Raw genomic sequence first — 144,179 nt, 5'->3', positions numbered from 1 at the left:
GGTGCCAGAAAGTGCCAAGGCTGAGGAAGACAGCGAGGGTGAAGAGGGGGAGGAGGACTCCTCTGACTCTGATTTTCCGGGAGAACTGTCTGGGTTTTGTAGGACTTCGTATCCTGTCTACAGTTCCATAGAGGCTGCAGAGCTGGCAGAAAGGATTGAGCGCAGGGAGCAAATCATCCAGGAAATATGGATGAACAGTGGTTTGGACACTTCACTCCCAAGAAATATGGGCCAGTTCTACTGAGAAAGAGATGCATCTTCGTGCGATCACACTTTCTGAAGAGGGAAGGATCTAAAATGCCCCTCCAGTTCTGTTTCACTTGTACCTTCTATGAAGGAGTATTTGTCAGGTCATCCAATAGTGGTGAAGCCAGAAGCTATTAAAGGGACATTTCAAACTGTTTACAGCACATTTCAAAATAAATTAGGAGGGAAGTCTTTGTTTTCTGTATTTATTTAAATTCGTAACATAAGAGTGCACATTTACTGAGTGCTTATAATGCCACGAGCTTCTCTAGCTGCTTTTCATGTATTAAGTCATTTAATCCCCACAACCGCTTCATGACATAGTGCTATGATCCCCATTTGACAGATGATTAAACAGGAGGTCCCCTACAAACATAAAAAAATTGAACTGATATACAGGACGGCAAGCTTGAATCCATCCACTATGTGTTCACTGGCGGTGGATTTTAATCACTAACACTACTTGTTTAGAACAGGGGTCAGCAAAGTTTTTCTTTAAGGGCAAGATAATATTTTAGGCATTGTGGTTCATGCCATGACTACTCAACTCTGCATTGTAGCTCACAGGTAGCCATCCATAGCTAATCCATCATAAATGAATGTAGCTGTGTTTCAATAAAGCTTTATTTATAGACACTGGAATTTTGAATTTGATTTCATTTTCACATGTCACATATTATTCTTTGTTTTTTATCAATCACTTTAAAATATAAAAACCTTTCTTAGCTCACAAAAACAGGGAGCAGGCATTTGCCTGATTTTGTAAACAAATTATGGTCCACAAGGCCTAAAATATTTACTCTCTTGCCCTTTAGAGAAAAAGTTTTCCAACTCCCAATTTAGAATTTAAAGCTGCAGAGCTTCTAGTGGTAAAAGTGATCAACTAGATAACCCAGCAGTCCTTTGATCCAGTGGAGTTACCTTTCAAACCATTGCAGGGGAGAAGAAAAACAAAGGGTAAGGAAACAGATTCCTAATGGGAGATCTGGTGAGGGGTTCCTTTGGACAGCTCCCCTGGTGGACAGGAGGCTTATAGCTGTGGAGTAGAATAAGATATTTTTTTCTTTTTAGTCCCAGTGGGACTCAGAGTATAAAAATGATGGTGTTATATCCATCTCATATGTCCGCTATGAACGAGCTCTCTGCCTTATCTTCCTTCTCCCGAAGGTCCCACCTCTAAATACCATCCCATTAGGCATTAGGATTTGACATATGAGTTTTGGGAGGAAACATTTAGTCTACAGCAGAGTTGAAATTCCCATAATGTAAAATTAACCATTTTAAAGTGCACCAACCACTGGCATTTGGCACATTCACGATGTTGTGCAACCACCAACTCTAGTTCCAAAACAGTTTCAGCACCAGAAAATAAAACCCGAAGGTGTCACTCCTTGTCCTTCCCTCCCTCTAGCCCCCCAGCCATCTGCCTTTTGTCGGGATTTACCTATTCTGGAAAGTTCATCTAAATGGAATCATAATATGTAGCCTTTTGTGACTGGCTTCTTTCACTTAGCACCATGTCTTCAAGGTTTGCCTATGTGGTAGCGTGTATCGGGGCTCCATGCTTTAATGGCGGAATGATATTCCACTGTATGAAGAGACCACATTCTGTTCATTCATTCATCTGGCGGTGGACATCTGGGTTGTTTCCACTCTTGGCTACTGTGGCTATGCTACTATAAACATCTGTGTGCCGTATTTTAACAGCAGTGAGACTGCACACCAATTGACGACCAGAGACTTGTTGAGAAATCCTATGGTTTCCACTCAAGAGAGGGGAGGGAGGGGGAAGATGAGTCAGAGTGACATCCCCTTTTTTACCCCCTACTTCTGCTGATTTCAAAATGAGCTTCTCTTACACTCACCCCCAAGAAGGTGGGAGGGTAGGGTTTTGGTCAAAAGAGGTATCCTATGCACAGGCTGGGATGATTTGAACAGAGGCTGAAACTCCTTGGGATTTCCAGGTAACTGAGTCCTCTGTAATATAGGGTCCTAGGAGAGGTTGATGGGGCTGGGAATGACATGTCTTAAATCTGTCATTAGAGAGAAATCTCTTCTAGGTCATGGGGGAGAATGAAATGAACACACGGCCTCATTGTCTAACTTTTTCATGAGGATTTTGTTCTGATCAAAGAGCACCCTTGTGCTTTCATTTCCCTGAGCCCAGCAAGGAGCACTTTGGTATTGTCCCAGCTCTTGGAGCAGCCTGTCCCCGTTGTCTCCGTATCCAGCTTTGAAGCAGCATATGTTCTCTCACTCCCTGAACATAAATACTGTCCATCTGATGACCGTCTTCTTGGGGCTGTAGAGAACATGGCCACTGATGGTTTTCACTTTACCAGTTGGAGAAAGAGCTTTGCCCACATGGACCTCAGTCATAAAGCTTGTGTTGAATGTCACAGTGGGTTTTCCCTTATCTGAGTCTTCCCCAACTCCCAGCCCCCACACACGTGCACACTCCTCCCAGGACCCCCGAGGAGGCACTGGAGGACAGCCCTGCCAAGGCAAGGCCCAGTCTTTGGCCTGTGCAAATGTAGTGAGCTATTTATTTGCATTTTCTGAGCCTCACAGAAGAATGCCACGTTCTTCTCAGGGACAGAGCCTGAAGGATCCTGCTGAGAATGTGTTTGGATGGGCACCGAGCCCAGGGGGGAAGAGGACCAAACCAGATTTGGATGAAGGGTTGCTGATGGAGCGTGGTGGCTGGAGGAAGCTCCAGATTGCAAGTCCACCCAGGGAGTGTGGGGCACACATGGCTTTGTGCATCTCTGGGCAACAGACATCCCTCTGTTCTCAAGCTGTGAGGTCCCGGAAGTCCCATGACAAGCCAGCCCTCTGTGGGAGGTTTGCACATGTCACTACCTCAGTTACTTGCTGCGAACACCGACTCTCCAGACATGAGCTGCCAGTTGGAAAATTCGGCCCTTCTGGATTCAGGGAGCTTGTTAGTGGGGCTACTGGTATTTTGTAGATGCTGAGCATTCGGGGCCACTTTGGGGAGAAGCAGCACACACCCTGGCCCCAAGCAAGCACTGGGAAGCCCTGAAATCTGTCCCACTGCTGAGCCCACAAATGTGCAGTGCACGACACCGTGCCCCACCCAGATCCCTACACCAGGTGGCATCCACCCCAGTGGCTTGAGGGTGCCTGCAGATGGCCCACAGCCGCCCTTTCCTGCAGAGAATCAGCCCTCACATTTTTGTCTTAGTCCACTCAGACTGCTATAACAAAATGCCAGAGATGGGCAGCTTAGAAACAACAGAAATGTCTTTCTCACAGTGCTGGAGGCTGGAGGTCCAGGCTCTGGGTGCCAGTATTGTTGGGTGAGGGCACCCTTCCTGGCTCACAGCCAGCACCTTCTCACCCGGTGGAAGGCACAGGGGAGCACTCTGGAGCCTCTTTCATAAGGGCATGAATCCCATTTACAAGAGCTCTATCCTCACGGCCTAATCACCACTCAAAGTCCTCATCTCCTAATTCTACCATATCTGGGGGTTAGGATTTCCGCATATGAATTTGGGGCAGGGGGACACAATCATTCTGAACGGAGTGATTTCTTACAAGAATTTCTCCTGAGAGCACTCCTTCAACAAATCATTCATGCAAGAATCTCCATCTCAGGAAACTGACCCGCCGTCCAGGGGGGGCACTCTGAGGACCTGGGGGCATGTGCGGCTCCTATCGGCCCACACCGCGGGCATGATGTCACCCGCAGCTCAGTGGGAGCCAGACCCAAAGGACCATGAGGGACCCTTCCCCCAATCAGGTGGTGCCAGGAAAAGAGCCAGCCTGGTATCTGGTAAGTCTTGGAAGGAGATGCCCATGGGAGCTCCCTCTCACTCTGCCCCTGGCCTTCTCTGTGGGTCTCCAGAGACCAGCTCCAGGTTACCTGGGGAACCAAGGCCTGAGGCTGAGTCCTCCCTGGCAGGTGGGGGAGCAGAGTGAGTGCTCCTTTCCACTCTCTCCCCGGGGCTGGAGCCAGTCCCCCCTACCCGCAGCCCACACTTCCTAGTGGGGACTCCTGGAAAGCACCACTGCCCTGAAGCTTTCACCCCGCTCCCTGCCCCCACCCGGACCCTGAAACACAGAGGCCAACCATAGTGGGCATGGCTCTGTCCCAGACTCAGTGGTCCCCTCCTGCCCTCTTGCCTCCCAGCTTCTACTCAGACTTGGTCCTAGTTTGATCTCGGGGTGCCCTATCTGTGCCTCAGTTTCTTCATCCAAAAAATGGGCATAATAACAATACCTCCTTCCTAGTGGTGTTGAGGGTGACCGTGCTTCACATCCAGGAAGAACAACAGAAAAGGTAAGTTTTTATCATCAATTATTCTTCCTCCTGAGTGGCAGCATCCAGCATGGCCAAGGCGTGTCACTTAGCACTTAGGGGATCTGACAGAATTCAAGGGCAAAGTAAGAACAAGCTGCTGAGGGAGAGGACCAGGCAGCCCCCTTCAGCCCTGCTACCGAGAAGACTTTGTAGAGGAAGAAAAACAGTCTGCAGGACTCGGAGGAAAGTGTTCAGGCCAGACCTTCCTTGGATTCTTTGGCCAAGTCCATGGTGGAGGCTCCCACGCATGGACTTAAAAGGCCATGCCCAGTTCTGGCAGGGTAGTTATGAACCTGGAACTATGGTCATTTGGTTTTAAGAAGCTCATTGTAAGCCTGACCACCAGTGCAGAGTTGGCCAAACTCCATCCCAAGACTGGACGGTAGTCCGGGAGATTAAATCCTAAATAAATACTCCAACTAAATGCCTTGTCGACTGGAAGCCATACTGGTCTATAGTTGGAAATAAGGCAAGAAAGAGCCATGATAACATCAACCACATAAGGGAGAATTCAGGAAGCCAGCTAATAACCGGAGGTCACCACATCCTTTTTAGGAATTTCAAATCACCAGACACCTCCTCTGGGGGGGTGCCATGCTGGCTCCCCGGGGAATGAATGAGCCAGTATCGAATCGCAGATATGGACCCTCCAAGGCAGTACTGTCCAGTATGGAGCCACTGGCCACATGTGGTTACCTAAATTTAAATTTGAATCAGTTGATGAAATATAAAAGTCAGCTTTTCAGTCACACCAGTCACATTGTCAAGTGCTCAGGAGCCATGTGGCCCATGGCTACTGTCTTGGACAGCATGGATGGTTCTGTCTGGTGATGCTGAGCTAGCAGATCATTCAGACACACAGACACGAGCCCAACTCACTTCAGTGAATGGAGCGGGTATTTCCCTGGGCCTCACCGACCAGGGGTGTCATCAGATCAAAATCCCAAGCGCAGACATATGGGACCCGGGGACCACCTACCCGACCTCTGCTCACCTTCTGGGAGATGCCCTCTATGTCCCTGGGCTCCAGTCCTGAGGCCTCTGTCGCCCTGGTGTGCCTTGATGCATGAGCCCACAGCTGGAGCTCCAGCCCAACCTTTGTGAGTTCCCACCCACTACAGAGCCATGGCTTCAGGAGCCCTGGCCACCTCCCCTGCCCTGGCCACTTATCCTGTGAGAGCTGCTGCCACCAGCACTTCCTTTGGGCACCATGTCTGCTACTAATTCCCCTTCCTTTGTCCCTTGGGAAGAATGCGGCTTACCTAGCAGAGCTGCCACACTCCCCCAATCCAGCGACCTATCCTCATTCCCCAGGAACAGGCCAGAGAAATGTCAGGCCAGGCCTTTCACACCTGGGAGCCCTGTCCCCACTCCCCAGACATCCCTGCTGGGTTACCACAACCATGCCCCCCTCCCCTCCCTCCTCGTCCTCTTCCTTCAGTATCTCACACCTCCACTGAGCCCAGGAGCAGAGAGAGCTCTTTCTTTTATCCTTTGGATGCCCTGGCTTCACAAGACAGGGTGTAAAAATGACAGTAAATGGTCAAAGCAGGTGGCATGGGAGCAAAGAGAGGATGATGGAGGCTCTCAGCCTGGTCCTCAAGGAATGAGTAGAATTTTGAAAGGTGAATCAAGGTGGGGAGGTGCAGAGATGAGCAGCAGTGATAGGCCAGGAGGTGGGAGCCAGAAGGGCATGTTTGGGAATGGGGAACAGCCACAGGGGGGCAGGGCTATGGGAAAACAGGCTAATGGTGCAGGACACCATGGGGTGGGTCTGTGCTCCACACCACAGGACTTGTTTGACACCTGGTGGTAAGGATGGCATCACCTTCTTTGGGCAGCATCCTTTTACCTCCCAGAGCAGGTAAGGGACTCGCCTATTCAGCCTACCCTCTGCCAGAGAGCCTGGCCTCAAACCTTGGCCTTTTGACTTGGAATTGTAATTGCTCCTGATTTTACTGATCACTATATTACTCATAATATCTTGGAAAATACCAAATGACAGCTTAATTCTCTTGGAGAAATGAAAATCAACACACTTAGAAAGCATGGAGCACTGGGTGTTATACGAAAACAATGAACTGTGGATCACTGTGGATCAAAAACTAATGATGTACTGTATGGTAACTAACATAACATAATAAAATAAAATTAAAAAAAAAAAAAAGAAAGCCAGTTTAGTGACTGATTCACGTGGGTGCTTTAAGATGTAATTAATATCATCCTGGGCCTGACAAATTATTCTAGCAGAGCCCCTCTTCGAAAGGTTCCCAATCTTTGCCTGAAGACCGCTCACAGCCTAATTGCATTTCAGAGTGGTCCAACAGAAAATCCAATTGGGAATTTATCTTGAGGTGAACATGCCGCCTTCCTGCTTTTAAGCAGACTCTCTGGGATATCGTGAGCTCAGCCCACGGGACTCTGCAGAACAAAGAGAGGAAAGTTGGTCACTTCCTACTGGGGGTACATATTCATTCCCCGTACTTTCTCTGTTCCAACTCATGAGTCCATGGATTGAGTCCTTTCAAGAAAAGAAAAATAGGCCTTGTCATTTCCTATTGTTTCAAAGACAGAATCCAGCCTGGGAAAGATTAAGGCAAGAGGAAGGGGGACTCGTGTCCAGATGACTAAACACCAATCTGACCTGGAAAATGCTCGATTAGTTTCTGAGGAAGGGAGGGAGCTGCAATTAGAAGAGTGTGTAAAATCCGTGACATTACCTCACTAAAAGAGAAAAAGGAAAGCGCTCCCAACTCGCTCACAATGAACTCACAAGAGAATGTGTTACTAATCTATGAAGAATGTGCAGACCCAGTGAGTTGCCTCCCAGCTCTGAGCTCCCGAACTTCCTTCCTTAGAACTTGACCTCTGACTGGAAAGCCTCTGGACCCTGGGAGAGTGAGGTGTGTGCCGTCAGCAGAAGGGGAGTCACGGGAACGAGCCAGACTTGTCTCCACAGAGGTTCCTGTTACATCAGTCTTGCCTACATCACTCAGTTCACACATGAGCAAAGCTTCTTTTCTTATTGAAGATGTCTTGGGAAGACTTCCAGGTGTTCTGGGGGAAAAAAAGTAATAAAGATGCATTGTATTATGTGTTCAATTGAAGTAGATAGATCTCTGTGTACTGACATGAAAAATTCTTGAAGTCATATTAAGCCTAAAGGGAAAATTACAAACAAAAAATACGTATATCATGATTCCATTCATGTAAAAGAAAAAGACTCAAAATAAGACTGTTTTTCTATGTATGTGTAGAAATCGATAGGTCTGTCCCTAACATTTGCAGGGTCTATGAGAAAAAATCACATACCATACAACCAAGTATTAAAATCAAGCCAAAGAAGAAAAGTTACATAAAATATACAACTTCTTCTACCTTGACAAATATACCTTTATAAGAACCTTGACGACCAGATTCAAACTTAAAATCCTCAGACTCTTCAGTGTTTGGTGCAGACATGTGGCCAGACAGTGTGGGGCAGGGTGGGAGGGAACTCAGCCTCCGGCCCCTGGCCCAGGTTTCTCTTCACACCTCACCGCTGTTCCTCTCTGTGAGGGGCCTCACACACTTACGTGTGCATCCACCCATCCCCCCAAACAACCACCACCCCCTTCACATGGCATGGGACCAGTGACGTGCACACCAGCATCAAGGACAGACTCTGAGAGATAGCCATGCAGGCCCTGGAAGCAATGCTGTGTCCTGGACAAGTGGGTAATCACTTTCCTGTCCAGCATCAAAACAATTTTTAATAATCTTAAATTGTCAGGGCACCTGGGTGGCTCACTTAAGCATCTGCCTTCAGCTCAGGTCATGATCCCAGGGTCTCGGGATCAAGTCCCACATTGGGCTCCTTGCTCAGTGGGGAGCCCGCTTCTTCCTCTGCCTGCTGCCCCCCACTGCTTGGGCTCTCTCCCTCTCTCTGATAAATAAATAAATAAAATCTTTTAAAAAAACAATTTTTAATATTCTTAAATTGTCGGGGCACCTGGGTGGCTCAGTGGGTTAAGCATCTGCCATCAGTTCAAGTCATGATCTTGGGGTCCTGGGATCAAGCCCTGCATCGGGCTCCCTGCTTGGCAGGAAGTCTGCTTCTCCCTCTCCCTCTGCCCTGCTCATGCTCTCTCTCTCTTGTTCTCTTTCAAATAAATAAACATTATTTTCTCTCTACTTCTCTTGGAGCATTAGCCAGGCACCAAGCTGGGCACCTGGAATATAAAGAATAAGACAGATTCCTTGCACTCAGGAAGCCCACAATCAAGCAAGAGATGGAGGCAAGTGCAACATATCGTTTGAAAAACATGTGATAGAAAGATAATAGCAATATAGGATGACCTTTATTGGGTACTTACTCTGCACCAGACACTGAGTTCGGCATTATACAATGTTATTCACCATCAAACCCATCTGGGCTTGGGCTTTTTGTGGAATATTTAAATTACTAACTCAATGTCTTTACCCATCGTAGGTCTATTCAGATTTTCTATTTCTTTTTGAGTCGGTTTTAGTAGTTTGTATCTTTGTTCATTTCATCTAAGTTACCTAATTTGTGATGGTTTCGGTTTGCATGATATATCTTTTTTCATCTCTTACTTTTAACCTATTTGTATCTTTGAATAAAAAGTGTCTCCTGGAGACAGCATATAATTAGATCAGAGATTTTTTTTTCCAGTCTGTCAATCTCTGCCTTTTGGTTAAATTGTTTAATCTATTCCTGTTTGATGTTATTAATATGGTTGGATATTTGCCATTCTGCTTTCCCCTCCATTTTCTCTGTAGCTTATAACTACTTTGTCTCTCTATTCCTCCTTCATACCTCTTCTTGTCTTAAGTGGATATTTTCTACTGTACACTTTTCATTTCCTTAATGAATTTAACTTTTGTTTTTGTTTTTTAAGTTGGTCCCATGGGCACTCACGACCTGAGATCAAGACCTGAGCTGAGATCAAGTGTCGGACACTTAACCGACTGAGCCATCCAGGCGCCCCGTGATTTCCTTAGCTCTCACAATACACATTTTAACTTAGCAGAATCCACTTCAGATTTACACTGAGTTAATTCCAGTAAGTTATGGAAACTTAACTCCATCCCCTACTCTCTTTCTGTTCCTATCATTGTTACCCATATCATGTCTGTATACACCCAACTATATTTTATAAGTGGAGTGTTATAAACCCACCTATACAGAAATATAGTCATTGCTTTATATACTATTATGTCTTTTTAAAAAGCTAAGAGAATAAGGAACACAAATGCATTTACTAATTTTTAAAAAATATTAACCTTCTTAATTACCATTTTTGATTGTCTTTATTTCTTCCTGTGGATTCAAGTTACAATCTGATGTCACTTCCTTATTCCAAATATAGCTTCACTCCCATCTCCCTCTTTTATGTTTCTATTTACTTCTTTGCCCAACATTTGGGCATCAAGGGGCTGAATACTTGGAGGGCCCTAACCCCACTGTGATGAGTTCAACGACTTAGTTCAAATATTCTTCACCGCTCTCTACTGATCAAAGTCAAGACTCAAGTGGAACTCAGCGACTCACAATGTCCAGTCAGCTTAATGGCTGCTACTAGAGGGAAGGAGGAAAGAAAATGAAAATGTCTCCACTCTCTTTTGCAAAGAAATTTAGAAATCACCAGCCCATGAACTTTTTTTTCAGCCCATCACATGCAACATTTACAAGTATGAACTTTCTCTTCTCTCTCTCTCCTCCTCTGCTCACCCCATAGCACTAGATTCCAGAAGCATGTGTCTGTAAACATTCTATGTTTCTCACATAGTGAGTTCTTAGGAGCCTAGCAAGGAGAGAGACAGAAAAGACCAGGAATATTGCTGCTTTTTTGTAGGGGGGCTGCTGTCCATGGATGACCTGGAGTTATTTCTAGACAGTCAAGTGAAAATCATACACGGACCCACCATCTGGCTACAATGGTTAATGAAAATATCAAGTTACTTTGCTTTGGGCTAGAATTATCTCAACTTAATGATCTCATACTGGTAAGAAAGGCAATCAAAGAGTTACAGATGGCTTTAGTTAATAAAAAAATATGCAAATAGATTATTCTTAACATTGACGAACTAACACTTTGAAAACATGGGGTCTGTGGACAAGAGGGGAAATTAATAAAAAGGGTCTTGGTGGTGAAGAAGTTGGGCACCCCTGACTGGTTTGGAAAAATCCTACCCCTGCACCCTACCTCTATATCCCCCCATGACTACCTTTCACCTCTAGGCTCTGGGATCAAAGCTTACCTCCCCGTCAGTTTAAATTGACAAAAGATTTTGTCATGACCAGCTTCGGATCAGGAAGCACCTGCCATTCTCAGATTGTGTGACAACCTCACAGCTCCACCAAAGGTACTGGCGCCCCTGCTCTCCCAGACCCAGGACAGGGGTGGCCTCTTTCTCTTTCCTTCTTCCTTTGTCTGAGGCTGTGTCCACCCATCCTTCTTTCAGTTCCTTCAGTGTTCATTCATTCTACAAATCTCCTGCACTTTGTGCAGGGTGCTGTGGAAAGCCCTGGAAACACAGTGGTGAACAAAGTGTGGGGAGTCAGGGTCAGAGTCCTGGGGTTCTGGTCTGGGAGGCAAATTCCCTCCTGAAGAAGGCAGGCGTCATGTTGCAGAGAGTCTACACTCCCGCTGAAGGTGCCCCTGGGGACAGCCCGCCCTTCTACCAGCCCAGCATGACAGCACTAATTAATCACTCCAGATCCTCATGTAAGACCATACACGCGGCAGGGCGGGAATGGGGCCAGCAGTAGGATAAGATCGGGAGCTTCACCTGCAACCAGGGAAGGTTGCCTGGGGAGTGAGGTTCAGACCTGGTCTACTCAGCCTGGGCTCCTTTCAAGCTGGGGCCTCAGGATGTCATGGGAGTGGTGGTGGTGGGGGAACAGAGCTGTTACCCTCTCTTGCAGCACTTGGCTATTCTGTTTCACACCAGGTTAAATTAGGAAGTGTTGGGAGTCAGTCATCTGCCTCTGGTGCATGCTCAGCTCCCAAGAGCTCAATGGCAGCCTGGCACTTCTGTGTCCAGCCCTGAGTTGAGACCTCAAACCCGTGCCCTCCTTCCAAAGGAGAGCTGGCCCAGGGTCCAGGGAGGCTGGTCCTGGACCCTCTTGGCCCATCTTGGGGCTCAGCCCCTGTAAGTTCCCCTGCAAAGACACATTCAGAAGCAAAAGAGCGGCCTCTGGTCCCTCATGGGCTGGGAAGGCCACAGCAGAGCCAGGGGACGGTACTGCGGAAGGCTGTCGTGTGCTAGCGTGGTCAGCCCCAGGCAGTGTGGAGCAGAAGCCAGCCTGGGGGCGGAGACAGACAGGGTCCTCGTGGCCCCCAAACACTCCTGCTCACAGCTGCTCGGAAGTGGCTCCTTGGTGTGGCCCTCCCCATCCACAGCTCACCCCAGCTTCTCACCCGTCCTGAGTGCAGGCCCAAGGCCACCCACGCTGGGTCAGCTCACGTGCACAACCCCTAGAGGGTGACAGAGAGGAATGGAAAGGAGTTAGAGTGGGAACTTTGGGACAGGCTTGTGGGAGGGTCTGGGGTTTCTGGAGGTAAGAAAGCCCCTTTGCCTTTCCCAGGCCAAGGACCCCTAACACCCAGGGACCAGGCCTGGCCTCGGCTGAGGCTATCTGCAGCCCCTGCCCAGGGCTCCACAACACCAGTTCAAGAGGTCTGGAAGGATAGATTCCAACACCCACCCAAGGGTCACTGAGTCTAAATTGGGGTGCAGGGCCCAGGAATCTGCATTCTTAACACAAGCTTCCCTGAGGGTTCTGATGGGCAGGGGGTTGAGGGCCTAGGGCTGGCCCTACCTGGGCTTCCTGGGCCCCTTCATCCACCTGCTCGTCTCTCAGAACCCAACTCCTGCATCTGATTTGCGTTTGCCCTGTACAGAATTCCCTCCTTTGCCCCAACTCACTGCTCCCTGTTCTCCAAGCTCCTCCACACTGCCTGTGCCCAGGGAGTCATCAAGTCATCTCCCCTGCCCTTCAACTTCCCATTGGGATCAGAAGGAGAAGGGGGAGAGGAAGATTCTCTCCGCATCTTCCCCACCAGGTCACCTTGACTGGCCATGGTCCCCAACCACAGGTCCCTGCCCCTCTCAAGGCAGCCTGCCTCTGAGCCTCACTGTCCTTCTGGGCCCATCAGTCATGTTCATCTGTCAGGCCTGGTACCAGCTCCCATTGGTAAAGCCCAGGCACCGCCCTATGCCCCGAGGTCCCCTCCCTGCTGTTCACTCCTCTGTAAGGAAGCCCTCCTGAAGGGTCCCAAAGTGCATTGCCATCTGCCTCCTGTTGGGGCCCCACTGTCCCAGTGCCTGGGGACTCATCCCAGCCAGTGCCCACTTCCCACAACTGGGGTTGTGCTGGGCTCCTCCTTCAAGGCCAGGATGGGGGTTCCCCTGAGAGGGAGTGAACACTTAAATTCTGCACCCTAGGTGCCTCTCTTGTCTTACCCTAGCCTTAGCCTTGTCTTCTCTCCCTGTCCCACCGGTTCCTGCTGCCCGACAGGCTCCTCTGTGTGGTACCCCGACCTCCCGGTCTCATCTCTTGTCCCATCCCGAGCATCTGTGCCTCCAGCCGGGTGTTCGTGCCACCAGCCTAATGAAATGTGTTCCTTTCCTGGACTTCTTATCCTGGGGTTTGTGAACTCTTAGGAGACCCATGATGCTCTTCCAGCGGTCCACAAACCCCCTGAAAGTCCAAGCAAAAGCTTGTGGATATGAGAGTGTGCCTCTTTCTGGCTTTCTCCAGGACTGAGATAGGGATCAAAGGAGATCATAGAAATGCTGTCTTTTGAGCGCTGACACTGGCCATGCTCCACAAATACGAGATATCATCATCACAGCAGGTTGGGAGAAGTTAACGTGCGTCTCTCCGTGTCAAAAGTGTTTGCGAAACTCCTCTTGGGGCAGGCCACGAGATTGGTCTGGCACGTGTGTGGGCACTGGGCCAGGGCTGTAGTCGTTAGAATAAGGGGGAACTCTAGCTTCTGGGGGGTCGCAGGAACAGACCATCCCTAGAGGTGCGAATCTGCTTAGACAATGGTGTAGTTTCTGGAAGAGAGAGTGTACATGGGTGCAGGTGGGGGAATAGGAGAGACCCCAAGGTTGATGATGTGAATATAAGAGCATATTTGCTCTTCACTTGATTTTAGCCAAAAGGCCGAGAAGCGATGAGAGAGCACATTAGCTCTTGTCCAGAAAGTAACCACAAAAAAAAGTAGAAACATTTGCGGTGAGGGGCTCTGCTGTTCATTGGTCATGATTGGCATCAAGCAGTCTTCGAGACTTTTCTTCTCCACATGAGAGGGGCAGCACTGTCTGTGGTTCCTACCGTAGGGATTTGGTGATGAGTTAAACACCTGGGTGGTTCAGTCGGTTAAGCGTCTGCCTTCGGCTCAGGTCATGATCCCAGGGTCCTGGGATCAAGCCCCATGTTGGGCTCCCTGCTCAGTGGGGAGTCTGCTTCTCCCTCTCCATCTTCCTTTGCCATTCCTTCCCCACCCCCCCACCCCGCACCTTGTGCTCTCTGGCTCTCTCTCTCTCTGTCTGTCAAATAAATAAAAATAAAATCTTTAAAAAAAATAAAAATAAACAGTGTGCCTTCCTCCCACTCATGTCCACCTGGAACCTCAGAATATGATCTTATTTGGAAACAGGGTCTTTGTGGATACAATTAGTTAAGATAAGGTCATACTGGATTTGGGTGGGTTCTAAGGTGGGACACCAATGACTGGGGTCCTTCTAAGAAGAGGAGAAGCCATAGAGAAGTACACAGGGGGAGGAAGGCCATGTGAAGGCAGAGGCAGACATTGGAGTGCTGCACTCCATGCCAAGGATTGCCAGGAGCCAAGAAGCAAGGAAGGATTCTCCCCATCAGCCTTTGGAGGGATTTGGCCCTGTCAGCACTTCCATTTCAGATTTCTGGCTCCTAGAACAGTGAGAGAATGAATTTCTGTTGTTTTAAGCCATCCAGTTTGTGTTACTTTGTTACTTTGTTACAGCGGCCACAGGAGGCTAATACGGATTGATTCCACAGCAGCTCAAGGGGAACGGACGTAGACGAGGCATCGACTAGTCCGCGGCATCCCAGCAGGAAGCAGGCGGCACGTGCAAGTTGGGATAACTCCAGGAAGTTTACTCACAAAGGGTGAGCAGCTGAGTCCCGTTCTGTGCCAGACCCCATGCTGGGCTGGGGGCAGTGGGGAGCTGGTAATATGTACAACCTGTAATCGGAGGGGGGGGGGGAAGTCCTGGTTTGTAGCTTTTGTAGATTTCCGTGATGTAAATACTCCCTCTATGGCCTACGCAAGCTGCCAACATGACATCACTGGCAGAGTATGGAAGAGATGCCCCATAGCACCCCACTATCGTGCTTTCCCCTCCCAGGCATGGCAAGTGCAAATAAGCTCAAGAGTGTGGATAATTATAAAATAGATTAGGAAGTGATACGTTTTGAGAAGTTAGCACCTTCGTGTCTAACCGAATCTATTTAATAGTTACCTAACATACTTTAATCTTTAATAGTGGCTGTGTTTAACAACCAGCGTGCAACATTGCTGAATGTTTAACAGTTAGCTCTCACCAGCTGGTGTCGCTCACAGCTGGCCGGAGGGAGTCCAGCAGTGGAAAAGACAGGCTTAGTGAACATAACCGCCACCTCCTGGGGCCTGTCATGTGGCCATCTGGCTCCTGTGGACTCTTGGGAAGATCCTTCTGGAGCATCTCCAGCTCTGGTAGCTGCAGAGCTGCCCGGAGGAAGTGAGGTCCACAGAGTGGCCTCAGAATTCAGCTCTGAACTAGACCAGGGCAGCAGGGTCGGTGAAGGGTGGTATGCAGTGACACCCAGCCACACCAGCTTGTGTCTGTGAGCTCTTGGGACCCCTGCTGATCCACAGGTCACTGGGGCCGGCACAAGTGGCAGGGGAAGGTGGGGGCTGGACAGTCTCCAAAGTAACTGTCCAGGAGACACCAGCCTGGACTTACTTATACATGGAAAAAGGACTGGGGGAGAGGGGGATGAGGACACGCTACAGGGTGACTGCTGGTGGCAGTTAGCATTTACCTGCCCCAAGCTTTGCACTGTGGAAGATTGGGGGGACTGTGGAGGCTGGTTATGCTGAGCCCCGGCTTTGCCTCCTGACATCTCGTTCTCTTTCTCCCCCATGCAGGCACCACACACTCTTCTTCATGCCTTTGCCATGACAGTTCTGTCCAGTACAAGAGTCACTGATTAGGGGTTCATTGTGTCAGGAAGCAGGTCAGCACTAGGAATATTAACACGACGAAGGCAGAGTCCCTGCCTTCCAGCAGCCTACCATTGTCTAGCGTGAGGCCTGTGGTGGTCCACAGCCGCCCCTGTCTAATTCTGGGGCTCATCTAAGCCTTCCTTGTCACACAGCTCTGCCTTGGTCCCCACTCTCTGATCTATCAGTCCTGAAGGTGACAGGTGATTCTCAGTTAGCTAGAACCAGGCTGGGACATAAGGCATTATTTCTCAAGGCTTCTAAAATCCTTGCGCTTGGCATTGCACACAGTTCTTGATGTAGATGTTGCCTCTTGATACAGGGGCACAATGACATCGAATCGACAGGGACTTTGGGTCTTCTGGACTGGGTTGAGTGGGGTTGTATGAGCACTTCTCTTATCCGAAGTAATCTCAACTAGAGTGACCAACCACCCCGGTTCCTTGTTGGGGACTGAGGGGTCTTCTGCAATGCAGGACTCTCGGTGCTAAAACAGGGGTGCAGGCCTGACAACTGGGATGGGTGGTCACCTGCATTTGCCCCCCTTCTGACCGTGCAAGGTTGAATCCTGAGGCTGGCAAGGATAGAAATCTCACATCGCAATAAACACCCACTGGGTTCTAAATCTCGCTTTCCCTAAATCCGTGTCCCTGAGAAATATTATAGCATTTGCCCCTTTTCTTTTTATAAGATATGTTGAAAAATAGCCATTCATTTCTAAATCCCTCTTTTCAGTCACTTTTAATATTCTTTTTAAAAGAAAGAAAGAAAAAAGGCTTTGGGGGACTAAAACTTCACATACTTGGACGAAACCCAAAGGTGAATATTTATTTCAGCAAAATTCATTCAGGGTCTTGAAAGTCAAGTGTGTGAATATAAAATACACCTTTTGAGTCTCAAATAATGCCCTTTTCTGCTCTTGGATGGCTGAACTACCAAACGTCAGGTTGACATATTCAGTGCTCCCAGGAATGTGACTCTAGGGGAAAAAAAAGAGCGTGGTGGTTATAGAGCTAGCAGGCTCCTTGGGGTCTGGTCAGCCAAACTGGGGCTCCAAGAGGGTCCAGGCCATCGGCCTCACCCTGGTGAGGCTCCCGTCTTATTCCACGGGGCTCTTCCCACTCACAGGGGTCTGCTGAAACTCTCCTGCACAGGCACGGTTGCCCTTTGAGCCCGCCCTGATCCTGACAGGTGGATCTCACAAGTTGCCTTCATGGGGTGGGGGTGGAGGTGGGGAGGATCTATCAGCACCTTCAAATTCCAGCCCTGTCAATGCTCAACCAGAGCACCGTGTCCTCTCTCGCACAGAGGTTACCCTGCCCAGAGCAGCAGGAACCGTGCTGGGGAGTGAGTGTGGGGGGAGAGGAGAGCTGGGGGACCAGCCCTGAGCTTCTGGGGGACCAGCCCTGAGCTTCCCAACGTTTCCAGGTGGGATGGCCGAGCCAAGCGAGGCAGGAGAGCTTGTGCAGTTGACTGACCAAACGCGGGGCTTCTCTCCTACACCATGGACAAGAGCCCCACCAGAGCAGGTTCGAGAGAAAACAGGAGGGACAGCAGATACGGACAACTCTTTTGTGGGGTGGGGGGGCTTGCTATAAGGATGGCACAGAAGAGAGGCAATAGCTAGAGAAGGATGGGAAGTCAAGAAAGGATTTCTTAATATGCCATTTATTTATTTATTATGTAAATGAGGTCATATTTACATATTTTTGGTAAGCTACTTTCTTTGGGCAACTAAATACTGCAACTGTCTTCCCATGTTATTTATCATACTTCTACAACTGATTTTTATTTTTTTATTTTTTTTAAAGATTTTATTTATTTATTTGACAGAGACAGAGATAGCGAGAGCAGGAACACAAGCAGCGGGAGTGGGAGAGGGAGAGCAGGCTTCCCGCTGAGGAGGGAGCCCGATGTGGGACTCGATCCCAGGACCCTGGGATCATGACCTGAGCCGAAGGCAGATGCTTAACGACTGAGCCACCCAGGCGCCCTACAACTGATTTTTAAACTTTTTCCTTTTTTATCGTGGTAAAACATGCATGACATAAAATTTGCCATTTTAACCATTTATTTTTATTTTTAAAGATTTTATTTATTTATTTGCAAGAGAGAGAGAGAGCAAACACAGGTGGGGAAGAGGGGCAAAGGGAGAGGGAGAAGCAGACTCCCTGCTGAGCAAGGAGCCTGATGCAGGGCTCAAGCCCAGGACTCTGGGATCATGACCCAGGCCGAAGGCAGACGCTTAACCAACTGAGCCACCCAGGTGCCCCTCATTTTAACCATTTAAAATGTATAGTTTGGTGGTGTAAAGTATATTCCCATTGTTGTGCAGACATCACCACCATCCATCTCCAGGACTCTTCTCATCTTGCAAAACTGACACTCCATCCCTATTAAACAGTCCCCCTTCCTCCATCCCAGGCAACCATCATTTTACTTTCCTGTCTCTGATTTCAACTGCTCTAAATACCTCATATGAATGGAATCGTACAGTGTTTGTCCTTCTGTGACTGGCTTATTTCACTGAGCATGATGTCCTCAGGGTCCGTCTGTGTTGTAGCAAGTGTCCGAGTTTCCCCGCCCCCTTCTAAGGCTGAGCAACATTCCATTGTCTGCATAGACCACATTTTGTTTACCCAGTCATCTGTCCATGGGCATTTCTGTTGCCTGCCACCTTTTGGCTACATTGTGAATCATGCTCTGAACAGGTACTACGCTGGCTTCTGTATTTATCGGAAGAGGTGACTTCAAAAGGTACAAGAGAGCCTGCAGGGAAAGCAGGACTCCACACCCCCCCTTCCTTCTGCCTCCCTATAGTTTGAACCACCTGTGGCCACTCTTACCAGTTTCTTGAGATCTTTCTGCAAATGCTCTTTGAGTACGTAAGCATACGCATATTTCTTTCTTTCGAAATAAGCAATAGAGTACAGACACACAGTTTCATACCTGAATTTTTCTCTCAGTCAGGACATAGACTGTGGCCTTTCTCCTCTTAATGGTTGCAGGGTATTCCACTGTATGATGGATAGTAGTTTCTTCATCCAGCCTTTTTTGATGGACATTCAAGATGTCGCCAATGTCTCACCATCACAGTGTTGCCTGGTATTGCAGACTGAGTGGTGGCCATCCAAAGATGTCAAAGATATCCTCGTCCCTGGAATGAGAGAATGTTACTTGATACGGGGGAAAGTTCTTGCAGGTGTGATTAGATTAGGCCTCTTGAGATGGGGAGAGGGTCCTGGGTTTTCTGGGTGTGATCACAAATGTATTTAGAAGGGCAGAGGGAGGTCGGATGCACACAGAAGAGAAAGTACACGCATGGAGAAGGGGATGTGGAGATGGCGGCAAGGGCTGGAATGCCAGCAGACCCCAGAGGCTACAAGAGGCACAGAAGGATTCTCTCTAGAGCCTTCAGAGGGAGCACAGCCCTGCCAACCCCTTGATGCAGGCCCAGCAATGCTAATTTTGGACTTCTGGCCTCCAGAACTGTGAGAGAATAAATTCTTCTTGTCGAGGTCAGCAGGTTTGTGGTCATTTGAATCTGCAGCCCCGGGAAGTCAATATATGAGATACATCCTTAAAATGTAAATCTACACGTTTGTGAATATAACCATAGTAAAAATTGCTAGAAGTGAGGTTATGAGGTCAAAGGATATGCAATCTTGTTAAATGTGACAGATTGCTGCAGGAGGTCCTCCATCCTGGGGTGGTCCCACTTTGCACTCATGCCACTACAAACAAGACTGCCCATCCCCCTCTCTGGGGTTGCTGCCCACTCCCCTCCTGGTCTCACACACATCCTGCAGACAAGTGAAATCCGAAGTCTAGCTCAGGCCTACAGAATGTGAACAGAGGTGAGGTGTGCCACATTCAGAGTAATTGAGTAAAGGGCGCGTGCCTCCACTCTCTCTTTCCCTGTCTGCCAGGTGGAAGCCAATTTCAAGGTCCTGGGGAACTCTGAGCCCACATGATGGAAGGAAGCTGAGTCCCTGAATCACCATACGGAGCAATACTGTCCACCAACCAGAAACATCCATTTAAGACTGTTACACGAGGCAGAAATACCTTCCTACTGTAATAAGCCCCTGAAATGTTGGTGTTTGTTACATTGCCCTAATTCATACAACACGATACCATTTTTTGTATAAAACACCAGATCCATTTTTCTGAGACACACTTGGCAAGTGTTGCTCACAGATCTGTGTTAAGTATGACATTAGCTGTTCTTTATTCTTTATCATGCTGAGAAAGTATCCTTCATCCTGAATTACCAAGAGCTGTTTCTGTTTCTTTTATCAAGAATGGGTAACGATTTATCAAATTTCCTTGTACGATTTGTGGAAATAACAAGCTTTTTCCCCTTTGATCTTTTAAGGCACTATGTCCCATTAATATTTCCTAAGGTTGAAATAGCCACCATTCCTAAAAGCCATGGATATCCTTGGATATGGTAGTTTTTACAGGCTGTTGAATGCAGAGGAATAATCAGAACAACATAATAGGTTGGCGAATTCTTTAATATGATTTGTAAATTTGCAAATTTTAAATTTCAGTTGAGGGAGCAAAACACAGAAGAGACCTTCTGGCAGTCAATTTCATTACATGGAGCGAGAGGATTTGTTTGAAGTTAGGGACTATTACCACATGTTTATTTATGAATGGGACGACGCTGTGGGAGAGGAAGCTGGAAGCACCAGGGCTGTGTCCTTGCAGGGGACAGAACTATGTGAACAAAGTCCCAGGTGGTCTTGGCTGGAGCCGGGGTGGCTTGTCCCTGAAACGGGGGACAGATGCCCAGTGGTGGGGGGAGCATGTGAAGCATCTCTGAGATGGGCTGGTCTCCTGTTTGCTTGGTGAGTTAGGAAGCAGGGAGCATGGTGGGGAGGGCTGGAGATCTGGTGAACGTCAGCTTGACATTGGTGTTGAAGGGGAGAGCTCAAGGACCAGGGGTGTCTGGCCCTCTCCCCATGACCTTGATTGTGTGGTTTTGGGGTTCTCTCCACTGTGCTAAGCTGGAATATTGTTTTAACAATGGTTGGGGTTTTGCCAAACACATCTGCCAGAGGGGGACAGTGCAGTGTGGGAGCTGACTGGGCCCGTGGGTGGTTTAGAGGCACCCCGAGGTCTATAAGGGGGGATGCAGGTGAGGGGGCAGCAAAAAACTGTACAAAGACCCCAAGGGGCTGAAGAAGTGTTGGAGGCAAGGTTTTTAGGGAGGAGAGAGGACTATGATCTAGAAGCAACAAGGAGGACCCTTATCTCCGTCCCATCTGGGAAATAGGGGTGTAGGAGAGGAACCAGCCCTTACTTCCCAGGCTGCACAGATTGCAGGGGAGATGGGGTTTCACTGGGACAGAGGGCGGGGGACATTTAAGGGGAGGCTGAGCATACAAAGGATTTTTCAGGTGCACTACAGGTTCCCGAGGGCCAGATGGAAGGCTGTGTGTGGCAGGGATGGAGGCTGGGAAGTGGGTCGGGATGAGAGATGCCCCATGAACCTTGGGCTTCTTGGGACCATCACAAATGGGGATAAAGGACCTGATGGGACTGCCCAGGATGGTCCCCAAGCAGGTGACACACTCAGGGAGCCCTGAGATCCTCTCCCTTCTTGTGAAGCTCCTCATTCGAAAACTTTCTATTGAAATTTGACCTTGTGGCAGGCATGCTGAGACCCAGCCAGACCAAGGTTTTGAGATAGAGGCCACGCTATGCCTAGTCCGTCGTTTCCCTACGTTCAGGAAAACTCAGCTGTCACTTGGCTTCTGGAGGGTTTGACTATCCTCAAATGAGGTCTCCGGAAACTGTGAATAGTAAGTGGAAGTTTTGGAACTCTTTCTCTGTGCCGCACTAAATGCTTTTACAAGGAGTATTTCATTTCATCTACACAACAACCCAGAAAGCAAGTACTATCATCATTCCCATTTTACAGATGAGGAAACTGAGGCAGACAAAGGTAAAGTAACTTGCTCGGATCTCACAGCTGTCAGGTGGTTGTGTGGGATTTGAACACAAGTCCATAGTCTATAGTCTTCACCCAAAGCACCAAAAATGCCTAAACTGACTCAGGTCTGGTGCATAAGGGGTGCTGTTCAAGGACCCCAACTCCAGAGTTTAAAGGACTTTTTCTTTGATTCCAAAATTCCTTCCCAACCTCCCCGCAGAGTAACTGTTCAGTGATCAGCCCCTCATTGTTTGCCCCTCTTTTAGGGCTAAAGGGTTGGCTGATGCTTGCAGGGACAGCTGACTATTTCAAGACTGCCTGCAGAACATACTCAGCAGAAGAAAAAGAGAAGGTTATCAGATGAGATGTTGACTCGGGAACAATAAGTGATTCCCACATTTGTCTATTTGACAGTCCAGCACCACAGCCTCTGGCTCATTTCTTCTTTGAAGAGTGGAACTCAGGAAGACTCTTGGAAGCATTCCCTGGTTTTCCTCTGGCAGGTGGGGGCTCTTCAGGCTGTCGACAACCTAGCACAAGGCACTGGCTCCATCCATCTGGATTGTCCACAGCCTGAGGCAACTTTTTCAACTCTGCTTCTGGCTTCTCTTCTTTACACTGTTAGGCATTGCAGGAATGGGGCATAAGTGCTGTGAGAGGAACGTGAGATGGGCTGTATCACTATATCAGTTAGATTGGGTTCATCTGCAAGTAACCCAGTCCCGAAATAGTGACTTAACCAGTATAGAAGAACACACACGGGAAGTCCTGAGTGCTATGGGGGCCCATGATCTCACAGACCCAGACTCCTTTTCTTTTTTTAGATTTATTTATTTATTTTAGGGAGAAGGGCAGAGGGAGAGAGAGTCTCAAGCAGACTCTTCACTGAGTGCAGAGCCCAAGGTGGGGCTCGATCTCACAACCCTGAGATCATGACCTGAACCAAAACCAAGAGTCAGACGCTTAACCAATTGCACCACCCAGGGGCCCTGACCCAGGCTCCTTCTGTCTTGTTGCTCTGCCACATGTGGCTTTCTTTTCCAAGGTCATCTCATAGTCCAACATGACTGCTGGTGTCCAGCCATTACATCTGCCTTCCAGGTGTCAGAAAGGAGGAAAGAGAAGAGGAAGAAGTTACTTTAAAAGCCATGTCCCAGGGGCACCTGGGTGACTCGGGTTAAGCATCCGACTCTTGATTTTGGCATAGGTCATGATCTCAGAGCTGTAAGATTGAGCCCTACGTCAGGCTCCATGCTGGGCTCTGCTCCTCCACCCCCCCAATAAATAGATAGATAGATAGATACATAGATAGATAGATAGATGATAGATAATAGATAGATAGATAAAAGAGATGCCTGGTGTTACTCCCATTCTTTCACTTTAATTTCTTTGTCTAGGGTTTGATCACGTGGCTACCCCTAGCTGTAATAAATGCTAGGGAATGTGGTGTTTTAGTTAGTTAGCCATGTATCCAGCTTTAAAACTTAATTAGTGCTCTTTTACTAAGGGAAAGGAAAGAATCACTATTTGGAGGCAGGTAGCGGGCTTTGTTATAGTCATTCTGATGAATTTTAAGAAAGAAAGTCAAGGACCCTCAGCAGTGACAGCCACAGGGAAGGACGGGCTGTTCCATGGGGTACAGGAAGGGAATGATGGAGCTCCTTATGTCACTGAGATGGGGCACCGTGGATTGGCTAACTGGCCCAAGTCATAGCGCCCGCCACTCAGTGGGTGGGTTTTGAACACCTCCTGTGACCCAGGCCTGGCCTTTCCCACCAGATGAGGAGTTTGAATTGAGCTCTGAAGTCAAAGGGGAGCCCTAGAGGTGCCACCTGACTCGTGGGGCTCATGGTGGGATGCAGGCAGAACTGAAGCAGAGAAAAATTAAGGCAGCTGTTCAATTTGGAGACCACAAAATACAATAAGATCCAAATCGCCTTCTTGATCACCCAAAACAAATGATATTTAGTACAGTTTTCAGTGATTGATGTGCTTTATTTATTCTAATTCTTTAAACATTGGCATTTTAATGACAGTAGATCCATAGTGAGCATAATATTTGATTAAAGGAGCCCTTTGAGGGGCGCCTGGATATCCCAGTTAGTTGAGCGTCCCACTCTTGATTTTGGCTCAGGTCACAATCTCAGGGTCGTGGGATTAAGCCCCACGTCGGGCTTCGTCCCTCTCCCTCTGCCCTCAGACACCTGTTTGGGGAATGTCTTGGGTTGGGATCCCTAGAAGCAGAACCTGAGAAACCCCTCTGCCCCCCTCCCTCTCCCTCTCTTAAAAAAATAAAAAGGAGGGGTGCCTGGGTGGCTCAGTCGTTAAGTGTCTGCCTTCGGCTCGGGTCATGATCCCAGGGTCCCTGCTCCGCGGGAAGCCTGCTTCTCCCTCTCCCACTCCCTCTGCTTGTGTTCCCTCTCTCGCTGTGTCTTTCTCTGTCAAATAAATAAATAAAATCTTTAAAAAATAAAATAAAATAAAAAATAAAAAGGAGCCCTTTGAGACTTCTACTGCTGGGGAGCCAGTGGGGAAAGAGAGATTTACCTCCCATCTGAAACAATGAAAAAACTAAAAATACATCTGAACAATGTCTTTAAGACATTAGACATGAGGAAAAGAGGGATGGTGCTTGCCCCACTCCCTGCCTTGATGCAGCACAGGGAGGGACAGCTCAGGGGAGCCCAGCGGATAACCCGGTTTGTGACGGGCCCCCCCACCTCTGACCCCAGTTCGATCGCTTCTGGGGGAGCTACTCCTCTGGAGTATGTGGTTTTCCAAATCTGAGGCCCCGGGGGCCCGGGCAGAACAGGCTTCTGCCCCTCTGATGTCACTCAGCCCCCACATATTTTTGAGAGTCTGCGTGATCTGCAGGGACCAACCGTCTGTCACAGTGACAAAAGCCTGAGCTACTGGGTAACTGGGCTGTGTTTGTGTCCAAGGGAGTGCTACATTTCCCACAGCTTTATATCAACTTCTCATTAAAACAGCCCAGAGTGCATCTGCATTCACAGGCTGTGAGCGCTGCTTTGAGATTCTAAACTTAGCAGCGCTGCCTTTTCCCCTCTGTTCCCCAAATATGGGTTCAGACAGAGGCTGTGCTTTGGGAGGCAGAATGTCGAGTCACTGTACCCCAGGCCCCTGGACCAGTGTGACCAGGATGGGGTGGGGTGCGGGCTGGGCCATGGGGCAGGGCTCAGGTGCTGATGTGGGGAACGGCATCTGAGAAGCCCCCTCCCCCCCGGGGGTGTGACAGGTGCACAGATGTGCATCCTGTCCTGAGGGAGAGGTGTACCCTTCAGCACTGGGCAGAGGCAGGTAGCGGGTCTGAGGCCCCTGATCTCGGCAGGACCCCCCAGAGCGCCACTGTTCTCGAACTGCCTGTGCCTACCTATAGTTTTGTCCCATCCTGCTGCCTTAAAAGGTAGGCTTTACGATTCTTCAAGGGCAGTGAGGCCATCGGATCAGGAGACAACACACTGATGAGCTTGTGACTCAGTTTCCTGGAGGAGGGACACCTGGCGCCCCGCAGGGCCACTCTCGGAATCACCGGGCAGGTCAGGAGGCAGAGGGAGTGAGAGGGAAGAGGGGAAGAGCCTTTGTGGTGGTTCAGCAGGAAGGTACGGGGGTGAGGCAGGGCAGGTGGGCTGGGGGCTGGTTTGGGGAATGTGAGCAGGCTCCAGGGTGTAGGGCTGTCCCTGGTCATCTGGTGCCTGGCCCCGGGCGTGGTTAGGACAGGGGACAAGTGGCGTGGAGCATCAGAGCCCAATAAAGGAAGCAGTTGGGGTGTGGGCTCTGGACTGGTCGGTTTGCCTAGAAAAGGGGGGCTCCCAGGGGAGTTGTTTGTGATCTCTGGGAATCAGCTCATCCTAGCAGGGCCCCTCCCTCCGTGGTGGGCAAGGCCCAGACGTCAAAGCGTCGGAAACGCAGGGAGGTGCCAAATCTCGATTTTGCCCAGGTCAGATCTGGATCCAGCGCTCCTTCCTTCCGTCCTGCATTTCGCACTCCTGCTGTTCGTGGACCTCGGGTGTTGGATAAATGGCTGTGTTTCATGCTTTCACCGCCCCTACTTGTCTATCTTGCTTCAAGCAAGTTATCCCAACACCTCCACAGCCCGGAGGTTGGGTACGGCTGGTGTGAGGATGTCTGATGTCTATGCTCCCTCCTCCTTACAACTCCAATTTCGTCCAAGATGGCGATTTTCCTGGCTAACACCCTGACCCCTCCCCACTCCTTCGTAGAGGGGATGCATGCAGCCATCAGTCCTGGCCACTGAGACACAAAGGAAAGTCGCTGAGAGAGGGGGTAGGAGGGGCACGCACAAGGGGTGCCCACCCTGTGGCCTCTTGCCTTCTGCCCCTCCTCCGTCCTTCTGCCTGATACACAGGTGCGGTCCTGAGGGGCACGACAGCCATCTTGCACACAAAGAAGACAGTTGCAGGGCCAGTGATGGTGGCGATGGCTCTGGAAAGCCAAGAGGAGCCTGGGTGCACGGTGGCTAGTGCTGTCCTAGTGGACGAGGTTGGCGACGCTGATACTCCCATTGCACAGAGCAGCCAACTGAGGCTCGTCAGGTTAATAAATTACCCAAGAGCTTGCAATTCTTAAATGACTGAGCCTGCTATGGACTGAACTGTGCCCTCCCCGAATTCATACATTGAAGCCCTCACCCTTCTAGCACCTTCGATCGTGACAGTGTTTGGAAATAAGGTCAAATGAGGTCGCTGTTTTGTGCTGGTCTCCTCAGCCCATCGATAAGCGGTGCTGCGGTTGGACAGGCCTTCGTGGTTCGTATTATGATCGCAAGATGTCCTTCAGCAACAATCATCAGGAAACTTGGAAATAAAGGTTTATTGTTTATAGGACCTGGAAGTTGTACAGCGTCCCTGGGGCCACGCAGCAAGGTCTCAGGGAGAGAGCGAGCGAGCGAGCGAGCAGGCGAGAGCACAGGCCTGGGAGTCTGCTTTTAGTGGGGCTGAGGGGAGAGGTGAGGGTTTTGAGGGTTTATTCTCTATTGGTGAATATAAAATATAAGAGCTGGGATTTAAAGGGTGGGAAGAGAAAAAAACCCAGAGGCCCAAATGGTCGGTTATCTAAATCGGCCAAGATCTCTAAAACAAAGGAGGCTGGCCGGTGGGGAGCTGGCTCTGGATCTAGTCCCGCGGCCCCACTGTGTGTACGGAGAGGCCTCCTGGCGGTAGATGCCTCCATAATCAAAACATAAGTCCGGCATCTGCGTTGCAAGCCAGAGAAACCCAAGCTCTAATCCAATAGGACTGGCGTCCTTGAGAAGAGGAAGAGACACCAGGGATGCGTGAACACAGAGGGGAGGCCATGTGAGGACACAGCGGGAAGGTGGTGGGGGGCGAGCCAACGAGAGAGGCTTCAGGAGAACCGTGAGAACATCAACGTTTAAGCCCCTGCGTCTGCCCGATTTTGTAACGGCCACTGGAGCTGGTGACTAGTGTCTGAATTCACACTCTGATCAGAACCCATGCTTAGATGGCCCCCCCTCACCATCCGGCTTCTTGTGTTTCCTGCCCTCTGTGTCCGAGGCTCCCCTGCACCCCCCCTTCACATCGAGGCCCTGACTCCCAGACTGAGGAGGCCGGTGGTGGGGTGCTTGGTGGTGGGAGGGGAGCTGCCCCCGCTCACCCCCCGCAGTCCTTGGCTGGGGTGGAAACCACCTTGGCCTTCCCTCAAGAGATCTGTGGGATTTTGGCTCCTTTTGAACTACTCATATGAGGTCGACCCTGCTTCCTTGTCTGAACTTAGCTCCTCAACCTCATCCTCCATACCCGACCTTCCAAGGACAGAACCATCCTAACGGTGTTTCTGGAAGCATATCTAAGAGCCAGAGAAACGTGGCAGGATGCAAATCATCTGGATCGGGGGGGTTGTGGTTTACATTGAGCATCAACAGGGAATTGAATTTTGTCAAAGGCCTTCTTGGCATTTGTGGCCATGATGATGTGATTTCTCTCCCAGCTCTGTGAATAGGATATATTTCCTAATATTAAACCACCCTGCATGTCTGGAAATAAATCCCACTTGGTCGTGATATATTATCTTTGACGTGCTTGGGGATTCTCTTTGCTTCTCTTTTTATTAAAAATGTTTGCATCAGTATTTATGAGTGATAGAGGACTGTCTTTGTCACTTGTGCTAGTCATATTATATTAGCTTCACAGAAGTAACTAAGAAGGCTCCTTTTTCTGCACTCTGTGATGGTTCATGCAGCTGGGTGATTCATTGGTCTTTAAAGTTTTCATAGAGTCCCTTGGGGATTTTTGTGTGTGTGGGTTTTGAGTTTTCTCTCTTTCTTCTATGGAAGTTCTCTGCATACACATTGTATCTCTGCTTGGGTTGATTTTGGTACACTTGACTTTCCTAGAAGTATATCCATCCCATCCAAGTTTTTAGATTTATTTGTCTAAACTAGTGCAAAATATTTTTTTTTTTTTTTTTTTTTTGGTGCATTCAGAGCAACCTCAACCAGTCCCCTGACTCTCCATGCCACTCCCAGGGTAATATGAACACAAGCTAAGCGCCGCCCCACAGGGAGGTGCCCCTTCGCACACCCGATGACTCCTGGCCTCAGGCTCTGGCTCAAGCGCTCTCAAGGCTTCAGTCTACAGTTTGAAGGCTGATTGTTGACCCTTGAGACAAGGGAAGGTGCCCGGGACCCAGGGGCGGGAAATGCAAGGAGAAAAGGAGATTTCGTCAGGTCAACGTCCAAAGGAACAAACATCCACAGCCAGGTCTGAACGAGGAGCAAGGTAACCGCTGTAGACATGGGAGTGGGCAGAAGTGACCTATGGTCTCAATTTTTTAAAATTCTTCTGTTTAATTATTTTTCTCTTGTCATTTCTTACTTTGTGTGTGGGTTTATTTTTTTTTTTTAGTTATGTCAGCTAAGTTTTCTTGTTTTGTTGATTTTTCAAACTATCAGTTTTAATGTATTAAACACTCTTCTTCAACTCATTACATTTCTGCTTTGACCTCCATTAATTCCTGCCTTCTGCTTTCTTCGGTTTACTTCGTCGATCCTCTGCTAGTTCTTTATTTAGATGTTTAATTGATTGACTTTCACTTTTATGGTTTCTGATATTTAATGCTAGACATTCTTCTAGATCCTGTTGTAGCACAATCACATGGATTCTGTTCTGTTCTTCTTTCATATCCTTACTTTCCAGAAAATGTACAGCTTTGGAATATCTCCTTTCTCCCAAGGGGGTCACTTAATGTATGTGTTTGATTTCCAGGAGGAAGGGCCTTTCGGTGGGTGGGATGTTAGTGTGAATTTCTGGTTTGTTTGCACTATGATCCGAGAATGCTGTTTGCAGTATTTATATTTTGGGGATTTGGGGATGTTTTCTTTGTGACTCTTCTATGTGCAAATCTGCTAACTTCTTTTTTTAAGATTTTATTTATTGATTTGAGAGAGAGAGAGAGCGTGAGCAGGGGGAGGAGCAGAGGGAGAAGGACAAACAGACTCCCCACTGAGCATGGAGCCTGACGTGGGGCTGGATCCCATGACCCCGAGATCATGACCTGAGCAGAAATCAAGAGTTGGATACTTAACCGACTGAGCCACCCAGGCGCCCCTGTTAAAACTTTTCTGACAAAGAAAAAAAATGATGTCTGGGAATTTCTTTAAAAGACTTCAGTAGGGGTCAGTGGGAGGACAGAGATTACAAAGCACTGATTAGCAAAGCACTGATAATTTTCGGAGTTGAGTGGTGGGTACTTGGGAGTTCACCATGGTTTTTTTGTTGTTGTTGGTTTTTTTTTGCTTTCCCAATAAATTTCAATTTTCCTGATTAAAAAAAATTTAACACCCTCTCCCTGGAGGATGGCATTTGAATTCTTTTTAATTTCCTTCTTTACTCTTCCACTCCCCCCCACTTTCTAATTTGATCCCATATTATTTTTATTGTTGAAAGCCCCCCTCTAAATAGGCATTTTAAAAAGGAATGAAGAGCAAAACTGATCACTGGGTTATCAAAAACCAGCCTGGGCTGCTGGGGTGCTGGCTGGTGGGGCTTCCCGCTCAGCAGGAGGGCAGGGCTGGTGGGTCTAACAGGTGACTGGAAGTGGCCTCGGGGAGGGGCGGTGCAGAGATGTGTGGTCGGTGAGGTGGCCTTAGGAAGACTGGGCCAGAATTCAGCTGGAGGGAGGAGAGGTCTAAAGGAGCAATTATCATGCAGCACATTGGAGGTTGTGGCGTCCAAAGGGGGCTCCAGGACCCCAGACTCTCTCAGGAGGAAGGTGCCCAGCCCACCAATTGGGAGATACATTCCCGGGGTGGGGGTAGCATGGGCGGCTCCACACCCAGCTCCACACGCCCCACCAGAAGCTTCCCAGAGCCACTTCTCTTTTCCTTTTTCTTTTACTTGCCATGTTCGCCCAAAGGTTTGGTAGCTTTTCTATGTGGAAGAATTTCTGCGGCCCTTTTGAGACACACAAAACCGGAGAGAAGCCTCCAAGAACAGGAAGAACGTGCATGCCCCATTTGGAGCTGTGCTGGGTGGCACGGATTCATTATGATGCCGCTTGTCCTTTTAAACAGTTAGATCATCTCTTGGGGGGGCTCTCTGTAGGAACAGAATTTCCCGGACTCTGTCAACGGTTCCTCTCCTAGCATGACCTTCTGATCGTGTGACTGCTTCCTCAGTCAAGAAGCCTTTGAGAGTGACCTTCCCTGAGGAGGTCTGCAGGCCCCAAATCAGGGCGCACACACAGTGGGCCAGAAACCAGCGCTCCTCGAGGTCCGGAGCGTGGCGCCGAACTCCATCCTGCACCGGGAAATCCCACGTTCAGCAGAAGTGTGTGGAAGCAGGAGCATCCCTCAGGTGAACCCAGCCCCCAGCAGGTGCTGACTGTGGGACCTCGTCACTGGCTGTGAGGCATGAACGTGTGAAGAATTAGCATCCCCGTCCCCCGACTCCAGCCCCAGCGCTCCCTTGATCCACGAGGGTAAAGCAAAGCAGCGCTCAGGTGAAGAGAGAAGGCACTGTCCCTCCACGTGTCCTCACTGACATCGGCCTTGTCTTCTTCAGGAACTGTCACAATACTTGCTTCTGGAGGGGGAAGGCTTAAAATCTGACTAAAACCCTGTCCTGCCTCCAGAGCTCCCGTCCATTCACATAAACAGACTGTGATGACTAGCAGCCCGGAGGCGGGTGGGAAAGTGTGGCCAAGGGCAGGGACATCCCGGGGTGGAGACAGAAGCCACTTCTCAGCCTCACTCGGGCCGAGGGGACAACCGGAAAATTGTGTTATGTAGCTGATGCTTCAGCTGAGAAAAATATGATACATTATAAATATTTAAATTTATCATTTAAAAATATATATTTCTATGCTGCCTTTGTAACTCTGGTATGTGAGACACACTTGAATTTTGGCTTCCGAGGGAAAACCTGCAGGTTGGCTGTCAGCCTCATGGACTAATATTACCTTCTCAGGTAGCTGTGGGGGCGCCAAGCGCCTGGGCTCCATATGGGGTTCCCAGGAAGGGGTTTCAGTGACAATACATTTCCTCTGTCTGATAAAATCCAAGGCAGCCCCTCCTTTAAAGAAATGCTCCCTATTTGAAGGTTTTTTAAGTAGGCTCATTGTGGGGCTCGAACTCATGACCCTGAGGTCAAGTATCACATGCTCTACTGACTGAGCCAGCCAGGCGCCCCCCCTTACTTGAAGATTTTACTTTAAAAAAAAAAAAAAAATATATATATATATATATGAAATTTACAATTTTACAGGGGCGCCTGGGTGGCTCAGTCCTTAAGCGTCTGCTTTCGGCTCCCGTCATGACCCCAGGGTCCTGGGTTCGAGCCCCGCATCGGGCTCCCTGCTCGGCGGGAAGCCTGCTTCTCCCTCTCCCACTCCCTCTGCTTGTGTCCCCCCTTTCGCTGTGTCTCTCTGTCAAATAAATAAAATCTTTTAAAAAAATTTAGTTTTACAAATTACATACATGTTATCATTCTAATACAATTTATGATTTTATACATTATATAAAATTAATATAACTTAATATTTAAAATTGTATTTTAATGATGGCAACATGTTCTGAGGCATTGTCAGAAATGTAGTTCACTGTGAAAGAAAGAAAAATGCCCAACACCTCAGTCTCAGGTTTGTGTTTCCACAGGGACGGGGGATACACACACTCTGAAATGCTCTGTTTTTTCCAAACAAGTTTGTTTAAGCCAGGTTTCCTATCCTCCTTCTCAGCTCAGGGTGAATCTTCCAGCATAGACAGCTTCGGTGAAACTTTCAGAGGCCAAATCAGCTTTGCCTATCGCCAATTCGTGACATTTCTTTTCTACCTATGTTTGCCAATCGGGGGGTTCCTATAGCATAAAGCTGTAAAATCCTATATTCAATAACATAAATCATATTTATTTCCCCAGGCAAAATCAAGAGCTCTCCCGCTCAAAAACTCTCATTAGTTCAATGTAAATTGCCTCTAGAAATGCCAAGGGTTTTCCAGCCCGGACACAGTTGCCAGAAAAGGTGGACATCTGTTCGTGTGAGCTGAGTTCATTTTGTGAAGGTCTAGTAGTTAAACTCAAAGCAGCTCTCCGTTTTGCGGCTTTGCTTTGCATATGAATGCCCTAGATTGTTTTATCTTCCTCTCCTTTATTTTACAACGTAAGTGATTAGTCATTCCACAGGATTCCGATCAATCGAAAAGAGCTGAGGGCATTTTGTATTTTGCAAATTTATCCCTAAAACCCACAGTTGCTCTGAGCCTGTGGGATCCATTCCAGCACAATGCAAATGGGATAACAAGAAATGAGAACCCACAAGAATAATGCTGCTATTGTGTCTGCCCACTGTGTTTGGGGGGCGGGGGGGGGGGGGGGGGGGGGGGGGGCAGTAGGCGGGCGGGGAGGGGGGAAAGAGGAGGCCCATGGCATTCATTGCACCATAGTCGCGTCATCCGTGTCGCTCATACGGGGCTTGGCCTTATTTCCGAATGACGTTATAGATGAAGGGACAAAACGAAGGGCCCTGGTGTGTTCCCATGTTCATCAGCCTTGTGCTGGTGGCCGCAGGGGCGCCCAGAGCACGTGGGCCTCTCCATGAGCCAAGGGAAGACAGTAGGATGTGTTAGGGACCGTGGGCTGCTGTGCCAGGAGCACTCAGGGGAGGTGTAAGGGGGAAACAGCGACACAGCTGTGGTTTTGTGGCCGCCGAGCCACACTGCTGCCCAACACAGCCAACCGTGGGATCAGGGATTTGGGTGACGACACTGCATTTCAGGATGATCCTGCCTTGTCGCAGACGCAGGAAGACAGATGTGCCTCTTGTTTTCTTGGTCTGAATGTATAGAATTCCATCTATTCAAAGCAAGGACAGGCCAGGACTTAGCCCGTGGGAATCCATCCATGCTGGTGTGACCCAGAATCCTGTGCGTGGTCTGACGTCCACAGGACACAACCCAGTCTCTTCCTTTCATCATCTGGGGCAGTGGTTTTCAGAGTGGAGTCAAGCTTCTGTTTTGCTGAAAGCATCTCAAGGGTGGGCTCAGTGGCAGGTGAACCAGAGCAGTCTGAGGACCCACAGGCCCACAGCTGTTGGCCTCAGGCATGAAAATAACTGTAGGCTGCCCTGTGCCCGCTCCGGAGGGCACCTCGGCGAGGCTCACAGCCCGCTGCTCACTAGCTTGTGGTCAAGTATCTACGTCAGGTGTAAATGGACGCTTACCTTTAGAGCTAACGCAGACTCTGGGGCAAGCGGGAGGGGTTTTCGATGCTTCATCTTGGGCAAATGAAACCTTTCTGGGCCTTGGTTTCCTTATTTGTGAAACGACAACAATCCTAGTTTCTTCCTAATGTGGCTGTTGTGAGGTATAAATGAGAAAATATACGGAAAGCACTTGGCGTGGCCCTCTGGGAAACAGCAGGGTACCAAGGCCGGCTACCATTACTACGACCACTACTATGAACTTCTCCCGGGAGTCCCACCGTCTCTCTCCTTGCACTCGGGCCAGTAGGGCGTCTGCAACACCGAGGGACGACTCCAGGTCTTGTGGCGGCCAGAGCAGGGTGGGGGTGCTTTCTGAAGCTTTGCAGAATTCCATGGTGCGCGAGGCCACTGTGCTCCAGGCATGTGGCTGTTCAAGCCTGATGGCACATTCTTTGTGGGGCAGCTGCCAAGGAACGAGGTAATCCAGTGACAGAAACACTGCCCAGGGCTTCGGTTTGCTAGTCCAGAGGGTTTCAGGTGGTGTCAAATTTTATTACTAGCATTCCTGGTCTCCATGAAATAACCATGTGAGAGCACAAGTTACGTGAAAGGACAAAAGTATGGGCCCAGACTAGCGCCGTGCAGACAACAGGCAGTTCGTTTCCTTTTGATAGTGATCCAAAGACGGGTTAAAAAAACACGAACGTAACAGCAAGATCACGTTCGTAGGCTGGTCTGTAACCCCCCATCAGCCCAGGTGACGTGCCAACAAACTGATCCCTGAACAAGTCCGGGGGGTGGGTGGCCCCTTAGCACCACCCCCACAAGCGATGTGACCAAGGATGACTCAGGTCACTGCCTCAGTTCACCACCAGCCTCCTCAGTGGGCGATGCTCAGGGGGATACCCACAGCCACACGGTGGGCACGGAGTGGGCACCAGGGACTGCCAGCCCCCTTTCCTTACGGGCGGCTGCGAAGGGGCTGCTCTGTCTGAGCAGAGAGCCTGGGGGTTCTGAAGCAGAGAAGGGCAGAGAGGACTGTTCTTTTTACGTGAGTATCCGAAACAGAAGTGGAGTGTGATGTAGAAATCTAGTGACTTCTATACCCAAAAGTAAGTGACCCTCTGGCTAATAACCTGGGATTAAGTGAAGCCACAGGGTAACTATCGTGGCCACTAAAGCATTTATATCCCGTTGAGTCAATAAGGATTCCTAATGATTTAGAAACAGTAGTTCTTAAAAAGATCTACTGTGACCGTGTGGCTTGATAACATTGTTTGCAAGTGTGGCACGGATGTGACGCACATAAGCTACACGTTGTCAGAGGCAGGAGGCTCCTCAAATAAAATCATAGGATCTTACTGCAAACTTCACATCATCAAGTACAAATGCTCTTGATGGAGACATTTAAAATTATAATCCAAGTCAAAAGGAAAATAGATGCAGATCTGATTTTACAAAATTTGTCAATCAACCAGAAGAGTAAGGCACAATCGTGATGTATGGTGTGGCTGGCAACCCGCTTTTGGGAACATTGCTTTGGGAATAGCAGGAACCCCAGGAGCCAGCTTGGGGGGCAGCTCCTCTAAGTAAGTGGAAACAGTGGGAAGGGGAGGAGGCTGAAGGTTTTGGGAAAAGAACCTGCGTGGAGTGCTCGAGGTCCTGTCTGCTCTCGAGAGGCTAGTCTCTGCCAAGGACACGAGTCCTCCCCTCGAGGTGGGGAGCAGCATCTTGGCGAATCTTGCTGCTGGAGATGGGCGAGGGGAGGGGGCAGTGGCCGGCCCAGCGCCCCGGGAAGCCTGCCCTCAGCAGGTAGAGCACACCCCCCCTTCCGCTTGCCGCCAGAGCTCCAGCCCGTGGTGGCTCCAGGACAGGAAGAGGAGTGGGGCCACTGGAGGGCGAGGGCAGGGCGAGTCCCTCACGTCACTCTAACTCAGGGCCAGCACACTGCATGTCCTCCAACTAGGGGGACGGCATTCTACAGACCAAAAGCCAAGCAGGGCAGGATTTCTAGGCCACTCTGGCTGCCCAGGCAGTCTGGGAGAGGAACTGAGCTCAGGCACCAGGGTCTGTGGGGATGAGGGGATGGGGCTTCAGACCAGAGCTGTCGTAGAAAAGCAGTCAGGATGACCGGTGGTCATTGAGCCTGACGCCATCGTCAGCCGTGGGGGAAGCCTGCCACCCGGACAGCTGCAGGCTGAGCCCACAAGGGGCAACCGCGTCTGTTACCAGGGCCTGCATTCGTTCTCAGGAAAAGCCCAGAAATTACCGAAGAACTGGTTCAGCTTCCAAGTTAGACAGGCTTGCCAGCCGGCTTCCACCACGGCTGTAGCCTGTACTAAAGCAAGGCCAGTGAGGCGTTGGCCAGGAGGCGGACTTTACCTGGGAGGCTGGGCGCCGATGGATGGAGGGGCTGCGGGTCCCCCAGGGGCCACCAGGAGGGCGGTGAGCGGCGGGCAGCCTCGAGCGGCCTCTAGCGACCAAGCTTCGCGGCGCACGCAGGACTCGCAGGGAGAGAGGGCTCTTCCATTTCCTCCCCCACAGCAGCGGTGGTGAGAACAGGAAACAAAGAAATCCAGAAGAAAAAAATGTCATTCCATCTTTAGTACGCAAAGAAAAACCTCAGATACTAAATAGTTGTTCTCAAATAAAAATAATTTAGGCTGATTCTTTTGAGGGTGTATTTATTAAGTTCTAAGACCTTGAATAATTTTTCTTTGAAACATTCAAATGGAAAGAAAAACTAGGAAAACTAGAAATGCAACTTCTTTCACAGAGGGCTGCAGGCACTCTTACTGTTACTACTATTATTCTTTTAAATTTGTATTATTTGCCTAATGAAAGGCTAGTATTTCTGACAGCGTCATCAGCCAGTTAACTTCATCTTGGCCTCCACTTGATGTCTTTTACTCCATGGAAATGTCTCTTCAAAGCGGTGTTATCTGCCCACGGAGAATTCAAACAGGAGTCATCGTCATTTTCTTCCAATTTCTGGAAATAAAAATGTCTCACTCAGGAAGGCATTTCTGGAAAAGTGTTTTGCAACATCAACAGACTGAAGAAAGAACCCCCGAGTCCAAACTCCCACTCCCTGCCTGCCCAGAAGGAAGCTTCCAGACTTGGCTGCAGGTGGGCCACCAGGCAGGGTCCCCACGGCGCAGGAGAGAACGGAGCTCCAGCAATGCCCCCCCCCCCACATCCTGCAAGACTCGCCGCCCCCCAAAGTGCCCTGCACGCTTGGGTGGGGCACGGGGGCCCCCTGGTGCCGGCTCTGTGGAAAACCTTCTGTCGATCCCGATACCTTGAGCTCCTCTTGTCTTCTGTGATAATACAGCATCAGCTGTTTCTGCTCCTCACTGCTGATCACGGGTTCCCGGGCGGGAGCTCCCTGTCCCCTCTGAAAAGATGCGGGCAGAGCAGTCTGTGGGTTACAGCCTTCCTCCAGGGGCAATGCAGGAGGTAACAGTGAGTGCTTCCAACTGCCTTTGCCCACAGCTACCCAGGTGACCCATTCTGACCATCACTCGAAGGCCTGGGCTCCAGCAGCCCCTTGCCCAGGGCCCTTGTGGGGGAGGGAGACCAGGGGGTGGGCAGTGCTGTTGGTCATGGCCATCCCCCCGTCGGCCACTGCAGGTCCAGTGCGGAGAGGAGGGAGATAATCATGGAGGACGCTGTGTCCCCGAAATCACAGAGAAACGACCGTGACAGAGCACCTTGGGGAGACACAGCCCTATGCTACCTCCATCTGTAAAGCCTTCTGGCATATCCTCCTTGTTTACAGAGTATCAATACTTTGAAAACTTGAAATCCGTGCTCTAGGCTGTAGTTTTCATTTCAAGAAACATTTTCAGTTACTTGTAGCCCATTTCTAAAGTTGAAATCAACATGGCTTATCTACCCCCCAACTCCCCACCCCGCCATTAAAACAAACTCCAGATAGTGTCAATCAAGCCATATATTCTAGTTTCTGCTGGTACATAAAGAGGATAGTTTTACTTTAAGCCTGGACTACTGGCACTAAAGTATTTGCAACAAGGACGTTAAGTCAGATTTATTCTAAATTTTTATCGGTTGGAAAATAATTAAAAAATTGTGACATGTTAAAGCAAAAGTACTTACTTGCTGAATCTTGACGATAATTTTGGTTTTTTCATTTTTGCCCACATAGTCTGAAAGCTTCTTTGTTCTTCTCAGCTCCTTGGCTGCCCACCACAGTTGGGCCTCTGATTCTTCAATGACACTCAGTCCTGCCTGGGGCCACGGTAAGAACTGGCTCTAAGGTTTATCGGGACACTGCCCCCAGTGTGTGATCCTACCCCCGGTTCACCGAGCCTGGCTGGTGCCCACCCCCACCCCCCACCAGTATGGGGCAGGTTCTGCCATCTCTACCCCCTCCACCTCCTCTCCCCACATCGGGAAGAACCAACCCCTCCAACGAGTCAAAGACCTTGCTCATTTTTTTTTTTTGGAAGAGCGAGAGAAAGAGGGAGAGAGAATCCCAAGCAGGCTCCACACTGAGCGGAGCCTGACATGGGGCTTGATCTCATGACCCTGAGGATCATGATCTGAGCCGAAATCAAGAGTTGGACACTTAATCAACGGAGTCACCCAGGCGCTCCGCCCTTGCTCATTTTAATGCCTTCCCTGTTAGTTTCAACTCACACCCGACTCAGTTAATTTCTTGTTCTGGGAAGTGAGGAGTATCTGGTATCATCTGTACCCTTCTTTACAAGGTCCTTCTCAGATGGAATTTCAGGATCCTGCCAGGAAAGAACACTGGAATCCTGCTGGGTTTTAAATATAGGCATAATGAGGCTGTTTGTTTGCTTCTGCATATCCACCTATTTAAGATGGCTCAGAGCCACAGATACTGCCCAATAGGATAAGGAATAAATGAGAAAAACAAGGGAAAACAGAACATAAAAGTAGGGGGTTGCCTGGGTGGCTCAGTCATTAAGCGTCTGCCTTCGGCTCAGGTCATGATCCCAGGGTCCTGGGATCGAGCCCCGCATCGGGCTCCCTGCTCCGCAGGAAGCATGCTTCTCCCTCTGCCCCTCCCCACTGTTTGTGTTCCCTCTCTCGCTGCTCGCTGTGTCTCTTTCTGTCAAATAAATAAAGCCTTTAAAAAAAAAAAAAGAACATAAAGGTAGGAAAATAACATGAAGCAAAAGGTTAAGGCCAGAACACAAAACTCCATGCAAAGGGACCAATACATTTTGGGTAGAAATAGGCACAAATTAGGTTTCTGGCTTCCCAGTGGCCAAAGAAAATGGGAATGTTTTCAGTTCCTCCTGATGGGCAGCCTCACAAACCTTCCTGCCTGCCCCTCTGGGTGCCCTCACCCAGCAGCGCTACCTTCGGGGTCCTCCCCTAAGCTCAGGACTCCGCCCTGAGGCACAGGAAGCATGGTGCAAAGCCGTGTGTGGAGCAAAAGGCTACATCCAGGGGCAGAGGGCCAAATCCGAGGTGACCCACCTTACAGAATGCCCACGAGCCGCATACCTGAGTTCCAGACAAATCTTCCTTGTTTTCAAATTCCATCCGGATGGGATCGTAGGGCGGCAGCCCCATGGGATAAACAATCATCACTGCACCCCGAAGCTGGTCCAAGGCGTCTTTCACCATCTCCATGGTAACGCAGACTCCAGCTTCCACTTGCTTCTGAAAGGGCAAGGACAGGCATCACTATTTACAGTGGGGCTAACCCATTCAATAAATACCAAGTTCTCGTACAAGACTCTCACCAGGTACTGCCCGAGCCACTACGTCTACCCCCGGGGGCGTCTGTGTGCCCACCACGGTCTAGACCTTAAGGCAGACTGAGCGGGGCTGAGAGGACACTCGGCACAGCACAGACCGAGGGGGTCAGGCAACGTCTCGGGGGAAGGTGGCCCGGGTGGGTGAGTGACAGGGCCGAGATGGGAACAGGGTGCTCCAGGACCAGCAGAAGCAAAGAGCACCGGCGGGCGAGCGCTGCGGGCCGCTCTGCTGGGAGCGGGCAGGCGATGGCAGCTAGCGTTGGACAGGGAGCCGGGGCTTGCGCTGGAAGGGCCACGCAAGCCAGGCTGGGGAGTCTGCACTGAACACAGCACAAGGCCAGGGAGAGCAGGAGGCAGGCTCAGGGGAGAGCAGAGGGGTGCTGATACAGCGGGGAACACATCTCCTTGCCCCCTGCTCCTGGCACAGCGCTTCAAAATCCCCAGGAATTTCCTGAGTGGTAGGAATGTCTGTTGTTATTCATAATGAGCCCCTTTGGACCGCCCTGAGTTTATGCTAACGAGGTGACCCGCCTGGGACCTCCTCTCAAGGGGGAGGCTGGTCACCCCAGGGAGACCAAGCTGGGGTTGGAACTTCCAGGGAGAAGGCAGGGGGCTGCAGAGGAGTTAAATCATGTGGCCAATCATTTAATCACTCATGCCCACGTAATGAAACCCTGCTAAAAATTCTGGGTAGTGAGCCCAGTGGAGCTTCCTGGTTGAACACACTGATGTTTGAAGATGGGTGCCTGGAACCTCAGGAGGAGGGCGTGGCAGCTCTGCAAGCTGCCCTGCCGCGCCCCCCCCCCCCCCCCGCCCTAAGTCTCTTCTGTCTGGCGGTTTCTTGAGTTGCATCCTTTATAACAAAACGATAATAGTAAGTATAGCACTTGCAGTGTGTTCCATGAGTTGTTCTAGCAAACTGGTGAACCTGGAAGGGGGTCTCGGGAACCTCCAAATGTGGAGCCAGGACAGAAGCGTGGGTGGCCTGGTGTCTGAAGGGAGGGGGTCCTTGCGGGGGCCTTGTCCTTTCACTTGTGGGGTCTGTGCCAATCCCAGGTAGTTAGTGTCGAACCTGAACTCAGGCCACCCCATTGGTGTCTAAAAGGCCTGAAAGAAAGCGGTGGCTGAGGCCATGGAAGGAGGAGTGGGGTTGGAGAGGCATCGTGGGACAGATGGTACAGGACCCAAGCTGAGGCCTGGGAGTGGCGGCAGGGAGGGCTACAGCCCGTGGGATCCGAGGCACTGGGGGCTCCGCTGACACAAGGAGGAAGTCAGCGGGAGGTGTTTCTTCCTGGGTCCAGAGCACAGGGAGAGGCGCGAGGAATCAATGAGCTCTCGGGTCTAGGAAAATTGAGACGAAGTCCTGGCTGGCAGGCTTTCAGGTAGAACCATCTAGGAACCAGGAAGAAACTCAGGTGCAACGAAGGCAGGTGTCAGGGGGAGGAGGCAGATCTGACTTACCTGCAGAGGTAAGTATGCATCTGGCAGAGGAGGGAAAACACTGGGGGAAGAGCTGAAAGGAGAAGCGGGCCAAGGCGAAAGCACTCTGATTAATAGCAAATGTAAGGGCAAGGGCGCTCAGGGAGCTGGGAAGGAACAGGAAGACAGGAGGATCTCCCATGTGCTCAAAGGCCAGAGTCAGACAGGAAAAGCCTCAGATCTGGGGGTCAGGGGGTCACCAGTGGCCCCGAGACGGCCGATGCTGTGGGGGAAGTAAACAGAGGCGGGGTTCTGAGAAACCCGGAGCACCTCAGCTTTGGGAAGCTTACTGGGAGGGAAAGGCGGGCGACTGGGTGCTGTGAGGGTGAAGCTGCAGAGAACTGATTTCCAGGGAAGGAAAGAGGCCCGAGTGCATTAACAGGGTAGACGCAGCCCATGGGAGGGGAGACACGGGGCATTACCCCCGTCCTGGGTTTCTAGAAGGTGGGGATCCAGACAAGCTGCAGTGGGAGCAGCAGTAGAAAGGGGAGAGAGCCGGGGGACGAGACACACGGGTCAATTCGAGTCTCCAGGGACGGACGAGGGGGTGGCAGGAAGAGAAGACCTGCGGGAGGGACAGAGAAGCAAGGGCTCCTGCCCGACAGCCCTGACCTCTCTGCCAAGCAGGAAGCGAAGCTGCCCACGGACACAGGCCATTCGGAGCCTCAGAGCCTGGGGCCTCCTGCCCACAGAGAGCCGGCCAGGGCCAAGCTGGACGAGGAGGTGAGTTGGGAAAGTGGGGCTAGAGGGACTCCACGGCAGGGCAGGATGGAAGGTCCTGCACTAAGGGGGACACATCGCAGCTCACATCTGGGCTGGGACCTTTCTGGGTAACCGCGTTATAATGGCACTGAGTGGTAGATGAGTAACACGGAAGGAGAAGATCCCTGCTCCTGAGAAAATGCAGGCCGTCCTATAGTGTGGACACCCAGGTCCCAGAGAGGGGTGAGGACAGGTGGGATCTGTGTCCTGAGGGAGGAAGGCGGACCGTCCTCTGGGTGCCCAGACTGAAACTCCCGAAAGCTAGGTTCTCATCTGTGAACTGAAGGGTGTTATTCCTGCCTCCCCTACTCCCAGGGGCTCATGAGACCGTTTCCTGACCCAAATCCCCATAAAACACATCAGGTCTTCCCAGGAGAGACCTATGCCGAAGGATCGGTGAGAAGAGCTCTCAGATATGGGGTCACATGAGGGAAGGCTTCTGCAGGGAGGGTGTCACCTGCGCCACCAATAACAAGTGGTGGGGTGCCAGAGTCATTTTCTGTAAAAGCTCCTCCAAAGGCCAAGGGCAGCGAACCCCGGCCAGGGAGCAACTATGGTGTGGCCTCAGGACAACAGACACCCCAACAGTCTCTTGCTCTCCGCAGAGGGGCGTCCCAGGGAACGGGGCTGCAGAGACACAGTCGTCTCATTCCCCGGGAGCCACCTCGTCTGGATGTTCCACCATCTTTCACTCACCCCGTAACCAACCTCCCACCACGGGACTCGAACCCTTGGAACACCAGATCCACAGTGCTAAGTGCCCCCACAGGGCAGGGTCTGGTGAGGGGACAGCGACCCGCACTGCATGTCTGGCGGACGGCGTAGAAAGGGCCCTAGGCGAGAAGTTGGGCCTGCTGCTCGGGGGCTCAGCAACTTGGGCCAGTCATGGCAGCGGAGGACTGGAACCCCTGGAAACCTCTCTGTAAACTAGGAGAGAATTGCATAAACATATCCCCAGGCAAAGGGAAGAGGGGTGACAAGCGCCCAGAACCAGTCTGGGGAGGGAAGGGTGCAGAGCCACGCCCAGGCTACTGTTTTCCTAACTCATCCTGACAGGGCTAGTTTGACCAGGTGTTAGTAGTTATTATCATTAGCAATACTTTAATTAAAAAAAACAAACAAACAGGGCGCCTGAGTGGCTCAGTTGGTTAAGTGACTGCCTTCAGCTCAGGTCATGATCCTGGAGTCCCGCCATCGGGCTCCCTGCTCGGCAGGGAGTCTGCTTCTCCCTCTGACCCTCCCCCCTCTCATGCTCTCTGTCTCTATCTCATTCTCTCTCTCAAATAAATAAATAAAATCTTTAAAAAAACAAAACAAAACAAAACAAAACCCAAACAAACAAACCATTCTAGGGTCAAATGCATTTTGCTGGACTGAACCAAAGCCTTCCTTGTAGGACTTCACAGAGCCTTTGCTGTATTAACAAGCACAGAAGGGCAGTCTTTCCTGAAGCACTTAAAGAGGATTAGTTAGGAGCTTGCAGAATTCAGGACATAGTGGTTTAGAAGTAGCAGTTTTGCCCAGGGAATCAGGAGGAGGAGAACAGAAAAACCCCTGCACAAACAGCTATCAACTGTGACGGCCTGGGGGAGGGGGTGGGAGCAATGACCAGGTCAACACATAAAGCGACTGATTGAAAACCCAACTCTTCAAACAGCCTTAAATCCTTTTCCTCCAGATTCACGGTATCTGTCAACCGTAGGACTTACGCTTCTCTGTCTATGAAACAGTTTTTGTATTATCAGGACGATCACAAAAAAGTAACTCCTATCAGCACGTACTAGGTCAATCAAATATCCACAGAGCTAATCCAGGCCCACAATGTTTACGTTTCACTTTGCTAAGCTCCTCAGACGTCGCGCAGGCGCCAATCGGCACTCACACAGGCCGGGCACAGTCTCTGCCTGACCTGCGCAAACCGGGAGGACACTGTCACCATTATGGAAAGGAAAAGTGAGGGGCCACCCCAAGCATGCTGCTCTCCCTTGACTCTGGAAGGCCAAAAAAATAGAAAAGGCCAGTCTGCGGAGAATTCTGGAAGCCAGACGTGGAGTTGGTTATTTCAAAGGACAGACTATAGGGCATCGTTTCAAAAGCTAACCTTGGATGTTATTGCTTTGGCCTCTTCTATAGTCTTCTTTAAAACTTGCTTCATTTTTTCATTTGGAGCTATGAAAATAAAACAGGGAAGAGGGAGAGAAATGGCCATCTTTAAAACTCTTCTTGCATGTCCTAACCCCACTCCTGGCTGAGTCAGGGAGCAGGGAGATGAGAGAAGGACCCACATGGAACTCAGGAGAGGGACACGGTAGAGAGCTGGCTGTGAGAAGTCACGTAAGACTCTCTCAAAGCTTAACTTCTTAATGAAGAAAAGTATGGCTTAGACACTGAAAATGCTAGAAACATAAAGCTGTGTTAGAACAGAAAGGGCTAATTTAAGACAATACTGGTTGAAAGATGAATCACGAACCATTAACTGGTTCTTATGAGATACTATTATTTTTCTCATTGATGCAGTTCCTTCTAAAAAGCAAAGAATCTCTCCAAATTGACGAGTCTATGTATGAAAAGATGTGGAAGACAGCCAGCCATTTTCCAGGCTAAAATTCAATGGAAATACTACTAAAAATTCCTATTATCTTCAAAAATAATTTTTGAGCCTATAAAGTCCTTGTAGGGACACTTTTGTATTTCTTTTGCTCCTAACAGTGTTTTAGGGGCACAGCAGACACTTAGGTGTTTGTTCAGTGATCAGAGTCTTTTAAATGGAGCTTTTTCTGCAGTTTAAAAGGGATAAGCTATCCAAATGGGTTACCATCTGTTCTTGAAATTCCACCCGATCAAGCATACACTAAAGGGGGGAACACTTTCAGAATGCTCTGACATGTACTGGGCTACTGGCCCTACCCCCACAGAGAGGCATGCCCTCCATTCAAGTGGAGACCCGTGGGCCGAATTTAATCTCCTTCTTTCTCATGGAATCAATAAAGAAAGCCCAGTACCTGCAAACCATAACAGAACAGAACCTTCAATGCATTTGCAATCATTTCCCCCCAAAACGATTAGGTTGAACCATACGAGAAAGTGCCAATTTTCACCATCTGTTACCTACATATATGGCAGCTTCAGGTGGTTCACCTAACATATTTAAGAGCTAGCAGCATCTTAGTAAGAACAAGAAGACAGATGCTTCCTCTACCCGCCCCATTCATTCCGGATTTGCACTGCACCACAGGGAGGTACAAAGTGCAGCATTTCATTGGTTCGTATAGAAAACTGAGGTCAATGTTTTCAGGGAAAGAGCCTCTTGCGTACTTGCTACTGTACTCAGGCGTGCACACAGAAGACACATGCTGGATTACCTTGCCCGTTCCTTCGGCCAATGTCATCCTTTTTAAATACTGAGCCCCCACTGGGTACACACTTTTCACCCCATTCGTCCCTCAATTTCAGTTCTTCGATCTGGTCATCGGTCAGTCCTTGCATATTAGGAGGGAGAAATATGCCGTGTTCTGCTAATTCTTCCATTTCTTAAAAATAAGAGAAAGTGAGGCAATATGTATCATGATCATCATCACAACACTTTCTATCCTCATTGAAATGTAAGCTCCCTAGAGCTTAGGGGCCTTGCCCATCGGCTCCCTATTTTATTTAACAAACACTTAGATGCCACTTGGTTTGGGCCAGGCCTGTCCCTGACCTCTGACAAATGGTGTAATTTCATGGGGCCTTTATTATCTTTGTATCTTTATTATCTCTCCCCACCAGACTAAATATCTGGGGGAAGGGGCTGGTCTCAGTCATCCTTGTCTCTGGCAGGCACAGCACTGGGGCCTGCCTGAATCACAGCCCCAATCAGTTCAATGGGGGCTGCAGAACACACGAATGAGTCACTAACATGACTATTCACATTTGGCACCATGTTTTCAATTGATAATTTTATAGAACAAGAAATTGGGAATCCCTTTTCTCCCCAAATGCTTTAATTAAAAAAAAAAAGGAATACTGACCTTGTTTTGAAATCAGTAAATTTTACTAAGAAACTTTATGTCTGCCTCATAAAGGTAGAAACCATAACCCTTAAGGAATTCTCCATGGCACAAAAATCACGTATTATAGAAACACTCAGTAACATTCTAGACCGCATCTGGAGTATCCTGTCAACTGCTGTGCTGTGTGTAGCTAATGTGGTAGCTACTAGCCCCACTTGACTCTTTACATTTAAATTAAAATGAAATACAATTGGGGCGCCTAGGTGGCTGGGTCGGTTGGGCATCTGCCTTCAGCTGAGCTCCTGATCCCAGGCCTGGGATGGAGACCCTCATTGGGCTCCATGCTCAGCGGGGACTCTGCTTCTCCCTTTCTCTCTCCCTCTGCCCCTTCCCCCTGCTCATGCTCTCTCTCTCTCAAATAAATAAAATCTTTTAAAAAAATACAATTAAAAACGCATATCCTGGGTCGTGTTCAACTAGTGGGTGCCTTACTGGACACACAAATAGGGAACACCTCCTCCCGGCAGAAAGTCCCCAGAGAGCGCTGCTCTAGATCATTGACAGAGTGACCAAACGCTGTAACATGAGAAAAAAGGCTTGTGTTCCCTGGAGAAGGGCAAGGAACACCAAGACCCTCAGCTGGTCTTTCCATCCTCGGGGCACCGTCCTAAATCAGGTGCTCCCCCTTAGAAGTGAATTCACTTTTTTTTTTTTTTTTTAAAAAAAGGCAGGCTCCATGCTCAGCGGGGAGCCCCGTGCGGGGCTTGAACTCACAACCCTGAGATCAAGACCTGAGCTGAGATGGAGTTGGACACTTAACCGACTGAGACACCCAGGCGCCCCCGAATTCACCTTCTGAAAAGGGCCAGGGGCCGTCCCACCTCTCCCACCTGCTCTATTCCACTACACCTGCTCTGCGGCCCAGTGTTGCGGCGCCCGCGGGTTATTCCCCCTCGCGGGCTATTTCACACTCGGCCTCGCCCGCCCGCCGGGCGCCGGCGTCTCCACGCGCTCCGCTGGCTCTTCAGGCATCTCCGGGAAACCTCGCTGTCCCCCTCCAAGCCCGCCAGCCTCACGTCTTTGCAAATCTTCGCAAACCTGACCCTCCCCCCCCACCCAGCCGACCCGAGAAAAGTCCTGCGGCTCCCGCCCCACTTCCCCATCCGGATGACCCGTTCCTCCTCCCCTCCCGGACCCGCCCCGGCTCGGGCTCCACGGTCCCGGCCGCAAACTCGCCGCGCCGCCGGGCAGCACCTGAGCAGACGCGCTGAACCTTGAGCCGCGCGTTGTAGACCCGGGCCACCTGCACCGTGAGCTCCTCCAGCTCTGTGCTCCCCGGCGTCTGCAGCAGGAACTGGCTCTCGTCGCCCCGTTTCACGTGCAGCAGAACCATGGCGGCCCCGGAGACCCCGCCGAGGCGGCGAGGAGGCCCGGGAGGCGCGGCCCACCGTAACCCGAGGGCGAGCTGCTGCTTAGAGACGGAACTCGGGTTTCGGGCGCCAGCGATGCAGGGACGGGGGGGGTGGGGTGGGGGGGGGGGGGCACTCGCTCCCGGAAGTGGCTGTTGCCAGGAGCAACAAAGAAACACAGGGGGCTCCAGCTTCAGTCAGAAGCCTAAGGTGGTTAAGCCGCAGTGCGAGAGGCCCGGCAATGCGCTCCCGGAAGCAGGTGCTGCCGGGCAACGATCCACACAGTCCGAGAGGGCCGCGGTCCAGGCCGGCACCCTGCCCCGCGGGATTCGCCGAGCTTCGCTCCCGGAAGTGCCTGTTGTCTGGGCGACCGCCCAACACAGCCCAAGCCGCCGGAGGGGAGCGCGGAACGCCCCTTCGACTCGCCTGGGCCCGAGGTTCCACCCAGGGAGATGGGTGGGGTGGGAGAAGCCTTTTAGGTCGGATTGGGTGGGGTGGTGGGCACCTCCAGGCCCCGAGCCCCGCAGCAAGCTCCCCGCCGCCGCTCCGAGTCTCAGCGGCCTTTCCGCCGCCTGCAGTCACCACTTCCGGAAGTGCTTCCCGCTGTTTCCGGTCTGGAGAAGCGCCGGGAGGTGCGCGCGGGTTGCTGGGTATGAGCGCCGAGGGGCAGGAGAAAGTGGTGGCGGTGCTCTGTGCGGGCTGATTCCGAGTCGGGTATCTAGGGAGACTGAAGCGGCTGCCGCCGGGCGACCGCCCGCAAACTCTCCAGCCAGCCACCGCTGAACAGATTCTTATTGAACAGGCGCTGTTTCTTCCAGGTGTCGGTGACCCCGCGGTGCGTCCAGGGTCACTGCTGTCATGCAGTGGAAGTGACAAAGAGACAAAATACGGGGACGAGGCAAATTCAAATAGAAGTCTAAAGAAAACCAAATAGGGCGATTGGCTTTTTAGACTGGATGGCCAAGGAGTGCCTTGGGGAAGGTGACATTTGCACTGAGCCCTTGATAACAAGGTGCCACGGAAGCTCTAAGATCCTGCAAGACCTCTACCCCCGGTTACCTCCTTCGGCTGTTGCCGAATACAAATTGATTTGAATGTTGCAAGTACTCGCTACTTTGTATTCCTGAAACTTTGGCTCTCACCGTGGAAACTTCATCCCTGGGGTTCGGGGGCAGAGCGCATGGTGTGTGACTGCAGGCCTGGAAATGCCCAAAGCCAATCCAGGGCCTCATATGAAGACAGTTAGGCTGATCCTGGACAGACAGGGTATGGAGCCCAGGGAGCAGATGTGTTTTCATCTCTAGTATTGGGGCAGGGAGCACCCAGACCGTGGAACGCGCAGTACTGGTCAGAATGGCAAATGTCTCTCTCCCCAGAGGGGGTAGGGGGCCTCCTGAGTTCTCTGAGCTCCTCACTGCTGGCCATAAGGTCATCCCTCTGTTTATCCTGAATACATTCTGTATTCATCGAGCCAACTACTGCTTAAAACTTGGGTGGACAGTGTATTTTGCCTTGTGAGAACCATTTATCCACAAACTCCTGTATTACAGGGTCTCTGGGTATAACTTTTAATATTAATGGAAAGTGTGGAAAACTCATGTACTGGCCATCCACTTTGTTTAACTATGTAGTTTATTAATCATTTGGTAGAAAATCTGCCAAATCTCCACAGAACAAGCCCTTGCAGTACCTTTAATCTTTGTCAGCACTGATTTTTGCCTTTGTAGTCCTGCTAAAGTTTAATTTTTTTATTACATTCATTTCAGTGTTCTCTTATGGTCTTTTTTCTTCTCATCAAGGCCATGCCTCACAAATTTGTATGTAGCTTTTTCTTAGTGTTGTTTCAGTGGTCATAAATTGTGCCAAAGCCTCATCTTGCCATCACTCAAGTGAGTTCTGAATTTTCAGACAAAAGGTGAGATCTGTGTGTTCTTGTGCAGTTTGGCAACTTTTCTCTGAATATTTTAGGTACCATTGCCTTTCTAGGGTAAAGGGCATCTTCGACCATTTGTATCTAATGAAGCAATCCATTAGTGATGAACGCTCTGGTCTAGATAATTAATATGTCATTCATGATGGCTGCTAGATATCAGGCAGCCAGGGAGGAAAAGAACAAATTTTTAGTCTATTGAAAAAAAAAATATTTTTTTTTTTTCAAAAAGCCCTAACATGTTAAAGATACAGTTAAAGTTCCCACACATCCCTCTCTGATTCCAATATCTTATTCCCCTTCTCTAAAGGTAACTACTATCCTGAGTTTCTCATTCCCATTTGCTGTTTTTCTACCATCAACACATGTACTTCTCCCTAAAGAATAGAGGATATTGTTTTGCATGTTTTCAATTTTATATAAATGATGTCATACTGTATTTTTTTTTAAAGATTTTTTTAATTTATTCATTCAAGACACAGAGATACAGAGAGAGAGAGAGAATATGAGCAGGGGGAGAAGCAGGGAGGGGGAGAAGCAGGCCCCCCGCTGAGCAGGAGCCCAATGCGGGTTTGATCCCAGGACCCTGGGATCATGACCTGAGCTGAAGGCAGACGCTTAACCATCTGAGCCACCCAGGCGCCCCGATGTCATACTGTATTATTTTGTAACTTGCCATTGGCTCCATAATGACATTTTTCATTCTAATTTCATTAAACTTACTAATATTTCATGCACTTGTTTTCACTGCTGTGTAGTATTCAACTGCATGAATAGGTCACTCCATTCCCCTGCTGATGATTAGTGTATTTCTGGTTTTCAACCATTACAAACAATACATGTCTTGCTCCACATCCACTATAATTTCTCTACCAAATTTCTTGTGATAGAATATATGAATTTTACTGGACGTTGTTAAATTGCTCTCTAGAATTGATGTGCCAGTCTACCCTTTTCAACAGCAGTGTATGAGTTCCCATTCTTCCACACATGTCACTAAATCTTGATGTGGTCAGACTTATGTTTCTAAAACTAATACACAGGTATTTTTGGTTTATACATCAGCTTTTTGTGAGTTTGGTTATCCTGTGTCAATCACCATTACTATAGTTTGTGGACACGCAGAGCTCAAGATCTGGCTATGTGTGAAGGGGGTGAAAAAATAAGTTACAGACTGGGAGAAATATTTGCAAACCACATATTTAACAAAGGGTGGGTATACAGAATAAACAAAGAACCCTCAAAACACAGCAGTAAAAAAAAAAAAAAAAAAAAAGCAGTCCCATTTAGAAAATAGGCGAAAGAAAGATATTTCACTAAAGAAGATATTAGATGGCAAATAAACACATGAAACGATGTTCCCCATGATCAGCTATTAAGGAAATAAAGCCACAATGATACATCCTCTACCAAAATGACTAAAATAAAAACAGCAAATGCAAGCAAGCATGCAGAGAAATTGGATCACTCATACATTGCTGATGGGAATGTAAAATGGTCCATTCTGGGAAACACTTTGGCAATTTTTTTAAAGATACAAGCATGCAACTACACTATGATCCAGCAATGTACACATGGGCCTTATCCCAGAGAAATGAAAACTTATGTTCACACAAAAACCTGTACAAGAATGTTCATAGCAGATTTATAATAGCCCCAAACTGGGAACAACCCAGATGTCCTCCAGTGGGCGCGTGAATGGTTAAACCACCCATGGTACATCCATACCATGAAACACCACCCGGCAATAAAAAGGAATGGACTAGGGGCACCTGGGTGGCTCAGTCAGTTAAGTATCTGACTCTTGATTTCAGCTCAGGTCATGATCTCAGGGTCTTGGGATGGAACCCCGTGTAGGGCTCCACGCTCAGTGCAGAGTTGGCTTGGGATTCTCTCTCTCCCTCTCCCTCTGCCCCTCCTCCTACTTGAGCTCTTTATCTCCAAAGGTCACATACCACTCTTGAAGGGGCAAAATTATAAAAATGGAGAATAGATTAGTGGTTGCCAGGAGTTAAGGACGAGCGAGGGGCGATGGAATGGGAAAGCAGCAGGGAAAAGGGCAACATAAAGGATCTTCCCGGTGATGGAAATGTTTTGCATCAATGTTAAGGTCCTGGTTGTAGTATTACACTATGGTTTTATAAAATGTTAGCACTGGCGGGGGGGGGGGGGGAACTGCATAAAGCGTACATGGGCTCTCTCTGTATTATTTCTTACAACTGCATATATATATATATATTTATATCTCAGTCATCTTAAAATCAAAAGTTTCTTTAAAAGCCTATTATTCTCTATCTAAAAGTTCTTAGTCAGAGGTTAATGAGCATAATTCAGTGATTTAAGAATCAAGGTTAGGGGCACCTGGGTGGCTCAGTGGGTTAAGCATCTGGTTCTTGGTTTCGGCTCAGGTCACGATCTCAGAGTTGTGAGATCAAGTCCTGCAATGGGCTCTCCGCACTCAGTGGGGAATCTGCCTGAGGTTCTCTCTCTCTCCCTCTCCTTCTGCCCCTCTCCCCGTGCTCACACTCTCTCTAAAATAAATAAAATCTTTAAAAAAAATAAAAAGAATCAAGGCTACTGTTCTGAATAGCAATCATATAGGACTGAAAAAAGTCAATACTCAGAGGAACCACTAGCCTTGGCCTTGTACTTTGGGTCTTCTTAGGTCAGTCTCTGCGATCTGCACTAGTGAAGTTGATAATGAATTCTTCTGCTAACGGAGGCTGTCCCTGGGCCTATCTCTCTTCTACCCCCACTTGTTTCTTTTGCTGTGGGTTAGAAAATCATCATTCCTGCTTCAGTGTTATTTTCAAGCCAACAAGACTTTGAATGAGGGCCTCTCTTACAGAATAAGTGCATGGACTTCTTGATGATTTGTAGTCTCAGAATGTCTTCTTACTTCTAGAGTATTATATGGAGAAGTGAAATGGATGAAATAAGGTCTTGAATTAAAATACCTGATTTGAGGGCGCCTGGGTGGCTCAGTTGGTTAAGCGACTGCCTTCGGCTCAGGTCATGATCCTGGAGTCCCGGGATCGAGTCCCGCATCGGGCTCCCTGCTCGGCGGGGAGTCTGCTTCTCCCTCTGACCCTCCCCCCTCTCATGTGCTCTCTCTCATTCTCTCTCTCAAATAAATAAATAAAATCTTTAAAAAAAAAAAAATAAAATAAAATAAAATACCTGATTTGACAATATGAGTTAATCCCCAAATGTCATTAAACTTGGATATGAAAAGTTCAAGGAAAATGGCTGAGAAAAATTCTTCCCTCTTGAGCAAAGCAGTCAACGTGGTAAAGACAGGTATATTTATTTCATATGACAGCACATTTCACAGGATATGTACAGAATGTTGGTATACCACTGACTTTAATACTGTACTTCTATAAAGTATATAGTTATAAATATTGTATGCCACATAAGCAATAAAATTCTTACATATAAACAGCAATCTACTATAGGGAACAAAGAATTCACAAAGAGATCCTTAGTGTCTAATTTCTGCTCTGCTTTTAACAGAACTGGTAAATATTTTAATAACACAGAATAATGGCTAGTTTTTTGCAGCATACCTTTAACTTTCATAACTCTGTGCCCTTTTAGCAACTTGCCAAATATAGTTTTCCTGATAAAGGCTGAGCTGCTGCACGATATGTATATTTTAGGCAGTAGTTTATATTCAATAGGAAACACTGCTCACAGAACTGCGATCTGCACTAGTGAAGTTGATAATGAATTCTTCTGCTAACGGAGAGCAAATACCATATACACTAATCACATAGATGTCAAAGCCACAGTTTCAACAAGTTAATTCACATTCTGAAGCACACTGCTTATAGTAATACTGCTGTTTAAAATATACTACTGCTGAAATGATTAGAACCCCCCAAAAGCACAATATAAAACTCACGAGAGTTATTTCTAACAGCAAATCCAGGCTGTTAACAGAGAGAGGATTACTTCTATAAATATAGTATTTTGATAACATTTGAGCATTTAGAAAAGTGCTTTTTTCCTACTAGATTTGCTTTACATATTTGAGTGCAATGCGGTTTGCTGTGCTTTTCCATTTTACATAATCTTAGCCAGGAACTCTATTTTCGGATATTCTCCCAATGCACCTCTCTAAAGGTTAAGTGTGGACAATGGAATTTAGGTGGACATATACAACTCTGTATATAAAAGGATTGTTAATATAAGTTTTAAGGGGTAAAGATGATTTTAACTTAAACTGACAACAAAGCAACTATTGCCCAAGGAGTTTTCTGTCTGGGATTACTGAATGATATCAAAATACTACATCGTGTAAAAATTCTGTGAGCTTCATAGAATTAATAAAAGCAGGATCATTGCATATTGGCAGTGCAGGAGACAAAATCCACAGCTGACCTGAGGGCTGGCCTCTCACAATGTAAAGCAGCGTCAAGGAAGAGTTGGGGAGCCTCTCGAGGGGACAGAGCACACACACTGAGTAGACCCCCGTTGCAAACATCCCAAGGCCAGGTGCCTTCCTGCTAACGAAGCTTCAGAGCAAAAGCAGCAAAGACCAAGTGTGGGAGGGAAATGGGCAACATACACATTAGTGAGAGAGAGGGGAGTATGTTTAGCTCTGATGTTTCTCCTTGGACTTGGAGGCATGTGCCTTCCGGACAGATAAGGCCACAGTGCTTTTTTGTAAGGGCTGGAGTGTCCATCCACAAAATCGGCTGCTTCCAGCTGTAAGAACCTCCTCCCAGAGAAAAGCATATGGAGGTGCTGGGAGTGCAAAGTAACAAAGATGTGTGTTATGTGTATGTTCAGGGGAGGGGGAGGAATGGTATAGGAAAATCTGGTTCTGTAGTGAGATCCTAGTTTTGGAAAGAAAATTAAGGAAATGTCCAAATTTCATTTATAGCCATCCTTTGGGTAATGAAATATTGAAAAGCTAACTCACTCTGTTAGAACTTTTAGGTAAAATTTGGTCTGAGTTATATCCTAGAATTTAAGTTATGAGTTTTGCAATTATGTGAGCGTATATATATGTATATGTGTGTAGTGGGTACACACACTTTTTTTTTTTAAGGCCACGCCTTTCAAAATTGTTTCAGTATAACTCTGATAGCTCTTTGGTAACTACTTGGAAACACCAATTGTTACCAAGTGTGAAGAGCTGGTAGTAATATCAGCTAAAGTTGTCTGGGCTTTTTGAGATTCTTCAGAGAAGACCGACAAAGAATTTCTGAATAAGCACTATTTTCTAAAGTAGTTTTGAGCACTGTTTATGGCTACTACTCTTATTTAGCCAAACAGAAACACACCAAAACTCCAGTTAATAATGAGAAGGATTTTTTCCTTATTTCCAATATACACATATTCCAACTTTGTACACATTAAATAGTGGTATTTCATGACAACATCAGTGCACTTAACAATTACTTATTGCACATAATGAATAACTAATGCCCAATTCTTTTGGCTCTAACCTGCCCAAACTAAAAACCAAACAAAAACAAAACAAAACAAAACAAAAAAAACAGTTGTTTTCTATTGCATAACCTTATCTTTCTGTAAAGTCTAGTGTGGGTGATGCCTTAGATGCCAAGGTTGTGAAAGGAGCTATGGAAGGAGTGGTGCCAGGTGGAAGCAGAGTGACAGGAGGTGGAGGTGGCCTTCTTGATGGCAATGCACAGAAAGGAACATTTGTACCTTTATTCCAGTCATCATCAAAGGTCACCCTGGAGCCAGAAAGTGAACTCGGCTGATGATCCAGTAAGTCTGGACAAGCTGACTTTGACTTCCCTTTCACACCAAAGTCCTTTTCTTCCTCGAAGGTTACCCATCCTTTTGGGTTGCTGATTTTTGCCATAGACTGGCCCTGCAGATCAAAACTGTCCTTAAAACCATCAAATGAAGATGCAGGCTTGCTACTGTTATGACCAAGAGGCTTCAGAGAGGGGAAAGGACTGTTAGCAACAGGCTCTTCTTTGGAGAGCCAGGAAGTTGCCTCTGATTCTTGAGACTCGGCTCTAAATGGGTTTCCAGGAGCGGCAGTCCTGTCCGTAAAAGGATTTGTGCTGGTCAAGCTAGTAACAAATGGGTTTGGAGAACATCGCATATTTTCCTGGGATTTACTCCGGGCTGGAATTGGAGGCATGCAACTTACAGAACTCAAAGTATTCACGCCACTTTGTGTTGCAGAAGGCAACTGAATCAACCCCTTTGGGTTTGGAGTTAGAACAGATGATGTTTGAACAGGTAACTGAGCCTTTGATACAGCAAGCAGATTAAATGACAGATCTTCAAATGGGTTGCTCTTTAATGGTGATTCCAGTCTGACAGCAGAGACTCCATTTGTTTTTACCTGAAAAAGAGAGCACTCAATAATCAGGAAAAAAAAAAAAAAGGTAATATATTATTTTTAACACCTCCCCTATGCTTCCTGTCTCAATTATTCTTCATTTTGGGGGGGCAAGTATCAAATTTGAAAGTAAAAACAGTTTTGTGTAGTTTGTTACTCTGTTTTAAGATAAAACAACTAAAACCTTATTCTTTAAAAACCTCCTACCAAACCCTTTTATCAAATACATTTTTTTTAAATCCCAAGGAAATTAAAAAGAGCCCATTTCATTCATGCAAGTTCTAATATGGTAAAATGGAGAACTGTACAGAATTAGCAAATGACTTTTGTTCGTGCCCTGTTCTATCAAATGTTAGCACAAACTTAAGAAACCTATATTCAGAACTTATGCTAAATCTATATATTAGACTTCCAACACCCATCTATGATGATGATGTGGTCTCATTGTTTTTAAATATATTTTTATTTAAAGTCAATATTATGGAAATTCAACTTTATAAATGAAAATGGATTTTATTAGTATATTTGTATTCATAAGCTAAAGACAATGCATCTTTTCTACTTGGAAAAAGGAATTTTCAAAGCATTCTTTGCCTTTTAAGTTCTCCTTTGTAGACCGAACAATGTGACAGTATTCCTTAGTTGACCTTCTTCATCTTATAAAAAAATGTTCCAAAAAAGACAGGCTTATTAATAATCATATGCAATGATTATTTAAAAGCAGGGGGGAAATCGCATTTTCTATTCAGTGTGTTCTAAAACCGAGATGAGCGGTACACAATCCTTCCTACGTGACAGAGTTGGCTGTGAACTGGAAGGAGGAGTGTTCCGAATTACTTCATGGTCATAACAAGTGTGCACTCTGTGCCTAGTTCACGAAGAAGCCAGCGGAAGTGGAGTGTGGCTATGCGCCTGAGCAAAGCCAACCTTTCTTATGGGAAGGAGAACCCTGGCCTTATCAGCAAATTAGCTCATCAGATGCTTCTTTTTAATTAGGAAACAAAAAAATAGCAACTGCACATAATTATTGAAATGAAACAGATGACTTGGATATTGATGCCAAATTTAAAGAGAAGACAAACTTTTGTTTGGAAAGGGCAGGGGAGGGAGAATTTTAGCTCAAGACCTGCAATGTAACAAAATGGAGCACTACCCAAAATGAATTCAGATAGCTGTGAAACCAAAATAACTAAATGTTCATGAACTGTGTTGAAAAAAAGAACAGCAGTTCCTCCCCAAAAACATAATTGCATATTATGAAACAGTAACTTACTACTTTAACCACAGGGAAGGCTGTTCATTTGTACAAAGAAATGGTGGATAATTTCATTAAGTGAATAACTCTCAAGTATCTGACTGTTTTATTCAGTTGTCCTAGAACATACTTTATAATTGAATAAACAAGTATATTTTTCTTCAACTTAATATGACAATAAATTTGTACAAAAGTAGAGTAAACATTTAACAGATTCAAACCTGGTAAGCAGATTTATATATGGAAATCTGCTTAAGAGACAAATCTATTATAGACATAAAAATTACAATGAACTCTACAGTACCAATAATCTCTGGATTATTTATGATTTATACAACAAAATGGGAGTACCTGATTGGGTCTGGGACCCAATTCTCCCATGGCAGATGGAACAGTCCACAACACAGACATTATAGGAAAGGAGAATTTTATGCTTTGCACAGCTTAGAATAGCAGGCCCTTGGCAAATGAATGCTCTACGTTTAAATATCTTTATTTTCATATATAAAAAAATTTGTTTTCAAAATACATTAAAGGTAATTTGATAGAAGCAGGATCATTTTACCCAATCAGACTTGAAATTACAATGAGAGCCACACCACCATTCACTGTATTAGAATTAATTTATAATCTAAGCAGGATTTATGATGAATTAACATTTTAAAAATGGTGGTATCTTTACAGAGAAAGGTGTTGGAAGGACCTTTAAATAATCCTGTTATAATAACTTTTATCTTTCTAAATCATCAGTTCTTCCTTACCAAAAAATAATCTTGTTACTAAAATTCTTTGAAAAAAAAAATGCCCAAAATAAACCCAAGAAAAAAAGTTGAATCTTCTATTTATGTAGTTATGCCATTATTAAACCAAGACCCAGTTTGGTCTTGCCAAACAGACTTTCCAATACCTAGAGCTTACCTTCTTGAAGTTACACTTTTTAGTTTTGTTAATTTTCATAAAAAACAAAGCAAAAAAATGGTAAAGAATTAACAAGAACTAAAATGGTTCCTAAAAATTCAAAATACTAAGAAAAAAAAAGCAGGTTTATGGTATGATAATAGAATTTATTAATGTGGACAGGTGATTTTAAAAATGGGTGAAACTTTAGATGTATGAAGCAAAAGATTCATACATCTAATGTGCTAAGACAGATGAAAAGCACAGATAAGATTGAGAAAGATTCCGATACCTGTTACCCTGATGGTTGCTCCTGCTTTGAGAAAGGGAACACAGACATCAAAGGAAAGCGTTAGGAGGACAATCTGAGACCAACCAGCAACCCTAACAATTCAGTCTTCAAAATGCTTTTATTTCTATATTCGACACAGAACCTGAGGGCGGCAATATGTGCAGGTCATAGCATTCGTTCAAGAGACAACTCCAATTTCTTTTGTAATTTTGAATAAAAAATGTATCGTTAAATTAGGGCTCAAACTTTAATTTTGTCAGAGGTTGATGACTAGCCACTTCAAAGTTTTGTTACTACAAAAATAATATCCCAAATAGGTTTTGGAGCTCTAAGATATTTTAAGCAGTCTGTTATGGACTGAATATTTGTGTCCCCGTCTCTGCCAATTTCATATGGTGAAGCCCTAACTCTCAGTGTGATGGTATTTGGATGTGGGGGCCTCTGGGGGGTGACTGGGGTTAGATGAGGCCAGGAGGGCGGGCCTCGTGAGGGATTTGTGCCCTCATGAAAGGACACATCAGAGAGCTTGCTCTCTCCCCCACTGGAAACCCTGAGGAAAGGTCATGTAAGCACAGAGGGAGAAGCTGTCTGCAAGCTGGGAAGAGAACCCTCACCAGAACTCAACTGTGTTGGCATCCTGATCTCAGACTTCAAGCCTCCAGAGCTGTGAGAAGACAACATTTCTGTTGTTTAAGCCACCCGGATTACGGTATTTTGTTATGGCAGCCCAAGAGGAGTGGGACAACAGTCACAAGATAGTTATCATCATTAGAGAAAATGTACAAAATGGCACCACTTGGCCAAGGTACTACCCTACCGAAAATCAGTATTTATTTTAACAAAATGATCAGGATCCAGGCATATTCTATATTAGGCAAATTTTCAGAAGGATGATACTATCATTAATTCACCTCAGAATTTATTAGTTGTAAGGTACAAAAAATAAGAAACTGGACCCTATTTTTGTTGTTTAAAAATGAAATCATCTTTCCATAATATAGCAGTATTTTCTTTAATACAGTAGTCTCAAAAACAGTTTTGAGCAACTCTTCCTCAATATCTAAAGCTTACCTTATTTTAAAATACCAAAACTCATTTTTACAATTGAGAAAGTCACCACTCTGAAGTATATTAAGCATGCCTACTAAACATGAGACTCCTGAATTTAAACAAATACTTTCTCGATGATGTCGGGGTTACATGTCTCGGCTTCGGCACTGATAGAAGGTAGGAGGTATTGAATAGATCCAGAATGCTGAGATTTTCTACGTGGTCTCTTCCTTCCCTGTCAACTCTCATGACAACGGTTAGGCAGTGAGGCTGTTCCTTTATCTCCTGTTGAATTTCCTAACTTCAGGTCCTTAGATGACAATCAGATGAGTAAGGTGCCAGACGTCAGGCAGAGAAGGGAGGCACTTCTCCATTCTGTACATGTTATATAATCATTTGAATTGGATGAATCTTTTCCATAGAGAATTAAAGAGTCAAGACCATTTAAATAATAATAAAAAGTAAAGCTGGGCCATGTATGTTTTTATGTTTTAAATACCTTGTAGATTTTGGGCAGAATTAATAATAAAGACTTGTAAAAATTACTAAGTGTTCAATTCTAAGACTATTTCATATATGACCAAAATATCAAATATATCATATTTTAAATTCTTATCCTTTTCAACCTATAGCTCTGGGAGATTTTTAAATTTTAGATATTTATTATTTTTTGAATAGGCATTATTTTTATGGTTCAAAATTCAAGAGGTACGAGAAGATAAAATGCCTCCCTTCCTTCCATCCCCCCAGCACTCTCCTCTCCCTAGAGGACACTGTCAACCACTCTGTGATCCTTTCCAAAGACAGTCTGCACACAAACAAGACCCCCGCTCCCCCAAGAAAGAAAAGTGTGTGTGTGTGTGTGTGATATTTGGAGCAATCTGATACCAATGACTGAGTAAAAAGAATATTTAGAATTTAAAACAAACATCTTTGGTAGCTTCAATAAAGTGGATAATACAAGATTCAAGGAGAACGTTCTCTACCAGGCCACACACGAAGCACATGCTGTCTGCCACCAAATCACCACACCCATTCCAATGAAAAACAGAAATCAAAACAATGGAAAATGACCTAAGAAAATGATAATGTGGTAGTCAAGGGAATATTTGTCCTATGGTACTTTTGTATTATTTTCTGCTGAAAACTGCAATCTTACTGGACAGTTTGTTCTTTCTCAAGTTTTTCAGAGTACTGTATCTATGTTCATATTGGTCTAAGAATACTTAAACCGTTATAGACTTAGGAATTAAGGTTCAATTTTACTATGAAATAGATGCTCACTTTCTCTCTTGCAAACAGTAGTAGAAAGCTCTAAGACAGCTAGTTTGAAAGTTTTTTGCCCTCCAATTACATTTAAAAATTTTTTATTCAACATTCCTTTGGCTATTCCAAAACAGTTAAAAAAATTTTTTTTAAGATTTATTTGAGAGAGAGAGAGGGCGTGCATGTGTGTGCACACAGGGGAGGGGAAGGAAGAGGGAGAGAACCTCAAGCAGCCTCCTCTGGACCGATGAGCGCAGAGCCCGACATGGGGCTGGGTCCCAAGAACCCGAGATCATGATCTAAGCCGAAATCAAGAGTTGGATGCCCAACCAACTGAGTCACCCAAGCACCCTGCCCTCCAATTACATTAAAAAAAAAAAAAAAAAAAAATACAATAGTAAACATTACAAGAAAATGAGAAGAAAAATTCAGGACTCACTAAATGTGGACTGGCAGAGAGAAAAGAATAATGGACATTTATTGTTTGAAGGATTGCTACAATTTTTTATATATAGCCAACACCCTCAATTTTCTGAACTAAAAAATGTAGAATACTTTATGATATTGATCAGCTTAAGAGAACATTTTATTTCTCTCAATTATATATACTTCTTCAGTTTTTATAAATATGACCAATTGTCTGAGAAAGTGCTAAGTGCTAACAATATTCATTTTAAGACTCATGTTTACTTTAACATCTGTTTTACACCATACAGAAGCATAAGAAGCTGTTAACTTCTGCCTACTAGCTGGACATCCCCAGATATCTGTAAAAATAGATATAAACTATTATTTATAAATGTGCTTAGGGGCATTTGCCAGTGTGTAATATTTGTGTATTGTAGATCTTTATGAAGTTTAAAAGCAGACTTATAAAACTTTACACACTTCTTTGGCCTTGATGGCATTTTCAAGTTAAAACTTTAGGATAAAATAAATTGTAAGGCTGGACAACAAAAACTGTTCTTACTAAACATGAATTTTATTTTAGCGATTTTACTAGAATGTATATAACCAAACAAAGTAAAACCGCATCCAAATAAAATAAAACAATTTAACTTGCTTAATAACCCCTTATAAAAACAACTCTGTATATACACACTGGAAGTCTTTCCAATGTGAGGTCATGCTCGCACAGCAGAAGTCCTTGTGATCCTATGATCTTCACCCCTAAGGCAATGGCACTGCTTTCTGTGCAACACTAATGAGGTGACCTTATTCTTCTGATGGTTTCTACTTGGTCAATAAGCACACTGCTGCACAGCCAAAACATCTGAACTGGACCAGTGACTGACACGGAAATACCTGAGGACCCCAGGGCCAGCTCCACCACAGAAAAGGACTACTGCTTGCAGCTGGAGAAACAAAAGGATTACTCTCTGTTTATGGGAAATTAACCATACTGCCAATGGTAAGGCATCTCTCTCCAGAAAGTGAAAGCCAAAACTAATATATTAGCTGTGAACAACAAGAAAAATACACTCTGTTCGTCCTAATATGTTAACTATCCAAAGTAAAATGTGCATTTAAAAAAAATGAAAAAGTCACAAACACTTTAAATGTTAACAAGATAAAACAGCCTGGGAACCACCTGGAAATTCCCTCGAGCACCCGATTTTAAGCTTGCTCTCTGAGAACCCCTGATCTCAGCAAAAGGTTAATTAAGGTAAGTCTGTTCAAAGACTATTCCAAAGGCATCCAAGTGCGATCTTGTTCATTAGCGGGACTTACTTGTGGTTGTGACGAAGGCTCTGAAGGCAAGCTGTGGGACGACCTGCTCCGAGGGGGTGGCTGAGGCGGGGTTTCCAAGCTCGGCTGGGGGGCCGACTGAGGCAAAGGCGCTGCCATGGGGACAAGAGGCTCCTGCAGCTTCTGAACAGGCGGGGGCGGAGAAGGCTGCATAGGAAGGGCAGCCTGAGGCTTCAGCGGTTCAGGAAGAAGAACTGACCCTAAACAATGAATTTTCAGATGTTAGGTATTTTCTAGAAAACCACATTCTGTTCTTCCTTCCATGAGGTGTTGGGGGATTCTAGACACCCGTGCTCCCACCAAGCAGCCTCCTTTCTTGCGGCATGTAGAAGGAAGGCTATCCCTACTTGAGTATGTTGTAGAAGGTGAGAGGAGGGGACAAGGACACGTGAAAAAATTCAGAACAAAACTGGAATTTCTAATATAGGGTCTACCTTTCACTACTTCTGGTGGTTTGCTTTGGCTTTCGGGGGTCAGTCTTCCAGCAGATGCCCGAGCATGGCTCTGTGGGGCACTGATCACTCCAGCACGGGGCGGAATAGTCTAGAAATGGGAAAATAACATTTGAGACATTTACTTATTTTCAATAGATGAGATTTTGCAAAAATATTTGTTTTTGTATCTCATTTAATCTCCTCTCTGGCATTAGCCCCCATCTTGTCATTTTAATTGCTCTCTATTTATAGTCATACAGTGTTAAGCTTTAAAACCTTCCTTTTTATTTTTGACTGTTTACTATGTGGCAGGCACGATGTTAATTAAGCACTATATAGGCATTTCCATTGCATCTTCGAAATTCCCCTCAGAGGTAAGTATTCTTTATCATCTCTATTTTAAATGAAGACGAAGAAATGTATACAACTTTGCCAAGGCTGTAAAGCTAGAAAGGAAACCAGGACCTGAACTCAGGTGTGACAAGCGGTGGGGGCCCCCCCCCGCCCCTCCCCTGTGCAATGTGGCCTCAGTCGCAGCCAGGGATGGTGTGAAAGCTCACGAGGAGATGGAGACACACATACGTGGAACAACTGAGACGTCTAAGAAAATCCACACCCTAAGATCGTTTTTTTCAAACACAGAAGTAAAAACTCTTGGATGACTAACTCAACGTGCTAAATTAGATAACATTCAGAGGGACACCTGTGAGACATCTGTTGTCTATTTTCCTAAGTTTGCTGGAGGCTCTAAGCCCCTGTATTTCTTATTTCAGCACAAGTTATTATTGCAATCACAAAATCCTGACTTACCTTCCCTATTCTGATGGCATTAAACAGAATACATAAAGTGCTTGTGGGAAGTGTGCTGGCAAAGTCAGTGAAGAGCGACTGTCCCTTTATAAAAAAGAATGGGTAACAGATCCTCTAGCATCTGTATCCTACAGACACTATTTACCTATTTATTTATTTATTTATTGGGGAGAGAGAGAGAGAGAAAGAGAGTGTGTGCGAGCAAGCAGAGGAGGAGCAGCAGAGGGAGAGGGAGAGCGGGAATCTAAGTGGACTCCCTGCTCAGCGTGGAGCCTGACTCGGGGCTCCATCTCCCGACCCCAAGATCGCCACCTGAGCCGAAATCAAGAGTCAGACGCTCAACCGACTGCGCTGCCCAGGTGCCCCGCCACAGACCCTTTAATGCGGAGTGTGATATTACATGTAGTATGACATGTAGTAAAGGACTTCAAGGGTGCTTATTAACTAGACGGCTACAACAGGAAAGACAAAACTTTCTTAGAAAGGCTCTGACCACTTCTTACTAGGAATTAGAAGTGGTTTCATCAGAAGCAGCCTCTGCACTTCTCCCGAGAGTACCGGCTCCTGGGTCCCACTCCTCAGTGAGGGGTCCCCCTGCAGTCCCAGGCACCACTGGACAAGCCACTGGTTCTGGTTAGCGTTTTCTTTTATTACTGACTTGTTAGATCCCAGAGAAAATTTTCATTTGGGTAAATATTAGAATAATTACGTGTATTAGAGAACATAGGCCAAACACAGAAAACCACAGATTTACAAGGAAGGGAAAAGCCCTGTGGTGCCATCTGTGCGCCTACTTTTCCTACCTTCAGAACCAGTTTGAGTACATGGACTCCCATCCTAAATGTTCTTCCTCCAATCCAGTTTTAAAATCCTTCTTCTTGAAGGATGACCTCCTATCCTCATTAATTACTCAGATAATACCTTAAAAAGCTGCCCAAACACACTGCCCTCTCATAAATGTTGAGATTCTAAGTTATTTAGTGACCCTAATTACTGAAGTATATCACTTTGTTCAAATAATAAAGTATATTTCGTTATTTTTGAAGAGTATGCTAAATGTTATCATTGAATGGTACCCTGGAAGTTATCAAGTGTCATTCCCTCATTTTAGCGTTGAGGAAACTAGGCCTTGACACGTGATTTTCCAAGATAACACACCTGACTGACAGCAAACCGGGACCTGGACCCTAAACCTGTTGGCCCCCAGGCTAGGTGCTGCCTACCGGTCTGGCTGCACTGTATCCAGCAGGTCCTGGGCCTGTGAGTCCTGCCTGAGGTGAAGGCTGATTGCGTCCTGAAACAAAGACATCACACCACGTATTTAGGTTTTTGTTTTTTTTTTTTAAAGAAAGAAACAAGAAACCATGTACTTATATCCCAAGTGTCTACATGGTCCAGTTTTAAGGTTAAGTAGCTAAATTCAAGTGTTTTTACCTATATTATCTTTCCGTGTTGTTCCAGGGCTTTTGGGTGCTTTGAAGCGGGAAGGGGGAAAAAAATGAGTCATAAGTAAACAATCAAGCAACACTGCATAACATCAGTTGGCTGTTCTGTTTCATTACCAGCACAAATGGGGGCATGAGATGGGAACCAAAGGTACACTGCTTTGGATAATGATGAAGGCTATTATCCTTCCTCAAGGAAATGCCCCAAAAGAGAGAAAAATTAGAATACTCAGAGTGACATTTATGAGACAACTTAGCCCTCAGTCTGATATCTCACTTACAGGGTGACTTCTAAGGTGACCTTCCCAACAGAGTTCTCCCCTATGAACCTTGAAAACATAAGGTCACAAGATGGGACCCTACTGCCTCTCAGAGTTTGGCAGACAAACTGCTCCCCAACAAAACAGAGCATTTTCCAGGTTACACCAGGGGCTCCTAAGAACCCTGTTTTAGAGCTTCATGCTATAGATATCACTATCGACACAGGAATCTTACAATGAGGTATTTTAGATTTCTACAACAAAATCCTATGATTAAAGTAGAAGGCAAGCACATCTTACAACTAAGTATTTGCCTTATGGAAGACAGTGTTAATATGTGGTTCAAATTCACTAGAAAGGTATTGGACACATGAAATGAAATAAATCACTCTGGGGGTCAAAAGGAGCAGGGGGAACTATTACAGGTGGCATATCAAATTTATTCTTTTTTAAAGGAAATTCAAGTGCAATTGTCATATTAAATACATCAGCCCTTTGATAACTATTATCTTAATGAATGGCTTTTAGTCTTAATGGTCTTTTAAGCAAATTTAGGTAAGCATCATTATACATAAAAAATTTGTTATTTGAAATCACCCACAAAATACTTATTCTTGGACCTGAATGAATAGGGTTTAATGATAATTATTAATTTTTAAACCTTCAGAGTTGGTATAGTATATTTCTAAACATTTGATTTATTCTAAAAAGAATTTTGAAAGGCATTTTCTTAAAATAACATCGTACAGTAATTCCACATCCTAAGTAGATATGAAATATATACAAAACAGAGTACAATACAACATAAGAATCACAGGGAAATTAAACGGGTAACCCATTAGAAACTATCCGCAACACAGAATGAAAAGAGAAAAAGTACAAGGTTACACGGTGTACATAGGGGGAATGGGGAAGTTTACAGGCAGACTAAGGACAGATTTAGTGTGCCTTTAACACACTGGGGGGCTGACATTTAGAAGTGAGATGAGAGGTCCGTTTCTATGATGTAGAAGTCTTGTTACCTTCCATCTCTCGCCTAGCTGCCCCAGGACTGGGCGGGGCTCCAACACCTTTTTAGAGAAAGAACAGAAGCTGTGTATTGTTCAGGGCCCACAGCACAGAATGAAAGGCAGGCACACAAAACAATTTCTGCGTTCAACTGACTTTTGCAAAAAGGTTCTTTTACTGCTTTACATTTCTTCAAAGATATCAATACAAACCAAAGTGACTTTAGAAGCCTAGCCCAAACCCCAGGCCTCCCTTTCCTCAAACAGGATAGAAAGGGGATGACAATTTTCTTTCTATATCAGAGATCATGAGCTGTAGGAAATTTTAAAATATCTTAATGAAAGCCTTTACTTTATGATCATCTCATTATATTCACAGTTAAATCACTAATAAAAGCTCTAATATTTGACAGTCAAAAAGGAAAAAGAAATCATAGTATCGATTTCATTTTAAATTTCTATTAGACTCTATTAGTTTCTTAGAAGTTAGTTTTTGATGCATTATTTTAAGAAAACTCTAAAGGTACTGTAATGACTTTCTCTAAGTTACTGCCTTAAAGGAGTTATTAGTCTACAAGGTTCAAAAAATAAGGTGCAAACATTGCCTGCAAAAGAATTATGAAAAGAAGCAATTTTTAAAAATTAAGTCAGATTTCTAAGTTTGATATAACTTTTCACAAGTTCATTTAAAAATTCATTTTCTGTATGTTGTTTTCCTAATTAAAGGAAGAGGTTAAGTAGAAATTATCGTAAAAATATAAACAAAAGCAGGAGTTTAAAATGGGAAAAATTAATGTTTTTTGCAAGTCAATGGAAAAAATTATCATCCAGCAGCATTCTGCAGAAGCTGTTCAAGCTGAAATAATTGGGCTATACTTTTTACACAAAGTCCTTAAAATCTACATAGCAGCAGAGACAACCTGTGATACCATGTGAATCGGTCAGCAACGGCTTCAGGCAGCCAGAGTAGAAAAAGAATGACCACACAGGTATAATGAGTGGGCCTTAACAGTATTATCAGTGGATCTGTGAAGGCTCTTCTGCAGAGCTATGATAACCTGCCTCATCCTCTCTTAGAATTAGATTAAATGAACTTGTCAAATACATACCTCCAACTGACTTTTGTGAGAAATTTTCATGTAAGCGAAAGTACACTTTTTTAAAAAAGTGACCCATTTGTTAATAAAAATTTCCTTATTGAAAAAAATAAAATCATTCTCATGTTAAAAAAAAAAGCGAAGCATGAGTTTTATGACAAGTTATGATAAAGCCGTGCAAAATGAAAGATATATTTCAGATAATTATAGCTTTAAGTTGCATTCCCAGGAAATTCTGCTAATCACTAGATTTGCTAAGTTTCTAGAAAAGGAAAGTACTAGTGCATCACTAATCACTAATCAAGTACTTGGAAAATGTTCTATATTTACTGTATCTGAATTCCTTTCAAAATTAAGGTGATTTGGGGGAATTAAATCTGTGTAATCAAAATAACTATATTTATTAAGAAAAAGTGTATCAGTTCTCGATGAGAAACTCAACTATGTCTACCTGGAGAATGGTAGCCTGTATCAGGCCTACTCACTAACAAAACTAAACTCTGATCTTTTACTTAACAGGAATATAATGGAAGTTTGGAGCTACTTTTAACTTGGAGTATAAATATCATTCACTATGGCTTTTATCAAACAAATCTAAAATGTCTTTCCGTTACAGGGATCAAACTCTAAAACATGAATGAACCAAGATGCATATATTATAACAAATATAAATGGTTACCTCCGAATTCTTTTCTAGCAGGTGCAGGACTCCTAGCCCCTTATAGTTCATAAGAAAATATGCAGCGGAAAGGAAAGGACATTAAATAAAGAACTGAAATGTCAAAGACTTACTATAGTATTCATAATGTTAAATGTCATGTAGGAACTACAAACTAGTATCTCGGTACTATAAAAAAGCTATTATTTAATGCAAATACTTCTAACAATTTAAGTAACGGCACTATACTCACTTAAAAAGAATATTTAAGCAAATATATAAAACTTTATCATAAATAAGTATATGTATGTTCTTCAGTTCTAATTATATGTTTTACAGAAATTAGTACAACTACATCAGATTAGCAAAAATAAAACGAACATTTGTTTTGCACACCTGTAAGAAGGCAGCTAGAAAAACCTACTACAGAAGTCTAGTCGGGAAACACTCTTTTTACCTGTTCTGTTGTTCCTCAGAGAAAGGCTCAGGCAGAGCAACAACGGTACAAAAACAATAAAATCTAGAAGCTCGAGGTTTGAAGACACGCAAAACATTTTAAAATAGAATGGAGGAAGATTTTCAATCTAGCAGAAATGGAAATCAAACGGTTGGTTACCTGAAGGTGGAGGTGGTCTCTGGGGGGGAGCAGGGCGTGCAGGAGGAGCAACCGGGCGGGGAGGAGGAGGCCTCTTGGGCTCTAGGGGCTGAGACTCTCTTGGCAGAGTGTCAATAGGAGAACCTAAAAAAGTACATGAGGTAAGATCAGGTTCCACGTGGGTGTGAGCATGTGAGTATGGTGCTTCCCAATACATATGACAGATTCTCGATTCTTGATTTTGCTCATTTTCTCCATTTGTTCTGTAATGTACTGACATGCATTTTTACTATCAATAACATAAGCAGTTCTGCCATTAAAGTCCCCTTTGGTACCATGGAAGCAAGAGTGCTGTAGCTCCATGTGGACGCCTTACCAAGGCCCCAGGTGCTGAGAGCTGATTTACTGAGTGGCCCGATCAAGAGGGCACAAAGCGTGGGTTGAATAAGGTCATTTGCAGTCTGCTGGCCCATACAGAGAAGAAAAAAGGAGTCTCTTCTTTTCTCTACACCTTAGCTTATCTTGAATTTATCTAATGAAGCCAGTCCTCTAAGAGTAGTATGGGAGAACTGGAGAAATTTACGAAATGGAAGACATTTTCTGGAGATGTTGGTAAGCATAGAACAGTGATTTAGTCATGTGATATAACAACTTCCAGGACAAATCTTCCAACTTTGGAGGAGTAATGACTCTTAAATTTGAACTCAAAAAAATTTTTTTGTCTCTTTTTGCTTCATACCATAATAGAGGTTATGTATAAATAGATACTTAAGCCCAGATGGTAATGAGTTCTTACTGCACTGACAGAAAAACATCAATTTTAAGACATGGATCAACCTCATAGGAAAAAAGGTTTAAGAAAAATTCTCATCTGATGAAAGTGATGATGAGTTACCTTCCTTTCCATTTAGGGCTTACCATCTACAGGCTTCCTCTTTTGTATGCATAGAAAACACAGTACAGATCCAAAGGCATCAGAGATTTGACCATATAAAATCAAACAGATCAGCTAGGGAAAGTCACAGAAAACCTGAAATAAAATACACACTTTGTGAAGTTGGGTGCCCAGGAGTTCTCGATGGTGCTCGACTTGGTCTTACGGGAAGGGAAGGTACGGGGCCCTCTGATATGGTCGGTGACTGGCAGGGACTGGTCCGGGGTGAAGAGCTTGGGGAAGTGCCAAGGCCAGAACTTGAAGACGGCTGCAGGTGCTGGGGAAGAATTTCCTCAACTTCAGCACTGTAATCATCGACATCACCTAAGGAAACAAGGTTATTAAAATTACCACCATTTTCACTTTCTCAGAGATTGTTTTTACCAATCCAGGTTTCAAGGGGTTCGTTATGACATTGCAAACATGCAGAGGTTAAACTGTAACTAAAGATAGCCTATTACCTCAGAGCATCAGGATGTCCGTGGTGACTAACACCTGGAGCGGGGTTGACATAAGTGGTTTCAATATTCCACTGAGCAGCTATCTCAGGGCTGGCTGACTCAAAAGTTTACTGCTCTCCTTTCCTTCCAAACCTTTCTACTTGCTGCACGGAACTGCTCCCTCCCCACTCTGGGGGAGTCCTCAACTCAGCTCCAGCCCTTATAGTAGACAGGCTCTCAGACAGCTACATACCCTTCCCCAAAAGTCTCCTCACCACTCCTTCCCCTGTGCTCCCCTGAGGCCCCCCCATCTCCCTCCTTTCCTCAGGGTTGGAAAGTAGAGTCAGGTTCCCCTTGCAACCTGATTCCAATTTCAGAACATTAATCCTCCAATCCTGAATAAAAAGGTCTACTTCTTTGAGCCTACGCCTGCAGGAATTTATGTTAACGCTCTCCACACCCACTTGCTGCCATAATCTCCAACCTCCATCCTTCTGGTGACTTGAACCCATTCACTGAGGACCAAGCAGAGAGCAGGATGACAGTCGGGTCCCACCATCTCTCTGGGTGACATCAAAATCCATGTAGACAACACATCAACAACTGAAAAACCTTGGTCTTGTCCTTACACATTCTTCCACTCAAACACACACAGCCCTCCCAACTGCACTAGCTCTGAAATAATACTCAAAACACTAGCTCCCAGCCTTTCAGTTCTGTCCCTCAGTGACTCTTCCCTCTTGGGACTTTATCAGGATCCAGGCCTTTGATCCCTCTCCTTTTAGCCCCGATGCCATTCTGCTTCTCTGAGTCTGTCTTCGGATTCGATGGCACTTCACCTCGGCCACCCCCACGCACCTTCTGTCCCACGGGCATCAGTTCCATCACCGCACCTGGGCTGCTGAGTGCTGCTGCTGGAGAGAATCCCGTGGTGCTGACGATTGCAGTCACATTCAGTTTGCAATTTTCAGCCTCCTCTGGGATCCCAAAGCTGCCTGGCAATTTCGTGATTGGCTCTCCGCAACCCCCCACTCCCTTCTCAGGAGCTTTATCTTGAAACTTCTCAACTCTCCTGAGACTGTGGGTTGCCCTACTCCTGTAGATAACCTCAGCTTTTAACACTTCTCAGAGGAGAGAGGTCTTTTTTTTTTTTTTTAATTTTTTAATTTATTTATTTGACAGAGAGAAACACAGCGAGAGAGGGAACACAAGCAGGGGAAGTGGGAGAGGGAGAAGCAGGCTTCCCGCTGAGCCAGGAGCCTGATGTGGGGCACGATCCCAGGACCCTGGGATCATGACCTGAGCCGAAGGCAGATGCTTAATGACTGAGCCACCCAGGCGCCCCATCAGGAGAGAGAAGTCTTAAGATGGGACCCCCTTCCCACAACCTGCTGCCAAGCTGGAGTCTAATCCCATGGTTGCACTCGGGTTTTTGTGGTTCTGCCCCCCCCCCCGCCCCATTTTCTCAGTGACCTGCTCTATCACCCCTTCTGCCCTGCTGGTCCCCAACATTGTCAGCCCTTACCATGGCATGAAGACCTCTTAAGCCTCTCTCATTTCAAACAGCACTCCCTGGATCCCCAATCTCCCTGGAACAACTGCCCCTCACACTCCGCAGCCCCCATCTTAGCTTCTTTAAAGAGCTGTCTATAGACACTCTCTCCACTTCTTCACCTTCTATCCACACCTCAATTTACCACCATCTGGCCTCATCACTGCACTGAAAGTACTCTCATGAGTGTCACCAACAGCCTCCTTCACTGTTCTTAAATCCAAAGGGCAAGCTGTGGTCCCCATTTCTCCTCCTCTCCCTGTGACACAGGACTCCATTGACTATGCCTTCCTTGTTACCATTTCTTTCCTTGATTTTTAGGCCCATCTCTTGGCTCTCTGACATTGCTAGTTGTTTCTTTTCATTTTCCTTTTGTGAGCAGTTGCCTTCTGCCTGTCTTTAAAATCTGGGGTTCTCTGTTCATTCCCAGGACCAGTTTTCTCCCATCTCTATACAGTCCTTCTGGCCAAGCTAATGACAACCCGTGACTTGAGCTGCTATCAGAGCTGCCCTGTGAGCCCAGAGCTCTCTGCGGAGCACCTGCCTCACACACCCACAGCCCACATGTGGGCCCAGCAGTCTCCCAAGACACCTCAGTTCAACATGATCCAGACCAAATTCATCTTCCACCCCACACCGCTCCCCTGCTTGATTTCTTTTCTCTCCCTTTACTCCCTCATGAGCGTACTTACAGAAGAGCTTTGAGCCTTCTCCCCCTTTGGTCCCTGCACATTCCTTCTTCCTGGCTCACCCTCTCCACCTTCCCTCATCTAATTCTCACCCAGTCTTTAGACTCTCAACTCAAATTTCAATTTCTCTGGGAAACCTTTCCCTGCTTCCCAAATCCGAGGTGGGCAACTGTCCCATGAACTACCACAGCATTGTTCATGACTGCATCTGTCACCTGACTCTCACTGCCTGCTCACTGGTAACACTAAGCTAGGAGTTCTGGAAGGACAAGGATGATATCTGTTGAATTTTCAGCACCTAGTACGTACCCGGCACATCCAAGGTAGGACATAAATGTATGGACTAAGCCAATGAATGAAAAGAGAAACGTGAAAGCTGGAGTTGTCTTGTACGGCGCTCAACTCTTAAATGTGTTACCTGGAATGTATGCAGCTTCACAGCATGATATATTGTTATTTTATAAACTAAGGGATGCACTGTCATGGGAAATATGCTAGAATAACACAGCACATAGCATGAGAAAGCACCTGCATTTCTTGATTACATTTAAGGAAATTATTATCCAGATAACTAGGTACTAAACGCTAAATATGAAATGGCCACATTTATATGGGTCCATTCAAATGCATGGGCTCTTAGCCTCCTTGAGAATCTTTTTAAAATTGCTTTGAAATGTATCTTTTTTTTTTTTTTAAAGATTTTTTATTTATTTATTCATGAGAGACAGAGAGAGAGAGAGAGAGAGAGAGAAGCAGGCTCCCAAGGAGCAGGGAGCCCGATGCGGGACTCGATCCCAGGACCCTGGGATCACGACCTGAGCCGAAGGCAGACGCTTAACCATCTGAGCCACCCAGGCGCCCTGAAATGTATCTTCTTTTGTAATAACTACTTTGAACCCATTTCTGTTGTTAGAACACCCACTTTGAACTTCTACTTTTCTACCTTAACTGCAACTAGTGGGACCAAACCACACACCAGAAATACCAATTCGTGCTCTTAGCACAGAAGGACATAAACTCACAGTTGTAAAGATCTTAACCTTTAAATGCAAGAAGGACAAATACATTTGCAATCTGAAGTCTAGGTACAGGCAAAAGAGACAAATACAATGCAAAACAAAATCCAATTAATACTGCTCTGTGTGTTGCAAGAAGATAGAGATGGATAAACTTGGAGACTAAGACTTCACTGACGGGAAAGGACACTTATCTAGAAGCACAGAAGTAAATGTGTTCCATAAACAAACCTTCCATATCGAAATCTGCTGTGACCTCCGCATCTTCACCAAGCAGTGTGGAGCTTGTCGATGATGGCAATGCAACATTAATTTTCTCTAAACTCATTTCTTCCTCCAAATTTTTGATCCAGTCTGGACTTTTTAAAGTAATAGTTACAGTCCGACCCAGTAACTAGTTGATTAAAAGAGATAGAAATTAAAAATTCATTAGCATGAAAATTATCTTGGAATAAAGCGACAGCTTTAGTTACACTATGCAATAGTCTAGGCTTAATTCAGCTAGATTCAACTTAACATATACCGAATTTTGAAGTAGCTTAAACATTCCCAATTTTCCCTTTAAAAGCCCGTGTTGCTAAATCTAAGGTCTTCTCTTCTAGGATGCACACAGATTCAGGTTTCTGTTGCTGTGGCCAGTATCTTTCCCTGGCCAGATGTAAATTCACTGACAACTTTGCTACATAATTTGATACTTCCTTTGATTCTGATCCACAGGTTAATTGTTCCTACATGAAACAATTACAGAAGAGACGGACTGGCATTCTGCCTTTCCTATAAATGTGAATGGCTTTTAGACAAAAGTATAATCTGCAACAGCCAAACACATTATAATTAAGTCACGCTGTCCTGTTGATGTATTCAAAAATAGTTTCAAAAAACCTGCACACAGCCACAAGACTCCTTGGTCAAACAGAGACCGTGCACTAGAAAGACACTGTCATTTAAAACCCATACCATGTAATAAACTTGCTTTCTAAAATGTAAGCTCTCTCCTACACAGTTTCAAATTCCTTCCTTTAAAGAGCTTCTGGAGTATATAAAATAAGTGAACTTTTCTGGTATTTCCAAAGGAGCTGTGTAGCTGTGACCAACAGCTGACACCTTTGTGGGTACAGATCTTCCGTGGCTCAAAGTGCTAAAGACATTAGAGTTCCTTGAAGGCACAGGATGGAGACACAAAGCTGCTGGCCTGAACGGTACAGTCGTTTTTAATAGTAATTTACTATCTACACTGAGCTTTGACGTCAGTGTCCTAAGAAACCAATAATCCTTTATTTGCTTATCAGAACAAATCAACTCCATTTCAGAACTTGGCAACAGGCTTCATAGGTCTTTAAAGAACATGCTCAAGATCATCCTTTAGGTTTGCCCCACTTAAGCTATCTAATTTTTTTTTTTTTTAAGATTTTATTTATTTATTTGACAGAGAGAGAGACAGCGAGAGCAGGAACACAAGCAGGGGGAGTGGGAGAGGGAGAAGCAGGCTTCCTGCCGAGCAGGGAGCCCGATGTGGGACTCGATCCCAGGACCCTGGGATCATGACCTGAGCCGAAGGCAGACGCTTAACGACTGAGCCACCCAGGCGCCCTAAGCTATCTAATTTTCCCAGCTCCTTCCCTGGAATGCAAGAGCTCTTAAGGATCTACATACGTCCTAGAAGATTTGGGGCTGAAATAATGTTAATAACAAAGCAACAGACTAGAGGTTTGGAAATATCTAACTTTCAAAAGGACAAATTAAACATTATTATATATTTTCCATAAACATAATTTTTACAGAATTTTCAAAATATTTTTAGGGACTTAAGAGTGGGTATTTTCTAAGAGCATAACACAGATAACTAGACTTGAGGGTAAGGGACAGGGCTGAAAAGGAGGAGAAAAAATAAAATAAAGAAAATTAAACTATCAGAGAAAGACAAAAGAAATACTCAGCAAGGGAGTAAGCTAACGCCGAACTGAGAGTTGCTCTTAAATATTTATATCCTCATGGGATGAAGAGAGGCTTTAAAGAAACTAAAGCTAGAATTAAATTTAAAAATCTAATTTCCATACAGTTAAGACACAACCAAGTTACAAGATCGGCAGGTAGGAATATCTGCAGCACAGATGGAAAGGGACTGAACTTTACACCAAGGCTGCTTCAGAAGATGAATAAATACCCCAGGGAAAAATAGGCTAAGGACATACGCAGCTCATTTAGAAAGTACCAATGACCAATAAATTAAGATGACCAGCAATTAAAATCTTAACGGAAATGACATACTACTTCTGGTTTTTCAGGCTGTCAAAGTTAGAAATTACCCAGTATCAATTAGGATGTAAATATTAGGTAATCCAAGGCATAATATAATTAGATCCATACTTTCTGAAGAACAATTAGGCAACAAACATCAAATTATAATATGCCTATATTCTCTAACACAGCAAATTTACATTTAGGAATTTATCCTAAGGTCAGGAATAACAGGATAAGCACACAAAGTTATAGTGTACACAGGACTTCCCTGGAATGTTGGTTTTAATAATTAAAATTCCAACAATCTAGCTATTAATAAGAGTTCGTTAAATAAATTTATGTATTTATCCACATAACAAAATTAATGTCTGCAGACATTAAAAATGACATATTTGCTCATATAGAAAAATGTCCATGATACCGTCAAGTGAATAGGCAGTGAGAAAACAGCACTTACAACACAATCTTATTTGTGTCTGTGCACGTATGTATGTATATGTACATGTATATCCTGCTTGTGTTACTACACACACAAATGTATATATAATCTCACTGGTTTTAATATACATGCATCTATCAAGGTTAAGAGAAATTATTTTGTAATGGTTGGATTAGTGTTCTTCACTACTTCTTTCTTTATACTTTTCTGTACTTCACAATTTACTTTTGCTTGAGTGTATTACTATTACATTCAGGAAAAACTAGCATATAAAACCTATTTCAAAAGCAATATATGTGTGGAAACTGTCGTTTTACTCCAAGGAAACTGAAGTAATGTGACAGAAGAGTAAGCTCACGGAAGGCTTTATGAGTTTTCCACTGTTGGAGAAATTAGGTCTGGATTTTAGTCCATCCTTCTAGTGACCACATGCTTAGAAATTTAGGATCTGTCCAAAATCATTCAGAAAAAACAGATAGACACAGCACTTTATAGAAGTAAAACTATTCCAGGCCATTGATGTAAATTTCCTCCATCAATAACATTTTAAGTCACAGGTTAGGAATACCTCCACTAATTAAAAATTTCTAAAATATTTCAGTGGGATGGATTTGTTATCTATGGGAATTATTTTACCTATACCTGAAAATGGTTATCTGGGTACCCTGATCCAAGCCAATAAAACCAGTTCCTAGGAATAAAGAGTACCTTCCTCCCTTGTTTTCTTGTAAATAAAGCATCTTCTTCATTTAATAGAAATCTTTCCTACTATGAATAAGCCAGAATATCTATCCCAATTAATAAGTTTCCATATAATAAAAATCCAGTTAGGTGATACACATGTTTTTTCTTCTTAGTGTGTTACCAATGGTTAGTATCTTTAGGGAGGACCAAAATAATTCCAAGCTGGTCAGAAACTTAGTCTAAATAATAAATATTAAAACACACCATAAGGTCTTTTATAGTCCTGCACTGGAAATACATTTAGATAATCCTGCTGCCTGTCTATAAAAACATAATCTTCGGATGCCTTTTTTCAAAATGGTTTAGAATCAACAAATGCTACCTTACCTCTTTACCATTTAGGTTCAGAACACTCAAGGCAGAGCTTCCCTCCAAAAATGTAACCCACATTTTATCTTCTACAAACCTTCAAGAAAGAGAAAAATAAGCCATAAAAAATAATCAGTATCTTATATGTAACTAGCCCAACGACTAACCCAATGACTACTGATTATCAAGGGCCTATAGAGGCCAGAAAGTAAAAAACAACAGGGAGAGCAGTAGGGCCACTGGTGACCTGGAGAGGGCACGCTTCCTCTAAAAGCTTTCAAATTCAAATTTCTTTCAAATACTATGCTAATAAAGCAGTCGGACCTATGGACCTCCATTTGTGATCCCTGCTAATCTAATTCTTCATTTCACTGATAAGGGAAAAAAAGGGCCAGAGGTTTTAAGTGGCTTGTTCAAAGTGACCCTATATGGATAATGAGTTACAGGTCGCTAGAATCCAAGTCTCCCAGACCTGTAGTCCAGAACTATGTATTTTCAGGGTCTCAATGACTTCCCTGAAGCAAATTTCCTTTGACCAAGAAATAAGATAGGGAATTGTCATTAGAATATATATATCTGACTGGCCCCAAGGTACCTTAGTTTATTATGGTCCTTGTCTTTATTCACTGACAGCCATTTACTCTCTTGGGACTTCAATGGCATTTGCTATGATTCTAGGTTTGTAATTTTGAAATAAGGAACCCCCCAAAAGAAAAAAATACAAAGGACATTAGAACAAGTTCTGAATAAGATGATCACTGACACGTAATAATGTTATCGTTTAAAAAAGAGGAAAACAAAAACATTATCAGTCTTATTTACAGAACAATTTTACTCATTGAACTACTTCCAATTATATAAGTCAAGATCAGGAATCCTTGCAGATTTTTCAAAGGGCCACGCACGTGCGCGCACACACACACTTAACCAAGGATTCAAAAGCATGGCTTATGGATATCAAGAGGAGAGGCTGTATTTTCTTCCTGTTTTCACCCACTAGGGTAAAAGCTTCTAGATTTTCCCCCCAACTAATAGAAGTATCTACATTTGTCCCATTTACATTTCCAGGGAATCTGTCATTTACAAATAAAAGGGTTTATAGACTTCGGTCATTCCTTAACAGTTGTTTTATTCTAGACCAAAAGGCAATGGTCAGTTTAGCTTTACTGGTGACAGTAGTCCTCTCCTTGTTTACTTCCATGGTCTGCTTTTTCTATTCTAACTTGGTTGTCTGCAGGTATACCAACCAGAATATTCCATGTGTGGAGACAACGCACAGTTTTATAACGTTAGGGTACTACCTTGTTTTGTTACCAATACTTTTTCTTTCTTTCTTTCTTTTTTTTTTTTAAGATTTTATTTATTTATTTGAGAGGGAGAGTGAGAGAGAGAGCACAAAGGTGGGGTGAGGGGCAGAGGGAGAAGCAGACTTCCCGCTGAGCAAAGAGCCCAAGTGGGACTAGGTCCCGGGACTCTGGGATCATGACCTGAGCCAAAGGCAGACGCCTAACCAACTGAGCCACCCAGGTACCCACCAATACTTTTTCAAATTAAGACAAGCACTTTGGGGAAAGCTTTTGGCTCTCATTTAATACCAAGTTCCTTCGAGACTGGGTTATAAAGATAGGTTGTTTTCCTGTATCAGAGTCTTTCATCCCTAATGTACACTTTGGATTCTCTAGCCCAGTGCCATAGTCTCCATTTGCTCATGAGGACACTTGTCTGCTACTATGCTGCCCATATTGTGCTCCTGGTAATTTGGCTTTCTGTAGTTGGCAAAGCTTACTGTCATCTGTAAACTTGGAGATTTCACTATGTACTTCCTAGTGCCTTAGGATTTTAGAAATGTTTTATTTTAAAGCTTTGGGGTGGATCTTTGTTAAATGATTTGAAGGATATATAAATGCAATTTCGTCTCTATTTGGTCATTTACTTTCTGAAAGGACTCTAGGTTTCTTGGGCAGGCTTCTCACTCTACAGAAAGCACACCATCTTCAGTCTGTGGGGTACTCTGTTTAGTATCTAGGGAAGCCATTATACAATCCTGATCTTTCCATTGGATTACAAGTAGGAATCAAGTCTTCAATTTCTCCTCTGCTCTTCCACCACACCTCGTACAGAGATCTACCCACCAAATAGCTATAAAACATACCTAAATGAGTAGATGAAAAGCACAGAAAGGAATCAAACCTCTTCCCTATGAAATTCAAACACATACATGTCATTCAGTCTCTCAAAACTGCTGTCTACTTGGAAGAGAACATTTTTTTTTAAACAAGGAAAGAAGCATCTGCAAAAGGCAGATGGTTAAGTCAATGACAGAAACGAAGACTGGACTGGATGACTCCTGACTGTTCATCTGGTGGTGCTGCTTCTCCATTAGTTGGAAATTAAATGTACTTAAAATTACTTAAAATATCAAATTTCTTAAACCGAGGGAGGAAAAGTCACTCTGCTTTACTCCTAACTCTCCTTACAAAAATAAAACAGTGATCGCAGCTTCATTTTGCTGTGGGGCTTTGTTATACATTAGACTGTATGGGAATCTTAAGATACCACATCTAAATGTGCACATATTTTTGTCAATTGTTCACATCAACTTTTATTACTCAACTTCAAACTTTCTAACAAGAGTTCAGTTTCAAAACCTATGAACTCTTTGAACAACATTTCTATAGTATGATTTTCCCGTAGTTTGGAAATAAAAATACAGTTGACCCTTAAACAACACAGATTTGAACTGCAGGTGTCCGCTTATGTGGATTTTTCCTGATACAGTACAGTACTGTAAATGTTTGTTCTCTTCCTTACAATTTTAACATTTTCTTTCCTCTAGCTTACTTTATTGTAAGTATGTAAGACACATAACATATAAAATATGTGTTAATTGACTGTTTACATCATCGGTAAGGCTTCCAGTCAACAGTAGACTATTAGTAGTTTTGGGGGAGTCAAACTTCTAAGTGGATTTTCGACTGCATGGGAGGATCAGTGCCCCCAACTCCCACATCATTCAAGGGTCTACCATATTCATATGCTATTCAAACAATAAAAAGGTAATTTCTAATATAGAAAATATTTAGGAGTCATGAGCTGCTTTTGCACACTAAATATTTTACTCACCTTATGAGTATAACTTCACCAAAATTTGTAAACTGCTGCAGAAGCTCATCAATCAAAGCATCATCGAAAAAATTATTTTCTGGGACAGAACTTTTGATTGAGACCAAAACTGTACCATCTGGTGGACCCTGAACTGCAATTACTTCTTTATAAATGTTTTGCCTCTCTTCAGCTTCAACTTCAAATATATCTATATCAATCAGGGCAACGACAGGCCTTAAGGCATAAAGGAAGATGGATGTGTTAGACATGTTTAAGAAAAGATGTATTTCAAATAAATTTCAAGCACCATTAGAAATACCAAGACCGTTTAAACCTATGGTCGGAGGTCTTCAGCTCAGCTCTTCCGTAGTGCAGCAAAGTGCCAGGAGTCCATGTGTAGAGGATTTTGCTTCCATCTTGAAAACTAGCATTTAGAAGATCTAAATCTTCAGCTGCAGTCAGAATTAAAAACAAACAAACACACACACACACACACACACACACAAGAGAAGCCACATGAGCATGACAGATGATGGAGGAGCCAGCTAGCTTCTTTGCTTTATAGGCTTCAGTTGCCTGAGGCTGGGATGCCTGATACACTTGTTAAGCAGCAGGAAGTCTAGATAACTTTAAGTTAGAAAGGTTTTGGTTAAATTATCATTTTATGCTTTACTTAGTAAATAATTCAGGCTTTACTTCTGAAATTACCTAAAGACCTGTGACTACCTAGTGTTTCATAAGTAATTCAAGAGACAAGGGGCAGTTCATAATATTTACAAACCAGATTAGTTATTCAAATTAAAAACCTTCATTAGCACTCCATTGAAATTCTCATAAAAATTTCATAAAAATGTTTCCCTGCTTCTCTTTATATGAAATTATGTCACTGAAAGAAAATAGACCAAAAAATTAAATTATTATAAGCAAGTCTGAGAATATTTTTTAAATTGTTTTATATTTTATTTCTTCTATTCTAGAAAACCTCGGTTGAAAGGTTTCCAAACCTGGTTGACAGCCCTCCTCCCTTGATATTTATATCATTCCCTTCTTCCTCATAAAATTTGCATGAGCTAGCTCATTTAAATGAGGAAATCCATGTCCCAACCTGATCTATCAAAAGGCCACTTCCTTCTTCTCCAGAGGACACGGTCTGTCCAGGCAGGGGTGCGGCACTTTTCACTGGTGTCATAGTCATCAGAAAACAAGTCATATTTGTATGTCGGAGCAAAGGTTACTTTTCCTTCTAAAAATCCTCTAAAAATCTAAAACAAACATATATAAAGTAAGTTATTTGAAAAAAAAAGTTCTTTTTCATTCAGGCAAGCCATTCATTAAATGTCCATTATGTGCTGGAGATTCACACAAAATTTGTGTCCATCAGATGAACACTTTTAACTGAATGGAACAAACGTTTAAGAAAAAATAACCTAGGACTTGTTCATGCCACTTGTTTGACCTTTGATTAAACAAAGTAAAAAAGGTGAATAAGGGAATTCTACCAGACCTTTGCGCTATAAGAGATACTTAAAACTATAATGGATTTTAGAAATCCTATAGTCTTGACATCTAATTATCAAATGAGGAAGTAAGACCTAAAAAGTTAAGTGGGGCCTAAAGTGGTAGAGTATAAGTCAGATGATCACAAAGGCACCATATCAAGGGGCCTCAATCACCTCTTACTTTAAAAAAAAAAAAAAATTTAGCCTTCCAAAATTCTGTGGTTGTAAGTTTTAAAAAATAAGTTTTAGAAAGGCAGATGATATAAGAAACAAAAGAATAAATAAATAAAGAATAAATAAAGCAGATTACCACAGGGTCTTAAAGCCAAAAAACAGTGGCTCTGAAGACAAAGATTCTAAATTCACTATTACTGAAAAAGAAGGAACCAAAAATGTATACTCTTCCACTTGAAGGTGAATCTTACAGAGACTTTAATATACTTTTCCTCCTGGGAATTATCAAGAGTCTTCTTTTTCTTTTCGTTTTTAAAAATTTTTTTTAATAAAATGTAATTTGTATATGTTAAACGAGAGACATGTATACTTTAATATATTTTTCCTCCTGGGAATTATTAAGAGTCTTCTTTTTCTTTTCGTTTTTTTAAAATTTTTTTAAGGAAATGTAATTCTGTATATGTTAAACGAGAGACATGTATATAAGTATAAAGAGACTCTAAGTGGGGTGCCTGGGTGGCTCAGTTGGTTAAGCGTCTGACTCGATTGGGCTCAGGTCATGATCTCAGGGTCATAAGATCGAGCCCTGCTATAGGGCTCCACACTGAGTATGGAGCCTGCTTGGGATTCTCTCTCTCCCTTTCCCTCTGCCCACCCCCAACCTTCTCTCCCCCTCTCAAAAAAAAAAAAAAAAAAAGAGAGAGAGAAAAACCCCAAAAAATTAAAAAAAAAAAAAAAGGGAATATTGTGATTAAGGAAAGCATGTTTCATAACAAAAGATCCCCTTCTTCTCCATGCAAGTATCTTCTTAAATATGTATATACCTGTCCAGCATTTTTTTGATTGATAAGCTGATCTCCTGCTATAAGAGAATCCCAATTTTGCTGTCTTATCAGCTCTTTAACTTCTTCATTAGGGAGATCAATGCGATAGTTGAAGTCACCACACCAAAATACATAGTCGTGGGAAAACAGCATCCTTCCCTGAAGGCAAGGAGAAAGGATTTTAGATCCTAAACAGTCAATTTGAAAAATGTTTTACAACTATTTCTTTGCCTCAGATATGCTTGCCTTCCCCTGGGCAATTCTGTGGTTGTAAGTTTTAAAAAATAAGTTTTTATTTATTGACCCTATTTATTTGACCCAAGAGTAGTAACACATGAAACATCAATTTAGGTGAACACTGTTGATGTTCCTAGGAACTATCTTAAGTTTTCAAAAACGGTTAGAGAATTTGGGGTAAATTAAAGTACACATTTCAAAGCTTCATCTTCAAGAACAAGCAGTTAAGAACCTACCATTGGAAAACTCAACTTCCGTGCTATTTCTACAAAATCTTCATTTCTTTCTTTGACTTGTGATTGCCCTGCAGCAAAGTGGCTACAGACGAAGCAGAGGCTTGTTGTGTGGAATAGCATTCGTATTGCAACTGCTCCCTTATTTCCAGTGGCACCTCCCATTCCAGTCTTCACAGTATCAACTGCAACATCCCTTTAAAACAGAAGACTCTAAATCAAAGACTGGAACTTCCAATAGTTCTGTGCGTGTCAGAAATCAGGAATGTCTATGAAAGAAATACAAAACTACAGTTTGAGGACAAGGCTGTGCAACAGTATGGTGAAACTATTAGTGACTCTTTAATTAAAAACACATTTAAAGCCAAGATTCATGAGTAAGGTTTTCTTTTTTATGAGTAAATTTTTCTCTGGAGCAACAAACATGCCGGGTCTTTTGCTTGTTACGCTATGGTAGGAATGAGCCACGGGAGATGCTCTGTTTACTGACCTGATGAAGGGAGCATGCTGTGGTCTGATAAAAACAAACAGGCAGACGCCCACCAACTGCTCAGAGGCGAGCAGCACATACTTGTTGTCTCGGGAGATGGTCTTCTGCAGCTCCACAGCCCAGAGCTTCTGATTTGTCGTGCTAGCAGAAAATATTAAAAAGGGAATCTTTTAAAAGACCTTGACAATACAGCCTATTTTATAAGGCAACTGTAAATTATATCTTTATATCCCCACATTTCATAAGACTACCAAACAGTCATGAAATCTACACCGACAGTGAAGTCTTTATATAGGCTGGTTTTTTTTTCCTTTAAAAAGAAAAACCTAAAATTTAGCCAAAAGAATATCATACTTTGAAGTCTATTACTCCTTTACAAAGAAAATCTGAGCATACTTATTAAATAAGTGCTCACCATTTGAGTAATTTCCAGTTATACTTATTCTGTAGTATTCATTAGGGTAACAGAGAAGTACATTTTCCCCTCTTTTCTTTTTTCTGTACTGTAAGTACTATCTTTTATAAGCTTATCATGGAAAATTTTAAACATGCACAAAAAAAGAGATAATCATAAGCTAAAGCACCATAAACCTATTACCTAGCTTCAATAATTATCAATATTTTGCCAGTCTTTTTTCTTCCATCTCCCCTCACTTGTGTGTGTGTGAATATTTTAAATCGAATCTAAGACAAATGCCATTTCACACATATATACTTTAGTATGCGTCATCTAATGCAATGGACATTTTTATTTTTACATAATCACGATGCCATTATCACACAATTACTTAATACCATCTAATACTCAGTTCATATTTAAATTTCCCTAATTAAATGTCTTCTCACAGTAGGTTTCTTTAAAACAGGGTCCAAGGGGGCACCCGGGTGGCTCAGTCAGTTAAGCAAACAACTCTTGATTTTGGCTCAGGTCATGATCTCAGGATTGTGAGATCAAGCCCCACATCGGGCTCTGTGCTCAGTATGGAATCTGCTTGAGATTCTCCCCCTCTCTCCTCTGCCCCTTCTCCTGCTCACTCATCACTCACTCTCTCTCTCTCAAATAAATAAAATCTTAAAAAATAAAATAAAATAAAACAGGGTCCAAATAGGGCCGACACACTGCATTTGCTTGTTATATCTCTTGAATCTTTAATAGTTTCTCAACCCTTGCCACTCCATCCCCTTTCTAATGCTATTTATTTTTTAAGAACTTAGGCCATTTGTCTGTGAAATGTTTGACAGCCTGGATTTGACTGACGTGTCTTCACAGCATCTTAACTTGTCCCTCTAACTCTCATATTTGCTTTAAACTGGTTAATGTAGAAGGCTTAAGAAAGCCATTCAAATTTATTTATTTTTTTGGCAAAAATAACCTCATGGTTAGTGCAGTCCCGCTTGCATCAAAGCAGGAAGTACATAATCTCTGTGCTGTTACACTTGATCTGCTGTGCAGACTTTGACAATCTAATCAACTCTTTATAAATGAAAAGCTCCCCCATTAATCCTACTAAGGTTTTCGTATCTATTGATCACTGCCATTACTTCATTAGGGGCTGCACAATGTTGATTTTATAATTGCAGCATTCCATAGGCATTTGTAGTAAGTTAGAATTCTTCTCTAAAGAACTTTACTCAACTATTTCATTAGTCTGAAACACAGTTCATACAAAGAAGGTAGCATAAATGCCTGGGTCTTTATGGATTTTCAGAGTAACAAGTTTGAACCTCCAAAGAACCCCCAAGAACCTCTAAAGGAGAACAAAAAAGTGTGTTCTCATAGTTCCAGGCTACACACATGATAAGCAGTAAGCCAGAATATGACCTCACGCCCATTTATCTAATCTAACACTGCCATACCACCTCCAAAATACAAATCCAGCACATGGATTCTCTTCTACTACCTACCATAATCCTACCACTACAACTTGGATTCTGAGAAGAGAATGACGGCTTTCATCTCTTTATCCAGCTCACTTCTCAGGTCCAGTGAACCCTACCTGATCATTCCATTTAAGCTGCACCACACCCCCAAATCCACACGCCTGATCCCCTTTACCTGTTTATTTTCCATTCCACTTACCGTCTTCCACCACGCTACATACAAGCACACCTTGTCTTACTGTGATTTGCTTTATTGTGCTTCCCAGATATTGCGTTTTTTACAAATTGAAGGTCTGTGGCAACCCTGTGTCAAGCAGGCCCATCAGTGCCATTTTTCCAACAGCATTTGCTTACTTCCTGTCTCTGTGTCACATTTTGACAATTCTCACAGTATTTCAAACTTTTTCATTTTTATTATATTTGTTATGGTGATCTGTGGTCAATGATTATGACTAGCGGAAAGCTCAGATGATGATTAGCATTTTTTAGCAATGAAGTTTGTTTTTTTTTTTTAAAGATTTTATTTATTTATTTGACAGAGAGAGACACAGTGAGAGAGGAAACACAAGCAGGGGGAGTGGGAGAGGGAGAAGCAGGCTTCTCCCTGGGATCATGACCTGAGCCGAAGGCAGATGCTTAACGACTGAGCCACCCAGGCGCCCCGCAATGAAGTACTTCTTAATTAAGGTGTGTATACTGTTGGTTACACATAATGCCATTGCACACTTAGTGAGTACAGTATAGTGTAAACAATTTTTATATGCATCAGGAAGGCAAAAAATTCATTTGACTAAGTTGATTGCGATAACTTGCTTTAGTGCAGTGGTCGAGAGCTGAACCTGCAATATCTCCGAGGTATGCCTGTAATTTACTTACTACAGTTACTGTTTATTGTCTGTCTCTTTCACTAGAATAGAAGATTCATGCAGGTAGAGATTTTGCCTGTTTTATTCATTAATGTAACTTTAGCACCTAGAGTAGATGCTCAAAAGATATTGGTTAAATAAATGAATAATCACCACTTTACTAAAGATAATTTGATTAAGCTCTACTTAGACAATCAAACAATTTGGTACTAGGAACCATAAGAGTATGTTCTATTTTAAGACCTGAATATGTATTTTCAGGAAAGAGATTCAAAACAGCAAAATGAATGAAATTGGACTTTTCTACTTCCCTGTATGAATGTTATTCACTTCAGCTAAGAAAAAAATTGCAATCGTTTGCAAGACTGATGACTTATACCATACTATTTCAGCCCGTATTTTTATTCTGAAAACTTAAGAAGGGTCAGAAAAGATGGGCAACTGCTCAACTTTAAAAGCAAGTATACTTTCTTAAAATAAAACATTTAAGCTTTAAGTTCCACTTAAGTAATTTGATTTTGTAATAAGGCTTCAGAACAGCAGTTCTCAAAAGTGTGGTCTGGGAACATCCCTGGGGTTTCCCCAAACCCATGAGGTCAAACCTATCTTCATACTACTACTAAGATTTTTTTTGTCTTTTGTGTTTGTGTTGACCAACATCTGCATGATGAGGTAAGAGCAACAATGAGTAAAAGTGCTGATGTCTTCACATGAATCCAAGCACCAAACTGTACTAGGATTCATTAGTCTTCACTATCATGCACTTGCAGTTAAAAAAAAATGCCATTTCGTCTAAGAATATCCTTGTTGAGGGCGCCTGGGCGGCTCAGTTGGTTAAGCGACTGCCTTCGGCTCAGGTCATGATCCTGGAGTCCCAGGATCGAGTCCCGCATCGGGCTCCCTGCTCGGCAGGGAGTCTGCTTCTCCCTCTGACCCTCCCCCCTCTCATGTGTGCGCTCTCTCTCTCTCTCTCAAATGAATGAATCTTTAAAAAAAAAAAAAAAAGAATATCCTTGTTGAAGCAATAAACGTTATTCATCTGATCAAAGTCCTATCTTTTTCATATTCTATGTGATGAATAGGAAATACGCACAAAGCACTTCTGCTGCACACTGCAGCATGATGGTTGGAAAATCATTGGATACTTTGTGTTGAGAGCTGAACTGCCACTTTTTTCATGGAAAACTATTTTTATTTGAAAGAACTAATGACAGACAATGGTTATTCAGACTTAGGTTATCTGACAAACATTTTTCAAATGAGCCTGCCTTTTTAAGGGAAACAACCAATAGTATTTCTTTCCAATGATAAAATTTGAGTTTTCAAGCAAAAATTAGAGTTTTGGAAAACTTGTATCTGCTACTATGATCCTGATAGCTTCCAAATATTTGAAACATTTGCTGATGACATCAGTAATGAGACTAACCAATATGATGCTTTGATATCATACAATGAAATGTGTCAAAATTTGGAAGATCTACGTAACTCAGTGAACTAGTATTTTCAAAATGACCAATATGTGATGTTTCAAAATCATGCAAGGATAAAAAACAGACCAATGAATATTAGTATAATAGAACACCAAAAAAAGTTTATTGCTATGGTTTCAGATTCCATATTCAACTAAACATTAAGAAACTATTTGTTGAGCTTTGGTGTAGTATCAGAAAAGAAAGTATCTGAAAAGGCTATTAAATTATTTCTACTTCCAACTAAATATTTATGTGATTCTCTTCATATACTTCAACCAAAACATATTGCAATAGACTAATACAGAAGTAGATGTGAGAATTCAGCTGTTTTAAGCCAGATATTAAAAGATTTGCAAAGGGGGGCCTGGGTGGCACAGCTGGTTAAGTGACTGACTCTTGGTTTTGGCTCAGGTCATGATCTCAGGGTCGTGAGACTGAGCCCCAGGTCTGGCTCCACGCTCAGTGCAGTCTGCTTAAGATTTTCTCTCCCTTTCCCTCTGCCCCTCTCCACCCCTCAAATAAATAAATAAATCTTAAAAAAAAAAAAAAAAAACCTTTACATATATTATCCCAATCTATCTTTGTAACAACTACTTAGTTATCTGCCTTCCATGTCCCTCAACTAGACGATTACCTTGTTGGCTTACCTTGCATTCACGATGTTTCCAGCATTCAACTCGACCATTTCTTCAAAACCAATTGCAAATATATCAGTTGGCTTACTTCTTTTATCTACAATTAAGCATCCAAGAAAAACTTTTAAAATGTAGCCTTAGTCAAATGGCACCTGCCACCCAACCCAGCACAACTAAGATCAACACCAGACCTCATAAAATTCCATTTTTGTGTTCTATGTTTAACCAAATTCAAATTATAGGCAAAAACAATGAATGGAACAAAACTACTTTAAATTTAGCTTCTATTCAGAACTCCTAAGTTTGCTTCTTTAAGACAGTTATTCTTAAAGATCCTTAAGTCCTTTCAGAACTCATTTTGAAGAATTCTTGCTGAAGTCTGCACCAGAGAAACAAGCCACTTATCAAAGGCTGAAGTTAATAAAAATTGGGGAAGTAAAGGGATTCTTCAGAAAAGGCACAAAGTGGCTGAGAAATCATCTCAAATTAGAGATAAAAGGAGGGATTTTTCACATTCAAATGTGAAAACCAGAGGCTTGACCTTTTTACTACTTCCTTGGTAGAAGAATCCAAGAAAATTAATAGAGATCCAGGGGTTAAGATGTACCCCTCTGTTTCAGCCATTCACTCTCTCCTAACAGACAAGGAAGAAGAGAGAACAGAAGCTACTTGAGATAAGCAGCCCAGGGGTACTTGGGCGGCCCAAGTATTCAGAAATGACGATAAGTAGCTAAAAAGGGCCTATAAATGGTATGGACTGAGAAACAAAACAAATAAAACTATTTACTGACTGCTATTAAGTGCAAGGATTATACATGCCTCATCTCATTTACCCCACACTTTGTAAGACAGATTATTTTTGTCCTTTAGTTGCAGACAAGATCCTGAGGCTTTGAAGAACCTAAGCAACTTGCCCCAAAATTTACACATAAACTGCAGTGTGGCACAATGACGCCAGAACCAAACTGCCAGCGTTCAAATCCTGATTTTGCCATTACTAACCACAACCTTGGGCAGGTCGCTTCCCCTGCTGTGTCTCGGTTTCCTCATCTGTGAAATTAGAATAATAATTGCATCTATGCAGTAGGTCTGTTATGGGGAATAAATGGCTAGATGTACAGTACTTACAGAATCGTGGTTTAACTGTTATTTTTTTATTACCACTACTACGACAACAACTACAATTTCAAACTGGGTTCAATGTAAGTGAAAAGGGGCATTTTAAATAAAAGTCTGGGGAAAACCCCAGGGTTTAAGATGTGACTGACTACAGATAACTAAAAAAAAGAAAATCTGTATCTCACACTTTTTCCTATGCACCTCACCTTTATACATATTACTTGCTAGATGTGTACCATTTGAAAAAGGAATTCGAAGTGACTTTTAAAAAGAGAAGGCAGCCTCAAATTCATGCTTCTAATCAAAATCTTAAAAGCATCCTCAGCTCAGTGTTTGGTTTGGGCTATTAATGACAACGAAGTTTTTCCAAGGATAAATCAGTACTGTTAACTTATAGAGTGCCAACAAATGTCACAACCAGTTTTGTAAGATTTTTCATAATCTACCCCCCAAATACTTCTTACCTTGGTACCTAGAGAACTAGATTTGAAAAATGGAACATACTAGGCTTAAAAAATTATCAATCACAAAATAAGCTTGCTTTGTGTCAGTTTAAAAGAATAAGAACAGAACAAGTTTTTCTTATGTGTGGTTACCTTTAAAAGGTTTGGCCTTCATACTTACAAATCCAAGTTTCTTTTATAAAGTAATGCATATTGTGATGTGTTACATTTGTTTTATAGATTAATAAACCCCAGCCAGGATTTAGTAAGTGAATCCATATTATAAAAAGCGGACCTTGAAACTCCTGGATGCCAGCCAACTTGGGTGCATCAAGAAGCCAGTCGGTGAGTGTCTGATTCTTAAAAGCTATACTGCGAAACTGCTTCCCACCATTCACGTTCCAGGTTCCAACACATACTCGAATTTTCTTGGGTTTTGAATACTTGTAGAAATTCTCACACATGCTCTTGAGTACTTTGGAAGATGCTAAGCAAAAACAAAACACAACAGAATCTTAGCTGCCTTAAACCACTTTCAGAAATCGATTTTTATACCTCAGAAATGATGTATGGGAAGTACAATTATCATCAGAAGCACAAACAAGCATAAGACACATGCATAGCCCAGCACGATGCAAGTGACCAACACAATTTTTTTTTAAAATTTGACATTTAATACAATCGTCACAGTAAAAGTGCTATTACACAATTATTGCAACAACATAAAACATGCAGAACAGTTCTGTTTCAATGAAGTAGTACATTGTTTTATAGTGTACAAAACTAGAGGCTCTACATTTTTAGGAATATAGCCATTGATTTTCATATATCTTTCATTTAAAGGCTGGTAAAAATATAAATCTTATTTCTTATTTCCAAACAAAAACATTTAAGAACATTGACATTTAAGATTCTAGCTACCGACAGGTGGCTTGATGAAAAATGGCTCCCTGACAAAAACGTACATTATGTACGCTAGTGAGACTTCAGAGATTGACGTCACTACAAAATTCTTCCCATCTTCCTGGGAGTAGTAGTCAAAATCCTTAACAATGGTCTACAAGGCCCTAAACAGTCTGCATTGCTATCCTGCCCTCATCTGCTACCTCTTTCCTGTTGGCTCACTGCTGGGCCACTGACTCCCTGCTGTTTCAGTAAGAGGCCAGCCTGCTCCTACCACAAGGCCTCTGCATTGACTGTTTCCACTGCCTACAACATTCTTCCCTCACCTCCTTTGGCTCTTTAAGTTCCAGTGAGGCTTTTCCTGACCCATCTTATTAAAATTTGCAATTCTGTCCCTAACCTTCCATATCCCTTCCTTGCTTTATTTTTCTCTATAGCATTTATCACCATTTACAAACTGTGAGTTTTATTTATTTATGCTGTAACTATCTGTCTCCCCTCTCAAGAGTGGAAATTCCATGGGGGCAGAAATGTTGGTCTGTTTTGTTTACTGCAATATGTCTAGTCACTAGAAGAGTGTGCCTGGTGCATAGTAAGTGCTCAGTAAATCACTGTTAAATGAATGCTCAATACACATTTGGATCCTCAATCTCTTCCTGCATATTTTTTGACTACCATCTATCTTCCTTCTAAATCATACTTCATTTTGACTAAATTAAATTCTCAGCACTTAAAGTAGCTAGAACCTTAATAGGACCACAATCTAAAAACAGAGAACGAACACTTAATTGGTAATTAATTGGTAAGAGGAAAAGGAAATCACAATGATTCTCACCTTTTGCCATATGATTTTATTTTATTATTATTAATTATTTTATGATACTAAGATACAGCAGACTCATGACAGAATGAGAGTGAAAAAGGCAAATAACATTTTAGTATTATAATGAGAACAGTTTGACCAGTGACTCTCCTAAGGGAGCTGCTGTAGATATAAGCCCACCCCCACTGTTCCCAGGGACAGACATGCGGATTTCTAGCCCTCTTGCTATTTGATTTGATTACTTGTAGAAGGTGTTGGGTGGTAATGGAAGCACATGATTTGTTCCCGTCTGTTGGTGTGGTTAACTGAAAGCTGGCCGTACCTAGAGAATCATTCCCTATGACATGGTCTTTAACACTGCCATTGTTATTATGATGAAAACTGCCTCTGTGATCCATTCTATATCAAAACACAAGTTCTGTAATGATTTAAGAGCTTAAAATACTCAGCAAGACAAATAATGAATTGTGTGAAAACATGTTGCCATGTTGTGTGAACTAATAAAGTCAAATCAGTTTATACATGGAATAAAACGTTTTTAAAATTTTCTAGTTTATTCTTAACTGGTTGCCACCTTAATGTGCAGAAAGAAATGAGTCTGTGTTCAAACAGATGTCCATTCCTAAATGCCATATCATTTCAGAAAATGGATTTCATTACATAACTCAAAAATATATTCAAGTGCTCTCTTCTTCCATCCTTCTCACAAAAATAACCAATAGTTTCTCAAAACATTCTGAACAGCAACTAAGCAAAACAAATTTTAAGTGATACCAAATCTTAAGTGAAGGGAAGAAAGATGTCTTTTTCTGCTAAATTTCTGGCAAGAATTTAGCCTTTTTTGTTCCTTTTGCCACAGATTCATGTTTAAGGACAAGTTCATAGAACTTGTCCAGAAAAGGCAGGCATGAGATTCACAGCAACAGGAAACGGTCCTAATCACTTAATTCCTCTAACTTTGTTAGCAATCTTGATGCTTTTTAAAAGAATTCAGATCACATTTTAGTGCAGGTCTTATGGTTACAGAAAATATTTCCTCCACAGTATGAGAAAATAAGTCAATGCTTTTTCTAATATTATATGTGAGAAATGATGCAAAGTAGTCATCAATATCATAGACAGTACTCTGAAATTAATCCAAAATAGTCTTTTCTGGGTTTTTCCCATTAGCCTATTAAGAGTGTAAGGTAGAACACAAACAATGTTCAATGAAATATAAAAGTGAAATTAAAACTAGATGAGCTATATTTAATTAGAATTAAACATTTGCTATAGGAAGACAAACAGCATTACATATTTCCTTCTAAACGAGGTACTTTAGTTTTCTCGACCTTAAAATTTTTTTCTCAGATTACAACAAGATATCAATATATCCTGTTAGAATCTGAGGGCAAAATAAGAGAAAATTTCCATTTATATGGCTTTATTTACTTACAATATCAACTTTAGAAAAATTTGCTTTTATTTACAGATTGGTTTTCTATACTGTACCTGACTGTAATGTCTGTTCAGAAACTATGGATGCATCAAGAAGAAAACAAAGAATCATTAGTAAAACAACAAGTTACAATTAAAATCTAGAGTGTTATGACAATACATTCTAAGATGGCCTCACTTTTTTCTTTTAAGTCGATTTGATGACTTTTTTTTCTGATGGCTATAGGACACCAAAAATTAAAAATAAATGACAATATCTGATGCAAACCCTCAGCATCTAAGAAAAATCCTACAATGACTCAGTGACGTCCAGAGTTTCATAATCAGGAGGTCCTTGGCCTGCTTTTCAGACTGCCCCTGTGTGTGTGTGTGTGTGTGTGTGTGTGAATATGAATCTGAAAACCTAAGGAGCGAGAGGATATTGAACACATGAAGGATACTACCTTAATATATACCTTTTAGTATTCTTTCTGGGACTCAGCTGATAAGTACAACCAGTTCAGTTATAACAAAACATATATATTCCAAAAAAATCAGCATGCAGTGCAAAACTGTACAGATTCCCATAGTCACAGAGCTTAGGGGAAAAACTGGATTAGGGCACAACACTCAAAACCTTCAACAGTGACACACCAAAAAAGATGGGAACCTAATAAAAATAGTAGTACAGTTTTACATTGTTAAATAGCTTGAGAGGTATGAATACTCCTTAAATATGGCATTTCATGTTGAAAAAGACCTAAGTTTGCTTGTAGAAGTGGGTGTGTCACACACACACACACACACACACATACACAAAGAAGTGGGCGTCAGGAGGGTTGCAGCTTGTGAGTAAGCTGACCCTTGAGCACACGGGTCTGAACTGCACTGGTCCACTCAACATGTGAATTTTTTTCATTAAATACAGTACTGTAAATGTATTTTCTTCTCCTTGTGATTCTCTTACCATTTTCTTTTTTCCAGCTTATTTTATTGTAAGAATACAGTATATAATACATATAACATACAAAATGTGTTAATCAACTGTTTATGTTATCAGTAAGGCTTACAATCCACAGTAGGTAATTAGTAAGTTTTTAAGGAATCAGAAGTCATACATGGATTGTTGACTCTAGGGGGTGGGCACCCCAAGCCCCGTGTTGTTCAAGGGTCAACTGTAATTGTGAATGATGGAAGATGGGTTCTCTGAAATTGGGATGGAAATTGGTAACACCAAGTGTGAATGGGTATGTCTCATAACACACCTGGGGGAGCGAGGTAGAGAGAGGTTTGAAGTGTATGCATAAGTGTATGTTTTGTTTATTTCTTTCTACCCGTCTAAGTTCTGCTGGGTGAAACCATGCATAAACTAATGGAGAATGGACATTATGCCCAAAATGTTCCCTCAAGAGCATCCATGTTGGAACAAATTCCTATTCTCAAAACAAGCATTATTGCAGAACTGACTGTACTTCTTTTTAGGCTTATTTGACACATAGGAAAATGTGCAGGGAAATTAAAAAAAAAAATGATGATCAAGTTTGGGAATTCTTAGCTTCCTCACTTCTCTTCTTTCCTTCAATTGCTTACTTTCAACTGTTGCTTAGTCATGCCTCCATATCAAAGTAGGAACGGGGGAAAGAAGTGTTAAGATGCCAATCAGCTAAGTCTCCACTGCTGGGAGCCAGGAAGAAAGCCTGAAGTTAAAAGTAGTAGCTAAAATCAGACTTTGTTTTCTAGAGCTTTAGTAGGGTCTCAGCCCCCCAGCCTAGTAATAGATCTCTGAGGGGCAACTGTAATCAACTACCCCCAGCGACACACAGAATTCTGAAAGAATCCATGATGACCTATTTGACCAAGTAATTATCCAAGAGCACATTATTTGACGAGGAACAATTTCTCTTACATGCACAGGGAAAACTGAAAGGTTTGGTGTGGGGATAACAGAAGAAGTAAAAATGTTCAGAATGTTGAAAAGTTAAGACAAAAAAAACATGGAATTAAGGAAGTTAATTCATTAAGTTCTATAATGAATGTTGAGTTTTCCCATGATACTAAATATGTACTCAATGACATGAGCTCAAATTCTTTCACTTTTAATAAAAGACTCAGTGAAAGATAAAAAGCCACCTTGAAAATCATGTATTTATGTCAAATATTAAATAGTGTCCAATAATAAGCAATATTTTAAATTATTAATATGATTTAATGCTTGTTCAAACAATAGAAAGACCAAGTTATAGAAATCTGGGGTTAGTAATTAGCAAAATAACTAATATAGGTACTGTTTTTCTCAATAAATCATTCGTTTTCTATATAATCGGGTTATTGAATGTTCTATTAAAAGTACTAGCTGAATACTATGAAATCCTGCCTTATATAAAGTTAGCAATACTTAAACCATTTACCCCCTCAGTCCTATCTATAAAACAAAACATGCATGGGCCTCATTTTAGAGTTTAGTAATACCACTGATGATAAAAACATTCCAAAAGAGATCAACTTCCTTTAGAGAATGCAATTTTTAAAATTTACATTGATAGAAATTTCTCCCAAAACTATTTTAATCAACTCAATCTAAAAAATATTTATGTACATAAATTTACATTTATTTCTTGGACTTTTAGAAGGGATATAAATAACATAAAAGTAATCAAAATATAAAGTAAGTACGCATACCACGCAAACTTCCTGTAGTTAAAAGTGCTCGAGCTTTGTCAGCTAAATCACTATTTAGAGTATTTCCCAGAAGTAAAACATCTATGGCCTCTTGCTTGGAGCTGTCAAAGAAGTTATTTTGAATCGTTCTCGTAACAGAACGAGCACCATCTTTTAACTTTCCAGCCTGTTGGGAAAAAAAAGAGCATGGACTTTTGTTCCAAAGAGTGTTGATTTTACTCAGTAGACACTTTGAAACTTTAAACCAGTTTTATATGACTTTATATGCAATAAAAAGGACCTAATCATTCTATTTTGAGTATCAAATCATCATATTAAAATGGCTCAAGATGTCATTGTTTCTTTTCCTTTTGGATAATAGCTCTGCACAAAAAGATGGAAAAAGCTCAATACCACAACCTCACCCACTAATGATATCGAGAGCTGTAAATGTTTAAAATTGTTTACTACAAAGGAAATAAAGTGAAGTGTACTTATTTAAAACAAGAAATTTACTTCTTACACTGTAACTTTTAGAACTGGGGATGGAATGGTGGGGAGAAGCAGAGGAGATCAAGGATATGGTGAACTCATACGCTCTTAGAAAAACTTCAAAGTACTTTAACAGTAGAAAAATAAAATTGGAATTGCTCCTAAATAACTTTAATATTAGTTAAAACTAAGACTGAACATAAGAATGAAGGACTAGTCTAAAAAGAAATTTATCATTATAGTTCATAAATATTAAATGCAAACTACAGTTTGTATATCTCAGGTCATTTTATTGCCTATGTAAATATAAATAATAAAAATGATAAACTTAGGCCAATTCCTATAGTGAGGGAGCTGAGTATAACTTCTTTTTTGAGTGCAGCTGAGACACAATGTTACATTAGTTTCAGATGTACAACACAGTGATTAGATAACACCACCAGTGTAGCTACCATCTGTCACCATGAAACGTTATTACAGTACTGTTGACTATATTCCCTATGCTGTGCCTTTTATTCCTGGATGTATTCATTCCATAACTGGAACCCTGTATTTTCTGATTATAACTTTTAATAAGCACATATTTTACTTAGGCATGTTAGTTTCCATAAAGATTTCTTTTGATCTTATGAATTTTGATGTCTTAAAAAAAAAAAAAAACCACCAAACGCTTGTTTGCAATATGTAATTTTCATTCCTTATAGAAATATCAGTAATTTGAGAATTAAAATGTTATTTCCTTCCACACGATAACACATACAAATGCATTATTTGAAAAGACACTCACCGTTCATATTATCAGGCAATTAATCAAAAGGAACCCAGAGAAAGGAAAAGAAAGAGCAGTTCAGATGTTAGAGTTTAGTTCAATTCAGACTAGTATATTTAATATGTGAAATTTCGTTTCTATTATGTTAGAGACAAAAGACCACTGAAAATATATGTAACCTCTGTATATATACTGTCACAGTCACTGCAGAAACAAAAAGGCAGAAGAACATAAAAGAATATTTTAAGCAACAGTTGTAGAGAATCTAGTTTTAACAGTAAGAATGATATTCTTTATTTTAAAGGAATAATAAATGAGGTTTAACAATTTCAGGTTTTCAAAAATAGGGCCCATTTAAGAAGTAAATATTTGTAAATGTCAACAAAATCATTTCTGTAGGGGCGCCTGGGTGGCTCAGTCGTTGGGCGTCTGCCTTCAGCTCAGGTAGTGATCCCGGGGTCCTGGGATCGAGCCCCGCATCGGGCTGCCTGCTCAGCGGGAAGCCTGCTTCTCCCTCTCCCACTCACCCTGCTTGTGTTCCCTTTCTGGCTGTGTCTCTCTGTCAAATAAATAAATAAAAATCTTAAAAAAAAAATCTTTTCTGTGAATTGAACAAAAGAAGTTTCGCAGGTAAGGCCAATACCTCTGAACAGAGAGAGGCATGGCATTTTATGAGATATAAAAGAGCAAGAAGATTTAGAAATTAAAAGAAGACTTAGATATGATGAATGGTCTTCAAAGAATTTCAGGTGCCATACTGAGGGGGCTGCAGAACTATAAAAATGTTCAATGTCCTTATTTCTATACTTGAGGTAATCTGGAGAACTGTAGAAATTTAAAATGTTAATAAAGTCCAACTGAGAACAGGAGGCTTAAAAGGCAATATTCAAGCATATAAAATAAGTCCCTCAATAAGTGCCAAATAGTAGAGGAGAAAGTGGTCTGTAGATAATAAGGCCACCAATTAAAAAGTAATGATGAGGCAAAGAATTATAAGTAAGTCCATCTCCCACACTTCTTTTGTACATTTTGATAGCCTCCTTTTCAAGGTAAGATAAATAAAAGAATAGAAACTTAATAATCAAGCCCTAAAGGTGTTGGGCTCCTAGGAGGTGTTGCATAAATTGTCCAATGATTTGTTCATCCATCCACTATTTGTCACAATTCTATTAAACAGTAGGCACTACAAGTGCTGGGAACACAAAGTCAAATGTGATAGGACCCCTTATCAGGATGACTATGGTTAAAAAAAAAATAATATTTATAATAAAAATAAACAACATAAAGTGTAAAACAGATACGTAAGGGAAACTCATGAAAAAAAAAAATGTAAGCAATACCTACATAGGCCTACTGGATTATATCACTAAACAACTAAATATGTCATACTAATACCCCCCAAACCTAGGGAAATAACTCTCTTCCATCCAACCACTGGTATGTGTTACAAAAGGAAGTGTTAAAGAGGACATAAAGGCATAATAAAACAGAATTCTGAAACAGATACCTAAAATAACCCAACATTCATTCATTCATTCATTCATTCATTTATAAATGAGAGCAGGGGGATGGGAGGGGAGGGGCGAAGGCAGAGAATCCCAAGCAGACTCCCCATTGACCCTGGAGCCTGCAAGAGGGGTGGTGGTGCCCAATCTCAGGACCCATGAGATTATGACCTGAGCCAAAACCAAGAGTCAGTCACTTAACTGACTGAGCCACCCAGGGGCCCCCCAACTATTAATTTAAAAAGAGATGATTTAAAAGCTTATTAAAAGGATCTTTTGCAATGTTATGATAAATCTAGATCTACCTTAGCCTTTCCTTCAAGAGCTCCAGTCCCTGCATATATCTTACTGATTGAATCACCATTCACGGACCACATCGACCTAAAAACTTCTTGAAAGCGAGTCACCAACTGAGGCTTTTCAGCTAAGCCGAGAGCTTCCAGCTGTTTAGCTAGCATCTAAAACAGCAAAAGAGAAACTTTTATAAGTATATTAATACACTGTGATGTGACTTTTTAAGAACTACAAGAATCAAATAAAAATTTACAATTTATAGGACTATGTGGGACGGGGTTCTGAAAACCTACCAGTTTACTAGGTAGGCTGTGTTCTGTCCCACCATTTCACTTTTTAAAGTAAATACCACATCAGTGAAGCTTACAAATAGCTTAATATTCCCATGTAGCAATATTCTTTCTGGTTAAATGATAAAATTAACCTTATTAAAATGTCTCTATAAATCAGACTGGTTTACCTTGTTCATGAAAAGAATTATTCAACAGCATGTAATAGAGCACAGAAAAATATCTGCCTAGGTTATTTAAATATATATAGAAATAACTAATTTTCTTTAATGTTTGGATTGGTTCTACACATTTGGGTGATTAAAATCAGGAGATTATGAGAAAAGTAGAGTTGCTCTTGAACTATCACAAAAATAAATAAATTAGTCCTATTTCTAAATAAAGTCATGATAGTTTAGTGTATAAAACCTATATTGGTAATGTGTATAAAGGGGAACTGGGGGGAACACATCATGTAAGAATGCAAGGTCTTCAGGCCACCACAATTCCTTCGTCTTTGAATGAACTTTGGCCTTTAAATCTGGCAGCCAAAACAATGCATAATCTTTACCCAGTCTATTTGTCTAATTTGGAATCCAGTCATGTTTTATGCCTTGCATTTTTACTTAACTCCTTCTCATTTGTGTTTCCTTTTATCTGAAAGTATCGTGATTATCCATATTTATAGAGAGATCAAAAACTAAAGTAATATAAAAAACACTAAACCAGGTTCATTTGGTTACCTATGGACTTAAACCAGAGCTATTCTTCGTCAGCATGAATAATACAAAATTAGCCTTCAGTACTACCTCTATCATTTATAGCTCCCTCTCTTCAAGGAATTTGGCAAAACTAGTCTTCACTTCTAGTTTGGCTTTGCCTACTTTAGCAGTAAATTTTGTAACCAGTCAACCAATTGCTATATACAAGGGAGTACTCTCACACCTAGCTACCAACAGTGGATAGTCAGCTAAGTCAGATTCTGAGAACTAACACTTGTTATACTTTTAATGAAGACTTTCAAGTATTTTAATAAGTTTAACTCTCAGAATCTAAATAAACATATTCAGCCACTTAAAAACACAACTCAAGACAAACCCAAGCCATGTGATAAATGCCATTCAAATGACCAAATCCCTGCTTTCAGTTTTCTTGTCTCTGTCATATTTTCTACATTAATTATAATAAGATTCAATGACAAAATCTTTAAAAAGGCACAACAGTAAAATTTATTTAGCTACATGAAGAATACATTTCTGTAGCAGAGAATTCTACACACTGTGCTTTCATTTTTGAGATAGAAAGAACCTCAGCTGCAAAGTAACGAATTAACCAATGTCCTGGCCAAATTTAAGATCATTAACTGGAAGAAATAAGAACATGTTATTTCCTATTCCTGTTTTTTTATAGTATTTGAGAACTATGCTAAGTTCCTATGTAACTAAATGAAGACCCACCACAGCCTTATGACCCCTACTGTTGCATAACAGGGAAGACTTAGAAAGCTCAGCATTGCTAGTATGCCATATAGTTGAGACTATGTCTGTATTAGACTGAATTTATGGATAGGTGGTAAAGAAAACAACTTTTAAACAAAGACTTTGTTACAGAAGGTGAATCTCATTCACTCTCTCATTCTCACTAATAATTGCATTTTCACCAATCCTGTTTTTAGTAGCTGACTGATTTGAAAACACCATATAAATTGCACTGGGTTATAGACCATCAAAAATATAATCCTATAGATGTGAAAAAAGATCCTCCCCAATTCTGAAGAAACTACACAAAGAGCAAAGGCCAATATATATATACTATGTTTGTGTGTGTATGTATATGTGTGTGTATAAATATAATTTTTTTTTCTTCCAAAAGGCAAAAGAAGTAATTGTTGGAATAGCATAAATACCAGTTTTTAAAGAGAAAGTTAAGGAACAATACAGGGAAATATCAGCTCTCTAAGAGAGTATTTGGAACAGGTAAAGGGAACATTTAAATGAAAAGGAAGTTTGACGGAGGGAAAATCCATAAGAGAAGAAATGCCTTTAATGAAGTATAATTTCATTTTATGAAAAGTGACTAATGAGAAACATAAATATTACAAAAACATTGAAAGAGGCATTTGATACAAGTCACATACATACATTTCAACTTATTTTTTTTTTACCTCTAAGCCAAGGAACGCCTGCACACTATTTGTTCTATCAAGACAGTCCAAGCAGTTAGTTCGAACTGTACCACTCTGGCATCTGCAACAAATTCAGTAAAGTTTAACAGCTAGTTTGAAACACAAATAATAAAGCTAAAACAAAATGAGAACAATTAAGGTGATTAAAGTACAGCATCCACTTTTTACCCCCAACTTTTTATTACTACAATTTTCAAACACACAAAAAAGATGAAAGAATTTTACAGCAAACATCCACATACCCACCATCCAGAGTCTACAACTGTTAACATTCTGTCATATATTCTTTATCACATACTTATTTATCTACACCCACTTATTTTTAATTAGGCCAGTAGTCAGGACCTAAATATGCATTCAAATTCATAACCCCATAGGTCTTTGCACATAAAAGATAATCAAGTATTTATGGAAGAATTTTAAAAGCCTAAGATGTTATCTCTACTGACCTCTACAAATTTCTATGGCATTGATACTAAATATTGCACAAATTGAAAAAACTAAAAGTTTGAGCTTTGTTCACTAAAGTTTACCTCATCCTATACTCTGACCTTAGTTTTTTTTAATACTTACCTTCCTCCTCTACTTCATAATCAAAAACTGAAGATTTAAATTACACTAAAGCAGACAATAGGCAATGTCTTTTACTTATATGTGCATTTAATAGGCCTTACTGACGTCAAGATATATTAAAATATTAGTTTTAAGAGAGAAGTGAAATAGCCTCACAGATAAGAGCATGAGATCTGGAGCCAGATAAATCCTAGTTCTAACACTTTTTAGCTATGTGATTTGGGGCAAATTATAGCCTATGACTCAATCTCCTCAAATGTTAATGGGGATAATAATAGAACCTATCTCTTCAATTGTTGTTACGGGTACATGTAAAGACTACGTACACTGCCTGGCTTATATAATATGGGCCAATATAAGCTACTGTTACTATTACTTGTTCAATTCTAAAGAAAGAAAAACAAGCCTAAAATCAAGTATAATAAAGATATTTTATTTTATTTTATGATAAACTTTGGTGTAAAAAAAAAGGAAATTTAAGAGCTCAATGTTAAAAACAATTTTTACAATATAGCAAAGTTGCAACTCAAAGAAAAGAGAAACAGAGCAGTCAAACCTTTGAACTTCACTTCCATTGAAATAAAAAAATCCATAATCTACAAACTTTTGGACTTGAGGTTTAAGAACACTATGTAATTTTTCTGCCTTTCCTCCTTTAACCATTTGATGATAGTCAAAATTCACCATCTGGATATCAGCAGCATGTTCAGAAGCTTTCAAATGACTCTGAAAGTAAAAAGGCAAATACTCATCTTGTTAACTAAATACAACCTTATCAAGTAATGTTAAAATGGAACCTTACATTTTAAATTTAAACCTCAGCATGGTCCCTTGAAATCTCACTCATCTCACGCATGCATCAATGCTGGCCATAAATGGAAAATTACTTGCTGATGACCAATAACATCTTTTTTGTAAAACCTCACATATGGTCCCCGAGAGATTAGGTGACATAATTAACATCAGAGAACTTAAATAATATTCTCATCTGGTTTAGAAAATTAAAAATTATTTCTAAGGGGGGCGCCTGGGTGGCTCAGTCGTTAAGCGTCTGCCTTCGGCTCAGGTCATGATCCCAGGGTCCTGGGATCGAGCCCCGCATCGGGCTCTCTGCTCGGCGGGAAGCCTGCTTCTCCCTCTCCCACTCCCCCTGCTTGTGTTCCCTCTCTTGCTGTGTTTCTCTCTGTCAAATAAATAAAATCTCGGTGGCGCCTGGGTGGCTCAGTCGTTAAGCGTCTGCCTTCGGCTCAGGTCATGATCCCAGAGTCCTGGGATCGAGCCCCGCATCGGGCTCCCTGGTCTGCGGGAAGCCTGCTTCTCCCCCTCCCACTCCCCCTGCTTGTGTTCTCTTTCTCACTGTGTATCTCTCTCTGTCAAATAAATAAAATCTTTAAAAAAAATAAAAATAAAAAAAAATAAAAAATAAAATCTTTAAAAAAAAAAAATAAAAAAAAAATAAAATCTTTAAAAAAAAAAATTATTTCTAACTACCAGCACTTCATTTTTTTTTTTTTTTAAAGGTTTTATTTATTTATTTGACAGAGAGAGACACAGTGAGAGCAGGATCACAAGCAGGGGGAGACGGAGAGGGAGAAACAGGCCTCCCACCGAGCAGGGAGCCCGATGCGGGGCTCGATCCCAGGACCCTGGGATCATGACCTGAGCCGAAGGCAGACACTTAACGACTGAGCCACCCAGGCGCCCCCCAGCACTTCATTTTTTACACATTTAATACCTGTATCTGTTATAGAATGTCAAAATAAAGTAACTGATTTAAGACAAAACCTATCAAAGACTGAAAAATTCATTTTTTAATACTTTCAAATGCTTTAAAAGTCATTCTCTAAAGTACAATCTGGTTTGTTTTTTTTTTTTTAAAGATTTTATTTATTTATTTGACAGAGACAGAGATAGTGAGAGCAGGAACACAAGCAGGGTGAGTGCGAGAGGGAGAAGCAGGCTTCTTGCTGAGCGGGGAGCCCGATGTGGGGCTCAATCCCAGGACCCTGGGATCATGACCTGAGCCGAAGGCAGATGCGTAACGACTGAGCCACCCAGGCATCCCACAATCTGTTTATTAACAATATTTATTTCACAAGCTTAAAAACAAAATAGTCAAATAATTAAGTTACTTCCAGACCTCATGAGACTGAACTTCAGAAAATGTTCTCTAACCATTTTGTTTGATTTAAGCTTATAATCTTATGGAACACCATCATTTATATTAATTCATTATTGATTCAATAAGCGTTTATGAAGAATACTTTTTTTTAGAAGTTGGACTATCTCTGGGTTCTTTTTTACTTGAAATACTCAAATTTTCTCTCATCAATACAAAAAGGTATAGCCTTGCATGTATACAAATGCATTATTCACCGTTTCATAGGTATAAAACAATGACTGTGGTTTCTAGGAAATAGGCAAGGCGATGAACAGATGAAGGAGGAAACTGCCTGGTATCTTTTTACCAGCGACAGATGAACATTTTTCAGAGAGGAGGATATTCTTTTGCTTCTCCACAGCCTAAATATGTACATTTCAGAAAACAGCATCAATTGCTTTGAAAGCTTCCCATGATCCCAATTTCAGCAACATTACATAAAGCTGTTTCTTAGTAGCCCAAAGAGTTAATGGTTCCAACAAGTACCCAACCTTTTTCTAGAAAGTAATTTCATTATTGTATCATATTATTTTTTAATATAATTTTACATGTCCATGGGCCAGAAGAAAAAATGATCATGCCTACCTGGAAAGCCTTACTTAGCATATGTTCACCTTCCTTAGATCCAAGCAAATTCACTATTATTTGTTTACCATATAAATTCTTAAGTGTTCTAAAATGCCTATTAAAGAAAAAAAAGAAATAAGCATATGTCAAGTGATAAGCTAATTTTTTTTTCAGTAAATAGAAATCCATTAAATAGAACCTACAAGACTGTTTTCTAAACTCCTAGAATTGGCAAAACTGGATACAAATTCATTCCACCAATTTATTTCTCTCAAAACTCTGAATTTATGAAAATTCAGTTAATGCCCATTTCCTCTCTGACTCATCAATGCTGAGACTCCCATCTGTGCTGGAGCTGCTGGACCCACTCAGCCCCTCTCCACTCTGTGAGGCTGGCACCACATAAGCACCGAGAACACAAGCCATCCAGCTTGGGATGGCAGTCACGGCAGAGGGCTGCACCTCATATGTGAGGACATCACATACTCTATGGGTATTCAGGACCTCCTCAACAGCTTTAGTCTTATGAAAAACAGGCCCCATATAGTTTTGTTTTGTTTTTTTTCCTCTCCAGCTTCTAACCACTCCAGGGGCTATGGAGAAATGCTGTCCCAAGGAAATATAACATGAACCACAGACATAATTTTAAATTTTCTAGAAGGTACATTAAGAAAAGCAAAAATAAGCAATGAAATTAATTTATATATTTTATTTAACCCAATACAGCTAAAATATCATTTCAACATGTAATATAAAACAAATATTAATAAGATATTTTGCATTTTGTTTGCACTAAGTCTTTTTTTTTAATTTTTTAATTTAAATTCAGTTTAGTTAACATATAGTGTATTATTAGTTTCAGAGGCAGAAGTTAGTGATTCATCAGTTGCATATAACACCCAGTGCTCATTACATCAAGTGCTTTCCTTAATGCACATCAACCAGTTTACCCCATCCCCCCACCCACTTCCCCTCCAGTAACCCTCAGTTTGTTTCCTGGAGTTAAGAGTCTCTTATGGTTTGCCTCCCTCTCTGTTTTCATCTTATTTTATTTTTCCTTCCCTTCCCCTATGTTCATCGGTTTTATTTCTTAAATTCCACATATGACTAAAATCATATGGTATTTGTCTTTCTCTGACTTATTTCACTCAGTATTATACCCTCTAGTTCCATCCATGACGTTGCAAATGGCAAGATTTCATTCTTTTTGATGGCTGAGTAATATTCCATTGTGTATGTATGTATATGTTTACACACACACACACACACACACACACACACACCATATCTTCTTTATCCATTCATCGGTTGATGGACATCTGGGCTCTTTCCATAGTTTGGGTATTGTGGACATTGCTGCTATAAACATTGGGATGCATGTGCCTCTTCAAATCACTCTGGTTGTATCCTCTGGATAAACACCTAGTAGCCAATTGCTGGGTCATAGGGTAGTTCTATTTTTAACTTTTTGAGGAACCTCTATACTGTTTTCCAGAGTGGCTGCACCAGTTTGCATTCCCACCAACAGTAAGAGGGTTCCCCTTTCTCTGCATCCTCTCCAGCTTCTGTTGTTTCCTGGATTGTTAACTTTAGCCGTTATGACTGGTGTGAGGTGGTATCTCATTATGGTTTTGATTTGTATTTCCCTGATGCCAAGTGATGTTGAGCATTTTTTCATGTGTCTGTTGGCCATCTGTATGTCTTCTTTGGAGAAATGTCTGTTCATGTCTTCTGCCCATTTCTTTCTTTTTTTTAAAAAGATTTTATTTATTTATTTCACAGAGAGAGAGAGAGAGAGCACAAGTAGGCAGAGTGGCAGGCAGAGGGAGAGGGAGAAGCAGGCTCTCCGCTGAGCAGCCAGACGTGGGGCTCGATCCCAGGACCCCAGGATCATGACCTGAGCCGAAGGCAGCCGCTTAACCGACTGAACCACCCAGGCGCCCCTTCTGCCCATTTCTTAACTGGATTTTTTTTTTTTTTTTGGATCGTTGAGTTTGATAAGTTCTTTACACATTTTAGATACTAGCCCTTTATCTGAGAAATCATTTACAAATATCTTCTCCCATTCCATAGGTTGCCTTTTAGTTTTGTTGACTGTTTCCTTTGCTATGCAAAAGCTTTTTATCCTGATGAAGTCCCAAAGAGTTCATTTCTGCTTTTGTTTCCCTTGTTTTTGGAGGCGTGTCCAGCAAGAAGCTGCTGTGGCCAAGTCAAGGTTGCTGTGCACTAAGTCTTTGAAATCTAGTATTTTACACTTACAGTACATCTCAATTTGGACTAGTCATATTTCAAGTACTCAGTAGCTACATGTGGCCAGTGGTTACCCTATTAGACAACATATTCAAAGACATGGTTTTGAGGCCAAGAGATCAAGACCCACAACCTAGTGCTATCAATCCCAGAAGTCATAATACTGGGTATCACTTTCTTCTGGTTAAATTAGGAGTCAGAAGAAATTTTACTTAGAGCCAAAACAAGCTGAAATGAATCAGTAAAATATAATACGTAGTTTTGTTGCTTAACAATATCAAAACTTACAGCATTATGTAAAAAATAATCAGTCTTACCTGTCAAAAGCAGGGGCATTGGCTTCAAATCCCCTTGACATACGAACACGATGAGATCCCACCTACAAGAGAGACACATTTAATCATACAAAAAGCCAACATGTAGACAAAAGAAATATCATTGTTGTGGCGCCTGGGTGGCTCAGTTGGTTAAGCGACTGCCTTCGGCTCAGGTCATGATCCTGGAGTCCCTGGATCGAGTCCCGCATCGGGCTCCCTGCTCGGCAGGGAGCCTGCTTCTCCCTCTGACCCTCCCCCCTCTCATGTGCTCTCTGTCTCAAATAAATAAATAAAATCTTTAAAAAAAAAAAAAAAAGAAATATCATTGTTTACAATATGTAGTAATTCATTTGTTGAACACACAATAGTACAATGAATAATTGATTTTCATTCATATTGTTTTAAAAAAAACAAGTTTCCTTTCCCTTTATTTTTAAAAACATGACCTCATTAAAAAAAAAAACAAACTAAAAGTTATGAAACACTTGCAAACTAACAATAATTTTTCCTTATGAAAAATATTTTTAAGAGGTCTTTTGTATACATTACCTTGTTTTAAGCTCAAACTACATACTCTGTGTAAGTTAACATATCACTACCATTTGTGTAATAAAAAAACTGAAATGCACACAAGTGAAATAACTTGTCCTCTTAGGTCAACAGAACTAATTCCAAAACAAGTGATTCACACAAGAATTTAGGTATCCTGAACTAAATTCCTACTCTTCCAAGCTGTCTACAAGTGCAATGTCTACATATTTTTTCTTTGTTATGCTAAATGCTCTATTCACTTCTCCTTCACCTAAAGATCCAACAAATTAAAAACACTGTTCCTGGACAAACAGGCTTTCCAAGTCAGTCTCACAGTCACACACTATCATATAATATGATTTAAGAGAATTAAACAAGATGGAAAATATCCGCGTTTCTGTTTTGTTATAGTTTTTCTTTTTTCACACAGGAGAGTAGCAGAAAGATGACACAAAATTAAGAAAGAAATGAGATGCTAAGAAGAAATATAAAAGTGACACCAGATTATCTCTCTGAATTTCACTTTTAAACATTTCCCTCTGAGGCCCTGGTATCAACGTTCCCCAGAATTCATTCTCCCCAGTTTGAACAAAGTGACTTTAAAGGGGCATGGGAAGAGGGCTACCAAATCAGTCATGCAGTTTGACGAATAAAATAAAAAAAATTAGCTCTAACATGGTCATCCAATTTGAAAACTGAATTAACGGTATTATCCATTCATCAAGCATCCTTCTCTCTGGATAAGCGAGACAATCTAGTAACTCTCCTAATAATCAGTATTTTCTCTTTAATGTTTTTTCTTTTCAACAAGAAATTGATTTGCTGAATGCCACACCTATATTCAATTTTATTTTATGGTGCTTAATAATCTTTATAGAATTTTAAAATTTGATAGATGTATACCCCAGGGCATTAAGCATTTTAGACTGAAGAAAACTCAGCAGAAGTCAATACCTTTTCTTTGGAGTAGTCTCAGGTAATTGCCTATAACTCTATGAAAGTCCAAGACTTAGCATTTTTCTACTGATTAATATTTATATTGAACAGTACTGCCAACCGTCAAGAAGGTAAAAAAAAATACAAGTTCTGTTTTTCAAGCAGTGGCTGTGGTTGTCCCCCAGCATGCTGGTCTTTGACACACAACTAGCTATACATCATAACTCTTCTAGTAACATATTGGTTAAACTAGACTGGTTTTATTACTCAATTAGGTTTTAGTACAACTGCCTAAAAAAAATTCTATAATAAAGGAGCTCTTATATTAATTGTGATAAAAGTAGTACTCCAGAAAGTTTTAAAGCTTTAAATAACCATAAATTTATCCAATTTTTTAAAAAGTTGTACCAAAGATATCTCTTAAAAACCACTTAATTGGGTGGTATGGAACATCATTTTCCATCAGTACTATTGCTTCATGTTTACATATTTCTAAAACTTCAACCAAAAATTGAGTATGCAACACTATACTAGACATAGATCTGATAATGCTTACCATCTGTTAAGGCTAATATAAGCTATAACATAATGTCAGAGTAATAGCATAAATTGTAAATGTTAAAATGAATGAGTTGCCACCACTTAAAGTATCATTCTTTACCTGGGTAGCACCTTATGACAACTCCTAGTAATTCCTCAAACTAATTCATATTGACATTTACCTCTTCCGTAAAAGGCCTGACCCCCCAAACAGATTGTAAGCTCTCTCTGAGGCATCAGTATTATCTTTGAATTTCTCATGGTATACAATACTATATACCCAGTATAGAATAATATACATTGGAAGAACTTAAGTATTTAATGAAGAGATCAGTGTGGAGGAGGGACTGAATCCATTCAAGGAGATCTGAGTGGGCTATATTGAAGGATGGCAAACTTTAATTTGGGGAGCAGAGGATACTTGTTAGAAGACAGCAAGGCATGAAGTTGGATAGGCAGAGGAAAGTAGATAGCAAAGAAAAGGGCACCTTATAGATCTGATGAGCACAGTATTTCAAAAGTGAGAAGAACTGCCAGAAAGCTGGGAGGAGACCAGTTAGAAAACTGTGAGAGTCTTCCGGGCAAGAATAAATGAGGAAGACTCTAACTGGGATGATAGGAGTGGGAAACTGAAAGCAAGGGACAGTCCCAGTGCCTAGGAGAATGCTGGGCTAAGTGTCACAGGGCTACCTTTGCTGGTTCAGGATTGGCTCTTGGAGCAGACAGGGATGGAGATGCTTCAAGGTCAATGGAATAGCATCAGGTACACAGAAGTTCTCAAATGTGAATGGTAGGGAATTGGGTTAAAAATACAGATTTCTGGTCTCATTCCAAGAGATTCTCTTTCAGCTGATGTGAAGTTGAGGCCATGAATCTGTATTTTAAAATCACCTCAGAGGATTCCTTCAAAACCTTACAATTAAAAAAACCTCAGAGGAATTAACTGTGGAGGATAAGAGGCAAGTGAAGGGACAACTCCTAAGGATTCTCTGTCCATGCCTTCTGAAGTAGGACATCTTGCTAGGTAACACTAACATCAAGGAACCCTAAAATTAATTCTAGTCCTGAGAATACAAAGGATACCTAACAATTATTTTCAACCACTCTCTGTCAAAAGCCCTTGTTTGTCTCCTAAGGGAAAATAAATTTAGGGACTTGGTATTTTGTATTTTTAAAAATGAGTATTTTTCAGTTTTTAAAAATTGATAAAATATTTTCATTCCTCTATTACCTATTCTTAGAATGATGGCGAAAATGTTTTTCTGTAAAAGATACTTATGAAACTAATCCATTCCTATTCAAAAAAAGGCTGACTTTAAAAACTACTAAGCTAAATAACTGAGAACCACTTAGTCCTTAACCAATGACAACAATAGGCCAGCTCCATGAAAATTTAGCAGAATTGTTGGACTGTCTCAACGTCTTAAAAATTACTATCTTTATCAAGAAATGCGTGATTTTAAAATCCGTAGCTTTCAGCCCTTAAACAATACGGCAAGACAGACTATGTGGGCCAGCCACAGAACACAGCTGGAGGGAGGTGGGTAGCCTCACCCAAGGAGGATCACTTAATGTAACTACTCAAGATCCTATCATATTGAATAGTCAAACACTATAATTCTGAGCTTCTAATAAAGTATCACAGAGAGTAGCTAACAGAGGGTCCATAAATAGGTTATTACCATTTCTTATACTCCCCTGTCTCTAAAGCAAAAGCATTTACCTTGCATCAAAACAAGGCTTTCGAAATGTTCTTAAAACAAATATTCCAAACACCTTTCTCCGATCACAAAGGCTTAGGAGAAGTGGACTAGGGTTGGGATTATTTCCCAAAAGAGACTTGGGGAGAGCTATATCTGCTTTAAGTTTCCGTTCCGTGCCAAAGAGAAAGCCTGCATAAGTCAAAATTATTGACAAGAACCCAGGAATTGTAACTGCTTTTAACCCTTGTTAATTCTTGGCCTGTCTTACATAAACTGCAGTATTGCAAAGGTTCAGGTGGTCTGCAATCTTTCTCCACAACAGCCATACTAAAATGTAAGAGATCCAGCTGTGAACTAAAAGGAGGCAAGATTTTTTTCTGTCCATTTTCTCAGTATTATAGGCTAAGGCAATACATACTAGACAATACATACTAGAAGTCTAAGATGAAAATAACATATACTTTAGGGACTAAAGATTTTTGAATAAAAAAATGCAAAATCACACTATTATGAACAATCTAATATTATGAACTTACATGAAAAAAACTTATATCTTAAAGATTAGATGTTTATATCAACAAAGTAAAAAAAAAAAAAAATCAGAAAGCAAACCAGAGAACATATTAAAGATGACAGGTCACTAAAAATTATAAAGTAAAATTTCAGTAGCAGATGTATTATCGATAACAACAAAAGCTAACCCTTACACAGTGTTGCCCGTGGGTACAAGGCATTGGTCTTAGTACTTTTCATTTTATCTTTACAATGCTATGAACAGGAACTACTAATATTATTATTCCCATTTTATAGATAAGCAAATTGAGACACAGAGGGGTTAAACCACTGGCCCAAGATCACAGAGCTAGTAGTGGCAGAGTAAGGATCCAAACTGAAAAGTCTGGTTCCTGAAGCCTTTTTTTTTTTTTAAAACTACTACATTCTTCTACCTAAAGAGGCTAAATTGTTATATATTAAGATACTGAGATAGTAAATATGAAACAATTAATATCAAGTGCTATGGAAACATTAAAATTTTAATATTAAATACTGCAGTTGAATTTCTATGGACATGTGAAAGAACATTAAATGAAAAATATCTAAGGCAATTCCACGAACTCTTTTTTTTTTTTTTTTTAAAGATTTTATTTATTTATTTGACAGAGAGATAGACAGAAGAGCACAAGCAGAGGGAGTGGCAGAGGGAGAGGGAGAAGCAGGCTCTGCACTGAGCAGGGAACCTGATGCGGGACTCGATCCCAGGACCCTGAGATCATGACCTGAGCCGAAGGCAGACTCTTAACCATCTGAGCCACCCAGGTGCCCAATTCCACGAACTCTTGTATTTAGATCCTCATTTGTGAATCTAGCTAATATTACTAAACTGAATAACAGAACTATCCAATGAACTAATAAACTATCCTGAAAGTTTAAAAAATATGGAAAATATTCAAGAGAAAACACAAGACAAAAAATGTTACACAGATACCTGCAATCCTGGTTGCTCCCAGAACAATGGAACAGATCCCCGGATTTGTATGAAAGAAGAAACAGAGTCATCTAAGTACACAACCTACAGAGAAAAATCATATATAAAATATTTCCATAAAGTTATTACCTCTAAATGACAAAGATAAGTTTACTAACATCTGTTGCCTGCTAGTTTTACCTTATGACCAGTCTCTCCCATATAATTGTCCTAACAAAATATCCGGAAGAGGCGACTAAGTAAGTTTGACTTTCTTTTAATTAGTGAGTTTTTCTGTATATTAACCAAAAAAATAGTAAAAACATAAGCATATGAGTCACAACTTTTAAAAAAGAATGCCTTCTAAATCTCAATATTTTACACAAATACCTTTATATTTTTTTCTTTAGCTTTTTTATATTTTTCAAAAACTAATTTGAAGAACTGAGTTGGGCTGGGGGCATGGCCTGAATTTCATTTATATAGTTTCAGAGCCAAAAAATGTCATAATTTTTTTAAAAATTCAAGTATAATTAACACACAGTGGTATATTAGTTCCAGGTGTACAATATAATGATTCAACAATTCTCTACATTTTTCAGTGCTCATCAAGATAAGTGTACTCTTATTCCCCTTTATCTATTTTATCCATTCCCCCATCCACTTCCCCTCTGGCAACCACCTGTTTGTTCTCTGTATTTAGGAGTCTTTTTTTGGTCTCTTTTTTTCTTTGTTCGTTTTGTTTCTTAAATTCCACATATGAGTGAAATCATATGGTATTTGTCTTTCTCTGACTGCAAAGGCCATAACTTAATTTTAGATGAGTTTGATTTAATTTCACAAAAACCCCACTTTTATTAAGTTGTCTAGCTCTATAACTGAGGATTTTTAAATTCAATACCAAAATGTACAGCACTGACAACGTCATGCTAATTGGTAAAAAATCTTGTTACTCATTTAAGAGCCATACCTAAGTTTGTTTATAAATAAGTCTGTTTCAGGGAAGCCTTCCTTAAGGCAAGTAGCCAGGAACAACCACAAAATGACATTACAGATGTGAAAAGGAGTTCTGAATCAAATCGAAATCTGTGGTTCTGTTATTTTCTGGGCCTCTCATCTAATACACGAATTAAGCAATATAAAACACTATATACCTGTTCTGTTTCTACAAAATTAGCGACGTGACCATCATCATTTGTTCCCCGGACATTAAACCTGGTCCCAGCTCGTTCACAGCTGAGTCTGGAAATGAGGCAAGCCTTTGCCTGCTTATGAGCAGCATAAATTGTTCTGATTTCTACTCCCCCACACATGAGGCGTAATAACCAGTCATCACAATTCACACCATAGTGCTTGAGATGCAAGTGCAAAGACTGATTCCTAACAGAAAAAAAATAACTCATTAGCTTACTGAGTACCAGACAACACAGCATCAGTTTTCAAACAGTGCTCCTGAAACATTAATTTAATGCTATTCAGTTAAAAGGCCCTACAAATAAATCAATTCATTTACATTTACTATGCTAGGAATCAGAAGAGAAGGCTATAAAATGTGATCTTTTGGCATATGACCTATGGTCTCTAGAAAAGAAGCATATCTTTTATGTTTTTAGTATCTATGCCCCATTCTGTTGTCTTTTAATACAATGTATACATAACCTAACTTTTCCAAAAAAAGGATTTCATACACATATCCGCACCCCATCTTATAAAGCTCTTACTCTTAATGCTCCACTTTAATGAGGCTCTGTTTTAATTAATTTTAATTTAAATAGCCAATTGAACTAGTAGCTACCATATTAATACATGTCTAGAGTTTTCCATTACTCCGAATAGAGCAGCATTCTAGGTAACAAGGGGGTCTGGTTTCCAAACTTTTTTGGAGTAAAAAGTTTTACTCAAATAAACACCCAGAAGCCCAGTGATTAGGAAATGCATCAAAGCAGAGTCGCTATGGCTAAAGCAGGGATAGGGGCGAGAGTCCTGCTGGGTTGGCCACCTTCTCATCCTGCTGACTGCCTCTTCTGGGCTCTCGACTGGAACCCTAGTCCTCCAAAGAAAGCATGTGGAAATCTCCCAACCAACTTATCACCAAGGAAAATATATTGTGCAGAAAAACTTTCTGGCTTGTCTTTTCAGATAACAAAGTGTTACCAAAAAAAAAAAACACAAAAAAACAAAGTGTTATAAAAGTGAATTTTCTATAATATTGAAGCTTGGTTCTTTGAGTTTTAAAACTCTTCTGTTTTAAGCAGAAATTTTTTCTTAAGTACTCTCCACTATCTTGCTGTCTTAGTCATTAATGCACAGCACTACTGCTAGACCAGCAGTTGCCCAACCCTTCCCCACAAGGTATAGGCTGCAGTAGAGATAACAACAGATGGTGGTCATGTGCAGTTCTGGTAAACCATCCATGCAAGAAAGCATAATGTAAATGAGCGGTGAGATTATTTCTGGACTAACACTGAATCCAACAGCCACTATGTATTTTCAAAATACGACTTGAGCCTCCATACTCTACTATTACCTACGTTGATCTGAGGTGAAGTTCAAACTGACCCAGTATGTCCAGACATCACAGCGAGTCCCAGGTCATGGCAGAGGTATAAACAACCTACCTGTCCCCATGTAAAAAAAAGTGGGATGCTATGCATTTGTTCAGGTAGAGTTTCTCCCTCTGCCATCAGTTTTCATTTTTCTTTGCTGTCAATGTGTTGCTGTTTTAATTCTATTTAAATTTATAAACAACTCTCAACTGGCAGCAGCTTCAAATCTCGAGTGGAATAAAATGACTTGGGTTTTTGTGATAGGTGTTTGTGACTCTGGCAACAAAACTTACTTGGCTGTATCCTGGAAAATATTTCTACTAAGCTACAAGAGAATGCATAATAAATTCATAAAGCTTTCATTTTTCTATGCAAAGTGAAGCTCAAGAATGCCAATCCTTAGCAAAATTGTAGAAAGTGTAAAATTACCAAAACTTATTTTTGGTGTTTTAGTCCCCTTTTTGTTCAACCTGTCTCCTACTAGATGAACTCCCTCAATCTGTTATCTAAACTTGTTGCCACCCCCACCCTTAACTGAAATAAATAAATAAATAATTCCTACTGGTTAAACTTAGCAAATGTGCTTAATTGCTGATCATTGAGCCAATGCATCCGCACCTGCTTAAACTTCTAATTACTGCAGGAAAATGCTGATCTCTTAATCTAAGGAATTTGGGCTAAGAATGTCCAGGGTGGGGGAGAAAAAAAGTAAGGACAGCTGCCCAGCTCAGTTGTACCACCTTAACTTTTCAGGGATTTCGATGTCTCTTCTGTCAGAAAAAGTGTGGGGCTGACATGAGCAGCCGGGACTCTGTGCCCTCTCATCTGTCCTATGATGGACAAGTCTCTGTCTACAATTTGATTATAACTAATTCAGTCTTAATTTTAAAATAAGTATCTTAAATATATTTCAGAAATGAAAGGTCAGTCTAGATCAAGGAGAGTAAATGGATTTCACATCACATGAGAACTTCAATAAGCTGACATTGGATATCTGCTATGCTCTGCTGAGGATTCTGGAGCAGGAAAGAGTGGTGTGCTCAATCAGCAATGCCCATCCCTGCCACCTCTGGAAATAACTGATGAACACGCTATACCCCAAATCAAACTATTGCACGGCAAGCACATGATAACAAAGGGAAAAAACGTTAACACAAACTCACCAGAAAAATCTATTATCAGTTGTGTGTTCTTGCATGCTGCGATGTGCATTAAGACTCAGATCTAAACTGATTCCAGATGCAGACCATGCAAAATAAAAGTTTCCTGAATTCAAAACTTTTCGCACTTCTGAAATGCGATCCTCATCTGAAGAATCAATTCGTAGTGATATAAATTCAGTGGAAGTAACTCGGAAAACTTCAGATTCTTGAATCTTTCCAACAGACATACATCCGGTGACTAAGACCAGGTAATGTAACATGGTATCACCTGCAAAAACCAAAGAATTAATTGGATGAAAAGTCCCAATATTTTTCAAATTATTCAAAGTTTCTTCCAACTTTCTTGTCATTGCTCCAACTTTTTAAATCTGACAACATGGTTATTTTAAACTGCCACGGACATGTTTATATTTACAACTGGATTTTGGCAAAAGTTGAAAAAAAACCCTTGCTTAAACACATTTAGTATAATGAAGCATTTAAACGTTAACAGAATATCTCACATTGATGAAACTGTTCCTCTACTAAATCTGAGGATATACAAAATTTATCAAAAAAAAAAATATATGTGTTATCTTCCCCAACTGTCTTTTATAATTCTCAGGAAATCCAGATAAGACAATAAATGTGAGAGTTCTTTGTAAATAGCACAGTTGAAAAAAGACTGGGAAAAAATATAAATGTGAGCTGCTGCGCTGACACATGAACAGAAAGTCCCTGCTAACAATTTATAAAGCAACTTGGTTTACAAAAACTCCCAGAGATTGTTCACGAATTTTGACAAAAATCCTATGAAATTAGCATGAAGGCGAAAATTCAGTGGTGGTGTACTTTGACAATGGGCTCTGAGCAGGCAGATGTGGCCCGAATCGTGGCTCCACCAGTCATTATCTAGACCAACTTCAGTGTGGTAACATAACCAACCTGAGATACGCACCTTCATAAGCCAGGATTTAAATAAATCTCACTGGACTGTGAAGGTTACCTGAGACAGTATTAGTTAAGCACCTAGGCACAGTGCTTTTTACATGTGCTAGATTCATAACAAATGACAAATCTCCACTTTACACACTCGCCCTCCTCAAAGTACGGCGCATGAGCTGTCACAGTGAGAAAGGTGCTTGTTTCAGAATGGAAAGCAACTACCTCACTAAATTCACTGTTTAGTTTAGCTGACTTTTGTTTTTCATAGTAAGACTTTATCAATGGTGGAAGCCATGTGCTGATTTGCATGATGATGCAAGCTCCTAATCTCATCACAGACCACTAACAAAATGGTTCACGGACTGGTACCAGGCCTTGGGCCACACTTGCAGCCACGCTGTTACAGACAAACTGGTAATCAAAAAGGTTACTCTGCAGCCCGTGGTGACATTAAGTGGCAGAGACAGACTCAAGACTCAGACAGACTTATCACACCCCTTTTAAATACAAAGCAGATGTCCTTTCCACTATAAACCAGAGCAATCCGTGTGGTTCCCACTAAGACGTCTTTCCCTAAGGCACTGAAACAAAACAAAACAAACAAAAAAAGGGCAATACCCTGATTTTCTCCTTTAACAACTGATACCGATCTTAAAATGTTTAAATAGCACAATGTCTCCGGAACTTAAAATCACAAAAGCCTGAGTATGTAGCATGCCTTTTCAAACAACATTTTCCCAAGATTAGCAGAATTAGTGTTTAAAAGATGTTACCATGCTTTTAGCCCAAATGTGTAGTATGAAATGATATATAAGCAGTCTCTCTTAAATCCTTAGTATTAAAAAAACTGAAATGAAAAAAGATTAATTATATTGAATAATAAACTTACCAAGATTTAATCGTAAAACACCTAAGAGTCCATATGCATCCAGTACTTTGGAGTATGTACCCTTGATTGCCTCTTTTTCTGCAGATGCTACAAAAGAAAATATTCAGGGTAAGAAAAATGGCCTGAAACATCAGATTCTATTATAAAGCCAGAGTCTCAAACAAAAGCTGCTAAATATCTGACACTTTTTTTTTTTTTCAGTAGGCTCCACACTGGGTATGGACCCCGAGATCAAGACCTGAGCTGAGATCAAGAGTTGGACACTCAACCAACTGAGCCACCCAGGTGCCCCTAAATCTGATATTTTTTTTTTTAAGATTTTATTTATTTATTTGACAGAGAGACACAGCGAGAGGGGGAACACAAGCAGGGGGAGAGGGAGAGGGAGAAGCAGGCTTCCCGTGGAGCAGGGAGCCGGATGCGGGGCTTGATCCCAGGACCCTGGGATCATGACCTGAGCCGAAGGCAGACGCGTAACGAATGAGCCACCCAGGCGCCCCTAAATCTGATATTCTTAACATAAATGTATCGCATAAAATATCTTCTCAACTAGTAACTTAATTGTCCTTCTCAAAGAGTCAACAAATTGTTCCAGCACCATTGATGAATTAATCCAGCCTCTCCCAATGATCTGAAGTACTGCCTTGAATAATACTCATATGTTTTGGAGGTTGTTTTTGAATCTTCTTCTCTGTCCCACTGATCTGTTTGCCCATCTCTACTACCAGCACTATGCTGGCTTATCACACCCCTAGTGAACAGCATCCAACTCCTTTGTCAGCAATCTTTCAGAATCTGGCCTCAACCTCCTCTTTCTGCTTCATTTTTCATTACTCCCTTCTCCCTCCCACCCCCTGCATTCTATGCTCTCATCACATTAAACTGCCCCTAATTGCCCAAACACACTCTTTTACACCCCCACACCTTTGCGCAGCAATCTAGCCTTCTGCCTGCAAGGCTCCACCTAACCTTCACCTTATACAAACATCGCACAAGGTCACTTTCTGGAAACCTTTCTTTACCTCTACAGGCACAGTTCTTTCACAGAGTTCCCTCTTCATGTTGCCAAAACATTTTATATAGTCCCGTCACTTGTCTTTCTCATTAACCAGCCGATCCTTGAAGGCAGGAACATTGTCCTATGCATCCTTTTATCCCTGACATTTAGAATAGTGCTTGAAACATAGAAGATGACAAATGTTGAAATGATAAAAGCTAATGGCAACACTTGACGACGCAGTTTAGCATAGGAACGGAAATATTCAGTTTGGCCTTTGTCTTGATTCATTTCTTCTGCTATAAAGTTAATGTTATCTTGCTGATGAATATAACCCACAGAATAATACCCCTAGGTCAGGCTGTTGTGGTTGCTCTATTGAAAAACAAAAACAAATCCTGAAACTTTAAGGGAAAACTCTTCCTAGTTCTTAGCAAATATACTTATTAAAAATTTGACCAAAAAAGTCCAAAGAAATATAAGCCACAGCTAGTATCTCAATGGGCAATTCCAAATAATTCTAAAGTCTACAAATCCAGAAAGGTATGATCCTCTTTCTCATTTTGTCCTTTCTCTTCTATTTCTTTCCTTCTCTACTGTTTTCCCTTTCCACTCTCCATCCCACACCTCCAACTCACCTCTTGGCTGACTATTTCACTCCTTATTTACCCTATTCTCTTGCTCCCTATCCCCTCCTTTCCTCATTCATCTACTATATAGAATTATAGTACATTTTGGCAATAGTGTGTGTTCCACATTAGAAAAGCATCTTATGGGGCCCCAGGGTGCCTCAGTAGGTTAAGCGTCTGCCTTTGGCTCAGGTGAGGATCTCAGGGTCCTGGGATCAAGCCCTGAGTGGAGCTCCATTGAGCAACCTGCTCAGTGAGGAGTCTGCTTCTCCTTCTCCCTCCGCCCCTCCCCTCTAGCTAGTGCTCGCTCTCTCTCTCAAATAAATGCATAAAATCTTAAAAAAAAGAAAAGCATATTATTAGATCCTTACCGCCTTCCCACTTCCTGTCAATCTTCATGGCCAACAAAAGGGCTATCTTCTCAGCCTACTGCTTTGCCTAATAGTACTTTAGTACTTTGTATTAGAGAGCTTTTCCTTTTCCCTGAGCTCTTCTCTGGGGTTCTACAGACCATCTCATCTTCCCTGCCTGCTTCACCTCTTTTCAGACCATCTACTCATAAGCCTTCTTCCTAGTTAACCCACTTTTGCCTTGGAATGAGTTGTGCTCTGATAGCTGGCAGAACAGGCTAAAACTAACTGCTCAACTAATCACTCAATTAGCTGATACTGTCATAATTCTCTAGCATGCTCATTATTAAGTGTGGGCCTTTACCTTTATCAAAGCACCCCATATGAAATTAGGGAGTAAGATTTCACCAAGCCATTAAAGTTGTGGGGATTTGTATTTCATTCTGCATTCTTAGAGTTCTTCTTCTTCTTATTACACCATATGCTTAAATAACAGTTACTCCTAACATTAAATGACAAGTGACACAAATATAAAATGTCACATTAACTGTAATTATATTTTGTAAAGTAAATCAGGATTGCCTGTCCCTAAATACTGCCTCATTAAGAGTACCATGTGTACATTAAAGCAAACATTATTAAAGACTTGTTATAACTCGGATGACAGAAGGCATGGCTCCCAGGGCAAATTATTAGGGTTTTAGAGGTTACATGCTCTATGCATTTAAATACCATCACTAATATAGTAATATAGATATTACTAGATGTATCAGTTTCAGCAGCAATCATTATTTAGTAAGATTAAAAAGAAAATGTGTTTTTAATATTAAGCCATAACCTTCCCTTAAAAAGAAAAAAGAGTCATTTTATAACTTAAATTACCATGCAACAAAATGGTCTCTCTTCTAATAATATATAATAATTATCTTCTCATTAACTGTGCTCCAAATATATGTCATGTCTCTCAGGCCCCATGAAGACCCATCTATGAAACTGTCATCTGATTCAAACATGCCAACAAATGTCATGCTGCTTATTTACACTTTTATATTATATTCTAAGACTCAGGAAACAGGACAAACACACAAGCATACAATTTAAACTAAAACTAAAGTGCCTATTCTTAGATAAAAGTATGCTAAAGGGAAGGGAAAATAATTTGAAGAGTAGATATTACTTTCCTTCCAAGGAATTTTTTGCTTTCTCCTCAAACTATTAAATGAAATTTTAAAATAATTTTTGGAGTGATGAATGCTGTTTCAGCTGAGGTACCTGTATACTGTTTCTTGTGATGATTATGACAGTAACTAACACACATTATTCAATTTTCACAACAACCCCATGGGCAAAATTACAACTATTTCCATCTGACATGAGGAAACAGGCTTAGAGAGGTTATCAATTTGTTACTAACTTGTCTAAGATTAAACAGCCTGAGTCAGAAAATGTAGCTTCAGGAGGGAAGGGATTTTGCCTAGTTCACTGCTCTATCCCCAGTGCCCTAGCTCAGTGCCTGGCGCTCAGCAGGAGTTCAAAGATGAAATTTCACAGCCATATGCAATTTTAACTCCAGACACTTCCAATTCCCTAAGAGAAAACAGTGTTTTCTTCCTAAACATTTTTTATGTAAAGGACTGTAGATGTTTTCCTATTCTTCCATATATGCTTCAAAGGTTGGGCTACAATTGAGGGAGGTCCTTTGCAGGCTGTCAGAGCCCAGGCAGAGTGAGAACAATGGCCTTATGCATGGATTTGAAGCCAGAGGCAGGAAGAGAGGGCATCCACTTGGGCGGAGGGACAGCCTGGCATAAGATAAGTCTGAGTGGGGTGAGGAGGATGGTGTCCACCCAGGGATGTTGGCAGTTGCCTGTAATGGTAGCTTGAAGCTTGGGCAGGGTGGGGAGGGCAGGGTGCACTGGAAGGACGCTCAGGGCAGGGTGTTGGAGCCCCTGAGGGCCGAGGAGGGCACCCATACAGTGGAGGAGGCTACAGTGGCAACAGAGTGGTTGGTGATAGAGGGAAAGGATCAGGATAATGGGAACCAGGTTCCTCACTGTCAGAGAATGAGTTCAATATGGAAAGAGAAAACTAGAATGGGCACTGCAGGGTTGACTGAAATTGGAGTTACCAGTGTGAACTCATAGTTTTCTAGCTAGATGGAAAACATGGATATAAGAGGAAGTGTATAACCATATATACATATTCACACAATTACATATTCTCCTTAGCTCTATCCATCGACAGGGTCCAAGATCAGCAGTACTCCAACAGCAATGGCCACACTTAGCACCCAGATCTTGCTTTCTAATACCATTCTCCACTGTTAAGGACTCCTTGGAGAAATGGCTGATTCCAGGGCAAGGGCAGGGACAAGATGAGCCTGGAACATATTCTTGTGCCATAAAGGGAGTACTCAAAAGAACAACAGAGATACGTCACAAAACTACAGAAGCCAGCTTGAAGGGGTGTCTACTAGAGAAACCTGGAACAATCTGAGCATCAAAACCAATTATAATAGGAACAGATTACAGCCCACTGAAGAAGCCCATAACCGGAAGTGTGATGAGTAATGGGGATGTTTACATGCTCTCAATGTACCTGACCTCAAAACACTTCTTATACGAGAAAAAGGAGTCTGCCAGAGACCACCTGAACCAAATAATCAGAGTGAACACCAATGGTAATGGGACAAGTCAAAATTGTGTGCCCCCTGACAGGATACAATGGAAAGGACACAGCACCACTCCGGTAATATTCCTGCTGAGACATATAACCTCAACCTGAGCACGAGGAGCCAGGAGACAAACTCACAGTGAGGTACATTCTACAAAACAACTGGCCTTCATTTTCAGAAGTTTTAAGGTCATAAACATCAAAGACTGAAGAACTTTTCCAGATTTAAAGGGAATAAAGAGGCATGAAAACTAACATAATAAACATAATAAAATGACAAATCTGAACTCGATCTTTTTGTTGTTATGAGTCGTTGGGACAACTGGTGAACTTGAATGGAGTCTGAGGATTAGACAGAAGTACAGTGTAACTTTTTTATAGCTATATTATAGTTATGAAGGAGCAATTCTTTCTAGGGAATAAGTAACAGTATTTGTGGGTGATGGGACATCATGTCAGCAACTCATTCTCAAATTATTCAGAGAAAAGTTCTTTGTACTGAACTTCAGCTTTTCTATATCTGACACTGTTTCCAAATTTTTAAAAAATTAAATGTAACCATAAAAAATAAAACTTAAAAATACACATGCACATTCTTCCTAAATTCAGAAGCTTTTATCTCTACATAGCACTAAGATAAACTCTTATACCATGTTATCCCCTCCCCATACATTTGTTTAATGGGGAAAAGAGTCTCTTATTCTATGAAACTCCATGAAATACAGAGAAATACATGATGTAAGAGGGAGAGACTTAATTTAATTATTGTCCTATTTCTCTGGTAATTTTTAATTCTAGAAAATAATCTGGGAATCTTCCACTATAAAGAGATTATTTAAAATAAAGAAGTCATACTACTTTAAAATAATGTGTATAACCTTTAGATAAAACACAGAATGTACAGATTGTTCACTCACTCATCCCCATCTTTGCTTTTCCCTAATACTTTCCCCTTGCATCCTATACTGCAGCCAAAATGAGTAAAAAATGAATAACGGGTGGCTCCTTCTGTGTGCTCCACATTGTTTTCCCTCTCCCTTTGTTCACAGTGTTCTTTCCATCTGGAACACACTTTATCATTTTTGTGTTTCCAAATATCACCCATCCTTCAATACCTAACTAAAATGCCTCTTCCTTCCTGAAGTTCTCCCTGATCATGCTGGAAGTAGATCTTTTTTCTCATTATTTTATACCTCATTCATTTGTATACGAACAGCAACAGAAATTGTCTCATTTCTTTTTTTTTTTTTAAAGATTTATTTATTTATTTGAGAGACAGCGCACTGCATGCACGTGTGTGCACAAGTGGGCTGGGGGAGGAGCAGAGGGAGAGAGAAAAGGAGAGAATCCCAAGCAGAAACCCCGCTGAGCGGGGAGCCCAACACAGAGCTCCATCTCACAACCCTGAGACCATGACCTGAGCCAAAATCAAGAGTTGGACACTTAACTGACTGACCCACCCAGGTGCCCCTCATTTCTTTTTATCTCAACACAATACCAACTTAACCAGAGACACTGAACATGATGACTATTAAGTATTCATCTAATAGACAAAAAAAATTTGAGAGACTGTAGCACAAAAGGGAATGTTTTGTGAGTTTTAAAATAATACATAAAAAGATAAACATTTAACCTTACCACCAATAGCATCTGAATGCTCTGAAATTTAACAATTCCTCACAGTGACATCTGGAAGTTTTCAAGGATTTTTATTTATTTATTTATTTGACAGAGAGAGACACAGTGAGAGGCAACACAAGTAGGGGGAGTGGGAGAAGGAGAAGCAGGTTTCCCACTGAGCAGGGAGCCCAATGCGGGGCTCAATCCCAGGACCCTGGGATCATGACCTGAGCCGAAGGCAGACGCTTAACGACTGAGCCACCCAGGTGCCTCAACATCTGGAAATTTTCAAATGTGATGTCTATCTATGGTGGACACCTCTGGTGGAGTGAGGGTGGGAGTGGAAAGGTAGGGGTGGGGAAGACAGGCCTTGTTAAATGATTTCTAACCAGGGCTTAAACTGGTGGAGTTTATACAATGGTAGGATATATAGAGAGACCCGAGGAAAACAGAGTGAAAGAATGAGAGGACACGAGAGTTCAGGGGATATGGTGATACGGAAGTTCAGATTACTCCTCGCCAGGGCTGTCTTTCAAGGTATCTATTGGGCTTTCAATGAGGGGAACAGCCTGCTCTGTATTTTTTTTTCTCCTGCTCATGTTGATGTTCTTAAGTAAACAAGATGCTAGGAAAACAGACTTTTCTTTTTTTTTTTTACAAGTTACTGATTTCTAACCACCATCCAGACCTTTAGCAGTTCAGCTCAGGTAAGGAGGCCTGCACCTCTTTGGCTCACCTGTTCAACATGTAAACTAAGGCACAGCCTGACTCCTGGAGTTACTGCTCTAACACATCAGGGGTCAAGAGTACCTAACTTCCTCAAGGGCTTATTTTAAAGAGAAAAGCTGGGGCGCCTGGGTGGCTCAGTCGTTAAGCGTTTGCCTTCGGCTCAGGTCATGATCCTGGGGTCCTGGGATCGAGTCCCACATCGGGCTCCCTGCTCAGCAGGAAGCCTGCCTCTCCCTCTCCCACTCCCTCTGCTTGTGTTCCTGCTCTAGCTATCTCTCTCTCTGTCAAATAAATAAATAAAATCTTAAAAAAAAAAAAATCTAAAGAGAAAAGCTCTTCTTCCCTTGTCACACCCAACACTACAACTCACTCATGCCTTCAATTTTTTCTTTATTTTCCATCTAATGTGAACATGCAGCTCTTGAGAACAGAGCTATCTTTTCTTTTTAAGAATTATTTATTTATTTGAGATAGTGAGAGAGAGTGAGCACAAGCACTGGGGGAGGGACAGACGGAGAAGCAGACTCCCCACTGAGCAGGGAGCCCAATGTGGAGCTCAATCCCAGGACCCTGGGATCACGACCTGAGCTGAAGGCAGACATTTAACCGACTGAGCCACCCAGGCGCCCAACACAGAGCTATCTTAAGCATAAATCTACCATTACATGTTTAAACATATCCACACATCCGTAGAACTGATAATCTGAAGGTCCTCTGATTCTAATCCTAGTGAATATGTGAATATGAGAATATGAATAAGATCACAGAATAGAATTTAAAGCAAAATAAAATATGTACCATAAACATTTACTCTCATAAAAATATTTATGGATGAAATTACATGATATCTGAGATTTACTTTAAAATAAATGGGGAGGGGAACTAGTGGATAGGGATGTAGATAAACACAAGTGTCCCTGAGTTGATAATCAGTGAGGCTGGGTGACAGATACATGGAGTCAGTGACACTACTCTCCCTTCTTTGATGCACATTTGATACTTCCCAAAATCAAATGATAAAAAAAAATTTATTCTGACACCATTCTTTGGCATGCCGGGTAGGTTCAGAAAGAAGAGAAAACAAAATAACTGGACAGTCAGTGAGAGCAGAGGCTACTGGAATTCTAAGTAACCTGAAAGGTACTTTCCTTCAATTACCCTAGACCAGAGGTATACTAGTCAAAAGCTCAATGGGCATCCGGACTTTCATAATTTGAAGGGAAGCAGTAAATCCTACTGCCTTTAGAATGACCCCACAGGGCGCGCCTGGGTGGCGGTTAAGCATCCGACTCTTGATTTCAGCTCAGGTCATGATCTCAGGGTTATGGGATTGAGCCCTGTGTCGGGCTCTGTGCTCAGTGTGGAGGCTGCTTGAGCACCCTCTGCACCGCCCCCCCACTCACATGCACACTCTTTCTCTCTCTCTCTCTCTCTCGTTCTCTCAAATAAATAAATAAAATCTTAAAAAAAAAAAAAAAGGATGACCCCACAGCCCACGCTAAGGCCATCATATAATCATCAAATGATAAATTGGGAAGGAAGACTCGGTGATTCCAGAATGGAGACCTCAGGAAAGGGAAATATTGCTGTACTCTGCCATAAATGTTTTCCTCACATTCATCGTAAATCACTAAGCTTTAGTATCCTCCTCTGTTGAAAACAGCCTTGGAGAATTACAAACTGGCCCTGGCTCACCACAGAAGAGGTTGAGAAATACTGAAAACTACACTAAGCCATGAGGTAGTGACATCCAACACCTTAATTCAGATGACTTAAGTCACCCAATATTTTAGCTCTGTGCTGCTTTCAAAGTTTTTTTTTTTTAGAGATTTTATTTATTTGACAGAGAGAGCGACAGCGAGAGAGGGAACACAAGCAGGGGGAGTGGGAGAGGGAGAAGCAGGCTTCCTGCCGAGCAGGGAGCCCGATGTGGGACTCGATCCCAGGACCCTGGGATCATGACCTGAGCTGAAGGCAGACGCTTAACGACTGAGCCACTCAGGCGCCCTTCAAAGTTCTTTTAACTGAACAAATTCATGACTGAGAGTAGGCCTAACCTATGTTTCCTACTGAAGCGACAGGAAGCAATGAAAATAGAAGCTGTAGAGATTATCTGTTTATAGACTACAGAAAACACTCAAGAGTATAAATACATCAATCGGTCTTGATCAAAATTTAATATACTAATTGTCCTCTAGCATGTTACTCAGCACCCTCCTTTGCTGGAGTGACTTGCTTTTAAAGCACTATATCATCTGACATAACTGGCATTATTCAGCATTATTGGTATTACACTTTCTCTTCTCAAATTAGAATTTCAGGCAAATAATGAAGCATAAGATCATCTCTAGAAAGTCAGATGAAAACATAATCATACACCTATTTCTTGGTTTTCATGATTGTGACTCTAAAACAGAGGCTTATTAAACATAGAAAAACTGGTGACCAGACCTGCATTGCTAACTCTACCATCTGAACAGAAAGAAACAAAATTAACTTATTATCTAAGCTAACCAGATGATTACAAAGTCATTTGTTTTAAACTTAAATGGTATTGAGGATTAAGTTTAAATGTAAATTTCTCTAACCTCTGATAATTACAATAAATCAAACTAAACAGGGGCACCTGGGTGGCTCAGTCAGTTAAGCAGCTGCCTTCCCTCAGGTCATGACCCAGGGGTCCTGATATCGAGCCCCGCTTCGGGCTCCCTGCTTGGCAGGGAGCCTGCTTCTCCCTCTCCCCGACTTGTTCTCTTTCCCTCTCTCTCTCAAATAAGTAAATAAAATCCTAAAAAATAATAATAATTCAAACAATTAAGCTACCTAATGAAGGTCCTGCTACCCAAAGTGAACATTCTGCTCTGGCTCCAACCTTCCAGATGGACAGCAAACTGTCTTTCCTCAGCTGATACAGAAGGCCAAACTAAAGAAAGTCATTAAGATTGTGAAAACAAGATTACAAATTGGTATGCTCTTCCTAGAATCACAATTTGCCTGTGGCTGCACGCACTGCAGTTTGTGGTCAGCTTATTTGCATACAGGTAGCACTTTGGTGTAGTACGAGAGAGCCTCTAGCCAGAGGATCCTACAGATTGTGCAAAACAAGCTACTCATTTTCAAAAGAAAAAAAACTAAGAGTTTAGGTGATTCATCCAAGATCATATAACTACCTGGCAGTAAAGCCACTTTCCATTTTATCATACATAAAAAGAAAAACTATTTTAAAACAAAAAGGTTCTCTTTGTATAATTAATAAATTAAAATTCCAGCTGAAAGTCATTAAACTATCCAAATTAATGTTCTGTATAAACTGCAAATCCCAATCTTGGCAACATTTCAAAATAATAATAACCTTTCATTCATTCATGTAACAAGTATTTACTGAATGCTTACTATGTACCAGGACCCTGGCAAAGTTCTATGAATAAAAAAAGTCAGTGCCCTAATAACTTCTAGCAGGAAGACAGCCATTATATAACTATGCACATGTAAAATCATAAATGACAGTAAGTACTATGATGGAGTTCCGACAGATTACAACAGGAGGACCTAATTTAAAATTATTGGGGGGGAGAGCAATGGTTAGGATAGGGCTGCCTGCAGAAGTGACCTTTAAGTTGAAACCTGAAGAATAAACAGGAAGTTAGCTAAATGAAGAGTGGAGGTAAAAACATTCCAGGCAACATACAAATACTCTATGACCCAGCAATTCCATTCCTAAAAATATATCCAAAAGAAATGTGTACATATGTGCACCAAAAGACATGTATAAGCATGTTCATACTAGTGTCATTTGTAACAAAGAATTAGAAGTAAATGTCAACAGAATACTGGAATATGCCTACAATGGAATACCACATAACAATGAAAACTACTGCCACCTGCTACAACATGGATAGTCTCCCATATAGAACACTGAGAGAAAGAAGCCAGACCCAACAGAATACATATTGAATGATTCCATTTACGTTAAGTTAAAAACTGGATAAAACTAATCTATGATGTAAGAAGTCAGGCAGTGATTATTTCTGCAAATCATGGCAGACAGAGTAATTGGGGAAGAATGTGAGGGAATCTTCTGGAGAGCTAGTAATGTTTATTTCTCAACCTGCCAGTGGTAACATGGATATGTTCACTCTCATAATTCATCGCATTCTACATTTATGATTTATGTATTTTTCTACATGCATGAATAAATTTTTTAAAATAAATATTGAGCAGAAGAAACAGCATATGGGAAGGCTCTGAGATCAGAAATCATTTGGTACATTCGGAACTAGAAGGAGGCCAAAGTGGCTGGAACACCGAAACCAAGAGGCAAAATAGTCAAGACTGAAGAGGGAGGCAGAGACTCCATGATTTAATGTAGATCATTTTAAAGAGCTTGGATTTTAACTTCAGTGGTCAACCATGAAAGGGTCTTAATCAGGGAAACAATATGATCTAAATTGTGTTTTTAAGAAGACTGGAGAGTGGGTAAGGGGAGTGGAAACAGGGAGATCAGTTAAGGAGGCTATAGTAATGGTCCATGAAAGGGGCTACAGTGGCTAGACAGTGGTAGAACCAGCTAAAATGGTGAACTGCATGGATTCTCAATGAAATTAGAGGGTTGAGTACATTGGACATGGTACTAGAGTGAATGTGTGAAACTGGAGAGAAGGAGGTGTAGAGGATGATTCTTAACTTCTGGTTTAAACAACAAGGTGGATGAATTGCAATCCACTAAGATAAGGAAGCCTGAAGGAAGAGCAGCCTTGATAGGAGTGCAGAGATCGATGTGACTATCAACCTAGTATCTATTCCAACCTTTCCATACTGTGTAGTCACCATTCAGGCTGGGGTATCATGGAAACCCAGAAAATGATAGTAATTTCTACCTTATTTTGCTAATCATCAGCCCAATCCAAATTGCCTATGATATCTCTACAGCCGCAGCAGTTGAATCAGGAAAGACACAAAACTCAATTTGATCCAGCGCAGGAGAAGTGCATGTTCCTTTTGTGGGTTCCAATCCATTCTCTCAGTTGGAAAAAGCTGGATTTCAATTGTGTCATCCAAAATAAGTAATTATTCTACCCAGCTCTGTATCAGTCCCACACAGCTTTGCAACATCTACAAATCTGGTAACTATACTTTCCATCCATTCTCCAAGAGAATGATGAAATCATTCAACAAGATAAGCCAAAGACATAGACCCAATGTTGACCAAGGACAGACCATTAATGAGCACTACTGTACAATTAGCTAGGAATTTACTTAATTTTAAGATTCATCCTTCCTATACTTCACACAAGGTTCATAGGATTAAAAGACTTTGTTTATCTACATAAGGACTCAACAGACTACAGCTTCCTATGGTCTACTAGTGAACAGAACGAAATGCAACCCATAATAAATATTTACTGGTAAGAGCTAGTTTATATAAGTAAACAAACTTTATATATAAAGTTATATAAGAAAACTATAATAAAATGGAAGCCAATAATTTAATCAGAAGTATTTTATTTCTTCTTTCCTTTTCTTTCCCTTCCTTTTCCTCCTTCCCTCCCTTTCTCTCTCTCTCTTTTCTGACTTAGTTATCTCAAAATCATCCAGGAATCTAAAGAGCGTATCTTTCAACCTAAACTAAAAGAGTAATTAAATAGTGTCCAATTGACCAACAAGTTAATCCATCTCCTCAAATGCCACATTTACTCACAATAATGTGACCAGTTCAGTGGCTGTGAAATGCACTCCAATGTGAACACGTGCTTATGTAACATAATAGGAGGAACAACAACGGCTTACCCTTGCAAACTCTATTTTAGTAGAAAAAGATAAAACACAACTTCTTATTTACAACCATTAAAAAACTCAAGCAGATTTAAATTGCCACCAATAAAAGTATAATATTCAATTTTTAAAGCTGTATCTCCTTTTGGCACTCTAATTACAAAGCTAACCCCAAATGCACTAGGCTACCCTACTTATGTTTCTTTCAAAAACAGTTTAAATGTAACTAAGTGATAAAATTCACTGATTCAGACTTTACCACCTCAGAATTGTTGAAAATGTTGGTACTAGATGCAAAGAAAAGCAATACTATTTAAATTGCTACCCATTACATTGGCTCATTTTTTCAGCTATAGGGTATCTGAAAAAGTCTTTACATCATTTTAATTGTGGTTGGGCACAGAACCCCAGGTGTAAAGTTTTGTTTTCTTCTTCTTTCAGTACTTTCAAGATGTTGTTCTATGTCTACTTGCTTGGATTGTTTCTGAAGAAAATTCTATCATTATTCATATGTCTTTCTTCAGTACACATGTCCTTTTTTCTTGGTCTGTTTTTAAGATTTCTCTCCGTATCACTGGTTTTAAGCAATTTGATAATGTATTTGGGTGTAGTTTGCTTCATGTTTCTTCTGCTTAGGGTTCATTTAGCTTTTTGGATCTGTGGATTCATAGTTTCCATCAAATTTGGAAAACTGTCAGCTGTTATTTCTTCAAATATTTTTTTGCTTCAACTCCCTCTTTCTAGGATTCCAACTACACACATATATTGGCCATATGAAGTTCTTTCCCAGCCCACTGATGGCTCTGTTTATCGATTTTAGTCTTTTCTCTGTGTTTCATTTTGAGTAGTTTCGATTATTATGTCTTCAAATTCACCAATCATTATGCAGTGTCCAATCTATTAATCCCTATCAGTGTATTTTTTTCATTTATTTTTATTTCCATTTGATTTAGGTCTTTCACATTTTTCATGTCTTTTTTTTTTTAAAGGTTTGTTTGTTTATTTATTTATTTATTTATGATTACAGAGAGAACACAGAGGGAGAGTGAGAGGGAGAAGCAAACTCCCCGCTGAGCAGAGAGCCTGACACAGGGCTCGATCCCAGGACCCTGGGATAACCACCTGAGCAGAAGGTAGATGCCCAACCAACTGAGTCACCCAGGGGCCCCCATGTCTCTCCTTAACATGTTTACTCTTTCCTCTACTTCCTGGACATATGGAGTATATTTAGAATAGCTGTTATAATGTCCTTATTAATTTTTTTTTTGAGAGTGTGCGCATGAGCCAGTTGGGAGGGGAAGAAGGAGAGGGAGAGAGATTTTTAAGCAGATTCCACGTTCAGGGCAGAGCCCAATGTGGGGCTCAATCTCATGACCCTGAGATCATGACCTGAGCTGAAATCAAGAGTTGGACACTTAGCTGACCAAGCCACCCAAGGGCCCCTCCTTGTTATTAATTTTAACATCTGTTTCTACAGATTGACTTTTCTCCTCATTATGGGGTGTGTTTTCCTGTTTCTTTGCATGTATGGCAATTTTTAATTGAATGCCAGACATTTTGAAGTTGTTATACAGAGTTGAATGCTGGATATATGGATATGTATTTTGTATTCCTGTATTCTTAAACTTTGATCTAGGATACAGTGCAGTTTTTTTAGAAATTCGGTTATTTGGAAACAGTCTGATCCGTTTGGGTCTTGCTTTTTAAGCTTTGTCAGATAGGACCACAGAAGCCTTTTGTTTAGGGCTACTCTGTCCCACTACTGAAGCAATATACCCTTCTGAGTTTTCAACCCAATTCCCAGAGTACTATAATCTCTCTCCTTTCTGGCTGCAGACAACTTAACTATTCCCAGCCCTGGGTGAAGTCCAGGAATTTTCTTGCTGCTCCTTTTTGGTGGTTCTTTCCCTGCCTTGGGTAGGTTCCTTACACACCAGCAGTGATCAGTACTCAGCTGAAATCTCATGCGTTACCCTCTGCACATCTCTGAAACTCTCTGTGCAGCTGCTTCCTCTTTGGTACTAGTCCTGAGAGTTCTCATTGCCTTGGCTTCCACAAATTCCCGACTCCGTCTCCTCAACTTAGGGAGACTGCCAGGCTTTCTTTGGGTGCATCTCCCTGCTACTGCAGCCCGGAAGCACTTAAGGTAATAAGCAGAGTGATCATCTAGAGCAATCCTAAGGTTCACTCCTTTGTTTTCCTTCCCTCAAGGATCAGTGTCTCGTGCCACCTATTGTTCAATGTCTGAAAACTGTTTATTTGTTTCCTTGTTGTTATGTAAAGTGAGAGGGTTCCAGGTCATGGTCAGAAGCAAAAAATCCTGTTATAGTCTTGTACTAGTTAAATTTTATAAGACAAGTTAGAACATCTAGTAGACCTGAAATTATACAGTAAAGTCACAGAATGGTATTTTACTGTTCAATGACAGACACACTGTGCTTCACCTTTTATTTTCTCATAGAAAAGTTAAGTGGAGAGAAAGGAAAGCACTTAGGAACTACTAGTTTGGTCCTACATTAACAAGCTAATCCTGCTACCTGGCCCAGGAGTGAAAAGTTAGGTTAAATTTTTTTTTTTTAAAGCATAGATATTTAAGTTGCTGTTTACTTTCTTTTCTATCAAATAGAACATTCCAAAAATTACTTACAAAAAGAAAATGAATTTTTGCAAGCCTAACACAAAGTGATATGTAACAAGTCTAAATTTCATCATTCTGTGCAGAAAAAGTCAACTATAAAAAGTCCCTTCTTCCCTCAACTTGAATTTTTTTCTTAAAAAGAGACAGGATACTGCAACTTATCTAAAGGGCAATCATGCTGACTGTCAGCATTTGGCAATTAAAAAAAAAAAACAAAAAAAACAAAAAAACTATACACACTGCTTGTCATCACCACCTACTACACTTGTTATCCAAAATTTTAGAACCTGACATTTAACTTGGCTCAGCAAAGCAACTTTATGTTTTTAATGACCTAACTCTAAATCAAATCATGTTCCCTCTTGAATATATTTATAGTTTGTAGGCAAAAACACAGCAAGTTTTAATACTTCCCTCATGAGAAAATGCTACCAATTTCACTCTTAACTTTAAAGTCTTCTACTGGCATTCTCTTGTTTTTGCTCTTCATTCCCTGACCCCAAAATAATAACCACCACCCTCACAGCAACACAAACAATCATTAAAGTAAAAAATCAAATGGTAAGATTATGTCATTAGAGCAGTTATTTTATCTCTCCAAGCCTCAGTTTTCACATATGTGAAATGGAGATGAAAGCACAACCCACAGAATTCAATGAAATAAAGGATGTCTAATGCCACATCTCCCTTAACTGTAGGCTGAGAACGAACTCCCACAAGAGCTGCAGGAGATTTTTAATTGAAAGAAACACAGAGATACTCAACAGATGTTGCATTGCCCAAACTATTAGCTTGAGGTAGTTCAGAGTTTTCACTTTAGACTGCAGTACATTCCTTTGATGATATCATATCTTTGTAAAGCTGGGTTTCCAGTAGTTGCTGTGATAAAAAGCAAGTACCACTCCAAAAATCAATGTGAAACAGGAAATGAGGGTGGAGTTGTCCAGTCTGAGTCTAAGGTTTGAAAAGCTGTTCAATGCTCCACAGGTACATACATATCCCATTAGTAAATAACTTTGAAGGAAAATAAATTATTTTCCATTTACTTGCCTTATTTTTTCAAATGGCTACTAGAGTTAAGACAGACATATTTAATGTTTGGACCTAATTATTTAATCAACGGAACTGTGGCCTAGGGGTGCTGTGAAAAACTTAATGAGACACCATGAAACAATAAAGTTTAGGGACTTCTGGCTTAATGTTGTGACTGGTAGAGGAAGCTTCCAGGAAATGGCAACTGCTATTTCATTATTATTACTCCTTTATAGTGTGCAGTTTCAATAGAAAAGGCAGTGTAATCCACATTCTGTGAGAAAGATCTCCACCATGTTGTTCTATAGTTTTATGGCTCCTATTTCCATAAAGAAAAAGTAAATGAAGAAACTGAGGTGGACAACCTGGGCTAAAACCAGGTCCAGAGTATAGTGATATGGCCTTGCTGTCTAGGAAGTAGGTGATTTGAGTCCTAATTGACTGAGTTGGAAAGCCTGAAAATAATCTTACCACTAGACGGATGGAAGCAATTAATCCTTACTTCTATCCTAGCATATACTGAAAACAGCAAAAGCTCTAATATTAAGAATTAGGAATTTATATCAGCACTTTCCATCCCTTCTTTTAAATAGGTGACCCATAACTTCTGTTTTTAGAATCATCCTTCATTTCCCATGTGTTGACCATCTCTTCCCTTCATTTTCTACTTAGGGTACAATTATGAAGTAAATTATTTACCTCTGCTGAAGCATGAGATGGGTTGAAAAATAATGGGACAGGCTGTGAATTTAATGCATGTATCGGTCAGACTGGCTACTTGTCCTTCTCCTGTCATTGTCTTTTTGTGTGTGTTAACTATAGAAAGACAAGGAAAACTGAACCTGATACAAAACTGGTAGATGTCTTTTTTAATCTCCTATTAGTTTCCAAGAAAAGACATGTAGTGTTATAACTTGCTGACCATCACACTTGCTGCTTACACTGGTCCAAACACAGTACACTAGTCACAGAGAATCCACTTGCTACACTGAACCACTGCTCCACAGACATCAAAGTTCAGTTTAATTAAATAGTTTTCTGGACTGATAGTTTTTATCCCTTTTATATCAGCAGTTCAGTCAGACAGCAATTCTTTAACAGATAAAAAAAAAAAGTTTTTTTAGAAAAAGGTACTATACTTCCAAACACAGAATACTATATTTTTGTCAACTTTGTAAGGTTTAGGTTAATCTCCCCCCTCCCCGCTCCCTCCCATGGCACTAAGTTAGCCATTTATTCCCTAAGTTTGAGTAAAACACTGTAATAAGCACTAGAGATACAAAGATTACTAAGACATGGGTCCTTTCCTCGAAGAGTACAACACCCAGACACAGAAGTTTCACATAACCTGAAAGCACTATAGCAAAAGTGCTAAGGGATCATTAGCACTTGGTTCAGGCTGAAGGTTTCAAGAAAACTAGTTATTAGCCCAATAATAGTCAATAATAGCATTAAAATTCTGGAAACATGGTTACTTTGGATAAAATTTGCAAGCTAAGAAAGTTATCCCATAACCTATCCTAGAAAGGCCAATATAAATTATGCTCAGAATGATCATCCCAACCTAATTACATCAGAATCTCTAGGGAGCTGGAGCCCAGGCAGCAGTATTTATAACCCCCCACCCAGTGACTACATGATGTGCATACAAGGCTGAAAACCACTGGCTCACTAATTGATTAAGTCATTTTATCATGACTGATTTAAGTTCAGAAGCCTAGCAACATACAGATTCCTGAGGCTAGATTAGTAGACAAGATTAGTAGACACTCAGGCTCTACAAAGATCCATGATCTGAAATTGTTTTTACTGTGTTTTCACTTGCACCTTATTTTTTGATATGTGCTAATAATACAAATACAAGGTTTCATGTTGGGTATCTCATGGTACTTCTGGCATAAGCCAAGAAAATTCAGTGACTGTCAATCCTCAATGATATGTACTGCCTAAGATGTCTGATTTTTTAAACTTTCAAAGCCAGGACAACTGAGGCCTGTAGAAATCATAAACTTTCAACGTATGACTCAGTCCTACAAGAGTCACTTTTATCATTTACTTTCAAAAAGAACATCTGCACATAACCATGTTGAGAACCAAAAACCAGCACATAAAAAGGGCTTATCTGTGATATGACTGAGCTCTAGACAAATAAAGAAGAGACAAGAGTGAGATGGAGTGGGTGGGTGGGTGGGGCAGATTCTCAGAAAGGAAGACTTGAGCGAGAATGACAGGCTTGGATTGGATAGAGAGAGAAAAGCATTCTAGCAGTCATTAAAGAAGAGGGTGTAACAGGAACAGCATGATGAAGGGGAGAAAACGCATGGTACTTTGGGAAAGGACTGAGGAAACACAAGAGTCTTCTTAAAGGAGACCAATATCCACACTGGACAAACAGGGTGGGGCCAAGTTATGGAAGACCTTGATGGACAGGTTGAGGACTTTAAACTTAATTTGCCTGAAAAATGGGGTTACACTTTGGTTTATTATCAAACATGATTTGAGAAGATTCTTCTTGCAGATTACTAAGCAGAATGTCTTGAGATTCAAAGGGCTGGGATTGTTGAAGAAAAAAAGAACACTTCAGTATCTTCCAAACACAGCTCTCTGAATACAACAGACATTTAAGAAATGTGAGATTTTAAAAATGAACACTCTACAGCACAATATGCATGTTGGTATTGCTCCCAAATGAATGTCAAATTAATTTTAGAAGTCAAAGGATTTATAAAAAGGTCTGTTAGTTCTTAATATTTTGTTATTACTGTAAAGCTTATTATAGGAAAGCTAACAACATATCCAAAAAATTATATATCCATCTGCACTATTTTTACTAAGAAAGACAATATTCAACTTTTTTCTCCTGAAAGAACTGCTTATGCGTCTAAATCTAATGAAAATAAATACAATCAATAAATATTAAGACAGTATTTTTAATATTTTTTTCCTTAAAATAAATGTTAATGCCAAAATGGATGGTTTAGGGAGCTTGCCTTTTTAACCATTATTTGGCATAAAAGAGAGCTGTTGGAGGTTTGGAAGTATGATTATCCTTGGGTTTCCTACCTGAAAGGAAAATATAGCAATGATCCTAATAACTGGGTAATGCATACTGTGTATGCATGTGACTCCCTATTATTACCAGTAACCACAATTGTAGAAACATTTAAAATTTAGACAAGTTAGAAAATCAGGTAATATCACAAAAAAAACTGCAAGCAGCTAAAAAATACTTCACAACTAAACCAAACCATTTCCCCTGATATTTTTAATTAAGAATTCATCAGTATAAGAACTGTATTTGTAGTATGAAAAAATAGACTATGCAAATTAATATTATAGCAAGATATATTTCAGTTTATTTAAATATAAAAAACAGTTTGAATTAAGTCCATGCTAAGTATAACCCACTTTATTAATACTTGTTTCTTAGAACACAAATAGCGCTTCCTGCTCACTCAAACCATGTTACTATATGTATCAAAAATATATACATTTCTTATACATTACACTTTAAGCCTTTTCATTATGTCACTACCCTTTTTCTCCATCAGGATAAAATTTTACTATTTTAGATTATTAAGATCAGATTAGCATTTTAACAGGTTAATATTCTGTATGTAAAAGTTAGGGTCTTATGTATGCTCTTCACTTACTGAATCTGAAAAAAGTTTAACAGCTTAAAATATCTAGGAGCTTATATTTGTAAATATGACTTTTTTTTAAAGGTTTATTTATTTGAGAGCGAGAGAGAGAGCCCGCACACAATCTTAAGCAGACTCCACGCTGAGTGCAGAGTCCAACAAGGGCTCGATCTCACAACCCTAAGACCATGACCTGAGCCAAAATCAAGAGTTGAATGCTTAACTGACTGCGTCACCCAGGCACCCCTGTAAGTATAACTTTCAAACGCTATTTTTAATTTATAAAATATGACCAGTAGCTAAACTGATGCTAACAAAGCAAAAACATGACAAAAAACAAGTAATTATCACTAAAAAGCCTTTAAAAACACAATCACATTTCAAATAACTCAAGCGGGAGTTATCTGCCAAAATCTTAAGACTAAGAAAGAAAATTAATATTCAAATTAATATTTTTATTTTTAACTTCATCCCAGAAAATAACCTAGACCATTCTAATCTACTATTTTGCTTGTGGTACAGTAGTCCTTTTCTTTAGATTATCAAGATAATTTTTTAAAATATATTAAATCAATCATGTATCTCACATGAAATTTTAGAAGTTTTATTCTCTTAATAAAAATGTAAGGGCCTCACCATAAGATACTCCAAAATATCAGATAAATAAATACTCTTGTAGTTCATTACTGTAACTGATATATAAGAAATCCTGTTCATTACAGCAAAAATGTCAAGCAAGCCTTTATGGGTTTATGTGATGTGATATAAACTGTAACAATAATTCTTTGGAAAGAAAAGTTTTCTTTTAGGAACAGCCAAAGAACCCAAGAAAGCAAAAACCTATAACCAAACTTGCATTTCCCCCGCACCCCCAAAAGAAACCTGCAACAGGGGGCAGAAAAGAAAATGGAAGTTTAAAATAAGGTTTGATGAAAAGAAAAAAACATAACCTGCTTCAGGAAATACAGTGAAGGGGTTGTCAGGGTCTTCTCTATAGAATGGCTGAATCTGAACTGTTTCAAATCAAAACAGAGACGCGATCAGTTGGGCTATGACACATGACTTACAAAGCACAGCTACAGCCCCAGACTCGAACATGAGACATTCCTCCTTATGCCTAGTTTCCACTATGAGACTGAAAGGTGGGGGATCCAATTTGTGATAGATTCGAAATCCTTTGCTGAACGCCATTCTCCTTTCTTCAGAGGCAGCCCTGTGAAAACCAAGCAAAGCAAATGAAGCTAACGTTTCCTTCTGCAGCAAGGACTGCAAGGCATCCAGAAGTCCCTCCCTGCCAGGTTTTGATGGGGGGTGGGGTGGAAAAAAGGGGAGCTCAGGGAGAGAATGGTTTATTCCAAAAGATAAGCCGTCACTTAATTTTACCAAAAGGCCAGGGGAAAAGCTACCAATTCTCCCGGCAAGGCAACATAAGGTTTAATTACTCTAAGTCCACGAACGGTTTGGTTAAGATGAGTTTCCCGTTTACTTTGTTTACCAAAAAGGAAAGATTTTGAGCGTATTTCGTTCGGAGTTGTTTATCAGCTTCCTGCTTCAGGATTTGTCACTACGCTGAAAGGGGACAGATTCGGAAACTTCAAGCCGTTCCTTGGCCGGGGAAGGAGAGGAGGTGGGAGGGAAGGTTAACGAGCCTGCTTCAAAGCTCCTTAGGGGCCAGGAGGAGGGAAAGGATTATCCGACACGAACGGCTCTCCCGGGGGCGGCAGCGAAGGGCAAGGAAAGCGGCACAGGTTACCGCCGGCTGGGGGCACGGCAGGCGGGAGCCCGTAAATATGAATGGCCACCCGGGAAGACTCACGACACGGACCGGACCGGGGCTCCTCGGGGGTCCCGGACAGCCGACCGCCCGGGAAAGCGGCTCCTTCCCAGGGGGACGAAGCCGCCCAGCCGCCCAATCCCTCCATTATGCGCCAGAGACGATGACCCGGCGCCCAGACCGACTTGGTTCCTCTCCCGCGGACAGGCTGACAGCCGCTGTCACCACAGCCCCCGGCCCGACGCAGCGCCGCACGACCCCTAGTCTCCTCACAACCCCGCCCGCCCTCCCGAGCCAGGGCTGCCCGCGGTTGCCCCTCACCGTTCCCGCCCAGGCTGCGGCGCGGAAGGCTGCTCAGGAAGCGTCCGCCCGCGCGCCCAGCTGCCGGTGGGTCTGGCCGCGGCCGCTCCCCGCCCCGCGCCGGCTTGCTCACCTCTTCCTCCGGCTCCTCCTCCTTCTCCCGCAGCCGCCGCCGCCACAGCCGCCGGAAGCGTCACTTCCTCTCCAGCAGGCCCATCTCTTCCGCATTGCGCCGCGGCCGGGGGCGGAAGGTCCGCCCCTCGGGGGAAACGGCGGGGCGTCAGGAGGCAGGCCCCGCCCACTCCGAGCCTCCTTGCGGGTCCGAAATGGTAGGCTGCCTGCTGGCCTCCACGCGTAGCGACCTGCGCCTCCTTCAGGCGGCCTGTAGGCCAGGCCGCAGCTACAGGTCCGACCGCTGCGGAAGCGGGGACGAGGAGAATCGGCCTCCCTGGTCCCCTCGCGGGGGCTTTTCAGACCTTACCAACCCTCCCCGTGGGCGCCAGGGAGGGGCTCTGGGGAAAAGCTTTGGGGACCGGGTACTGATACGTGCCCAAGATGGGTGTCAGGAACACCCCCTGCCGCCCCCAGCGGCCTGACGGGCGTGGGGAGGGCTCGGGACAGCCAGCACGCCGGGCCATCCGGGCGGCGCCCGAAGAGCTGTCCATGGTGTCTCCCCGCGAACAGCGCCCAGTTCCTGTTCTGAGCATCTGGGTAGGTAGCGGGAGAAAAACTAATGCCTGCTTTGGAGCAACTCTCTTGGCTGTCTTTTCTTCTGGAGTGTTCCAGAGCTCTCAGGAACACTATAGGAAAGACTGCTCAGCTGTACATATGGTGGAGAATCGAAGTCACAAACCAGGACCTCAAGACTGAGTTGAAACATGGCGGTACGGAGGCAGCTATGGTTGGCCCTGAATGGCGAATAGCTTTTGTCAACCATGGAATTTAATAACTAAAGGCGTCTAACCCTCTCATCTTCTCATTTTTCAACAAATCATACTACGGTGGCTAATATTAGTGTGTCCCACGGACTTTCCCTTCTCTTTCCACTTGATAGACCTAAATATGGGAATGAAGTCAAAGCCAAGAGGGCCAAAAGGAATTGAAATCCTGAAGAAACCGTTTCTGCTTGTCTTCGTTTTTTTCTTTACCTCTTCCTCTTCTTGCTTTTATTTTAGCAGCGAAAGCAGAATTTAAATTTGTTACAGTGCACAAAATCATTTCCCCCTCTGGGCCTTGTCATGTGGCTTGATTTAACATTTCTTCATCCATTTTAGAGAAGCTGGACCCACCCTGGTTTCAGGATACTAAAGTAGCTATCATTCACTAGAAGAGAAGCCTTTTCTTTTCTAGGAGATATGCAAAGACACATTTAGTGCTGAGAACTGGAAAGGATTTCTCATTTAGTACTATTTACTTAGAAAAAGGTGTTTTGCTCTTAGTAGTGGTTACTGACAGCAGCCTCAGAATTAAACTTATATTAAGATTCTCTGCTGGACTGTGGTTGCTTCCTACCCCACCCCCAAAGAATCCATTTCAATTAGAGATTGCATTTGACAGAGGAAGTAAATGGGAGTGGGTGGGAATGGAAATTTTCTTATTTGCCTATTCAGTTATAATGCCTCTCTAGCCCTGAAGGAATGCCAAATGTATGTACCAGAAAAACATATGGAAGGATATTGCTCCAGGAGAGATGTTGATGTTACTAAATACTTTGCTTGGGAGTTGCTTTTTATGTCAGCTGAGACCCAGGAAAGATAAGTTGTTAAAAATTACTGTTTCAAGTGGAATTGGAACCTGAAACCTAACTTGCCCACCCCTAACCTAGGATCAGTTCCACCATGGCTGTCTGAGGCCACACGGGGAACCCCTCCTTCTCAGAGTGTCATTTATGGGTGTTGGGCTCTTCTAGAAGCAGGTGTTCTGCCTATTTCTGGTTTCCTTTGATTTTGGATTAAGGAGATTAAGGTCAAAGTTTCTTGGTTCTAGGTTTGAATTGCTGTTTCTTTCTTCAGAATGAACTGGGGGGTGGGGGGAGATGGTAAGCAGGACTCTTATTCCTAGAGCTGTCCGAAGGCCAGGATTTTCCAAATCCTTTCAAAATAGATCATTTTAGTCATGAAATAAGCACATGCCCAGGGGTTGAAAACACAGGGCCATTTTACTAGTGACTTTTATAAAATATTCCTTCTTTTTCTTGTCCCTCTTTACTATTTATACTTGTTACAGCACATGAAAAATAGCTGGACAAATTTTCATCAGATTTGAAGAGTGTGGGGAGGGGTGGTGGCTGACTTAAAATACATGTTAAGTGGCACATACAAACTTCTTACTGAGGTCTTAAGGGCCCACAGAGATGTGCTGACATCTTCTTAACCCTTGAAAATGAGCAGTGAGGCCTGTGTCAGGCTGAAAAAATTGCACATCCTAATCCCTGGAACATGTGAATGTTAATTTATGGGGAAAACAAGTCTTTGCTGATGAGACTGAGTTAAGGGTTTTGAGATTATTTTGCATTATCTGGGTAGGCCCTAAATGCAATCACAACTGTCCTTATAGGGTAGCAGAGAGAAATTTAGACACACACACAGGCAATGTGAAGACAGAAGTAGAGACTGAGGCAGTGTGGCCACCAGCCAAAGAATGTCAGTAGCTACCTCTAGAAGCCACCAGAGAGAGCAGGAAGGATTCTTCCCTAGAGCCTTTGGAGGATCATGGCCTTGCCACCATCTTGATTTTGAACTTCTGGATCCCAGAACTGTGAGAGAATTTCTATTGTTTGAAATTACCCAGTTTGTAATAATTTGTTACAACAGCCACAATCAATACAAGTCTTATGTGTGTTCCCATCAGCAAAAACAGTCCCAAATAGATGATTCAAATATGAACTTCAATAGCTTCAACAAATTGAAGGCAAACACCCAGAGTTTTAAATGATTTTTGACCAAATTATTTCTCCTATGGGCAATTCTACCGAGTTAAAATATGCACTCACCATTTCTATAAGTCAAAAACACTCATATAGGGACTATAAATGGCTCAATCTAATATATGTTCCCAGTACACTATACCTAGGGTTTATTAATTTAGAATGACTGATTATTCTAATAACTGTTTTTAAAACTATACCATGTTACACGACTACGAATTTTGACAGATGTCTAAAATATGAATTAATAGTAGGGTCTACTTTTCCTTATAGGCTGAATTTTATCAAAAATACTAGAAAATGTTTGGCAAACTTGGGGAATATTAAAAGCCTGATCCAGTTATCTTTAACAGGCTCTTGTTCAGGTTACATAGACTAGAGCTATATCAGGATTTGCAGAGAGCTACTATTATATAGAAAGGGATGGCTCCTGAGAGACAACACAGTAAGTTCCAAATAGCATAGCTATTTGCTTTGAATAAGTTGTAGTAATCAGTGAAGAATAAGATTTTAAATTGGAGAAATGGAAACCTTGTAAGTAGAAAATATAGTAAGCTTGGGAGCAGAATCATTGTGAAAATAAAACTAAGCAAAAACTTCAAAGACTGAAAAATTGCTCACACATACCATAGGTAAGGACTGTGATGAACAGGTAACTTGTGTGTGCCAAAAAGTTTTCATTTGGAATAACAGACCAACTCAAGGGAGCTCAAGTGAAGGGGTTTGTTTTAATGACACAAAAGGATTTTCATGGAAACCACAGGACCTAAGCAATAGCAGGGCTCAGCCTGAGATAAGAGCTGGAGGGTGTTCAACGGTCAACCCAGCTCTTCATCCCTAAGCAACAGGTGTCTCTGGAATTTCAACACCTAAGGCTACATGTGAAAAAAGGTAAGCTTTCATGGGCAAAGTGTTTTGGTAAAGTAGTTTAAAATGGCTTCTACAGGATTTGTCAAATCTTTCACCATGTGTTTTGAATCATCAAGCATAGGATATAAAGTATTTGTTTCTGAAGATCTTTTTAAGTAAAGGCCCCCAAACTAAGCACCACAGTATATCTTCCGAGACATGCTGTGCTAGGCCTTCTCATTGAGCTGGATGATTGAACATCCAAGCCCCTGCTGGAGTTAGGGCTGCCAGGGCTAGGAAAGCCAGAACAAATTACTGGGGCCTGGAGGTCCAGAAGCAGGCCAGGGGCCAGTCAACATTGCACATCAAAATCAATTCCACAAAACAATTTTTAGCCTGTCTGCCTTTGCCAGGTAGTCTGAAGACTCTGAGCAACTGTGAACCCAGTATCCATACACTTTCCATTTTGGAGGACAATCTCCAAAGCATTTTGGACAACAGCCTTATCAAAGCATAAGGCCTCCCAAACATTCAGACATACTACATCGTTCTCGCTACATGCAGAATTTCTGGTGTTTTAATTGTTCTTATTTTCATTTACTTGAAACGACAGACCAAAATGTTGTAATTGGTGAATGGCGAGTCCCTTTACTATATGGACATTACCATGCTAGAGATGAATTCTTGTAACCATACAGAACCACCATAGCGTAGCAACTTACGTGTTGCATTTTGCAGCTCTACAACATCTGACCATTTTTAGAAGGATTTCATGGTTTCAAGGGAAATTAGCATTTAAAAAAAATTTAAATCAAACTAATTAGCATATAATGTATTATTAGTTTCAGAGGTGGAGTTCAGTGATTCATGAGTTGTATATAACACCCACTGCTCATTACTGCCCTCCTTAATGCCCTTCATCCGCTTACCCCATCCCCGCACCCAGAAATTAGCATTTAAAACAAAATGAGGCATTTGTCAAAACTCATGGAACTGTATGCACTTAAAGAGGGTAAACTTTAATGTTTATAAATTATACCTTAATAAACCTGGCTTTAAAGAAACTAGGG

At 42.1% G+C, this 144,179-nt stretch overlaps 3 protein-coding genes across 8 annotated transcripts in view; 1 reads left to right on the top strand and 2 right to left on the bottom strand.

Moving 5' to 3' along the window:
* The window catches only part of EVA1C (eva-1 homolog C), a 71,639-nt gene extending 70,827 nt beyond the window's left edge, over positions 1-812 (top strand). For all 3 annotated transcript variants that reach the window (XM_044913602.1, XM_021678006.1, XM_021678005.1), the window contains one exon: positions 1-812. This exon is cut by the window's left edge and continues 133 nt beyond it. In XM_044913602.1, coding sequence (XP_044769537.1) covers positions 1-244 — 244 coding nt within the window. In that variant the 3' untranslated portion in view covers positions 245-812.
* Positions 813-36,140: 35,328 nt separating this feature from the next.
* On the bottom strand, positions 36,141-47,458 carry CFAP298 (cilia and flagella associated protein 298). 4 transcript variants are annotated; one of them, XM_021678002.2, is made up of 7 exons: positions 46,725-47,293; positions 44,841-45,008; positions 43,580-43,647; positions 38,981-39,139; positions 37,598-37,729; positions 36,780-36,875; positions 36,141-36,469 (listed from the first exon to the last, which is right to left on the bottom strand). In XM_021678002.2, the coding sequence occupies exons 1-7, from the start codon at positions 46,861-46,863 to the stop codon at positions 36,359-36,361; spliced, it is 873 nt and encodes a 290-aa protein (XP_021533677.1). In that variant the 5' UTR covers positions 46,864-47,293; the 3' UTR covers positions 36,141-36,358. The 4 variants fall into 4 exon arrangements, with proteins under 4 accessions (XP_021533677.1, XP_021533679.1, XP_021533678.1 ...); XM_021678004.2 differs by lacking the exon at positions 46,725-47,293 and adding an exon at positions 47,306-47,458 and having other exon boundaries at positions 36,153-36,469; XM_021678003.2 differs by having other exon boundaries at positions 36,153-36,469; positions 38,981-39,136; positions 46,725-46,986.
* Positions 47,459-54,342: 6,884 nt separating this feature from the next.
* Positions 54,343-139,562, bottom strand: SYNJ1 (synaptojanin 1). Its single transcript, XM_021678001.1, has 32 exons — positions 139,468-139,562; positions 138,328-138,473; positions 117,180-117,266; positions 115,367-115,634; positions 112,812-113,037; positions 111,679-111,762; positions 106,483-106,544; positions 103,934-104,030; positions 101,744-101,913; positions 100,594-100,675; positions 98,172-98,324; positions 95,122-95,278; positions 92,518-92,541; positions 89,596-89,787; positions 87,751-87,835; positions 82,885-83,025; positions 82,398-82,590; positions 81,925-82,083; positions 80,533-80,689; positions 79,762-79,879; positions 79,446-79,661; positions 76,341-76,419; positions 72,821-72,983; positions 69,007-69,216; positions 67,980-68,102; positions 67,385-67,423; positions 65,624-65,671; positions 64,331-64,369; positions 64,120-64,190; positions 62,087-62,195; positions 61,635-61,852; positions 54,343-55,146 (listed from the first exon to the last, which is right to left on the bottom strand). The coding sequence occupies exons 1-32, from the start codon at positions 139,560-139,562 to the stop codon at positions 54,343-54,345; spliced, it is 4,815 nt and encodes a 1,604-aa protein (XP_021533676.1).
* Positions 139,563-144,179: the final 4,617 nt, after the last annotated feature.

This window comes from Neomonachus schauinslandi, chromosome 1, assembly GCF_002201575.2.
Source record: "Neomonachus schauinslandi chromosome 1, ASM220157v2, whole genome shotgun sequence".
NCBI lineage: Eukaryota > Metazoa > Chordata > Mammalia > Carnivora > Phocidae > Neomonachus > Neomonachus schauinslandi.
The sequence above is the reverse complement of the archived record's forward strand: the minus strand, read 5'-3'. Positions and strand labels throughout refer to the sequence as shown.

Bases quoted from the DNA above. Each gene is read 5' to 3' on its own strand.
- SYNJ1 (XM_021678001.1), bottom strand. From the start codon at position 139,562: ATGCGGAAGAGATGGGCCTGCTGGAGAGGAAGTGACGCTTCCGGCGGC. The intron at 89,788-92,517 runs GTACAGTATAGA...GTTTTTGCTTAG, and splicing joins TGAACAGACATTACAGTCAG to CATCTTCCAAAGTACTCAAG. The intron at 64,191-64,330 runs GTAAAAACACTT...TCTTTGTTTCAG, and splicing joins AACACGGAAAGATAATATAG to GACGCAATCAGCCTTCACCT.
- CFAP298 (XM_021678002.2), bottom strand. From the start codon at position 46,863: ATGGTTCTGCTGCACGTGAAACGGGGCGACGAGAGCCAGTTCCTGCTG. The intron at 45,009-46,724 runs GTGCTGCCCGGC...CTTATTTTTAAG, and splicing joins GGTTCAGCGCGTCTGCTCAG to AAATGGAAGAATTAGCAGAA. The intron at 36,876-37,597 runs GTAAGTACTTTT...GCATCTTTTCAG, and splicing joins TTATCGTCAAGATTCAGCAA to AGGGGACAGGGAGCTCCCGC.